This window comes from Leucopleurus acutus (genome assembly GCF_964270905.1).
Source record: "Leucopleurus acutus genome assembly, chromosome: 14".
NCBI classification, from domain to species: domain Eukaryota; kingdom Metazoa; phylum Chordata; class Mammalia; order Artiodactyla; family Delphinidae; genus Leucopleurus; species Leucopleurus acutus.
The window spans coordinates 63985733-64129911 of record NC_139156.1 but is presented as its reverse complement, the minus strand read 5'-3'; the positions used below and the strand labels follow the sequence as shown (position 1 = coordinate 64129911).

The 144179-nt window shown below is 38.4% G+C and overlaps 2 protein-coding genes and 2 pseudogenes across 4 annotated transcripts in view; all 4 read right to left on the bottom strand.

The window, feature by feature from the left end:
* Positions 1-39314, bottom strand: part of CTNNA3 (catenin alpha 3) — a 1620647-nt gene extending 1581333 nt beyond the window's left edge. The window contains exon 1 of the mRNA XM_082854158.1: positions 39284-39314. The gene's annotated coding sequence lies outside the window, so the exon portion shown is untranslated. The remainder of the gene's footprint in view (positions 1-39283) is intronic.
* Positions 14644-35052, bottom strand: LOC309971803 (arginine-fifty homeobox-like; annotated as a pseudogene). The gene is made up of 2 exons: positions 34969-35052; positions 14644-15335 (listed from the first exon to the last, which is right to left on the bottom strand). The product of its transcript is annotated as an arginine-fifty homeobox-like (transcript).
* A 61203-nt stretch (positions 39315-100517) lies between the features above and the next one.
* Positions 100518-100999, bottom strand: LOC309971054 (ferritin light chain-like; annotated as a pseudogene). The gene has a single exon. The product of its transcript is annotated as a ferritin light chain-like (transcript).
* Positions 101000-107023: 6024 nt separating this feature from the next.
* DNAJC12 (DnaJ heat shock protein family (Hsp40) member C12) lies at positions 107024-141525 on the bottom strand. The gene is made up of 5 exons (XM_082854370.1): positions 141308-141525; positions 130708-130786; positions 121227-121366; positions 113885-114089; positions 107024-108194 (listed from the first exon to the last, which is right to left on the bottom strand). Exons 1-5 carry the CDS (start codon positions 141383-141385, stop codon positions 108100-108102), a joined length of 597 nt encoding a protein of 198 aa, XP_082710496.1. The 5' UTR covers positions 141386-141525; the 3' UTR covers positions 107024-108099.
* Positions 141526-144179: the final 2654 nt, after the last annotated feature.

Below are 144179 nucleotides of genomic sequence, written 5' to 3'. Positions count from 1 at the left end.
TAGGCAGTGGTACTCAGAGGTTTATAGAATTAAGATTAACCTTTGAGGTTTATAGAATTAAGATTAACCTTTAGAGTTTTGATGTTTTTGAGGGACTTCCCTGGTGGTCCAGTGGCTAAGACTCTGCACTCCCAATGCAGCAACCCCTGGTCAGGGAACTAGATCCTACATGCCACAATAAGAGTTCTCATGACACAATAAGAGTTCACATGCCACAACTAAAGATCCCATGTGCCGCAACTAAAGATCCCGTGTGCCGCAACTAAGACCCAGCATAGCCTAATTAATTAATTTTTTAAAAATTTGCCTTTGATTGAACTAGTAAAATATGGCTCTTCTGACAGACCAGTTAGAAAAAGGGTAAACATAGCCCAGTAGGTATTAGCAGGAAGGCCCCCAGTTTGTCCAGCAGAGGGAGGGCTAGATTTCACCTCCTCTCAGCCCCTCAGCAGGGCAATATGCAGCAGCCAGTGTGAGACAAACTGCTGCTCCCCTACTCCCATTGTCTGCTTTATAAAGATTCCTAAATTCTCCTACATTTCATCACCATTGGATCTCAGTAATTAAGAGCACTGGCTTTGAAGTTGGACTGCCTGGGTGAGAATCTAGGCTGTGTTCCTCGCTCACTGGTGACTTTAGACAATCTAGTAAACCTGCCTAAACATCAATTATATCATCTGTAAAATGAGAATAATAAGAGTACCCTCTTCAAAAGGATCTTGAAGATTAAAATTAAAAATCCATATAAAAGTCATAACTTGACCCATGCTTCAGACACCTACTAAGGGCTGAACAAATATTAGTTGATATTATTACCCCCTTTTCAACAGGAAAGCAGAATCTACTTGTCTACATTTAGGTTAAACATATCGCTTTCATCTATAAAGCTTGTAATTATTATTCAAGAATGCAAGAATGCTTTGACTCTTAGTTCCCATAACTAAAGGGCTTAAAACAGAGCTTCCCTCTGGTGACTCATTTCATTGGATCTCTTGACTTCAAAATCTAAGGCATATTTCCTACATGTGCATTAATTAGAAATGCAACATGCCTAAATACTCTTTAAAAAAAAATTCCTAATGCATAACGGCCTCATAAAGGATCTTGAGCCCTTTGAAAGTAATTCCAGAGTGATACATAAAAGGTATGCACTAAAGTTAGGGCTACAGTTGTTAAATGCACTACATGTCCAGATCCCCAAGACTCTGAACTTTTTATTTCCTTAACTTCCAAGAATTCTGGGTTTCAATATGATAAAAAAAGTTACATTTCATAATAAAAAGTAAATATCTTTAGCATGTGAAATTCAAACTTTCAAAAACTTCTTGGAAGCATTTGAAGTTCTTTTTAACAACTTTTGGATAGTCATCTTACTGATGTTTTTTGAAAAATAATCAAATTGAGCTCCTCCCCCCAAAATTATGAGTTTTATAGATTCTTTATGAGAAGACTCAAATTAAATTAAAACGTTTGCTTCCTCTGTTCATAGTAACCAAAATAAAACTTGTTTCCCCACACACAACCTAAATGACAGCTGCAAAAAAAGTCAGAAAACAAACAAAAAATCCAAAAGACTGACTTAAATAATATGAAATAAAACAAAGGAAAACATCAGATTCTACTTATATTTAGGTCTTATATCCTTCTTGTAGTGAATGGCTGGTCAAGTCTAACGGCCCTCCAAAATAAAGCAAAACGTTGTAATTCAATTTCTGATTTAACTGAAAAGTAACATTGTATATAAGAATTTTATAAGATGACCTTATTACCCCTCTTCTGATAACACACCTTTTATGTTATTTTATGAAATGCCAGTTCACACTAAAAGCTCACCCTGCCTTTCACAATGGCACACATTTTCAAAATTGCAGGTATGAAGAAAGGACAAAAATGCCCCATGGTTATTCTGTGTAGCAATGCCTTTCAATTTAAGGACATTATGTACCATATAAAATTATACCAGAACTGAGATCCTATCTCATATAAGCCCAGCATAAATGTTACCTACCTGTTATTTAAAAAGCCAAACAACTAAATTAGTCCAATTGAAGTCTAAGAAGAAGATAATCTAGTGTGTGAAAGCTCAGAGAAGCTTTCATTGAATCACCCACAACAAGAATAACCTTCAGCTATAAGCATCAAGTTTAAGCAACCAGGGCAGAAGTAACATGCCCTTCATATACACCTTGAAAGTGACAGTAGCTTTTGTTGCTGCAAGTCCAGTGGGCCTATGGGTCAGTTCCACTCCATAATATTATAAGACAGCTCAAATATATGTGAATTCTCCTAAGGTCTGGTATTTTTGAAAAGCAGAGAACAAAACAGAAAATAGTGAAAGAAGTAGAATTCTTGTCAACCTCAATTTGAAGCAAAAAAATTCCCATTTCTTCTTTGTTCTCTGATTACCTAGAAATAAATAAGAGCCTGCTTATCATAATAGCGAAAATAAAACCTAAGTCTTTGAAAACACTACATTCATTTTTCTACAAATCTATTAATATACTGGGGGAAACCAATAGTATATAACTGTTTTGAGAACTTCAGCTGCTTCTCTGACTCCTGGTTTTCCATTCTTCCATATTCTCTGAAGAGAGGTTTTAAATCTGCCAGAATCTTCAATCTAACCGTCCAAATTCAATATTTTACCACTAGTTTTCAAAATTTTCTCCAGGAACTCTAGCTATATACCTATTAACCCTATTTAACCATTTCTCATCCCACATGCTAAGTATTCTTTCTATAGTAAACAAAAGACTTTCTCCTCTGGCTTCAAAATACCGCTTTCTACCCTTCTGCCATTCTTTCCCAGTATCTTTTACTAGATCCTCCTTATCTACTAACTCCTGTTAACTAGGGGTCTAAACCCCAGGATCCATCCCTTACATGCTAGTCTCTGCTCCACACTATATTGTTCTTTCAGAACAATCTCATCCAAGAGTTTCAGTTCAACTTACAGCCTCTGATTCAACAGTCCAGACCTCTCACCTGAGCTTCAGAGCCCCCAGATCCACACATACACACACAAGCACATACACACTCATGGTAGAAGTAAGCAATGCTTTACTCTGTATACTATACAGAACTCTAAGAGAATCACCATCATCTCCTAGGATTTATTATAAAATATGGTAGAATAAATACATGTTTATGTCACTTACTTCCATCAAAACTAATGGAATACAGAAAAACTCAAAATCAAAATTTCCTCCACCTTCAAGGAAACTTGGCATTGCCCCAAATTACGAATAAAGAAATAAAATGAAATCTTGACTATTTTTTTAAAAAGGAAAGTGAAAGTCTATACACACCTCAACAGGAAATAATTTTCTCTAAAAGTGCCACGACCCTGAAATTCCTGTCCAAGCGTCCTTTGATTAGAGAATTAAGATGTAGGGCATGGATAGGTCCGGTAATCAAAGGGGATATCCCTATTTGAAAGACCCAGTTTGATACTGTAGAATCACAAAAGTGAGAAGTCAGGATTAGCACGATGACATGCCATTTCTGTCTGTGACTAAGCCCACGTAGCCAGGGGAACTGCTAGAGGTCAAGTAGAGTCAAGGAAAGAAGGGATGTTAAATCATCAGCTCACAATGCTAACAGTCTGTGACTTATAGGACTTTACCATGAAGCACACTGAGTTTTGGAGCACCAAACAATGAAAGGAAAATGTTCCTAGGAGCAAAAAAATAACAACTTTGGTAAGAAAGTAAAAATTGCCAACAACCTCAACTCACTCCCACCCAAGCCTGATCCTCCCTACACTGTTCAGTAAATATCTGGTGGTACACAAATATCAGTAATGGGAACACTACATAAAAAGTGCCAAAAAAAAAGAGAGAGAGAGAGAGAGAAAAAGAAGAAAGGAGAAGAACCAAAAAATGTATATGAATAAGGATTAATGAAGGAAACAGAGAAGTTATACTACCTTTACACAAGAAAGCTGTGACTGCAAAAAGGCTTGCATTCTTGCTTATACTTTCTTTTTTTTTTAATTCATCTTTATTGGAGCATAATTGCTTCACAATACTGTGTTAGTTTCTGTTGTACAACAAAGTGAATCAGCCATATGCATACGTATATCCCCATATCCCCTCCCTCCCACCCTCCCTATCCCACCCCTCTAGGTCATCGCAAAGCACCGAGCTGATCTCCCTGCTGCTGCTTCCCACTAGCTATCTATTTTACATTTGGTAGTGTATATATGTAGATGCTACTCTCACTTCACCCCATCTTCCCCCTCCCCCAGCCATGTCCTCAAGTCCATTCTCTACGTCTGCGTATTTATTCCTGCCCTGCAACTAGGTTCATCAGTACCATTTTTTTTTTTAGATTCCATATATATGCGTTAGCATACGGTATTTGTTTTCCTCTTTCTGACTTACTTCACTCTGTATGACAGACTCTAGGTCCATCAACCTCACTACAAATAATTCAATTTCGTCTCTTTTTATGGCTGAGTAAAACAACAAGAATAACAACCAGAAAAAAAACCAAAACACCTGAAGGATAAACCGAAAACAAATTAAAATTGTTGTCCTCAGGACGAGGGAAAGAACAGAGCAGAGGAGACAGAGATGAATGCTAGACTTCTCTGAATATACCTAGTTTTAGAGTTTTGATGTTGGAGCCACGTAAATGTTTTACGTAAGTAAAAAGCAATTAACTCATAAATCAATCCTGAAAAATCAGAAGTAAACAAAAAAAAAAAACCTTAACTATATTTCACATTAGCTTCATAAACACTCAGAAATAATTTCAAGGAACTTCAAAACACAGTATTTTTTAAATAAGCTTTAAGGATATATTGTACAACATGGGGAATAAAGGCAATATTTTATAACTATAAATGGAGTATAACCTTTAAAAACTGTGAATTACAAAAATTATGAACCACCTGAAACTTATATAATATTGTACACAACTATACTTCAATAAAAAATAAAGTTTTTAAAAAAATTTTTTAAGTTAAAAAACAAACAAACAGTATTTTTACTCTAATCCTAGAGGGATATCCTCCAGGACAAAAAGAATGTCAAAGTAATTTTAAACTACACTTAGTATTCTTATTATATATGTGTGATATATATATTCTTATTATATATGTATACATACATGTGTATACACACACATTAGGCTAGAGCAAATAAATAATTATATTCATACTATTAGGAAATAAGATTTCCAGCATAAGAGAAAAAGGAGATACATATGGCCAACAGGCACATGAAAGATGCTCAACATCACTAATCACCCGAGAAATGCAAATTAAGACTACAGTGAGATATCACCCAACACCTGTCAGAATGGCTACCATCAAAAAGAACAAAAATAACAAATGTTGGCGAGGATGTAGAGAAAGGGAACCTTTGTACACTGTTGATGGGAATGTAAAACTGGTGCAGCCACTGTGGGAAACAGTATGGAATTTCCTCAAAACACTAAAAATAAAACTACCGTATGATCCAGCAATTCCACTCCTGGGTATATATCCAAAGAAAACGAAAAGGATACATGTACCCCAAAGTTCATAGCAGAATTATTTACAATTGCAAGGTATGGAAGCAACCTAGGTGTCCATCGACAGATGAATGGATAAAGAAGATGTGGTATATAAATACAATGGAATACTACTCAGCCATAAAAAAGAATGAAATTTTGCCATTTGCAACAACATGGATGGACTTAGAGGGCACTATGCTTAGTGAAATAAGTCAGACAGAGAAGGACAAATATTATATGTTATCATTTACATGTGGAATCAAAAAATTAAAACAAATTAGTGACTATAACAAAAAAGAAAGAGACCCACAGATACAGAGAACAAACTAGTGGTTACCAGGGGAAGGGCAAGATAGGGATGGGAAATTAAGAGCTACAAACTACTAGGTATAAAATAAATGGGCTACAAGATATATTGTACAGCACAGGGAATATAGCCAATATTTCATAATAACTACAAATGGAGTATAATCTATAAAAAATCTGAGGGACTTCCCTGGTGGTCCAGTGGCTAACACTGCATGCTCCCAGTACAGGGGGCCTGGGTTTGATCCCTGGTAAGGGAACTAGATCCCACATGCCACAACTAAGAGTTTGCACGCCGCAACTAAAGATCCTGCATGTTGCAACTAAAGACCCTGCATGCCACAATGAAGATCCTGCGTGCAGCAACGAAGACTTGGCACAGCCAAATAAATAAATAAATAAATAAATAAATATTTTTTAAAAAATTTTTTAATCACTATGTTGTACACCTGAAACTAATATAATACTGTAAGTCAACTATACTTCGATATAAATAAATATATAAGAAAAAATATACAAATATAAAATCAAAAATTTTAAATTAAGCCCTATAATCTTATTTTGAGTTGGAAATATCAGTATGATCTGATTATATATTTTTCCCTTCCTAAAAAACAATCTATTTCCTAGCTATGTTCACAAAAAAAAATATTTTTATTGGGCAACAATGGCAACCTGGTGCACAGATTATGTTCCCTAAATACTATTTTCCACTAAAAAGACTTAGGCTCCTCGGTGGAAAGGCTGATTGAAGATCTAGTGCAGGAAATGTACAAAATGAGCCTAGAACATCTTCTTGTGCTAGAAATCAAGGCTCACTTGGGTTTTGTCAAAATGCTTAGTAAACAATTTAAAGGGGTTCTCAATGGCCAAAAATGGGGAAATTTGAGCATCAAAAGAATAAAAAATTACAGTATTCTGAAATATGTCCCACATATAAAAATTCAAAAAAAAAAAAAACTCATTGGTCACCTTCCAAAGTTGCTAGAACACCATCCTCTTTTTCTGAAAATTGATAAACAATGGGAAATAATCAATATTTTCCTGATTTTCTGGTATGAACTATACTTTTGACTAATGAAATAGTAAGAGAAGAGTTCTTTATAGCATGATCCCAACTGATAAAACTAATAAAGAATTATAGAATGATAAAGTCACCATTTACAACCCCTTAAAAAATAATAGGCTATACAATAATTACCAATATGAAGGCTAAAATCATTAACTGACTGATTAATAGGGAACTATGAGAATCAGGCTTACAGAGCATGAATGCAGTGATCAATTTCAACATTACCAAAAGTGAGATAACCCAGACTCGTGTATTAGACATAATATTAAATGGACAATTGATTTTCAATAAAGGTGTCAAGGTAACTCAATGGAAAAAAGGTAGTCTTTTCAACAAACGGTGCTGAAATCATTGAACAGCCACTCATAAAACAGGAACCTTGACCCTTTCCTCACACCATATACAAACATTTACTTGAAATGGATCATAGTGCTAAAGATAAGATCTAAAGCTATTAAATTTCTCAGTGAAAACATAGGAGAAAAGTTTTGTTACCTTGGGTTAGGCAAAGGTTTCTCAGATACATCCAAAGCATGATCCATAAAAGAAAAAAAAATCAATAAACTGCTTCAACAAAATTTAACATTGCTGCTCTCTGAAAGACAATGTTAAGAAAATGAAATGGCAGGGACTTCCCTGGTGGTCCAGTGGTTAAGAATCAACCTTCCAATGCAGGGGATGCGGGTTCGATCCCTGGTTGGGGAACTAAGATCCCACATGCCGCGGGTCAACTGAGCCCGCGCGCCACAACTACAGAGGAGCCCATGCGCTGCAAGGAAGAGCCCGCACTCCGCAATGAAAGGTCCCACATGCCACAACGAAGATCCCTCAACTAAGACCCCATGCAGCCAAATAAATATTTAAAACAAAAGAAAAGAAAAGAAAGTGAAATGTCAAACCACAGCTGAAGGATGGGATGAAGCATTTTTAAAACCCATATATGAAAAAGGACTTGTAACCAGAAAATATAAATAATACTTAAAAATCAAAATCTTTTTTAAAAAATTCAGTTTTTTAAATGGGCAAAATATTTGAAAAGACACTTCACCAAGAAGATGACATATAAGCGCATGAAAAATGCACATCATAAGTCACTAGAGAAACGCAAATTAAGGTCACAATACATACTGCTACACACCTACTGTAATGGCTAAAATTAAAAAGACTGCCAATACTAGAGCTAGCAAAGACGAGAAGCAAATGGATATCTCACACATTTGCTAGTGAAAATGAAAACTGGTACAGCCACTTTATAAAACAGCTCGGAAATTTCTTATAAAGTTAAACATGCACCCAGCCTACGACCTAGCAATTCCACTCCTTAGACATTTACCCAAGAGAAATGAAAGTATATGTCCACCTAGAGACCTATATGCAAATGTTTATGGGGGCCTTATTCACAAGAGTCAGAAACTGAAAACAACTCAAATTTCCATCAACAGGTAAATAAACAATTTATGATACCATCATACTGTCACATGTTATGCAAGAAAAAAATGAACAATAGATACAGGCATCAACATGAATATCTCACGAAAGCATTATGCTAACTGATAGATTCAGACAAAATTACACACTGCATGATGCCACTTATATGACATTCTTGAAAGGGCAAAAATATAGGGACAGGAAACAGATCAGTAGTTGTCAGTGACAGAGGGTTAAGGGAGAAGATAACTGCAGATGGCACAAGGAAACTTTGGATTGACTCAAATAGAAATGTTCTATTTGTTTAAGGTGGTGATTATATGATTGTGTATAACTGTCAGAACTCATCAAACTGTAAATTTATAAAGAGTGAATTTAATGCATATAAATTTTTCCTTAATAAATCTGACTTTTAAAAACTCTTTTCTGTTTATCTCTTACCCCAGTGACACAAAAAATATTTCTCGATTACTTCATTTACTATATAATTACAGATTTCTACTGATATCCATTGGCTCTATAAGCTCTTTGAATGGATCTCTCACTAGGATCTCTGAACTAATGCTTTCGAAAGCTAATTTGTTTTTCTTAAGCGTCCTTGACCACTCTGGTACATCACTCAGTTTATTTGGTGCCTAAATCCTACTTAGCTTCTAAAGAATATCTGCTTCCCAGGTTTCAGATATGTGTGTCCAGGTTATCCACAATCTCATCCCATGCAGCTGATGTGTTATCTATCCGACTGATAATTTCTTCTGGCAAGAACTCTAAGTCAACCTGCATATGTGTTTACAAAACTACAAAAATAAAACCTTTGAGTATCTGCTTTGTTTTTGTAGTGCTTTTTTTAAAAGATAATCATTTCTTATTGATTTTATTGTTAACAACAGAATATTTAAAAAATCGGAGCCAAATGATTGGCCCTGACTCATCATGTTAATTTAATACCTGAAAATATCACTGAAGATCCTTAGCAAAACTTTAACTGCTACACTTTTGTCCCTTTTCAATACTGTTGGGTGAAACCAGTGAGTTTCTAACTTTGTTCACTTATACAAGCCAGGTTTAGCAGGGTGTGCGACACCGAGTCCAGCGTCTTCAACACAGTAGTTGGTTTTTGAGTATTTGAAGATCAAAGTACATTAAGAAGTCCTGCCTCTGAATTCCTTCCTCCTACCCAACAACTTTTTTCCAAGTTAGATTGATCCAGTTAATTGTGATCGAACAGAAGTTGAAATTCAAATTAAATTTATAACCAAATTGAGTGAAAGGAAGGAAAGTAGCAAATAACCTATTCAGAAAAATTTTAAAATACCAGGACTAGATTCATAGATTCATACAAAATTGCCAGATATATTCTAAACATGGGCTTGATCATGTCTGTTCTAATGTGTAGATATATGACCTTATTTAAATAACTTCTTGTTTCCAAAAAACTATGCCTCTTTAATCATTCTTCTGAATTTAGTAACAGACCAAATTTTATTCTGCTCCTAGAAAACTTAAAGCCACACTTATGCCTATATAAATCAGCATGTGGGTTAAAAGGGCAGCAGTTCTCCACTTTTTTTCCCACTAAAACACGAGTGACATTTAAAGTATATTTAATATTCACTGTCCAACATACCTCTCCCACTCGGGACTGCCACCCTTGGTAAGGGAGATAGCTAGTTTGCATGAAATTCCCCCACAAGATTTCTATATATAACCCTATATTTTGTCTCCCATCAATCCATCATACACCAGTGTCATAAAACCACAGTCAAGAACTGCTGCAGCTCAGCCTTATTCCTGGCTCTGTTTTATATCTCATACATATTTTTCTTTCTACTTTCACTCCACTTTTATCCTTTTTTGAATTTCACATAGCCTTGTAAGTCACCTTAAATCCTTTCTAGAACAAGGTAAGGAATAAATAAATAATCATTCCATATATCTGCAAAAGCAATCTCTTCTCATTTACCCTAGATAAAGCCTTAAAACTTTAACTCCTTGCAGCCTCTTAACTATTCTCTACCATATTAAACATACAAGTATCAAAATCACAAGTTCCTGTTTTTTGGTTTTATTAATTCTCTTTTTAAAAATATTAAGGCTGCATACAGAAAAATACAGGAAAAGTATCCAAGCACAATTTAAGTTTAGAGGCCCATAATAGAAATTAAATTGTTTGCACAAAGAACCTGCTTGCTGCATAACTTTTGTGTCTAAAGAATGTAAAGCTTCCAGTGTCTTGTATACAGTTACTCGAATAGTAATAGCTCAGCTACAGAGAAGGAATTTTTAAGTGCTTTGATATAAAACTACTATAGCTTGGGCATTGGCACACAAGAATTTGTTTCAGCGCTATTTTTAAAGCCACTAATAAATACTTCAAATACCAGAACTGAGCCTCTGCTCAACTGAGTCTGCCTCAATTGACGTGAAAGAAAAAGTATGTAAGAGAATCACATTTTTATTTAAAACTGAAATGCCTGCTAATCTACTTGGAAAAGTATATATAAAATTGGAACTTTCATAAAGTAATTTAGAGTTTAGTGTTGTTAAAAGGAAAATTAGTTATAAAAGTAATAAATGCACAACATAGTAGTTTCTATTCATCCCATTTTATAGAAATAATGTCCTTTAATTTCCCCCAAAGTTATCTAGCCAAGTAACACATAATCTATAATTAGGATTTGCCTTATAGCAAAGTTTGATTTTAAAAAGTTTGACACTTCACTCACCTACTGCAGGACAGAGTATTGCCCATATACAGATACTAAACCAACTGTCTAAGCAAGTTCTTGTGTTTAGAAATTCAGTGCCACTATTATGGCTCACAATTTGGCTTATGATGCATTTGTAAGCAAACAGCCTGACAAGCACCCTAGTGTATTTCAGGATGACTGACAGGACACAGTGGCTCAAACAGGAAAGGGGGATGGGTGCTCTTAAAGCAACATACCAGTGAAAGGCAACATTAAACAGTAGAATCAGATTGAAATTATATTTTTCAAGTTTGCAATGAAATAATAACATATTGTCCAATTCAAGCTTTTAAACATAACTTTCATGTCATTATGTGCCCCAAACACTGTAAATTCCAAACAGACTTTAAGAATTTAAAATATAGAAAGAAAAAATTTAAAACAAACATGCTAAATGATACTTCCCTGTACCTATCAAACTTCTAAATTACTTAAGACTATTCCAATTATTTTTAACAGAAATTAGGTCAGGGTACCCAGAGAAAAGCAGTTCTTATCTCACCTCTAGATATTTGCCAATCACTCTTACAACAGTAATTTAACTAATAAAAGTAATTTAAATAGCTTGGATTATTCAAATCTCTTATTGAAGATGGGGCAGGAGATCTATATATTTTGCCCCTGCTGTGTTTCTTCCCTGTGACCTACTTCCATTGTTTAAAAATAGATCATTGGGTTAGGAAATTTCAATTATGGGTATTTCCATATTAGTTTCACTTGGAAAATATTTATTTAAGTGATACATTGGCTTCATTCTTCACATTTATAATTTTTCCTATATTATCTTACAATACTCTGCACTGTTCAATCCTTTTATACAACAATCAGCCCTATTTTTTTTTTTAATATCTACATGGAATTCTGTTATTGATTTGCTGTAATTTTTTTATTTTCGGCTGTGTTGGGTCTTCGCTTCTGTGCGAGGGCTTTCTCCAGTTGCGGCAAGCGGAAGCCACTCTTCATCGCGGTGTGCGGGCCTCTCACTATTGTGGCCTCTCTTGCTGCGGAGCACAGGCTCCAGACGCGCAGGCTCACGGGTCCAGTTGTGGCTCACGGGCCCAGTTGCTCCGCGGCATGTGGGATCCTCCCAGACCACGGGCTCGAACCCGTGTCCCCTGCATTAGCAGGCAGACTCTCAACCACTGCACCACTAGGGAAGCCCCATCAGCCCTATTTTTAAAACAAAAAAAAGCCATTCATTTTTTCATAATATTCATAATATTTATTTATAATGCTTTTTATTTCTGAAAGGTTGGTAGTTACATCCCATTTCTGATTCTAGTAATTCGATTCTTCTTCCTCTTCCCCCTCCTCTCCCCCCTCCCCCTTCTCCTCTCCTCTCCTTCTTCATCTTCTTCCTCTTCTTCTTCTCCCTCTTTTTCTTCTTCTTCTTCTTCTTCTCAATCTAGCTTGCTTGGATTTCATTGGTTTGCTCTATTGCTTTTCTATTGTCTATTTCATTTATTTCCACTTTAGCCTTTACTTCCTTACTTCTCCTTGTTTTGGATTTATTTTGCTCTTCTTTTTCTAGTTTCTTAGGGTGAAAAGTTATTGAGTTGAAAGCAAAACTATGGAGACAAGGATCAGTGGTTGCCAGAGATTAGGGGAGAGGGAGGGATGAATAGGTGGAGCACAGAGGATTTTTAGGGCAGTGAAACTCTCCTATATGATACTACAATGGTGAATACATGACAATTACGTATTTGTCAAAATTCGTATAATGTACAACACTGAGAGCAAACTCTAATGTAAACTATGGACTTCAGGGGATAAAGATGTATCAGTGTAGGTTCATCTGTTATAACAAATGGACCACTCTGGTGTGGGTTGTTGATAGTGGGGGATGCTGGGTGTATGTGGGAGCAGGGGCTATATGGGAAATCTCTGTACCTTCTGCTCATTTTGCTGTGAAATGAAAACTGCTCTAAAAAATAAGACTATTAAAAAAATCAAAAGTAATTTTTAAAACAAACCAATAAGCAAAAAACCTCACAACCTAAGGGCCAATGTCTCTACCCTAAGTCTGCAGTCTTGCCCTGCAAGATCCCTCTGTGATGACCCAGAATGTGATGGGTAACAGGACATTCAAACCTGCTACTGCCACTATCTCTAATACTTTCCCCCAGTGAATGCTGATCCAGTTATTGTTATTATATAATGTATGCTACCAGATTATTCACATAATTTCTCCCATCTTGATTAATTGCTTAGAAATGTTCTTTTTACTTTCTAAATTGAGGGAGAGGTTGGAGTTTCTTCTAATTAAATTGCCTTATGATCAAAGAATGCTGTTTGTATGTTATTGAGTTTGTTAAGATTTGCTTCATGGTCTAATATGTAGTCATTACTCACTTGAAAAGAATGTGTGTTCTCTACCAGTTGAATGCAGAAATCTATATACTTTCATTAAATCAAGCCTATTAACTGTACAGTTAAAATCTATACCCATACAAAATTTTTATTCATTCGACCTATGGATAAAATCATCTATTATGACTATGTATTTGTTAAGTTTCCCCAAGAGTTTTGTTAATTTTTACTTCATATATTTTGGGAATATGTTAAATGTATACAATGAATTATTGTATCTTTCAGGTTAATTGCTCCCTTTACCCTTGTCTAATATACTTTTACTTCCAACAAAATGTTTTGCCTTAAAGTTTAATTGGATAGATATTAATATAACTATGCCAGCTTCCCTCCTACTTAAAAAAAGGTTGATTTGAGATCTTATTCTTTAAATATAGGCTTTTGCAGCTATAGATTTCTTTGCAAGCACTGATTTAGCCTCATCCCGTAAGTTTTGGTAATATTGTGTTTTTGTTTTCACTCATCTTTGCATATTTCCTAATTTTCCTTCTGATTTCTTCTTTATCTATTGGTTATTTAGGAGTGTGCTTTTTAATATCCATATATTTGTGAATGTCCTGAATTTTCTTCTACTATTGATTCCTATTTTCATTCCATTGTGTTTGGAGAACATGCTTCATATGACTTTAACCCTGTTAAATTGATTATTTTATGGCTTCAAATGTCTTTTATTGAAAACATTTCCAATGTCCATTATTAAGTTTTAAACTTTTCAGTACAGAGGCCTTAATTTTCTTAGTTAATTCCTAGATACTTTATATTTTTCATTGAGAGGTACTTATTTTATTATGTGTTTCTTTATTATTGGTTTTGAGAGGTGCCATTAATTTTGTTCATTAATCATATAGCTGGAAAATTAGCTTAACTGTCAAGTTTGTTGGAAATGTAAGTTTATAAACCTGCTGCCATTAAAAGTGGATGACCCCTAAAGGCTACTGACCTTTTAAAAAGTCAAAGATAGTTTTGGGAAGAGGGAATTTTGGAGTCTCATTGGCCATCGAAGGGACTAGGAAGGCCTCTCCAGGGAGAGTTGTGGGGATGATTGTGTAGTACTGAGCTATACTTGCGGGAAACTCCTAGTTTTTACAACATTTCCATGGAAATCAAAGCAACACTGAGCCAGATATTTGGGTTAAAAGCAGACAAAGGCAAGAGCACGTACAAGATGCAAGAAGATCCTTTTTCTCTACTGTCCGATATATATTAGTACTTTGATCAGAGACATCCAAAGTGTACCATACTGGAGGGGTTCTGGAATTCCAGGCTGTCTCTCAGACTGTAGGCTGCAAAGCTCCAGTTTGTCATACTGAAGCAGGTTTGCCCAGGAGATAAACCTACAGCTGGATCAGCAAAGATGCTAAGAGAGGAACTCTATTCTAACTGGGCCTTGTCGGTGAGAGATACTAATACAGAGAGTGGAAAGAAGAGCTGGCTATCTCATCCTCATCAGGAAAACTGTACAGTTCCATGATTTGTGCTATGTCATAGGCATCAGAGTACAAAGCAGGAACTGAGGCCACTAGCCTCTCCAATTGAGGATCCTGCATTTGGACATCACTTGTAGCAATCTCAGTGATGATAGAGTCCCCTGCCCAATGGAAAGGGTCTAAGGGCTGAGGTGAGTGGGAGCTATAAGAATCTGAAACTGCAGGGAGAAAAGAATGAGGACTGGTTGATGCTGTGGGCACATTCTTGGCTGGAAGGACCGACTGCTGCTCTTGTCGCTGTTGCTGCTTCCTCTTTTTGAACCGCCAATTCCTGAACCAAATCTTTACTGTTCATTCTGGTAGGCTGAGTTTTAAAGCAAGTTCTCTCTGGAGGTTTTTATCTGGAAACATGTTACAGCTAAACAGAACCTTCAACTCTTCATGCTGTGTGTGTGTGAATGAGGTGCATTCGTGAGGCTTCTTCCATTTTGTGGGACCAGATGGTTATCTGTGAATCAACCTCGAAGTTCATGCTGGAATCATCCATGTAGACAAAGGGTCTGGTTGGGGATTCTCTTGGACTATTTTGTTCATCAGGGGTGCTGACATATGGCAAGGAAGGTCTGTCATGAATTCCTTGGAAGTGCCCATTTTCAAGCCCTCTTGATGTGTCTCTCTGGAAATGCAGTTCCTTTCCAGCCATTCATTTTTTTTTTTTTTTTTTCTCCAGCCATTCATTTTTAAACGCAATCCCACATTTAGCCAGCAGAGGGTATCACCTGATTCTGAAAGGCCACAGTATTGAGTCCAATGACATTTCTTTCTATACTTGAACTAGGAACTGGGGCACACCATTTCAACTTTCCCTATTAAATGTGTTTAGAAATATCCCATTTTATTTGCCCATATAAGTTTGACTTATAGAGCCCATATTAGTGTTTAATATTTCTCATCTGTGACAAAGTCTACCACTATTTCTTCCTCTATCAACTCAATCACATGCATCAGAATTGGGTTCAATCATCACAAGGATTTTGCACAACCCTAGATCTTCTGGGACAAAAAAGCAAACAACAAAAACTCTACATAAAGATTCTAAGCCCCATTAGAAAATCCAAAAACAAATTCCAAAAAATAAAACTGCGCTATTAAACAAAATAATTAATTTATCTTCAAAGTTTACATATGACATTTGTAAACTGTTTAATATTTTCTAATTGCCCTGTTTAATATTGGCTGTCGATTATATATTAGGAGCTATAAGGTAATATTAGAAGATATGTTTCCTGTTATCACTGCATTATTTCTCATGAGCATGAAATGTTATGACTAACAAAGTCCTCATACAAGCTGCAAATTCTTTATTTTACAACTTAACACCCACTTCAGTTTGGAAAAGCATGAACATTGATTTGCCTGATTTACTCTAAAAATAAAGATCTTACTATCTAATTAGCTAACATCATTAACTACCACAAATTTATCTTGACCAAAGATAAAAATTTTCCACACTTCTCGAAAGCTATTATCACAAACATCAAGTCTACTGTTAACTATGGCAAAAATAAAACAGATCTAAAGGCTCAGAGTGATCTCTCTTCTCATGTTCCTAGGCTTGCCACTAATGACATATCCTTTATACGAAAGTATTAAATTTTCCAAAGAGAAAAGAAATAATCATTCTCTTCCTCAGATTCAAAATAGGAAATTATAGCTTCTTTAAAAGAGAATTCTATTCCTTATAATGAAAGCAAGTTTGGGGTTCTTCACTCTATAAAATTATTTTTAATACCTGAATATGGCAGTTTCTTTCCTCATATAGTAACTAATGGTAGCCATTAAAACTTATATTTTACATTTGGAAATAAAGTATAACATCTCAACTGTTATTGACTCTTTCATAAAATTTTGTAACTTCAATTTTCTAAACTGATGTATTCTCTATAATATAAAAGCGATACTTAAAATTATTTCTCAAATTAACTTATAAGATAAGCATCCAGGAGGAAACAGAAAAGTCTGTTTTGCAAGTAATTTGCTTATCCTTCTTACCTATCACCCACACATTTTAGAATATACAGATAACTAATATTTTTTTTCTGTTTTCAGTTAACCACTTAATTCCACTTTACTTTCCAACTCAGAGTTTGGTTCCCTGACACAGGCACTCCTGAACTGCGTCCCATTTAATGATTTTTGGTTTTTCTAGGTGCCTTAAGAACCTATATCTAAAGGCCTTATTAGACTCCATTCTATTTGTGGCTTAGAAAAACAATGGGGAGCTAGAAATTCAGAATCCTGGAGCTCAGGAGAAAAATCAAGATATGGTAACTATGCATCCGTGTTACGCCTTAAACCATGAGAGTAGAAGAGCTCTCCCAAGGCTGAGTAGAGGGAGATAAGGCGCCAAAGATAGTACTTTGCAAAACAAGTACCCACTAGGGGTAGGAAAAGAAGGGAAGTCGTGAAAAGAATAGGCAGAAAGGCAAGACAAACTTAGTTCAGATTCAAGCCCTACTTTACTTTGCTTGGCCTTGTCCACATTGACTCCCATTTACCCTGGTTTCTTCATGTGAAGTGAGACCTATGAAGCTGATATGAAGGGTAATTACTTATAAAATTACTCATAGGCTCTAATGGAGTGCTAATTATAGTATTAAATAATTCATTAGTCAATTATTGCTATTTTGTGGAAAGATAAGTTTCTCTTTGTGGAATTCTACTTTTCCAAATCCAGATGTCATTGAATTTTAGAAGACTGCTGTGAAAGATAACAGATTGCCCATCTGATTTAAAAGTTGGTGAAGAGTCATTAAGTTCACACATTATTATTTAGCAAATTAAATCCATTTCACCAGGGAAGTTCTACCCCATCCATGATAATAATTTATAATTAGGTAACAAGGAATCATGGTCCTAAAATGGAAGAGCTTAAAAGCTGCTTCCAACAGATGAATGGATAAAGAAGATGTGGCACATATATACAATGGAATATTACTCAGCCATAAAAAGAAATGAAATTGAGTTATTTGTAGTGAGGTGGATGGACTTAGAGTCTCTCATACAGAGTACAGTAAGTCAGAAAGAGAAAAACAAATACCATATGCTAACACATATATATGGAATCTAAGAAAAAAATAAAGGGTCATGAAGAACCTAGGGGTAAGACGGGAATAAAGACACAGACCTACTAGAGCATGGACTTGAGGATATGGGGAGGGGGAAGGGTAAGCTGTGACAAAGTTAGAGGGTGGCATGGACATATATACACTACCAAACGTAAAACAGATAGCTAGTGGGAAGTAGCCGCATAGCACAGGGAGATCAGCTAGGTGGTTTGTGACCAACTAGAGGGGTGGGATAGGGAGGGTGGGAGGGAGGGAGACACAAGAGGGAGAGATATGGGAACATATGTATAATGATTCACTTTGTTATAAAGCGGAAACTGGGAAACTGACACACCACTGTAAAGCAATTATACTCCAATAAAGATGTTAAAAAAAAAGCTGCTTCCAAAGTCACAACAAATGCTTAATAAACACAAGACATACTAACACATATTAATAAATTGTGTATGTTATTTAGAGGATTGAGTATGGGATGGTTTAAGGACAGAATACAAAACTAAAAGCAAAATAATGACAATAAGAAAAAGAAAGGAAGGAAGGAAGGAAGGAAGGAAGGAAGGAAGGAAGGAAGGAAGGGAGAAAGGGTCCTCTGGTGTCTTGTTCCCACATAAGACTTATGGAGTTGTGCCAATCCGCTTCATTCCAGAGCAGAGAGCCAGTCAGTCACTGAGACTATATTAGAAAGAGAAGAAGGAAATGTTTCTCCCACTCTCTGTTTCCAAAGATAATAACAGAAAACTAGAGCATGATGGATTTCACTACCAAGTAGCCAGGTTTATTTTACTCTTGTCCCCACTGACCCTCTAAAAGTCAACTCTACTAATTTTGCATTATGGAACACAGGAAAAATATGTACAAACACAAAGAAAACCCATGTTTCAAAGCTTACAATATCCCTAAATTATCCAAAAAATAACTGCTACCGGGGGCTTCCCTGGTGGCGCAGTGGTTGAGAGTCCGCCTGCCGATGCAGGGGATGTGGGTTCGTGCCCCGGTCCGGGAGGATCCCACGTGCCGCAGAGCGGCTGGGCCCGTGAGCCATGGCCGCTGAGCCTGCGCGTCCGGAGCCTGTGCTCCGCAGCGGGAGAGGCCACGGCAGTGAGAAGCCCGCGTACCGCAAAAAAATAAATAAATAAATAAATAACTACTACGTCCCTAAACTTAAACTGTAACATCAGACCTTCAACTGTAGTGAAAAGAATGGTGCTTATCACAGAGTAAAAGAAAATAATTAAACTCAGTTGTTAACATAGTGAATCACATTTTTTTCTACTCTAAATAATGACCTTGTCCAATAGTCTGAGTAACCCACACACATGACCTGACTCATCCCAGCTTTTTTCCTTCTGGGTCTTGAATACAAAGAATTAGACTGACACAATCAATCATGCTCCTCTGTGAAGTTCAATTCATGCAACTGGTCTGTGAAAATCCTGTTTTTTGGTGGTTGTTTTTTGTTGTTGTTTTTATCATATTCTGTATCCCTCAGTCTCAGTTCCATTTCCCTCCCTCCTTCCTATAGGCATCCAATCTGTAGTATTTCATGGGTACCTTTCCAATCAACTTTCCATAAGTTTTTTTACATATGATATATATACCTTTACAATGGTAGATACCTTTACAATGGTAGATATCTTTACAATGGTATATGGCCTTATGTGTGTGTGGATTTTTAAATTTACACAAACAGTATTGTACTTCCCATCTCTTCCTACTTCTCAATCTTTCTCTCTCTCTCTCTCTCACTTTCTCATCTCAACATTACATTTTCACAGTCTATTGATGTCAAACTATAACCACAGGTTAGCTCACTCAATACATAAACCCAGCTCCCCCTTGCCTTTCACTGCTATGGAAGCAAGACATTAGATTTTCCAGCCTTCTTTGCAACTCAGAATGGCATATGACAGAATTCTGGCCAATGAGATATCAGCAGATGTTTGCTGAGAGGGTTTCTGGCAAAGCTTTTGCTTTCCCTATAAAAAGGATGTCAGACAATGTTGCCATAGCCCTTCACCCTTCCTTCTATTATCTGTGGTATGATGCCTGGACATAAAGCAGTCTTACTTCAAACCTGAGGAAGAAAGATGACAGAGCAGAAGTATAGAAAGAGCTTAGGTCTTCGATGTTATCAGTTCTGAACTTCTCACCTACAGATTTCTTATTATTTGAGAAAAATGAGTTCTCAATTAATGTGACTGATTTAGTTTGTTCTTTTATTTTGCATTTGTAGCATTTTATCAGACGCATTTATAATGTATTTTATCTGCCCATATCCCTATTCAAGTATGTTTAGGTACTATTCAACCCTTTACTATAGGAAACAATGCTATAATAAACATTCTCGTACATGTATTTTTGTGTACCTATGCAAGAGTTCCTCTAATATATATATATTCTGCTGTGGGCTGAATTGTGTCCTACTCAAAATTCATGTTTGTAGTACCAACCCTCCGTACCTCAGAATTTGGCTTTATTGGAAACAAGGTCTTTAAGGATGTGATTAAGTTAAAATGAGGCCATTATGGTGGACCTTAATTCACTATAAATGGTATCCTTATAAGAAGAGGAGGTAAGGACACCAACACACACAGAGGGATGACCATGTGAGGATATAGCAAAAAAACAGCTATTTGCAAGCCAAGGAGAGAAGCCTCAGGAAAAAAACAAACCTACTGACACCTTGATCTTAGACTTCTAGCCTTCAAACTATGAGAAAATAAATTTCTGTTGTTTAAGCCACCCAGCATGTGGTATTTTGTTATGGCAGCACTAGAAACTAATACAATTCAGAAGTAGAATTTCTGGGTCAGAATGTATGCGAGTATTCAATTTCAACAAATACTACCAAATTCGTCTCCAAAATATTACCAGCAGACCACATGGACTCACATATCCCCATCTCCTCACCAGCACAAGATACTGCATGACATTTCAACTTCTGCCACCATGGGAGGTACAAAGTTGATCTCATTGTTGTTTTAATTTTCATTTCTGATTACCAATGTAATTGGTGATCTGTTTTAGGTTAACTAGCTTAAAACACTCCTTTCTGTGGACTGCTAACCTATATTTTTTTTACCAATTTTTCTCCTAGGTTGCCTGTTTTTTCTTAATAATTTCCAAAAATTCTCTGTATGTTTTATATATAATCCTTTGTCAATTATATTCCTCAAAAATATCCTCTCCCTGCTTACTATGTCTCTCTTTGTATTCTTTTTTTTTTTTCTTTTGGCCATGCTGTACAGCATGCGGGATCTTAGTTCCCTGGCCAGGGATCGAACCTGTGTCCCCTGCAGTGGAAGTCCAGAGTCTTAACCACTGGACCACCAGGGAAGTCCCTCTCTTTATATCCTTAAACATTCCACCATCTGTATATAAAAGTTCTATTTTCTTCACGTCCTTATAGATACTAGGTTATTGCCAGACATTAATTTTTGCCAATCTAATAGGTATGATAAACTATCTCATCATTGATTTAATTTGTATATACCTGATAACTAGTGAAACAAGCTAAATGTCTTTTCACTTATGTATTGGTCATTCCAATTTTCTCATCTATGAATTACTTTTTCACTTATCATGGACCCATTTCCCTGTTAAGATTGTTCTTTTCCTCATTAATTTTTTAGGAGTTCTTAGATCATTTTCATTGAATGAGTCTATGAGCCAGCTATTTCCACAATAAGGCTACATAAGAAACCACCCTAAAACTCAGTGGGATAAAACATTTATTCTCTCTTGTACATTTTCAGGTTGGCTGGGGGTCAGCTAATGCAGGATGGGCCTGGCTGGGCTTACTCCAAGCTGTAGTTTTGGAATCCAGATCTATTCCACATGTTTCTCATCCTCCTTGGACATGCCGGCTACCAGAACCATGTTTTTCCCATGGCAACAATAAAAATACAAGGACAATGGGAAACACAATGCCTCTTAAGATATAAGCTTCAAACTAGTACTCTGCCTCTTCTGCCCACATTTCAATGGGCAAAGCAAGTCACACAACCAAGTCTAACACTAATGGTGCAGGGAAATATACTCTGCCTCTAGTGGGAAGAACTGCAACATCATATGGCAAAGGGCCTGGATACAGGGAAGGAAAAGAATGGGGAAAAATAATGCAATCCATTTTATATGAATGATTTATAAATATATCCTCTCAGTTGGTAGCTTTCATTTATCTTCTTTTATGTTACTTTTTTCCACAAAGAAGGGTTTTATATTAATATAATTAAATATTTCAGTCTTTTACTTCATTGCTTATGTTTTGGGGGTCTTAGTTAAGAAATTATTTCCTACCCTAAGACCATAATAAACATGCTCCTATATTTCTCCCTAGAAGAATGCAATCAAGAGGATCAACAATCAATATGTTTTAACTTAGCATGTGTATAAATGCAAGATTATATGATATAAACTAAGGCAGCAAAGTTAAACAAGTAATCAAAACTTTTAAAATTACCAAGGATGACTAATTATTACTGGTAAAATTTTGGGCTTGGTCTTTTAAAAATATTAATGGATACAGACTGAAAAAGATGAAAAATATGCAAGAATTGTAAAGAATCACAAAACTTGATATTCTTCCATTAACATATATTTATTGATCTAAGCTATATTTTTAAAACTGCTGAGCACAAGACCACAGGAAAATATATATAGTCTTCTCAGGTCATGACATCTTGGAAAAAGAAAAAAGAAACTTTTACAGAACTTAGCTATTATAAAACAATATATGTTATGATGTCATATTTGTAAAATATATGTATATATGTGCTAATAGTAGGAACTACTTCAATAGTTTGGGGTAAAAAGGAGGTCCCATCTATTAATTTTTCAAATTAAAACCACTTCCCAATTGCCAGACTGACAGGGAGCCCAGTATCTCTCTTATTCCTCAAATTGTTCAAGAACTCTGGGGGCCTCTTGATCCACATACCTCAGAGAGAGAAAACCAGAGAATTTTATTAGAATACAAGTGGGCGCTATTGAAGGCTGCTGCTGTTCTGCTCCTGGCACACAGTTTACTCATGAAAACTGATCCCCTGCAGTTCCATGTGACCCTTCCACCTGCTGTGCTCTTGCCTTTGCTGCTGCAAATACAGTGGTCACAGGGATTCTTCAAGAGAGAAGCAGCCTGCTCCCTTAGAGGTATAGCATGGCAGCCACGCCTAGAGCTTTTAAGTTCACCAAGCACCAAGCGGATGCGTCGGCAGGGCCTTCTGCCTCCAGTTACACAAGTGCCCAAACAGCCTCTCCCATTGGGCAATGCAGGCTACAACAAGGAGTCCTAGCCTAAAGTCTTTGATGTTTTTTCTTACTAGGTCCTTTTTTAACAGGGACCAGTTCAATGCACAAAAAACTTTCTAATAATAAATGCAAGGAAGGAGTCCAGGTCTTCACTCGTTTCCTCTCTGAAGGTTCCCAGACTCTACAAACTTCTTCCAGTCCTCCCAGTGTTGACCAGCCCTGAAGGTGAAGAAAGACTGTGAAGGGCAACCTTTACAAAACCCGAAAAAGACCCTGCTACATCAGTACCTGAGACACAAAAGGATTAAAGACCTCATTAATGGTTTCAAACACTGTGGGGGGGGGCGGGTTTCTCTTACCTTACAGTTGCCAGATAAAATACAGAATGACCAGTTAACTTTGCATTTCAGATAAACAATGAATAATTTTCTGGCATATGTCCTATGCCAGAAACATACTTATACTAAAAAATTATTAATTTGTTTACCTAAAATTCAAACTTGTGTGTCTTGTATATTTATTTGCTAAATCTGGCCACTCTACCTTATCTTACTTCATGAATGGAACAAACTGGGAGGAGGGGGACCTAGAACTCCCTCGTGCCTAAATTTAAAGCAGCCACAGAGCCAGACCCTCACGTCCATGTATCTTGACATCCTATCAGAGACCTGAGCCTGAGAGAGTCAAACAAAAAGTCAGCTCTCACCCTGCTACTGCACAGCAGCTGCTTTTTAGATAGCCAGCGATATTTCCTGGCCACCTCCCAGCAATATATTTATTTCTAACTACACTCACTTGGAAGATTTTAGTTCCCAGAAATGCAACACAGGATAAAATAGGACAAGGGAAGAATGACATATTGTGCCCTGGGATATTAGAGCCCCAACAGTAGGAGCAGAAACACAAAAAAACACTGGCAGAGGCTATTCTAGAGATTAGGTTTTATGCGTCTCTTTTAGAAAAGTGAATCTGAATTGCTTCAAATTATCTAAGATTAAATTCACCTCAGAGTAGAGGATCAAACAATAGGAATAGAATAGTTGCCCCAAATGAATATATAGCTTCTGTAGCCCAGAAATTCAGCAAGATACTTGCCCTCCACTTTAAGAGTTGAGAGGGAAATTCTGTGGTTCCAAAATTGATAGTGACAGAGCTCAAAAGGGATATAGATATATATATCTCACTTATGACAAACACCAGGACTGAATAAATCTCTTGTCTTTCAAAATAAGTAAATAGAAAAAATCCAAAATTAAAAAACTGTATAACAATAAAAGAGGAAGACAAGGGAAATTATCCTCAAGACAAAAGAAAATTTAGAATACATCTACTCTGTGCTCTCAGTGAAATACCCAAACTTAAAAATTCTAGGTAAGAAATGATGGAAATGTTAAGTAAAATGAAAAGAAAGTTGACTGAAGTGAAAGGTCAAGATAAAAAGAGACGTGGCAAAAATTTTTAAGTAAAAGAATTCAGCAAACCCACAGAGACAATAAAGTAATTAAAACCTGCCCTGAGGAATCACTCCTCTCCTTTATCATCTGCCTATCAGCAACTTCATCATTCAGAGAGCAAAAGAAACTAAGAATGGAAGGGCTACCCTGGGCTTCATTCTTACCAACAAAGAGGAATGTGTTAGTGAAGTCAAAGTGACAGGAACCTTGGGAAAAATTCAACTTATCACCTTAGAGTTCATTACGGCCAAGGAAGAAAACCAAAAGCAAAGTAAGACAAGTACCTTAGGGTGCTTAGCAGTTCAGAGAAAATATAAGAATTTCCCAGAGGCAGAGATTCTAAAATGAAAGACAGGTGAAAAAATAAAACCCACTACTGCAATCACAAATGAGGGGGAAAAAAAATGGGAGAGAACATATGCAAATATAACTCAATGTGCTATACAAGGTGCTTTCTAAAGACTGAGATTTTTAAAGGACATACAAAAGAAGACGGAAAAGGGTAAATGTAAGGATGAATACATAAGTGTGGTATTAGCCTATCAGAAGAGTGGACTAAAACTACAATGAGCAAAGACTTGTAAAAAACACACAAAACAACACAAAAACTTTTAGGTTGCATGTGAGGGTGAAAGGACAAAAAAGTTACAACCTCCCGCCTCCTATGTTAACAAGGTACAGAGAGGAAGCAAAATGACAATATTCTGAGTTTGCTTTCATATTATCTACTAAGGAACATGGTCTTTAAAATGGAAAAATTGTGCCAACAATCTTGAGAAGAAATTGATAAACCACAGGAGAAAAGATAGTGGGAGAATGTTTAACTGTTTAGATAAATGTCCTTTTCCAGGTGTATTTTAGTACAGCAGGGCTTCTCATTCCCAGCACTATTGACATTTTAGGCTGGAGAATTTGTTATGGGGGGCTGTCTTGACTTGTAGGATGTTTAGCAGCCTCCTTAACCTCTAACCACTAGATGCCAGTATCACCAGCCTCCTCTGTAACAATCACAAATGTCCCTAGAGATTGTCAAATGTCTTCTGGGAAGCAAAAGGACTCTAGGTTGAGAACCACGATATTGCAGAGCACTAAAAATCTGCATATATTATCACAGAATTATTGTTAGCATCTTTGAGTAATCATGGCATTGGGAACTGACAAATGTTATCCCATATATCAAAAAGGTAGGTTCTGAAAATTTGATGTTCATTCACAGCAAATTTTAATATAGTATCAAAATATTATTAATTGGAAAAGAGAGCAATGATCCTGTGAATTCTGGTATAGTTTTATTAAGAGCCACTCATACTAAACTAATATAATTTTTTCTCTTCTTTTTTTTTCAATTTCATAACTAAAGAGGGTAAATTGGTTTCACTAAAACATCTTTTAAATCTTTTTTAAAATCTTCTTTGACAAGCTAAAGAAATGTTAGTTGTCTCATATACTGTTGGCTGAAGCATATATTGGTAAAAATCTTTTGGGGAGGCATTCTGGCAACATCCATAAATTTTATATGCACAAATTCTTAGACTAAACAAATACATTTAGGAATCTGAACATGTGTACAAAGATGGATGTCAAGGACAGCAGTATTTTTTGTGATAATAAAAAGCTAGAAACAACCTAAATGTGCATCAAAGTGGGACTAGTTAACTAAATTGTCATATATTCTTTCATTGGTGTGATTTGAACTGTAACCAGAGAAAAAGTCTTAGGAAGTATACAGAATCCAATTAGATTTCATTTGCCTAGAAGTAGGGGAGATATTAAAAATATTTAACAACTAGCATGGCTTAGGTCCCAACCAATCAGAGTCTAGCTTGGAGCTGGGTCTTGGAAAGCTCCATCTATGCAAGGTGTTCACCCTTTAGTTGCTGGGTCTAGGGGAGGTCTAGAGGGTCCTAGGCAGAGACCAAGTGGAGGAAGGCCACTAGTGAGGGGGAGAGGAAGTACAAAAGCATTTCATATTTTAACAATTTGTATGGCCTTACTGGGGAATATCAGTCCTCACCAAGAGATAGAAACAACAGTAAAATAATCCAGAATAGCACAGAACAATAAATTGGTTAAATTCAACCAAGTGGCAGCTATGATGAAGAGTAAATTCATACATACTGATGTGGAACAATTCTTTTTTTAATCTTCACCAGAAACTGGTAGCAGTTCCCTTGCGAAAAGAGGACCAGAGAGCTTCCCTGGTGGTGCAGTGGTTGAGAATCTGCTTGCCAATGCAGAGGACATGGGTTTGATCCCTGGTCCGGGAAGATCCCACATGCAGCGGAGCAACTAAGTCCATGCGCCACAGCTATTGGGCCTGCACTCTAGAACCCATGAACCACAACTAGTGAGGCCACGTGTCACAGCTACTGAAGCCCACATGCCTAGAGCCCATGCACTGCAACAAGAGAAGCCACCACAATGAGAGGCCTGCGCACCACAACAAAGAGTAGCCCCCGCTCACCGCAACTAGAGAAAGCCCACATGCAGCAACAAAGACCCAACACAGCCAAAAATAAGTAAATAAATAAATAAATTTAATTTTAAAAAAGAGGGCCAGAGAACTGAGGATCTGAGGTCAAGGCAGAAGGAAGATGTATTCTCACTGTATACCCTTTGTGACGAATGCTATGTTTGCTAACACCCCATCCAGCCCTCGCCCAGCTTTCCTCCTCTACTAGAGAGACTGGAAAGCTAAGAAACCTACTCTTCTCAGACTCCCTTGAAGTAGTGCGACCCAGATTTCACCAACCAACGACAGCTTGGGTGAGATTTTTAAAGGTCACAGGCATCAGATCCTTCTGGGAAAGTTGTGGTAGGACTCTACTGCCCAGTGCAAAAGCCAGGAAAAATGGAAGCTAGCACACCTGTAGGACCATTCCTCAGGTACATTTGGACATTTTTCCTAGCTTCATTGTCTTTGGCTGTTGCTCTGGCTCTCCAGGAGACTCTATGAGCTATCAAATAACGTTTATGAAACTCTTTCTGTTGGAGCTAGCCAGAGCAGACTCTTTGTTGCAATCAAGAACCCTAGCTAATGGGAAGCAGCCACATAGCATAGGGAGATCACCTAGAGGGGTAGGATAGGGAGGGTGGGAGGGAGACGCAAGAGGGAGGGGATATGGGGATATATGTATACATACAGCTGATTCACTTTGTTATAAAGCAGAAACTAACACACCCTTGTAAAGCAATTATACTCCAATAAAGATGTTAAAAATAAAAACAGAACCCTAGCTAAGGCACCCTTTGCTAAAATAAAAAATAAAAATAAATGTACATATATAAGTTTTTCAGTTTAAAAAATTAAGTTTTATAAAAATGTTTTAAAAATAAAATTTATGTGGGCTGGATGGTGGTACAGTTCAGGGAGGACACACCTAACTGAAGAAGCAAATCCAAATGAGCGAGCCCAAAGATCTGGGTCCCCAAATCCCCTTTGAATATCAGCTGTGTCTCAACCACCAGAGGCCATCTTAGAAATGCAAATATGGACTCAAATCAATGGCTCCCCTTCTTACAAATAATAGCCAATTCTAAAAATATGATGGAAGGAAAGATACCAAAATATGATGGTACCAAAGATACTTGCGTAAAATGTATAAAATACTTGTGTAAAGACAACTTTAAAACTCTACTGAAGGATGTAGAAAAAGAATTGAGTAAACAAAAAGATGATGTATAGGTAGATTAAACATTAAAAAGGCATTATTTCTCCCTAAATTAAAATACTCACAGGCTATTATAATAATTTTATAAAATGTTACACTAAAATTCATCTGGAAATAAACATTATGTAATTACATGTAGGAAAATCCTGAAGGGGCAGAAAAGAATAGGGAGAAAGATTAATCCTTCCAGATATTAAAACATGTTATAAAATAAAGTTATTTTAAAAGTAGGGAATGCATCAGCAAGGTAGCAGGATACAAGATTAGTATACTGAAATCTGTTACATTTCTTTACACTAACAATGAAAAAAAAATCCCATTTAAAATCACGTCAGAAAAATAAAATACCTAGGAATAAACTTAAAGGAGGTGAAAGACCTATAAGCTGAAAACTATAAAACATCGACAAAGGAAATTGAAGACGATTCAAAGAAATGGAAAGATATTCCAAGCTCTTGGATTGGAAGAATTAATATTATTAAAATGGTCAGGCTTCCCTGGTGGTGCAGTGGTTGAGAGTCCGCCTGCCGATGCAGGGGACACGGGTTCGTGCCCCAGTCCAGGAAGATCCCACATGCCGCGGAGCGGCTGGGCCTGTGAGCCATGGCCACTGAGCCTGCGCGTCCAGAGCCTGTGCTCCGCAACGGGAGAGGCCACAGCAGTGAGAGGCCCACGTACCACAAAACAAAAATAAAATAAAATAAATAAATAAAATGGTCATACTACCCAAAGCAACCTACACATTTAATGCAATCCCTATCAAATTGCACATGACATTTTCCACAGAGCTAGAACAAATAATCCTACAATATATATGGAACTACAAAATATCCAGAATTGCCAAAGCAATCCTGAGGAAAAAGAACAAAGCTGGAGGCATAACCAGATTTTAGACTATACTACAAAGCTACACTAATCAAAACAGTGTGGTACTGGCACAAAACATATAGACATATAGATCAATGGAACAGAATAGAGAGCCTACAAATAAACCCACGCACATATGGTCAATTAATCTACGACAAAGGAGGCAAGAATATACAATGAAAAAAAGACAGTCTCTTCAACAAGTGTTGGGTGTGGGGAGAGCTGGACAGCTACATGTAAATTAATGAAATTAGAAAACTCCCTCACGCCATATACAAAAACAAACTCAAAATGGTTTAAAGACCTAAATATAAGAAATGACACCATAAAACTCCTAAAAGAGATCATAGGCAAAACATTCTCAGACATAAATTATAGCAATATTTTCTTAGATCAGTCTCCCAAGGCAAAAGAAATAAAAGCAAAAATAAACACATGGGGCCTAATCAAACTTCAAAGCTTTTGCACAGCAAAGGAAACCATCAACAAAATGAAAAGACAACCTACAAAATGGGAGGAAATACTTGCAAACAATGTGACCAACAAGGAGTTAATAGCCAAAATATACAAAGAGCTCATACAACTCAATATCAAAAAAATAAACAACCCAATCAAAAAATGGTCAGAAGATCTAAGTAGACATTTTTCCAAAGAAGAGAGAGATGGCCAACAGGCACATGAAAAGGTGATCAACACTGTTACTTATTAGAGAAATGCAAATCTAAAGCACAATGAGGTATCACCTCACAACACTCAGAATGGTCATCATTTAAAAATCTACAAATACATGCTGGAGAGGGTGTGGAGAAAAGAGAACTCTCCTACACTGTCGGTGGGAATGTAAATCGGTGCAGCCACTATGAAAAACAGTATGGAAGTTCCTCAAAAAACTGAAACTAGAGTTACCATATGATCCAGCAAACATACTTCTGGGTATATGTCAAGAAAAAAAACGAAAACTCTAATTCAAAAACATACATGCACCCTAGTGTTCATGGCAGCATTATTTACAGTAGCCAAGACATGGAAATAACCCAAGTGCCCATTAACAGATGATTGGTTTGATAAGATGTTGTATATATATACAATGGAATATGACTCAGCCATAAAAAAGAATGAAATACTACCATTTGCAGCAACATGGATGCACCTAGAGAACATTACACTTAGTGAAGTCAGACAAAGACAAATACTATATGATATCACTTATATGTAGAATCTAAAATTAATAATACAAATGAATCTATATATAAGACAAAAACAGACTCACAGACATAGAAAACAAACTTATGGTTACCAAAGGGGACAGGGAGGGAGAGAAGGACAAATAAGGAGTATGGGATTAACAGATACAAACTACAATACATAAAATTAATAAGCAACAAGGATTTACTGTGTAGCACAGGAAATTATATTGAATATCTTATAATAACCTATAATGGAATACAATCTGAAAAAGGAAATAACTGAATCACTTTGCTATATACCTGAAACTAACACAATATTGTAAGTCAACTATCTGCAATTAAAAAAAACTTTTTTTAGAATAAATAAATAAGAACAGAAAAGGGGGGGGGAAAGTAGGGACTGCAGAAAAATTAGATTAAAATATTACCAGAACAAACTTATGGTTACCAAAGGGGAAAAACAGGGTGGGATAAATCAAGAGTTTGGGATTAACATATACACACTACTATATATAAAATAGATAACCAACAAGGACCTACTGTATAGCCTAGGGGACTCTAGTCAATATTCTGTGATAACCCATATAAGAAAACAATCTGAAAAAGAATGAATATATATATATATATATATATATATATATATATATATATAGGTATAACTGAATCACTTTGCTGTACACCTAAAACTAACATAACATTGTAAATCAACTACACTTGACATAAAATAAAAATTAAAAAAAAAAGAATATTACAGAACAGGAAGAAGAGTGAAACACAGACTTTAATATAAATTTAGCTTATGATAAAGATGGCATTTTAAATTAGCAGGAAAGGGGACTTCCCTGGTGGCCCAGTGACTAAGACTCCGTGCTCCCAATGCAGGGGGCCTGGGTTTGATTCCTGATCAGGGAACTAGAGCCCACGTGCCACAACTAAGAGTTCGCATGCCGCAACTAAAGGTCTCACATGCCACAACTAAAAAGAGATCCTGCATGCTGCAACTAAAGATCCCACATGCCACAACTAATAAAAAAAGTATCCCACATGGCACAACTAAGACCTGGCACAGCCAAATAAATAAAATATATTTTTTTTAATTAAAAATAAATTAGCAGGAAAAAGAGTGACTCAAATAAATCATATTAGACCAAATAAATAAACATTTAGAAGAAAAATTAAAATACAGCTGACTCCCAGCCTCACTCATTTGCTCAAAATCAATTCCAGATGTAGCAAAGACTTTTAAATTCTGAAAGAAAGTATGAGTGAATTTATATATAATACATTTATGTATAATAATTAAAGTAGAAATTCCTTTCGAACCAAACACAAAATCCAGAAACCATAAAGGAAGAAGTTTTAAAAATTGAACACAAAAATATTTTATTTTATGTATGATTTAAAAATAAAACATAAAAGTAAAAAAAAAAAAAAACAAATTGGGAGAAAATACTTGCAACACATTAAAGAGACAGAAAGCTAATTTGCTTAATTTACTATGAGGGAATAAAGAGAAAAAATGAGTACCGGAACTCCTTGCCAGAGCAATCACACAAGAAAAAAAATAAAAGGCATCATATTTGGAAAGGAAGAAGTAAAACTGTCTCTATTTGCAAATGACATGATTTTATATACAGAAAATCTTAAAGATCCTACTGAAAAACTGTTAAATCTAATCAATGGATTTCAAAAAGTTGCAGGATACAAAATTAACATACAAAAATCAGTAGCATTCCTATACACTAGCAACAAATTATCTAAAAAAGAAAAAAAGAAAACATTTCCATTTACAATAGCATGAAAAACAATAAAATACTTGGGAATAAACTTAACCAAGAAGGTAAAAGATCGCTACTCTGAAAACATTGATGAAAAAAATTGAGGAAGACACAAATAGATGGAAAAGTATCCCATGTACATGGATTGCAAGAATTAATATTGTTAAAATGTCAATCTCTAGACTGACCAAAAACCATCTAAAGATTCAATGCAAATCCTATCAAGATTTCAATGGCATTTTTTCAGAAGTAGAAATAAACAATTCTAAAGTTTATATGGGATCACAAAGGACCCAGAATAGCCAAAGTAATCCTGAGAAAAAAGAACAAAGTGAGAGGCATTACACTTCCTGATTTCAAGCTATACCATAAAGCTATAGTAATTAAAACAGTATGGTACCTGCATAAAAATGACAAATAGACCAGTGGAACAGAATAGAGAAACCAGAAGTAAACCTAAGCACACGGTCAATTAATATTTGACAAGGAAGCCAAGAATACTCAATAGAGAAGAGTCTCTTCAATAAATGGTGTTAGAAAAAATGGATATTCACATGTGAAAGAAAAAAACTAGACCCCTATCTTACACCACTCACAAAAATTAACCTGAAATGGATTAGAGACTTAAATGTAAGGTCTAAAACCATAAAACTTCTAGAAGAAAACATAGGCAGTAAGCTCTTTGACATCAGTCTTAGTAATATTTTTTTGGATGTGTCCCCTCAGGCAAGGGAAACAAAAGCAGAAATAAACAAATGGGGAACTTCCCTGGTGGCGCAGTGGTTAAGACTCTGTGCTCCCAATGCAGGGGGCCCAGTTTCGATCCCTGGTCAGGGAACTAGATCCCACATGCGTGCTGCAACTAAGAGTTTGCATGCCACAACTAAGGAGCCCACGTGCCACAACTAAGAAGCCCATGAGCTGCAACTAAAGAGCCCATGTGCCACAACTAAGACCCAACACAACTAAATAAATAATTAATTTAAAAAATAAACAAATGGAACTACAGTAAACTAAAAAGCTTCTGCACAGCAAAATAAACAATCAACAAAGTGAAAACATAACCTACAGAATGGGAAAAAAATACTTGCAAATCATATATTCAATAAGGGGTTAATATCCAAAACAAACAAAGAACTCATTCAACTCAATAGCAAAAAAAATAAGTAACCCAATTAAAAATGGGCAAAAGACCTAAATACACATTTTTCTGAAGACTATATACAAATGGCCAACAGGTACATAAAAAGATGCTCAACATCACTAGTCGTTAGGGAAATGCAAATCAAAACCACAATGAGATATCACCTCACACCTGTTAGACTGGCCATAATCAAAAAGATAAGAGATAACATGCGTTGGCAAGGATGTGGAGAAAAGGGAACCCTGTGCATTGCCTTGGTGAGATTGTAAACTAGTACAGCCACTGCAGAAAACAGTATAGAGGTTCCATAAAAAATTATAAACGGAACTACCATATAATCCAGCAATTCTACTTCTGGGAATACGTCCAAAGGAAACTAAACACTAACTCAAAAAGATACCTGCACCCCCATGTTCATAGCAGCACTATTCACAACAGCCACAACATGGAAACAACTTAAGAGTCCATCGGAAGGTGAACAGATAAAGAAGTTGTGGTCTATTATGTACTGTGTAATGGAATATTATGCAGCCATAAAAAATGAGGAAGTCCTGTCATTTATAACAACAGGAATGGAACTTGAGGGCATTATGCCAGGTGAAATAAGGCAGACAGAGAAAGAAAAATATTGTATGAGCTCATTCATATGTGGAATCTAAAAACAAAAAAAAAACTAAACTCATGGAAAAAGAGATCATATTTGTGCTTACCAGAGATGGGGGTGGGTGAAAGGAGAACTGGAGGAAGGTGGTAAAAAGGGAACAAATTTCCAGTTATAAAATACATAACTACTTGGGATGTAATGTACCATATGATTATAGTTAACACTGCTGTATGACATGCATGAACGTTATTAAGAGAGTAAATCCTAAGAGTTCTCATCACAAGGAAAAAAATTTGGTTTCTCTTTTTCCCTTTTCTTTTTATTGTATCTACATGAAATGATGGATGCTAACTAAACCTATTGCAATAATCATTTTACAATACAGTTGACCCTAGAACAACATGGGGAGTAGGAGCACTGACCCTCCCAGCAGTCAAAACTCCACAGATAGTTTATAGTCACTGTTCATATCCACGGTTCCTCCATATCTGCAATTCTACATCCGAAGATTCAACCAACCACAGATCATGTAATACTATAGCATTTACTATTGAAAAAAATTCACTTCTAAGTGGACCTGTGCCATTCAACCCATGTTGTTCAAGGGTCAACTGTATATGTAAGTCAAATTTATTTAGAGAGATACACCTTCCATAGACAGAACGTGGTCAGTCTCAAAAGTCAAGAACAGAGGCTTCCCTGGTGGTGCAGTGGTTGAGAGTCCGCCTGCCGATGCAGGGGCCGCGGGTTCGTGCCCCGGTCCGGGAAGATCCCACATGCCGCAGAGCGGCTGCGCCTGTAAGTCATGGCCGCTGAGCCTGCGCGTCCGGAGCCTGTGCTCCACAGCGGGAGAGGCCACAACAGTGAGAGGCCCATGTACCAAAAAAAAGGCCAGAACAGCCTTGGGAGAAACAACTCCACAGACAGAGTATGAGCCATCTCAGAAGGCAAGAGGCCCCAAAATATGGGATGGTTAGTTTTTACGGGCTGGGTAATTTTATAGGATAATGAGTGGGAGGATTATTCCAACTATTTTGGGGAAGGCGTGGGTATTTCCAGGAATTGGGCTACTGCCCGCTTTTTGACCTTTCATGGTTAGCCTCCGAACTGTCATGGCGCTGGTGGGTGTGTCATTTAGCATGCTAATGTATGACAATGAGCGTATAATGAGGCTCAAGTTCCACTGGAAGTCAAATTCTCCACCATCTTGGACCTAGTTGGTTTTAAACAGTTTACGTCGTGTCCTGTGGCTATGTCATTCTTTTAAAGGTTGTGCCCTGCCCCCTTCCCTCCTGTTTCACATACAGCAGTAAAATACCATGAAGCCACTGAAAAGAATGAGGTAGATCTACATGAATTGCTATGCATCTGTCTTAACTAAATGTAACTGTCCTAATTCACGGAAAATGTGGGGATGCAAGATGCAGATCAGTATGCATAGCATTAAGCCCTTTTTTCTTGACCTAAATCAGGGTTCTGTAAATTAGCAAGAAGAGCAGAATGCATAGATATTGCATAGGCAACCAGCAGTGCCTATCACAGATTATTTGATTCTTAAAACTAGGATTCTTTTGGTACCCCATATTGGGGAAATAGGAACTGCTGATTCTAACAGAAAAGCTAGCTAATCATGCAAATTTCCATGGAAACATAATCTATGAGCTCCGGCCCTGGACTAAGACAGACCCTGGTACTTCTGGAGAATCACAGAGAGGTAGGTTTTACTTCTCACTCTCTCTTCATCCCTATCCACAAAAACACAAACACTAGAAAGGAAACACCATATGGGCAGGGCTTTAATTTGGTTCACTAGTATCTATCCCCAGAACTAAGAATAATATCTGGTACACAAGGCATCTAGAAAGAGTAAAATAATCCAAAGCCAACGTTGGAGTAGAGCCAATGTAGTCCTTTGAGGAATCCTGCCTCTCAGTCATTCTATGTGTTCTCAATGAGCTAACCTAGGGCCTTTTTGCATTGACACTACCTCCAGAAGCCTCATCAACTGAGACCTGGTAATTCATTTATTATCTAGTTAATTGTACACCTCGATCCCAATTCTCTACTCCATATGCCTATAAATAAGGAAGATAAATGCTTGTATGTTCCCCTTCATCTGTTTCAAGTAACAGATTGAGAACTGTTGATCACATTTTGAATGGTGCTAATACAAAATAGGGTCTAAAGTCTTCAAGTTCCAGTACTTGAAGGTCTTTCTTTGTGCTAAACATTGCCTTCTCCATCAAATCTTTTTCACCGTTAATGGCGGGACCTGAGGCAGCACAAGAATACCAATTAGGATAATGAAAAGCAGGAAAAAGAGGTGAGGGAGTGGCAGTGACAAATAAATTTGACCTAATTTACAATTTTCCACATAGGAACTTGGTCACTTCTCAGACCCTGGAAGTTAGTGATTAAATTGGTAGCAGATTACTGGCTGTGTCCCAGACAGCAATAATGTAATTAAAAATAGTAATTAAGCATGTGAAAATCAGGTGCAACAGTTAATAGTCGTGTTCCTTTTCAAAAATTCTATAGTCTCAATTATCTGTCACTTTCCATTAGGTTTGCAACTTGGCGAAACTCAGGAGTTCCACCCCACAATATCATGTCACTTAAAATCCAGTATCCTAGCAAGATTTAGAAAATCATGCTTTTTGAGTCTCTAGACTAACATTCCCATGAGCCAATGATCCATAAATAAACACTATTTTTAAGTCTTCATTACGAAGCACATAGTTTCTCTTCAGGCAATATTGGGCTGCCAACTTCTCTACTTAAGTCTTAATCCCTTCTATTCCAAAGAAAAAATAGAAACATGCAAGCAGAAGTTCAGAGTGAATAAAGAATGTAACTCCCATCTTTCCATACCTATGATATTTCTCTAAATATCACTGTAAAAATAAAATTCTACAATTTAAAAAATTTTAATACAGGCAGAATATATTCTTTAGGAATTCACAACCCTCTACCTCACCTCCCATCAAATACTGATGTCTCTACTCTCTCCACTTTGATTTCTGTACCAGCTACTACTTCCAAAAATCAAATCATTTTATTTATCACCAATTTCTTAGCTTTTTTACTGCAATATATTCTATTTCTACAACCATAATTCCCAAATTCAATACCAATAACAGAATTAAAATTTCATATCTTCCCTAACTCCCACCCTACCCATGCCTTATTCCATTCTCATGTTTCCCTAAGCAGAAAATCCCAAAACTGAAACTCTGCTTTTGCATGTACCATCTATCCTTTTTCTTTCCACTTTGCTGCCTACAGATTTTCTCCAAATAATTCTAATTTCCAAAAAATTTTATTATAAAATATTTGTTCTTCCTAATTCTATTTCTTTGCCACAGTTGGATCATAAAATTCATATAAATCAGAACAACATATAGATGATTCTCTACGAAGGTTATTTATAAATTGTAAAGTCCAAAATAATGTAAGCAGTCAATAATACTGTCTGTCGGTTTCAGGGAGAGATGAAGAATTTTTAACATGTAACTTTGTTGATACCTGTGAAAGTCCATAAGTTGAAATTTTGTAAGTAGAGGAGATTCTGTCCTTCCAAATACTAAGTATATTGCTATCTATGTGCCTGATAACTGTGTTTTGCATCTCATGGACACTCAATAAATATTTCATTTGGGAGATAAGGAATTTTACAAAGCCTTAAAAGAAAAACAGTAAAAACCCATCTTCTTAAAAATCACAATCTTTGCCTTCAACTCTAATGTTCTCTAATCTGACAAGTACACATTTAAGAACAGAGCTTAAAGAAATGACCTTTAAAATAAATAAATAAATACACACACACAAACACACACACACACACACACACACACCACAGCACCCAGATGTTCAACAATGATTTAAAAAAATTATATATCCATTCACTTGGAAGAATGTTAGGCAGCAGTCTAAAATAACATCTATGTAGATTAGGTAATATTATGTGGAAAATATTTTCGTAAAGGTTAAATGAAAAAGCAAGGTTCCAAATTTTATCTACAGTATTACTGCAATTCATTTTCAAGCTGTACAGAGAAAAAAGACTAAAAGAACATGCATCAATGAGATTACAGATAATTTTTCTCTGTGCTTTCAAAATTCCTACAATAAGCTCATATTACTTTTATAATGAAAAGAAAATAAGTTTTACTATAAAAATCCCAATATTTTACTCAGTTAAGAAGGAAGGCTCAGACCATGTATAGGACACAACAAATAGAAATAGCTGTATATATGCTGTTGGCATTTTGGGCTTCTCCATTTAACAAATGTGTCCTATGCTACTATTAAGGTAATTCTTTATGGTGGGTAATGAAATTGTAATAGTCCATCCAAATATGCCATTCGAATTTGACTACTGATAATCCACATCTCCAAATCACAATTTTTCTCATATATGCTGACACTTTAGTCTGTCTAAAAAAGCTAGCCACAAACCCAGGACCAAGGCTTATCTGAAATCCTATTTTTCCCACATGTGTGTTTTAAGCAAATCTTTGGATCTCCTGTATCTTCTGATATGTTGCAACTGTCTTTCTCAGTGGTGCATATCCATGACTCAAAACCTCTACAGTTAATGAACCTCCCGATACCTAACCTAAATTTCTTCTTGTTTCCATTCGTACTTATTCCTCCCAGTTCTGTCCTCAGTGCAACTGAGAGCAATTGCTCGCAGTTACTCAGACACCATCGCAGTCACTCAGACACCATCAGACACCATCACCTTCTCTTTACATTATTACTTCCCATATTCATCTCATACAGTGTAATTTTCATTTGATTATAAATGGTGGTAAAAACAGTTCTGAGAGATTCCTCAATTTCTTAATGTTACTGCCAATTATAAAACAAATATATAAGGCAAATATTAAATTCAAAAATTAAGGCTTTTGCCACTATCTCATTTTAAAAATCTCCCATTTACTGTGAACAAGCTTTGGGTTGAAAGTAAAATTCCTTCAAATATTTTGCCCCAGCCCCATGCCAAAGCACAAGCAACCAGACAACATCTTATCTTTTCCTGCACAGGATCCCAATCGGTTTTTTATAGCCAGAAACTCTCTGAATGCAAAGTACGACCTTGGCTACTAGCTTCCCCTGGCACTAGCTTGAAAGTTATTTATAACTTTAAACTTAGCGTGAAAGCCTACATTTCTCACCATAACTAGTCAAAACATTCCCGTTTTATATAATAATGTGTTCTTTAATTCAGAAAGAAACCCCACATTTTAAACCTATAATATATAACTAAGGCAGAGCAATTTCAACACAGAAACAAAAAAGCACTGAAGTCCAGCTCCTCTTTTTACAAACTTGACTCTTACCTTTCTGTTGCTTCCTATAAAGTAAATGTGTTTAAAATTCAGCTCTTGTAGGAAATTTTCCAAAAAGAGTTTGGGGGAGAAAAAAAAAAAAAGACGACTTCTTGGTTAGTCACAGAGTTACAGAGTACCAAATTGAGAGGCAGTGACAGTGGGGCAGTCACTTCAGCTGAGCGTCATTCACCCAGGATGAGAAAGAAGGGGGAGGTTACAAACCAGGGTGGGTGGTATCTAATCCTGAACTGCTAGTCACTGACCTCACTGACAACTTGTTACTGAAAATACTTTGTTGAAAAAGGCCAGACACATACTTTGCCTAGAGATCTACAAACAAAGCTGTCAGGAAGCTCTAAATAAGTTAGATCTGCATTTCTCTAGTCCCTTTCCAAAATAAGGACCTCTTACATCTAATTAAAGCTGAACGCTGGAATTATCAAGAGTGAAAAATGATAAAGCAGGAATAGTCCAGGAAATCCACACATCAAAAGATCAATTATGTAAAATTCAGTGTCTTCAGTACCACAGAATTATGTGTCACATTTCAGACAGTGTCTTTCCTCTGAAATCTTACCTGTCTCATACCCTTGCACCAAGCATCACACTCTCTGCTTCTGGGATTTATTTGCACCTACATAATTTTCAGTAAAGAATGTAAAGTGAAGATTTACCAAAAACTCCACAGGTGGAACCATTATTAAAGTCACCAAAAAAAAAACCAAATTTTTCCAACAAAATTTTTTTCTATGGCTATTCTTTTTCATATTTTCTCTTTCCTTTTTTTTAATCTCCTCTCCATCAACATCTTACCATTCACTGGAACAATCTTGCATAGCCCTGCCTTAAGCTTTATCACTTCATCTATTCCTTGACACCCCACTTGAACTTGTACCATATTTCCTTAGGCATTACTGCTTTTGTGACTTTCTTCCAATAGCTTCTAAAAACAGCGGTGGTAACTGCCCCTAAAACAGAACTACTCATCTGAGTTTGGGCATTCCTGTTCTTAAAAGACTGAATTCAAAAAAAATTTTAAGGCATTTATTAGCTCTACAGACACTCTTAGAACAAATATGAGGGAGCTGAGAGGAAAAGGCAAGGTCTGGAAATTGTCAGAGAATCAATTATGAAAGAGGTTTCATTTTATATGATTTCTAGGGAAATCTCTGAAATAACTATTTTTATGTAGCTTCCTCTAAAATGTGCATAATTGACATTACATTTATCTAAAGATTCTTAGTTGCTAACATACTGTCCTCTCCAATTTTTTTTAAAGCAGCTTTTTACCCCTGGAGAATCTAGGAACAGCCTCTTTTCACAGTGAAAACAAAGAGTAAGTTTTATGTCTCTCACTCCATCTTTTCTTGAATAAAGAAATCACTTGACACTTGCAAAATAGAAGTTTTTGTTTTAGAGCTTTAATAATGAATGTTTTCTAAACACAGACTGTTGAATTGAGCCCAAGATTAGATATCCAAATTCTATTATGAGCCAGCCTGCCCCCACTTTAAAGGCACAAATAAGTTATTTACCTGCTCTGTACCTCTCCTTTCCATCTGCAAAATGGAGATGAAAACCCCTATTCTTCCTATCTACTTTTCAAGGGATATGTGAAATAAATGGATAAAATCTGAAGTGCTTCAAATTACATTGAACTCCTCAGAGATGCAATACAGATGCAATTACAGTACTTGGTGTTATCAAACCAACTGAATATTATAAATATATGAAATACAATTTTAAAGAGCTCTAAACAGTTGGGTTTTTTTTAATTCCCTCATAAAAATGTCTGCAGCCTCCAAGAGCAGTTTTAGCTGAAGTATTCCCCACTATAGCCACAAGAGGTCCTCCTCCTAGCAATTCAACTCACGTCGGATTTGATGAGCAGAGGCCCCATAGTCCTCTGTATTTACATCGGTTGGCTGACAGAAAACACAGATCACCTATGTCAGATTTCCATAGCTAACTATAGGGTAGCAAACAAAACCGGAAAAATCTGGCTTTCTCTGGGTGATCACTGAAGCATGCTGAACACTAAATAGTTCCTGTAAACTACACAGCCGCTGCATTTTGCACCCTGGCCGCCTTCCAGATTTGCACAGTAATTCTGTCTTGTCACCTTGCCCAGTCTTGTTCAGTATTTATTCTCCTTCCCTATTTACTTGTTTCCTTTCTTTATACTTTTGAAACTTTAAAATTTTGGCTCACATTCTTCTTGCAAGCAAACAAAAGTTAGGGATAGAGGAGCTAGAAAAAAAGAGAAAAAAGAATAAATCAGAGACGTTGTAGAAATCCTCCCGAGGTAATCAAGGGTTCTTTGGCTCTAGGTATCAGGGCTGGTCCCAGACAAACTCACTCAACCACATGCACTGAGGAGCCCCTTGATGCAGAGCCCTGTTTTAGGGGCCAGCTAGATTACAGGCACAGAAGGGAGGCCTCCTGAAAGAAAACAATTTTATCCCTATCAACATTCCCTCCTGGAAAATAAGCCCTTCGGGGTACAATCAGTTCTTTAATCAGAATGGAATACAGTTTCTTCTTTTCATTAAAATCCCTTAAAAAAATGAAAGTAGCTTTTGCATGAACCATAAGTCCATTTTATTCTATACATTACACCTCAAAATAGTCACAATTTCAGGTTGGGGCCTAAAAAATATATATAATTTTCTGAACAGCTATAACACCTTTTTAAGATAAGATTTAAAGCAAAGAATACTTTCAGTTTGCGATAATTAAAATTATTTTATTCCAATACTATGTGATAAATAGTTCCAGCACTTTGCTGGCTGTTTTAGGTGAATCTAAATCAATCTGCCCCTATTTCAAGGTTTGTGTACTGTAGCAAAAAGATGTTTCCCACTCTCCCTTCCCACCCACCCTGTTATTAGCTACTAATCAACTCTCCTGCCTCATTCGCAAAAACAGAAGCCATCTTGGGAAATGTCCCTTACCTTCTCATCATCAAATCTACAAAACCACCAGCACGAGCCCTATCTTCTCTGCCTTCTCTCCTATTACAATTCAAGTTGTACCCTTGCTCCTACCAAAAGCTAATCTCTCCTCTTCTGCTATGGATTCCTTCTTCTCCCGCCTTCTCAAGGGCTCTGCTCCTTCATTATCATCTCATGTACTACATTATAACCCCTTTTCTAATGATCGGCACCAACTCTACATTAAAAATATCAACAAACAAACATTAGCTTCACCTTACAGCTCCCTCCAGCTGCTCCTCCAAGTTCTCTGCTGCCTTCATCACAACACTTCCCTAATGAGTTGCTTGCCTTCCCTATGTTCTCACTTCTCATTTACTCCACAACCCACTCCATGTGACTTCTATCACCTCCACCGCCATAAGGGCCATTTTTAAGTCTACCAACAACTTCCACGTGGCCAAATCCATAGTGTTACCTCAGGGAATACATCATCCAATCCTATGGCTTTAAATGAGATCTTTAATAGGATGCTGAGTGGCAGTTTTCTTGTTGCTCAGGATTGGCAACTAAGGCTCAAAATGAAAGAAAAAGAATCCATCTGTGTACATTGCACGCTAAGGAATTTCCAATATCTGAGGGCAGACATCTCACTCCAGGGCTTACTAAAAATCCTTTAAGAAAAGAGCTTTATGCTCTTCCTCTCCTATTCCCTCTCCTAGCCCCAACAATAGAGGAAGAGTTAGGGGACTTGAAAAATTAGAGGAACTAGGCCAACTACTCTTCTCCTCTCAAAGATACCAGAGCAGTAAAAGTGGTAGAAAAGTCAATCTTGCCCCTTCCCCATTTCAAGTCCCTCAAGAGGACATCTGGTCAGCGCTGGAGGAAAGGGAGGAGATGAGATTTAAACTGGAATCAGATAGGAGTTTTAAACTGGACTAAGCAGGCCTTAGAGAACTGAAAATGGCAGCAAAATTATGGAGCCCACCCAATGTATCATTTAGGAATGAGAAAGGGAGATGCAGCACAGCAAAGTGAAATGCAAGGATTGAAGAAACTTGTTCACTCAATAAGCCAGTCACACCTTCACATGCTAATGATTCTCAAACTTGTATCCCAAACCCAGACCTCCCTCATGAGCCCCAGAGGCATATATCCAACTACTGTCTCCATTTGGATAACAAATATGCATTTCAAACTTAATTTGTCCCAAAAAAGAGTTCTTGATTTTCCCTCTCAAACCTATTTCTTTCAAGGTGATCATTTTATAATAGAAATATCCAATCAATATGTTGTGTACCTGGAACTAACAGTGTTGTAGGTCAATTATATCTCAATTAAAAAATAATAATTTAAAAAACTAAGGGATGGAAGGGGGAAAAAACCCTATTTCTGTCACTCATAGTCTAGTAATCGGTACCATCACCTAGTTCCTTAAGCCAAAACCTAGTAGTCATCCTTCATTCATTCTTTTCCCTCACAATCATCAAGAATTTCCATTAATTCTATTTCCACTTGTCTCTATCTCCCCTACCCCAACTCTTCTGAGGCATCTGCAATCCATTCTCTACATAGCATCTAAATATTTCAGAATACAGTTTAGCTCATGTTATTCTCCTGCTTAAAATCATCCAATGGCTTCTTATTACTCATAGCACAAAATCCAAATTATTTACCAAATCTATAAGGCCCTGCATGATCTGGCTCCTGTCAACCTCTCCCACCGTGACACACCTCCCCCTAGTTCATTGACTTCGATTACACTTTCTGTTCAGAAAACATCCAAGCTTATTCCCTTAGGGCCATTGCACTTGCTGTTCTTTTGCCTGAAATCATTTTCTCCCAGCTGTTTACATGTCTGGCTCATTCTCATCCTTGATATAATCCCTCAGAGAAGTATTACCTGATTATCTTATCTCACTGCCCCCAGTCACTTATCACAACCTTGCATATTTACTTATATGTTTACTTTTTGTGTCTTCACCACTGGAATAAAAGCCAGGGGCAATGGTAGTATCTTTAACAGCCTGGCATATGAAAAATTAACTATACAAGATAAAGCATCAATAGCTATAGGATTTCAAAGGAATGAGAGAGAGCTCTAGAATGAGGGGGTAATCCAAGAAAATTTCTTGGAGGGAGTTATATTTGCCTTGATACAGAAATGAAAGATGTCAGAGTCAAAATAGAATATTCTATTAATTTTATTTCTCAAATATCCTTCAAATCCATTGCCTCTCCATCTTCACAGCTATTACCCTGATACAAACTACAGTTGTCTTGCTTGTTGTCTTTATATACTTATCACCTAATTTCTCCCTCTCCCTCTATTTCACTTTGTGTAAACCCAAATACAGTATTTAAATGCTAGTCAGAATATATTTATGCTAAATTTTAAAATCTCAATTTAACTATTTCAGAACTACTAAAATTGACACGTTAACTTCATTGCCTTGGTGACAACAGAAAGGCTAAAATGAATGTTCTTCTCATTAATTTTTCTCATTTAATCTTCTCAGAGTGCCATGCCTCAACTCTCGACAGCTCATCTTGCAGTTAGTCAATAACCTTAACAAGCACAGTAATTACAGTCAATCATGTCTGCTTTAGTTCATTGATTACTTTGTTACTTCTTTTTCAACTTGTTAATGAAAATTCCCAGCACAGACCTCTTGGGTAACATTTCTTTTATTAATTAACTACCCTATCAGTCCCTTGAATATATTAAAAAAAAAACCAGAGCATCTTGTATTGATGGTTCTAAAAACAACTTGCTCTTGCAGCTTTGAAAATCATTTTCAGAGATACAGAACACCTAGAACAAAATCAATATTTACTGTCATTGAACCTGCCTTTTTATTTCAAATAATTTAAACAACAGATGTATTATATTACTTCTGAAGGATTAACATACTTCATTTTTAATTGATACAGCTTTTAAAATTTTAAAGAACTTATCTTGTATTTGTGATTCTAACCTCAAAAGCTAGTTATAAATGATGTAAACAAGCAATGTAGCATCCTAAACTAGAGGCACTCGGAAAGGGGTGTGGTAGTATTGATATCATTTAAAAGTCGGAATCAAAAAAAAATGTCAGAATCACTTTTGGCCTCCTAAGAGTTTGAGGTTAAATTTACCTTTGAAACAAATTGTCTCTTGGTTCTAAGAAAACAAATATAGTAGATTTTCTAGTTGTGTAAATGTTAAAGCAAATTTCACTTAAATGTAAGGAAGGAAATGACTGTCATTTCACTCAGAGAAATTCAGTGAGGCATGTCTCTGCAGAATTTTATTGCTTCTTAAAGAGAACCATTTCTTTTCCCTGTATAAATTTACATGGCCCTCAAACCCATCAGAATTGCACCCCCTTTATTAAAAAATATTTTCCAATGTCTTTTTTTTAACATCCTGAAATGAAATTCATACTTACTAACTACACACTGACTATACTGAGTTTTTAAAAATTTATATATATTTTATATATAAATGTTGTTTATATATTATATGTATTTTACACAAATTATATATTTGCATTTCATTATGCAAATACTCAGGTACACTTACATGCGAACACATAATAAAAGAGTCACTTTTCTCCTTATGCATATAGAATCACTGTGAATGTGACAGCAACAAATATAGATTGATGAGGATGTACTGTATTGGCAGTTTAAATACCACAAGCAGCATTGAAATAGTGATGTGCTTTTTCTGAAATGGTGAACGATACAGAACAAAAGAACAATCTTCCTTTAATATACCCAATTGGCTGCATTCCTGAAAAATTCAGTGTATATTAAAACTGTGCAAAAAATACTTTGTTTATAAGTAAAATCAGAATTCGTTTCAAGGCTTAGAAAATTATAAACAGGACCTACATGAATGTCCAGTGAGATATTTGAAAGTTGCACAGGATGTGGGACTATTCATTTTAGGGGAGAGTTTCAAACATTGCAAAACCTTTAAGCTTCTTTGCCTCAAGTCAATTCAATGACAAATATGCCCTACAGCTACTATGGCAACCAGAACTGCCTGACCCTGGAGCAAGGAGAGAGAGTAGGGACTTGAGAACCACTGATGTAAAACAATGCACGTTTACAAGAGCCCCAAGGCTGAAATGAAGAAGATATATAGATGATGGATGGATGGATGGATGGGAGGAAGGAAGGAGGGGAGGGAAGGGAGGGAGGAAGAAGGGGAGGGAAAATTCTATAACAAGCTCTAACTGGAATGGCATAGAACATCCTGGAATGAACTACAGAAGTCCCATTTAGAGAATAATTCAGATCTCTAGGAAATGTATTAAAAGACAGCTATGGTAATTGCCTAAAGGAGAAGTGAAGATGGGCAGCACCCACAGGACCAGACCATATCCTACGAGTGAGGGAGTGAGGTTTCCCCTGAAAAGAATGGATATTCCCACTGTTATTTATCCTGGGGAAGAAGTTGATTCCAGGACAAGAATGAGAAGTGGACAGCCAGGTTTTTAGCTGAAAAGGGGAAAGTCCCTTTTCTCTCTGAAGTCCCAAGGTTTGGGAGCCTAGACTCCAAATAGAAGAGACAAGCCAGACAGTTCCCACAGCGGAGAGCAAGCTGGCATGTTCATAATAGTGGTAGACGAAAACAAGTTAGAGGAGCACTTTTCAAGGAAGTTTTGAAAGCCAAGCAGAACTTGGACCAGGGGATTCTGAGCATGGCCACAGTTACTGTCGTAATTATTATGTACTGTCTTTTCTTTATCCCGTCTCTTTCTATAAACGCTGGTTAAAATGTTATCCTGTGGAAAATTAAGGAAAGGGTCTGTTTCTTGATTTGGATGGAATATCAACCTGAAGGACAAGAGCAAAGGCAGCAGCGCAGCAGCATGACACGGCATCCAAAACAGGAAAGCATGATGGACCTCTTCCTAAACACAACTGAGAGAGCTCTGGGCATGACTCAGAAATAGCGCAGAAACACTGTAAGGGGCTGATTTCTGGCACTAAGACGGTAGGAATTTAAGCTACTGGAATCTAGATATCTAAAAGAATATGTGACCTTATTTTATAATACAGGTGTTCAGACTCAAATTTGAATGACATGTAGTAAAGTCTTCAAATAAGTGGTAGCTATTTTTAATCATGTAAACTACTTAGTATATGGTATATACTTCACACTGCATTTTAGGCAGGCTCAGTTTAAGCAGTGAGCAAGTACAAGAGAAAGAACCAAGCAACCATAAAGAGCTGAGCAAGAATATGGCTAGAGAACTGACCAAATGATAGGGCTAAACCCCAAAGAGACTTTGATGGCAGCCCAATCAAAGTGGCTTGGTGGCCTAATACAGCAAACTTGTATTTAATTAGGACCAGTTTCAATGTCCAAGAACCAACAATCTAGTGAGTGGGGCACTGCAGCAGGAGTCTCCTCCCAGCAGTGTCACTCTATGTTAGGTGGTGGTGATGCCCTGTTTCAGGTGGTTCAATTAGAAACGCCCAGCCTAAGGCAGGAAGTTAGAGCCCCAGCCAAGTGCACTGGGCAGAAACCCAGTTACCTAGATTAAACAAACATGGTGGAGAGTTAGATGAAAGGCTATGATTCAATGGACACAAAATTGCCCAGGCTTCACCCAGGCGCACCAGATATGGGACTAAAATTCCACCTTCCATCTACAAGGTGGATTTGTTTAGGAACTGGATCTAACGAAGGCTGTAGATTGCAAACATTACTATCAACACAGGTGAAAAAGTTTGGGGTAGGCATTCTTTACATAATGCAGGTTTAGTTCTTCTCAAATAATCAATGCAAATGCTTATCATGTCCTGAGTTGTAAGAACTCTTTGCATATACGTACTCTTAAGAGGAAGTATCTTAACTGACTGCCAATAGTCAGCTAGATAAGCAGAACCCTTACTATATGGCACCTAGGTATGAATGATCCTTGTTTGGGTGGGCTGCTCCTTTCAATAATACAAACATAGGAGCTTAATGTGTTATCAGAATTCAAATTATCAAATATAGGAATATTAACACTTACCATGTGCAAACCAGGAATTTACATCTCAGAAATTATGCAAAAAATCTAGGTATTAGAGATTTTAAGGTACTTTGAAATTAGGGACCTAATTAAAACCACTGATTCAAAAATAAGGTAAATCTCAGTAGCTTAAAAACTAGACCATGGGGCTTCCCTGGTGGTGCAGTGGTTGAGAGTCCACCTGCCGATGCAGGGGACAGGGGTTCGTGCCCCGGTCTGGGAAGATCCCACATGCCGCAGAGCGGCTGGGCCCGTGAGCCATGGCCGCTGAGCCTGCGCGTCCGGAGCCTGTGCTCCGCAACGGGAGAGGCCACAGCAGTGAGAGGCCCGCGTACCACAAAAAAATAAAAAGTAAATTAAAAAATATAAAAAACTAGACCATGACTCACAGACACTTTCTAATTCTGTGAATTTAAATAAGTTAAAACTTCTATTAACAATCTCAACTGTTTCCTCTTGTTCATACACAAAATCGGTATTTTACCTCAGAAACTAGTACAAACGCTAAGAACTAAATTTTTAAAATTCAGTACTGGGCTTTACATCTAGCAGAATTTCACAAGATCTCAAACTATTCACTAGTTTGGGAAATGTTCAAAGACAAAGAGACAAAGGAAGGTGAGTAATCGATAAAAGAGGTTATGAGAGGATTCTTTTCTAGTAAGACTAGGCCAGCTCTAGCTTTTGTTCCTCTTTTTCTAAAAAATAGCTAAGGCAAAGCATGAATCATGTCACGTAGTTTTCACTATCCTCCTTGCTCTCCTTGAATTTTTACAAACACCTAAAGGCAATCAAATACACAAATAATTCACAGATACTAACCTCAAAGAGAGGAAATAACATAAGGATGATATCCCAAAATAAACTGTCAGGGAGGAAAAGGTTTAATTAGAGATTTAGCTATGAAACTATACCGTTATTTTGTCTTTATTCATTTACTAAATGGAAAGAAATCACACAAAGACCTAAAATTAAGTAATAGAAGTGTTAAAACTTCTAAAAATATTATCTAAAAGAAACAAAACAGAAATAAGGCCTAAATCTCATCAAAGTTGTTTTATATCATCCCTTATTCCTTATAAAACACCTAGAAGACCCTTTAAGGACTTCCCTGGTGGTGCAGCGGTTAAGAACCTGCCTGCCAATGCAGGGGACACAGGTTCAATCCCTGGTCAGGGAAGATCCCACATGCCATGAAGCAACTAAGCCCTTGCGCCACAACTACTGAAGCCGGCATGCCTGGAGCCCATACTCCACAACAAGAGAAGCCACCGCATGAGAAGCCCGCGCACCACAATGAAGAGTACCCCCCACTCTCAGCAACTAGAGAAAGCCTGCGTGCAGCAATGAAGACCCAATGCAGCCATAAATAAATAAATATTTTTTTAAAAAAAGACCCTTTAAATGACTTCATGGTTTCATAAATTGTTTATATTTTCACATTTCTAATATTAAATATTAATTAAGTGAATTTGCCCATGTATTTTCAATGTTTATGAACTTGATTAAATCCTTTCTATGGGTTTCTTATGACACAGAAACACTGCACAACCCAGAGTTTTACTTGAGGAAGAGGAAAGAGAAGGGAAAAAAACAACCACATTTGCCCCCAAAATTTTTTCAGTTCTCTGATAAGCAATTTAATCCCACAAGACCCATGATCCTAAATAGTAGCTTCACTGTGAATAAATGTTTAGTCCACCTTTCAAAACATTAGAAACCAAGTATCAGCTGTAACAGAAACTTCTGGTTAGCCTCACCTCTGATTCCCATCACACCTGTGGAAGATAGTTCCTGGCAGGCCACAACACCCTCACACTGTCAGTGTCACACCTCATGTCTTTCACGGTCCACTGGGAGGCTTCTCCTATACCACAGACGACACGGGGAGCCCACTCAGTATGTGTATATCCATAGAAGTTCCCAGGAGTGAGTGTCCAAGATTAACACACAACAAGTGAAGGTAAGGAACTGGTAGACAACTGCTCGTTCCAATTGGCCCCCAGGTAGAGAATTCTAAGTGGCATTCTACACAGTCCTCGGAAGGTTCTCGGTGGCATCAAGTCCCAGCTGGGCTCAGCAGTGACTCTGAAAACACAAGCTTATCTTATATTATCCTTTTCTGTTTTTCTCACTCTGCCCAGTACCTCACCCCTGCTCCATGGTGCTGCCATCAAATAAACCACCTAGACACAAGTCCCTGTCTCAGGTTCTTGCTTTCAGGGAGAATCCAAGCCAAGACTGTTTACACCAGGAGTGGGCCTAGAAAGCAGACCCTTGGAATGGTACTCATGAACCGGATCACTCACAGGCCAGACAGAAATGAGAGCCCATTGCTGGTGAGTTGCAAGTGGCATCTCACCTACTGTGGGGTGAGATGAAGTACAGGTGAAAGCGCTGATGGTGAGCATCTATTCCCAATTTTGCATTCAGTGCCATCATGCAGGTAATTTGAAAATGGCCATGGTTAGGAGTATTCACACCACAAAAATTGGCAAACACTACAAATCAGGGCTTCCCCATTCCCCATCATTCTACTGAGAGGACTATATGATTGGGAAGGGGCTATGAGACTCCTTCATATACAGAAGTTTGGCCAACACTCCAGTTTTCAGCTTCCTTCTTCCCATACCCCATTTGAAGTGGTATCCAGTACGTTTTCCAGAATTTATGTCATAAATCACCAAATCCCAAGGCTACTCCTGTCCATGGCATAAATCAGCTGCTTCCACTATGGTCAGCCTTTATCCAAGTGCAGGAAGTCTATTTTTAGCAATTAAAAAATCTTTTAATAGTGAGGTTTGGGAAAGTTTCTATATAGTATATTGCGGTTTGCCAGTGCTCAGGTTAAGGATTCCATAAACAGGTAATACATGTTAGTCATATTCTATTTTTTATAAAATTATATCATTTGTACTCTCACAACAATTTATTTTCAAACTTTTTCATACTCGGGGCACATGCTATTTGATAAGACAATGGGTCTACAGTCTCTGCATGAGTCATTTAACTATGTACTCACCTAATAGAAATATTAATTTATTATATTGCTTTTATATAGTAAGAGCTCCCTGTCTAGTATACTCTAAGGAGGATAGACTTTTATTTCTCCCAGTGTTATCTTTTGTCACACATCAGAGTGCCCTGACCAAATCCAGAACAGAACAGTAATGATCAATATTGTAACAGAGCTAAGATAACCAAGGGAGAAAAAATGATAGAGATGGAGATAGAGATAAAGATAGAGAAGGTAAGAAGAAGAGCTTGCTCCAAAACCAACACTGGAGATCGGTTCTAGGAAATGCAAAAGGCTCAAGAAAGTTAAACCCTTCCCTATCCCACTCCTAACTCCCAAAAACTTAGAGTGTTTAGGTCTTATTGTAGATCCATAAGGTGCACCTTACTCCACAGTGAGTAGAATTATCCTTAGAAGATCTAAAGTAAGTAAAATTACTTTTAGAAAACCCCTAAAACAACTCCCAGTTTCTTTCTTACCTTAGGAAGAGAGTCATGTTCAACTATTCCCTCTCCCCTCCTACCCAATCAGTCATCAAATCCTAATGATTCTAAATTCTCTGAACTACTGCAATAGCTTTCTAAATGATTTCTCAACTGTTATCATTCTCAGTATTACTACCTCCACCACACCATAACTCCACCAATCCATTCTCCACTTTAGTATCACAGACTTCTTTCTAAAATTCAGCCTGATTATTTCATGACCCTGCACACAAAGTCTTTGGTGCACTCCCAGAATAAAAATACAAACTCTTTAGTTTGGCATTCAAAGCCGTTTACCATCTGGGCTTTCCCTATCTTTCCAAATACCCATCCCTAATTAAAAGCATACAAATATACTAAGGACAAGAAATTTTTCTTTCTCTGAGTGGTTATCTTTCAGTGGTAAAAGCATACAGATACCTAGAGTACTTGCCAGTCTCTACACAAACCATGCTCTTCTCTCTGCAGTGAGCTTCCCTCAAAACACCTTCCAACCAATCCTTAAGACTGTCCGTTTCCCCACACCCTAACCAGCCCTCTGAATTACCAAACATTTTATTTCTGCCAATATGGTGGATGAAAAGTGGTCTCTTTTGAGACCACTTTTAGTGCTTTGCATTTAGTTTGAAATACAAACTAAAATTTGTATTTCTTTAATTGTGAGTAATATTAATATTAGTAATCGTTTCATTTGTAGTCAAGCCATCTGTATATCATTTCCCATATATGGCCTGTTGTGCTCTGTTATTTTTCCACTGAATGCTTTCATATTTAACTGTAAGACAACTTTATATATTAAGGAAATTAGTTCATCTCACACAGTTGTTGCCAATCTTTTCCTACCAATCTGTCACCCATTCTTTGATTTTGCTTAGGTATTTCTTACTAAGCAGAAATTTACATTTTCCTTGCAATCATAATAGACAAATCTTTGTCCCTGTTGGATGTGGGTTTTGTTTCTTACTTGAAATAACATTTCCTACTCCAAGATGATGAAGAAGATGATAATGATAACAATGTGAACTATCCAATCATCTAATACTTCTAATTTATGAATGTACTCATATCTTCTTCCAGTATTTCTAGTTTTGTATGTTTAAATTTGATCCATCTGCAATTGATTCTGATGAAAGAAAAGAGGCAGATGGGACTTCCCTGGTGGCTCAATGGTTAAGAATTCGCCTGCCAATGCAGGGTACGTGGGTTCGAGCCATGGTCCAGGAAGATCCCACATGCCGCAGAGCAACTAAGCCTGTGTGCCACAACTACTGAGCCTGAGCTCTAGAGCCCACAAGCCACAACTACTGAGCCCACGTGCCACAACTACTGAAGCCTCTGCACCTAGAGCCCGTGCTCCGCAATAAGAGAAGCCACGACACTAAGAAGCCCTCGCACAGCAACGAAGAGTAGCCCCCCACTAACCGCAACTAGAGAAAGCCCACACACAGCAACGAAGACCCAGCACAGCCATAAATAAATGAATAAATTTATAAAAAAAAAGAAAAGAGGAAGAACCCAATTTTTCTTCCTCCAAATGAATAGTTAGGTGTCCCAACATCATTTTCTGAACAATTCATCTTTTCCTCATTAATTTTAAATGAATTTGATTGCACACTCATTTCCTATATATATAAAGGTCTATTTGTGGGGGGGGGGGTTCTATTCTGTTGATTCATAGGCCAGTATTAAAGTTTTTCAAATACTGTAGCTCTATAAAAGTTCCTTTTATATCTCCCCCATTTGAATATGTTAGGACTGGTCACTCATTATTACTCTTCCTTTTCACAATTTTATCAGCTATTCATACATATTTATTTTTCACATGCCCTTTAGAATCAGCTTATTCAGGTCCCCAAAAATCCTACTAATACTTCAAGATTGCACTACATATATGGAACAATTTAGGAAAAACTGAACTCCACAAGAACAAGGACTGTCTTTCCACTTGCACGTCATCTTTTATTCACCTCAGTAGAGTTTTAGAGTTTTCTTCCTATTTGTGCTCTACATTTCTCATTAAATTCATTCCCATTTATTTTCTCTTTTGTTATTATAGATTTGATTTTGATCTTTCTTCCTTTCACTCTTAGGTAAAAGAAGATTGAGCAAATCATATTCCCCTCAGTTTACAATTGTCACTATTGGTCTACGCAAGGCCCCCTTTTGTTACTGTATTCTTTTATACCTTGAGCCCTGCCTCTTTCCCCACATCTTCAGAAGCAACTATTCTAATATGCCCAAAGTGTATCTTTATGTTTGTATTTGTTCAGGGAAATGTGTGTTGTTTTGTGTCCATATATTTGGAATTCACATAAATGGTATTAGTGTTATATATCTCATTCTGTTTCATTTTTCCACTCAGCACCATGATTTTACAATTCATTCATGTATATGTGTTTCTCACTTCTAATTACTGTATAAATCTCCATGCTTTGCATACACCATAATTAACCTATTTACTTTCCTTTTTTTCTAAGTTAGATTATCCTTTTACTAAAGACTGAGAAGTATATATTTTACAAAGACTTCCATCAAAAAATCTTAAAATGTATTAAATGTGTAATGTTGTTTGAAGGGAAAATTTATATAGAATGTTGATTGACAAGATTATTTTTTTAACATCTTTCATGGACTATAATCGCTTTACAATGGTGTGTTAATTTCTGCTTTATAACAAAGTGAATCAGTTATACATATACATATGTCCCCATATCTCTTCCCTCTTACATCTCCCTCCTCCCACACTCCCTGTCCCACCCCTCTAGGTGGTCACAAAGCATGTAGCTGATCTCCCTGTGCTATGCGGCTGCTTCCCACTAGCTATCTATTTTACGTTTGGTAGTGTATATATGTCCATGCCACTCTCTCACTTTGTCCCAGCTTACCGTTCCCCCTCCCCATATCCTCAAGTCCATTCTCTAGTAGGTCTGTGTCTTTATTCCCATCTTGCCCCTAGGTTCTTCATGACCTATTTTTTTTTTTAGATTCCATATATATGTGTTAGCATACAGTATTTTTTCTCTTTCTGACTTACTTCACTCTCTATGACAGATTATAGGTCCATCCACCTTACTTCACTCTCTATGAGAGATTATAGCTCCATCCACCTCACTACAAATAACTCAATTTCGTTTCTTTTTATGGCTAATATTCCATTGTATATATGTGCCATACCTTCTTTATCCATTCATCTGTTGATGGACATTTAGATTGCTTCCATGTCCTGGCTATTGTAAATAGTGCTGCAATGAACATTGGGGCGCATGTGTCTTTTTGAATTATGGTTTTCTCAGCGTATATGCCCAGTAGTGAGACTGCTGGGTCGTATGGTAGTTCTACTTTTAGTTTTTTAAGGAACCTCCATACTGTTCTCCATAGTGGCTGTACCAATGCACATTCCCACCAGCAGTGCAAGAGTGTTCCTTTTTCTCCACACCCTCTCCAGCATTTATTGTTTGTAGATTTTTTGGTGATGGCCATTCTGAATGGTGCGAAATGATATCTCATTGTAGTTTTGATTTGCATTTCTCTAATGATTAATGATGCTGAGCATCCTTTCATGGGTTTGTTGGCAATCTGTATATCTTCTTTGGAGAAATGTCTATTTAGGTCTTCTGCCCATTTTTGGATTAGGTTGTTTGTTTTTTTGATATTGAGCTGCATGAGGTGGATGGACCTATAATCTCTCATAGAGAGTGAAGTAAGGTGGATGTACCTATAATTAATTTGGAGATTAATCCTTTGTCAGTTGCTTCATTTGCAAATATTTTCTCCCATTCTGAGGGTTGTCTTTTGGTCCTGTTTATGGTTTCCTTTGCTGTGCAAAACCTTTGAAGTTTCATTAGGTCCCATTTGTTTATTTTTGTTTTTATTTCCATTTCTCTAGGAGGTGGGTCAAAAAGGATCTTGCTGTGATTTATGTCATAGAGTGTTTTGCCTATGTTTTCCTCTAAGAGTTTGATAGTGTCTGGCCTTACATTTAGGTCTTTAATCCATTTTGAGTTTATTTTTGTGTATGGTGTTAGGGAGTGTTCTAATTTCATTCTTTTACATGTAGCTGCCCAGTTTTCCCAGCACCACTTATTGAAGAGGCTGTCTTTTCTCCACTATATAGTCTTCCCTCCTTTATGAAAGATAAAGTGACCATATGTGCATGGGTTTATCTCTGGGCTGTCTATCCTGTTCCATTGATCTATATTTCTGTTTTTGTGGCAGCACCATACTGTCTTGATTACTGTAGCTTTGTAGTATAGTCTGAGGTCAGGGAGCCTGATTCCTCCAGCTCCGTTTTTCTCTCTCAAGATTGCTTTGGCTATTCGGGGTCTTTTGTGTTTCCATACAAATTGTGAAATTTTTTGTTCTACTTCTGTGAAAAATGCCAGTGGTAGTTTGATAGGGATTGCATTGAACCTGTAGATTGCTTTGGGTAGTATAGTCATTTTCACAATGTTGATTCCTCCAATCCAAGAACACGGTATATCGCTCCATCTATTTGTATCATCTTTAATTTCTTTCATCAGTGTCTTATAATTTTCTGCATACAGGTCTTCTGCATACAGGAATAAACCTTAGGTAGGTTTATTCCTAGATATTTTATTCTTTTGCTCACAATGGTAAATGAGGTGTTTTCTTAATTTCACTTTCAGATTTTTCATCATTAGTGTATAAGAATGCAAGAGATTTCTGTGCATTAATTTTGTATCCTGCTACTTTAACAAATTCATTGATTAGCTCTAGTAGTTTTCTGGTAGCATCTTTAGGAGTTTTCTGGTAGCATCTTTAGGATTCTCTATGTATAGTATCATGTCATCTGCAAACTGTGACAGCTTTACTTCTTCTTTTCCAATTTGGATCCCTTTTATTTCTTTTTCTTCTCTCATTGCTGTGGCTAAAACTTCCAAAACTATGTTGAATAATAGTGGTGAGAGTGGGCAACCTTGTCTTGTTCTTGATCTTAGTGGAAATGCTTTCAGTTTTTCACCATTGAGGACGATGTTGGCTGTGGGTTTGTCATATATGGCCTTTACTATATTGAGGAAAGTTCCCATTGTGCCTACTTTCTGGAGGGTTTTTATCATAAATGGGTGTTGAATTTTGTCAAAAGCTTTCTCTGCATCTATTCAGATGATCATATGGTTTTTCTCCTTCAATTTGTTAATATGGTGTATCACATTGATGGATTTGCATATATTGAGGAATCCTTGCATTCCGGGGATAAACCCCACTTGATCATGGTGTATGATCCTTTTAATGTGCTGTTGGATTCTGTTTGCTAGTATTTTGTTGAGGATTTTTGCATCTACTTTCATCAGTGATACTGGCCTGTAGTTTTCTTTCTTTGTGACATCTTTGTCTGGTTTTGGTATCGGGGTGATGGTGGCCTTGTAGAAGGAGTTTGGGAGTGTTCCTCCCTCTGCTATATTTTGGAAGAGTTTGAGAAGGATAGGTGTTAGCTCTTCTCGAAATGTTTGATAGAATTCACGTGTGAAGCCATCTGGCCCTGGGCTTTTGTTTGTTGAGTCTGGCTAATGGTTTATCAATTTTGTTTATCTTCTCAAAGAACCAGCTTTTAGTTTTATTGATCTTTGCTACCGTTTCCTTCATTTCTTTTTCATTTATTTCTGATCTGATCTTTATGATTTCTTTTCTTCTGCTAACTTTGGGGGTTTTTTGTTCTTCTTTCTTTCTCTAATTGCTTTAGGTGTAAGGTTAGGTTGTTTATTTGAGATGTTTCTTGCTTCTTAAGGTAGGATTCCATTGCTATAAACTTCCCTCTTAGAACTGCTTTTGCTGCATTCCATAGGTTTTAGGTCATCGTGTTTTCAACGTCATTTGTTTCTAGGTACTTTTTGATTTCCTCTTTGATTTCTTCAGTGATCTATTGGTTCTTGACTAGTGTATTGTTCAGCCTCCATGTGTCTGTATTTTTCACAACTTTTTCCCGTAACTGATATCTACTCTCATAGCATTGTGGTCAGAAATGATACTTGATACAATTTCAATTTTCTTAAATTTACCAAGGCTTGATTTGTGACCCAAGATATGATCTATCCTGGAGAATGTTCCATGAGTACTTGAGAAGAATATGTATTCCGTTGTTTTTGGATGGAATGTCCTATAAATATTAAGTCCATCTTGTTTAATGTATCATTTAAAGCTTGTGTTTCCTTATTTATTTTCATTTTGGATGATCTGTCCATTGGTGAAAGTGGGGTGTTAAAGTCCCCTACTATAATTGTGTTACTATCAATTTCCCCTTTTATGGCTGTTAGTATTTGCCTTATGTATTGAGGTGCTCCTATGTTGGGTGCATAAATATTTACAATTGTTATATCTTCTTCTTGGATTGATCCCTTGATCATTATGTAGTGTCCTTTTTTGTTTCTTATAATAGTCTTTGTTTTAAAGTTTATTTTGTCTTATATGAGAATTGCTACTCCAGCTTTCTTTTGATTTCCATTTGCATGGAATATCTTTTTCCACCCTTCACTTTCAGTCTGTATGTGTCCCTAGGTCTGAAGGTCTGAAATGGGTCTCTTGTAGACAGCATATGTATGGGTCTTGTGTTTGTATCCATTCAGCCAGTCTATGTCTTTTGGTTGGAGCATTTAATCCATTTACATTTAAGGTAATTATCAATATGTATGTTCCTATTACCATTTTCTTAATTTTGGGGGGTTTGTTATTGTAGGTCTTTTCCTTTTCTTGTGCTTCCTGCCTAGAGAAGTTCCTTTAGCATTTGTTGTAAAGCTGGTTTGGTGGTGCTGAACTCTCTTAGCTTTTGCTTGTCTGTAAATTTTTTACTTGCTCCATCAAATCTGAATGAGATCCTTGCTGGGCAGAGTAATCTTGGTTGTAGGCTTTTCTCCTTCATCACTTTAAATATGTCCTGCCACTCTCTTCTGGCTTGCAGAGTTTCTGCTGAAAGATCAGCTGTTAACCTTATGGGGATTCCCTTGTGAGTTACTTATTGTTTTTCCCTTGCTGCTTTTAATATGTTTTCTTTGTATTTAATTTTGATAGCTTGACTAATATGTGTCTTGGTGTGTTTCTCCTTGGATTTATCCTGTATGGTACTCTCTGTGCTTCCTGGACTTGATTAACTATTTCCTTTCCCATATTAGAGAAGTTTTCAACTATAATCTCTTCAAATATTTTCTCAGTCCATTTCTTTTTCTCTTCTTCTTCTGGAACCCCTATAATTCGAATGTTGGTGCGTTTAATGTTGTCCCAGAGGTCTCTGAGACTGTCCTCAATTCTTTTCATTCTTTTTTCTTTTTTCTGCTCTGCAGTAGTTATTTCCACTATTTTGTCTTCCAGGTCACTTATCCGTTCTTCTGCCTCAGTCATTCTGCTATTGATCCCTTCTAGAGTATTTTTAGTTTTATTTATTGTGTTGTTCATCACTGTTTGTTTGCTCTTTAGTTCTTCTAGGTCCTTGTTAAACTTTTCTTGTATTTTCTCTATTGTATTTCTTTACTATCATTATTCTGAATTCTTTTTCAGGTAGACTGCCTATTTCCTCTTCATTTGTTAGGTCTGGTGGGTTTTTGCCTTTCTCCTTCATCTTCTGTGTGTTTCTCTGTCTTCTCATTTTGCTTAACTTACTGTGTTTGGGGTCTCCTTTACCCAGGCTGCAGGTTCGTAGTTCCTGTTGTTTTTGGTGTCTGTCCCAGTGGCTAAGGTTGGTTCAGTGGGTTGTGTAGGCTTCCTGGTGGAGGGGACCAGTGCCTGTGTTCTGGTGGATGAGGCTGGATCTTGTCTTTATGGTGGGAAGGTCCACATCTGGTGGTGTGTTTTGGGGTGTATGTGGCCTTATTATGATTTTAGGCAGTCTCTCTGTTAATGGATGGGGTTGTGTTCCTGTCTTGCTAGTTGTTTGGCATATAACCTATTTACTTTCATAGTGATAGACACTAGGCTTATCTTCAATTCCCCACAATAAAAACACTACAACAAACACTACTGTAGGGACTTCCCTGGTGGCTCAGTGGATAAGAATCTCCCTGCCAATGCTGGTGATACAGGTTTGATCCAAGAAGATACCACATGTCACAGAGCAACTAAGCCCATGAGCCACAACTACTGAGCCCGCGTGCCACAACTACTGGAGCCCACGCACCTAGAGCCCATGCTCCACAACAAGAGAAGCCACCGCAATGGGAAGCCCGCACTACAACAAAGAGTAGCCCCTACTCATCGCAACTAGAGAAAATCCCACAGGCAGCAACAAAGACCCAACACAACCAAAAATAAAATAATTAATAAATTAATAAATAAAACACTCCTGTAGTAATAGTTAGGATAATGTTACTTACTGTAGCAAACTAACCCGTAATTTTAGTGCTGTCTCTTGGCTCCAAATCTACTATTGCTTTTTGATAGTGGAGCTGGAGCTCAGCACTCTCTCCTTTGCTAGCTGGTTTACTGTTAGTTTCTTCTAAGGACACTAGAAGGAAAGAGAGTAGATGGAATTTGCTTCTTCCTATTTCCTTGCTATTCATAAAGCTTAAACCAGCAACACTTCTTCATCCCATGAACTACCAATAGCTGTTCCAGTGTCAGCTCCTTCACAGACCCAGAAGTGACCTGTCTGTATGCCCTCATCCTGACAGTACCCTCTCCTCAGACAACTGAGTCCCAGCTCCTCTGGACACTGCTCTATGCTTGAAGATTCTAAGAACCCTAATTCTTGCATTTGTTCTCCCAAGGGTGATAGCTGTTTCCTGTATTCCCTCTGGTTTCCTGTTTTTCAGCCCTCCAACACCTATTTAGCCATTTCCCAAAAGTGAATTAGTTTTACTAAACCTCCCAGAATGGTTTTTGATTTCTTGACTAGACTCTGATATACATATACAGTTGATTCTCATTAATTATTCTATAAAGTCACCATAAACACTGAATTAGTGACTACCGAACCATTGCTCCTACAAGAAATACAGTTTCTGTGAGTCTGTGGTCACAATATTTCCCCTACAATCAATACTTAGCCTTGTTTTATGTGTGTTTCTGTTTAAAAACATCTTATTTAATATATTCTTAATTCATGAACATTGAACTCTTGGCCAACAGCCCTATAACTCATGTCTGAACAAAGCTTATGTAACATATTTTCTCCATAAAGAACATCACAGCCTCCTTGCACTTAAGAACACTAGAGAGCACTTCAGCACTATACATACGCAGGAGTCATTTTAGACAGTGAAATCACTATCAGAAAGCACAAAAATGCAGAAAATATGGCATTAAACAGACTGCAAAAAATTACATATTTTGGGCTTCCCTGGTGGCGCAGTGGTTAAGAATCCGCCTGCCAACACAGGGGACACGGGTTCAACCCTGGTCCGGGAAGATCCCACATGCCACAGAGCAACTAAGCCCATGAGCCACAACTACTGAGCCTGTACTCTAGAGCCCATGAGCCACGACTACTGAGCCCACGTGCTGCAACTACTGAAGCCCATGCGCCTAGAGCCTGTGCTCCACAAGAGAAGCCACCGCAACAAGAAGCCGGCACACCACAACAAAGAGTAGCCCCCGCTCGCCACAATCAGAGAAAGCCCATGCGCAGCAACAAAGACCCAATACAGCCAAAATAAATAAATAAATAAATTTATTTTAAAAAGAAAAGGACACAGGTTTACAGTATGAGAGCTGAAACAAGGAGACACAGCATCGGCTTTTTCAGCTGGGAACACACTCTTGCTTATCAGGTGACTCAATGTCCACTCTGTGCACATTGGTGAATGACTACGAAAGCACTATGCGTATTGATTTGAGGCTTACAAACAAATTTTAGCATGTAGGTGAATTCAGAAATACGGAACCTGTGAATAGTAAAAACCAACTATACACATGGCATGTCTCCAAAATCTCTAAGCTGTTTCATTGGTCTGTGTGTAATAGTAGGGTTTTCTAATATGTCTTAATATGTCGTAATATCCAGAATGATAAGTGCCCCCCTTTGCTCTTCTTTTTTAAGGCTAGCTTAGCTATTCTTGTACCTTTATTATTCCACATAAATTTTAGAATAAATGTATCAAATTCTTTAAAAAATCCAACTGTAATTTTAATTGGAATTGCAACTAATTTATACATTAAGGGAAAACTGACATATTTATTAACATGTTCCATCCAGTACTGGATACACCTCCATTTATTCAGCTTGTCTTGTCTTAGGGTTTCAAAGTTTTTGCCACAGAGATTTTGTGTATTCCTAGATATGTTAAAGATATTGTTATATTATGAATGGATCTTTTTATTATATTTTCTAGTTGGTTGTGATGGGTATAGAGAAATACTATTAATTTTGTAAGCTGATCTCATATCTGGCAATCTCGCAGAACTTTCCTTAGTTTTACATTTCTCGGTTGATTCCTATGTCATCTACAAATGACACCAGTGGTCCTTTTATACCCCGCTCTCTGTTCCCTCAGACATATCAGCCTGGGCCCCTCTGAACTTGTTTCATTTATTCAATGCCCAGCTCAGTCAAACATTGTCTTTGACAAGTCTTACCTAATTGCCTGGCCTCATCTACAACTATCAATCAGTGCTCCTTGTTCCCCACCTAAATGCCAAGTTAAATGCCAAGTTATATGTGCCAACCACATGCTTCTATACCACCTTCTACATACCTCTATTATACAACTCAGCACTTTGTATCAAAATTACTTAACATATTTCTCTGCAAAAGAATGAACTCTACCATATCTTACCCATGCTTATCAGACTAGCACCAAGCATGGTACCTAATACATAATACTCACTCAATAAATGGTTGCTAAGTAAATGAATAAATTTAATAGGTCAAAGTGTTGCACTCTGCTCACTCTGCACATGGAGAGAACAGATAACTATAATCACTTATATGAGTAACTCATGATAAACAGCTTTCTTGTAGTCAACACACATTTGCCCAAAATCCCAAAAGTTATACAAAATAAGAATAAAGCCCAATCATGATTCTTTATTTATTTTTTTTGGCCACACTGCACAGCTTGTGGGATTTTAGTTCCTCAATCAGGAATCGAACTTAAGCCCTCAGCAGTGAGAACATGGAGTTCTAACCACTGGACCAACAGGGAATTCCCTTCTTTATTTTTCAGTTTAGTATTTTAAGTTATGATGTCTAAGAACTAAGCACATTCGCAGATTACAAGGAAAATATTAAATGAGCTTATAATTAATAGTACACTAATATATGCTTTTCTCCACAAATTTCTAGGAAATCTGTAATATTATAAAGACAATAAAAATAAAATTACCAGGGCTTCCCTGGTGGCACAGTGACTGAGAGTCCGCCTGCCGATGCAGGGGACGCGGGTTCGTGCCCCGGTCCAGGAGGATCCCACATGCCAAAGAGCGGCTGGGCCCGTGGGCCATGGCCGCTGAGCCTGCGCGTCCGGAGCCTGTACTCTGTGGCGGGAGAGGCCACAGCAGTGAGACGCCCGCATACCGCAAAAAAATAAAATAAAATAAAATTACCAAAGATAATTTCATCTGAAAGACAGTTTTTTATACGTTTGAGTTTTAAAAAAAGAAAAATTAAACAGGAATCTGAGATAATGCCTTCTTAAAACATCTTTTCCATAAAATTTTGAAGTTTAAATGTAAATGTAGGGAAAAGTAGAGCCAGTTTTCCATTAACATGAAATATAAACAATTTAAGCATTATTAGTCACAAAAATGAAGAGCTAAAACCAGGAATCTCAGCAACTGTACAAAGATGGCTCTAGAGTTAAACAAACACTAATAGCACCTCTAAAAGTAATATCTAACAGTTATTGAAGATGTATTATGTCAGACATTATCCTAGCACTTTAGATATAAAGTAATGCTCATATCTATAAATTATAATTTAGATATAATGTAATGCTCACATTTCTAAATTAGATACTGTTAGATTATTAGGCTGTTAGATTAGCTAGTCTAAGCTCAAAGGTATTTGTTTGCCAAAGACAGAAAGCTAATAAGTGGAGAGATGGTTTATCTGATTCCACAGGCCCTCTATTAACCCCTAAACTCAAGTAAGCAAGCACCTCTATGCTGAGATTAAAGGCAAGGAAAAGGAAAATACCTTCTTCAATTACTTATCATAGTCTCCAAATTCCTGCCTTTAAAGGCTTTAAGATAGGACCTGAAAACACTGTGAAAATATTTAATGGAAGAAATGAATCAAAAAGTACCAGACCAGAAGAATGAGACACTGAGCAGCAAAAGGGTCAGTAAACTGAGGAGATGGGAAGTACACACACCTAAAAGGAGGTCACAAAAGGAAAAGACGTGAAATGAAAAACACAAAATTGTAATTAATTATCATTTTTAAACACCAAAAATTGCCTGCTTCACAGTTTTACCAAATTTGTCTATGCCTCTTTGACAACATGAAAAGATATTAGTAAGTATATTCAAAAATAATACTGCAGGCAAGGAACTGCTCCCTCCTCTCTCCTTCTAAAAAGATAACCTTCCACAGTACAAACGTGGAAAATAAACAGAATGAAATTATGAACTTTTAAGCAGCAACATACTTTTAATGACATTTACAAAGTCCTTCTATGGAATAATGCTTATTCCATAATGTTAAGTCCAAAAAAGACCAATGTTTAAAACTGTATAGATCGTATTTTCTAAAATTTGTAGAAGTATACAATCTGTATATTTGATTGACAGAATAAGACAACAAATTTGGCTTAACTGCTACCCACAACTAACCAAAGCTGGCGAGAATCTGCTTTCCAGAGAGAACGTTGCTTCCTTTGAAGCTTCCTTATTAATTTCTAAATCTCATTTACAAAATAAACAAACAGCTGTTAATAAGAAAAGCAGGAATTTGAAGGCAATCTAATTTTTAAAAATAGAGTTTTAGGAGAAAATGAAAAGATAAAAGCAGTCTCCCTACTCCCTTCCCTACTCCACCCCCCCTTCCCTACTCCCTTTTCTTCTACTCCCCACCCCCACCCCAACCAATGGTACCAGAAATTATTCTCCATGAAATGCCACCCACTTTAAGCCCTGTTCAAAGGAGAATCTCCATCATGGAATGACAATGATGATCATCCTATAGCATGTGACAAATGAGAGTATAATGTGCTGGTTTAAAAAAAAAAAAGCAGAAACATTTACAGATCCATTAACTTATTTGTTAAATGAACCATTTCTTTATGAGATATGCCTACTCTGTAGCCTACGTTTTCAAAGTCCTGTAGCAGTACACTTCTAAATATACTAAAACAAAAAACAATAAAGACAATGGTAATCTATGTTCTAGTTTAATTTCTACATTGCTGGATTCAAAGAACACAATAGGAAGGAAGGACATTAATATTCTTTTATGATTTTCTGATAAGAAAATATAAACTGTGTACAGTGCAGTTCTGAAGGAACTGAATGGTCAGAATATAATAAATTGGTTGGTTTCCACAGTGACTGATATATTAAGCCAAATTTTGAAGCCAATGTACAAGTTTATGTCCTAAGAAAAGAATCAGTATCAAGATTTGGTAATCTTTTGGGGATGATAAAACTGTTTTGGAACTGGATAGTGGTGATGGTTGCACAACACTGTGAGTGTACTAAATACACTGAATTGTTCACTTTAAAATGGTTAATTTTTGTTTTGTCAATTTCACGTCAATTAAAAAAATATGTAAAAGCAAAACCAAAAATCAGCACAACTTTCACAATTTCCAAGCCCTTTTAAGATTCTTTCTCCTGACATATTAGAAGACGAAAAAAACTTTTAAAAGGAAAATGTTAGCTTTCTTATGTATAACCCTATGGCCAAATAATCTTGAATGCTAACCTCGCAAAAGTATTTAATTTGATTGGTGTCTCCCACCCACCTGTTTCTTCATCTACTCTCCCTTCTCTCTTGGAGGGACAGTCCCAGTCTGACTTCGCACAGTATTCATAATTCTAGAGAAATTTTCAAACATCTGAGTAAAACTTTACGCATATATCTGAGTGGTACATAGTCTTAGAAAAGAAAGTGTCATAAAATCTCAAAAATCATAATTTTTACAACCATTGTTTACTTTATCTTCTTGATGAGTAAAAACCTTATGTTACTAATTTCACCCAAACTGAGAAGCCACTTTATGTGTTCTAAGCACTTATTATTGATACAACTTCCTAATTAAAAATGTACTCTGCTTTAAGATAAAAATAAATAAATAAATAAGAGCCCATCAGTGATACAATGGCCTTACTTATTACATATTTACTCGAATAATAAGCCAACAACACAAAATTTGGGCAGCACTTTTGTAACTGAGATATTCTCACAGAGTATAAAATTAGATAAAATTTCTTCTAACTTACAGTCTCTCTCACAACATGTTAGTTTCTCATTATCTTTTCATTTATCCATGTAACTCTATAAGACGTGAGTATTAAAACTGTGCATTGTAACTTATAAAGAAAATATTAAGAAATAGGTTAAGGATGGCAAATTGATCACACCCTTATCTTCTCTCCCTCTCAAGACTCCATTAAAATTGTACAGTTGAGCAAACAAGTCCAGCTCCTAAATGATCAGACAGCAAACACACCAAACCTGGGAGAGTGTTTATGGGAGAAACGCACCAAGATGGGAACGATAGTGGGTTCACAGTCCCCTGTTGCCTATTACATAGCTAAAAATATAAATGGTTAGCTATGTAATACAGATCCTTGCTCAAAAATAAAAAATAATAATGCAGTAGAAATTGTAATGAGTTACACACGTACCTGTATTACATGTATTTATTTAAATTTTTAATTTAAAAATCAGTAAAATTCAGTTTTGAAAAAGCTGAGATTAAAAAATGAACTGGCCCACATAAATTTTCTATGACAAGTTGCTATTATACTTCCAGTTCAAAAGATTTGATTTTTCCTGAAAGGGTACCAAGTCAAATCATGATAAATCTATTTGAATGTGTCAAAGGCATTTCAAATATAATATACATCTACAGTGGAATTCTGTATCCCTCAACACTCACCCTCAACCTGCTCTCCATTCCTGAGATCACATCCATATCCCACCTCAGTGCCTTTATTCAACATTTAGGGAAGAGGCTGTTCTCTGCTTGGAGAAGGGACACAAGGAGGACTTCTGGTGATGTGTATTCTTTTCTATTGCTAGAAACAATTCAGTACTGGCCCTAAACTTGTACTTGCTCCTTAGCAAAGGAAGAGTTGGACTCACCTTCCTTGAAAAGTACCTACTGGACACACCTTCCTTAGAAAGTAGTTTAGCAACATAATTTTTTTTCTTTTTGAATTTTATTTAGTTTTTTAAATAGGAGGCTCTTATTAGTTATCCATTTTATACATTAGTGTATATATGTCAATCCCAATCTCACAATTCATCACATCACCACCACCACCCCCTTGATGTCCTTGCATTTGTTCTCTACATCTGTGTCTCAATTTCTGCCCTGCAAACCAGTTCATCTGTACCATTTTTCTAGGTTCCACATATATGTGTTAATATACGATATTTGTTTCTCTCTTTCTGACTTACTTCGTTCTGTATGAGTCTGTATATTCATCCACGTCTCTACAAATGACCCAGTTTCGTTCCTTTTTATGGATGAGTAATATTCCATTGTATATATGTACCACTTCTTCTTTATCTATTCATCTGTCAATGGGCATTTAGATTGCTTCCATGACCTAGCTATTGTAAACAGTGCTGCGATGAACACTGGGGTGCTTGTATCTTTCTGAATTATGGTTTTCCCTGGGTATATGCCCAGTAGTGGGATTGCTAAGTCATATGATAATTCTATTTTGTTTTTGCTATATCAATTTACATTCCCACCAACAGTGCTTTTCTCCACACCCTCTATAGCATTTGTTGTTTGTAGATTTTCTGATGATGCCCATTCTAACTGGTGTGAGGTGATATCTCACTGTAGTTTTGATTTGCATTTCTCTAATAATTAGTGATGTTGAGCAGCTTTTCATGTCCTTCTTGGCCATCTGTATGTCTTCTTTGGAGAAATGTCTATTTAGGTCTTCTGCCCATTCTTGGATTGAGTTGTTTGTTTTTTTAATATTGAGCTGTTTATATATTTTGGAGATTAATCCTTTGTCCATTGATTTGTTTGCAAATATTTTCTCCCATTCTGAGGGCTGTCTTTTCATCTTGTTTGTAGTTTCCTTTGCTTTGCAAAAGCTTTTAAGTTTCATTAGGTCCCATTTGTTTATTTTTGTTTTTATTTCCATTAATCTAGGAAGTGGACCCAAAAAATCTGGTTGTGATTTATGTCAAAGAGTGTTCTTCCTATGTTTTCCTCTAAGAGTTTTATAGTGTCTTACATTTAGATTTCTAATCCATTTTGAGTTTATTTTTGTGCTTTGTGTTAGGGATTGTTCTAATTTCATTCTTTTACATGTGGCTGTCCAGTATTCCCAGCACCACTTATTGAAGACACTGTCTTTTCTCCATTGTATATCCTTGCCTCTTTGTCATAGATTAGTTGACCATAGGTACGTGCGTTTATCTCTGGGCTTTCTATTCTGTTCCATTGATATATATGTTTTTGTGCCAGTACCATATTGTCTTGATTACTGTAGCTTTGTAGTATAGACTGAAGTCAGAGAGTCTGATTCCTCCAGTGATATTTTTTTCTCTCCAGACTGCTTTAGCTATTTGGGGTCTTTTGTGTCTCCATACAAATTTTAAGAGTTTTTGTTCTAGTTCTGTAAAAAATGCCACTGGTAATTTAATAGGGATTGTATTGAATTTGTAGATTGCTTTGGGTAGTATAGTCATTTTCACAATATTGATTCTTCCAATCCAAGAACATGGTATATCTCTCCATTGATTTGTATCATCTTTAATTTCTGTCATCAGTGTCTTATAGTTTTCTGCATACAGGTCTTATGTCTACCTAGGTAGGTTTATTCCTAGGTATTTTATTCTTTTTGTTGCAATGGTAAATGGCAGTGTTTCCTTAATTTCTCTTTCAGATTTTTCGTCACTAGTGTATAGGAATGCAAGAGATTTCTGTGCATTAATTTTGTATCCTGCAACTTTACCAAATTCATTGATTAGCTCTAGTAGTTTTCTGGTGGCATCTTTAGGATTCTCTATGTATAGTATCATGTCATCTGCAAACAGTGACAGTGTTACTTCTTCTTTTCCAATTTGTATTCCTTGTATTTCTTTTGCTTCTCTGATTGCCGTAGCTAGGACTTCCAAAACTATGTTGAATAAGAGTGGTGAGAGTGGACATCCTTGTCTTGTTCCAGATCTTAGAGGAAATGGTTTCAGTTTTTCACCATTGAGAATGATGTTCACTGTGGGTTTGTCATATATGGCCTTTATTATGTTTAGGTAACTTCCCTCTATGCCTACTTTCTGGAGGGTTTTTATCATAAATGGTGATGAATTTTGTCAAAAGCTTTTTCTGCATCTATTGAGATGATCATATGGTTTTTATTCTTCAATTTGTTAATATGGTGTATCACATTGATTGATATGCATATATTGAAGAATCCTTGCATCCCTGGGATCAATCCCACTTGATCATGGTGTATGATCTTTTTAACGTGTTGTTGGATTCTGTTTGCTAGTATTTTGTTGAGGATTTTTGCACCTATATTCATCAGTGATATTGGTCTGGAATTTTCTTTTTTTGTACTATCTTTATCTGGTTTTGATATCAGGGTGATGGTGGCCTCACAGAATGAGTTTGGGCGTGTTCCTTCCTCTGCAATCTTTTGGAAGAGCTTGAGAAGGATGGGTGTTAGCTCTTCTCGAAATGTTTGATAGAATTTGCCTGTGAAGCCATCTGGTCCTGGACTTTTGTTTCTCGGAAGATTTTTAATCACAGTTTCAATTTCATTACTTGTGATTAGTCTGTTCATATTTTCTATTTCTTCCAGGTTCAGTCTTGGAAGGTCATACCTTTCTAAGAATTTGTCCATTTCTTCCAGGTTGTCCATTTTATTGGCATAGAGTTGTTTGTAGTAGTCTCAGGATGCTTTGTATTTCTGTGGTGACTGTTGTAACTTCTCCTTTTTCATTTCTAATTTTATTGATTTGAGTTCTCTCCCTCTTTTTCTTGATGAGTCTGGCTAATGGTTTGTCAATTTTGTTTATCTTCTCAAAGAACCAGCTTTTAGTTTTATTGATCTTTGCTATTGTTTTCTTTGTTTCTATTTCATTTGCTTCTGCTCTGATCTTTATGATTTCTTTCCTTCTGCTAACTTTTGGTTTTGTTTGTTCTTCTTTCTCTAGTTCCTTTAGGTGTAAGGTTAGATTGTTTATTTGAGATTTTTCTTGTTTCTTGAGGTAGGCTTGTAATGCTATAAACTTCCCTCTTAGAACTGCTTTTGCTGCATCCCATAGGTTTTGGATCGTCGTGTTTTCATTGGCATTTGTCTCTATGTATTTTTTAATTTCCCCTTTGACTTCTTCAGTGATCTCTTGGTTATTTAGTAACGTATTGTTTAGCCTCCATGTGTTTGTATTTTTTACCTTTTTTTCCCGTAATTCATTTCTAATCTCATAGCATTGTGGTCAGAAAAGATGATTGATAGGATTTCAATTTTCTTAACTTTACTGAGGCTTCATTTGTGACCCAAGATGTGATCTATCCTGGAGAATGTTCCATGCACACTTGAGAAGAAAATGTAACCTGCTGTTTTTGGATGGAATGTCCTGTAAATATCAATTAAATCTATCTGGTCTATTGTGTCATTTAAAGCTTGTTTCCTCATTAATTTTCTGTTTGGATGATCTGTCCATTGGTGCGAGGTGTTAAAGTCCCCCATTAGTATTGTGTTACTGTTGATTTCCTATTTTATAGCTGTTAGCAGTTGCCTTATATATTGAGGTGCTCCTATGTTGGATGCATATATATTTATAATTGTTATATCTTCTTCTTGGATTGATCCCTTGATCATGATGTAGTGTCCTTCCTTCTCCCTTGTAACATTCTTTATTTTAAAGTCTATTTTATCTGATATGAATATTGCTACTACAGCTTTCTTTTGATTTCCATTTGCATGGAATATCTTTTTCCACCCCTCACTTTCAGTCTGTATGTGGCCCTAAGTCTGAAGTGGGTCTCTTGTAGGCAGCATACATATGGGTCTTGTTTTTGTATCCATTCAGCAAGCATGTGTCTTTTGGTTGGAGTGTCTAATGCATTCACGTTTAAGGTAATTATCGATATGTATGTTTCTATGACCATTTTCATAATTGTTTTGAGTTTGATTTTGTAGGTCCTTTTCTTCTCGTGTTTCCCACTTACAGAAGTTCCTTTAACATTTGTTGTAGAGCTGGTTTGGTGGTGCTGAATTCTCTTAGCTTTTGCTTGTCTGTAAAGGTTTTGATTTCTCTGTTGAATCGGAATGAGATCCTTGCCGGCTAGAGTAATCTTGGTTGTAGCTTCTTCCCTTTCATCACTTTAAATATGTCATGCCACTCCCTTCTGGCTTGTAGAGCTTCTGGTGAGAAATCAGCTGTTAACCTTATGGGAGTTCCCTGTATGTCATTTGTTATTTTTCCCTTGCTGCTTTCAATAATTTTTCTTTTTCTTTAATTTTTGCCAATTTGATTACTATGTGTCTCGGCATGTTTCTCCTTGGGTTTATCCTGTATGGGACTCTCTGTGCCCCCTGGACTGGGGTGGCTATTTCCTTTCCCATGTTAGGGAAGTTGTCGACTATAATCTTTTCAAATATCTTCTCGGGTCCTTTCTCTCTCTCTTCTCCTTCTGGGACCCCTATAATGTGAATGTTGTTGCGTTTAATGTTGTCCCAGAGGTCTCATAGGCTGTCTTCATTTCTTTACATTCTTTTTTCTTTATTCTGTTCCACGGCAGTGAATTCCACCATTCTGTCTTCCAGGTCACTTATTTGTTCTTCTGCCTCAGTTATTCTGCTATTGATTCCTTCTAGTGTAACTTTCATTTCAGTTTTTCTATTGTTCTTCTCTGTTTGTTTGTCCTTTAATTCTTCTAGGTCTTTGTTAAACATTTCTTGCATCTTCTCGATCTTTGCCTCCATTTTTTTTCTGAGGTCCTGGATCATCTTCACTGTCATTATTCTGAATTCTTTTTCTGGAAGACTGCCTATTTCCACTTCATTTAGTTGTTTTTCTGGAGTTTTATCTTGTTCCTTCATCTGGTACATAGCCCTCTGCCTTTTCATCCTATCTTTCTGTGAATGTGGTTTTTGTTCCACAGGCTACAGGACTTCTTGCTTCTGCTGTCTGCCCTCTGCTGAATGAGGCTATCTAAGAGGCTCGTGCAAGTTTCCTGATGGAAGGGACTGGTGGTGGGTAGAGCTGGCTGTTGCTCTGGTGGGCAAAACTCAGTAAAACTTTAATCCGCTTCTCCTCTGATGGGTGGGGCTGGGTTCCCTCCCTGTTGCTTGTTTGGCCTGATGTGACCCAACACTGAGCCTACCCGGGTTCTTTGGTGGAGCTAATGGCGGACTCTGGGAGGGCTCACGCCAAGGAGTACCTCCCAGAACTTCTGCTGCTAGTGTCCTTGTCCTCACGGTGAGACACAGCCACCCCCTGCCTCTTCAGGAGACCCTCCAACACTAGCAGGTAGGTTTAGTTCAGTCTCCTATGGGGTCACTGCTTCTTCCCCTGGGTCCCGATGCACACACTACTTTGTGTGTGCCCTCCAAGAGTGGAGTCTCTCTTTCCCCCAGTCCTGTCAAAGTCCTGCAATCAAATCCCGCTAGCCTTCAAAGTCTGATTCTCTAGGAATTCCTCCTCCCATTGCCAGACCCCCAGGTTGGGAAGCCTGACGTGGGGCTCAGAACCTTCAATCCAGTGGGTGGACTTCTGTGGTATAAGTGTTCTCCAGTTCATGAGTCACCCACCCAGCAGTCATGGGATTTGATTTTATTGTGATTGCGCCATTCCTACCATCTCATTGTGGCTTCTCCTTTGTCTTTGGATGTGGGGTACCTTTTCTGGTGAGTTCCAGTGTCTTCCTGTCGATGATTGTTCAGCAGTTAGTTGTGATTCCAGTGCTCTCGCAAGAGGGAGTGAGAGCACCTCCTTCTACTCCACCATCTTGAACCAATCTCAGCAACATCTTTCATTACTGGAGCATGTTGCCCACAAATACCCCATGATTAGCCCTTCCCATCACTCCAAGTGTTTTACTCCTTCCTACCATATTTACTTTTCTTCCTGAGAGCCATTCAGGAAAACACCTTCTCCATCCCATTACTTGCCATTGATGTTTTAGTAATACTTATAAGTGAACATTCTGGGAGCTCCCTCATGGCCAGAACCTAAATTTGACACTGGCCTTAAGAGATTAAAAAACAAAAGCAGAAGCCACAGTCCCTATCCTTCAGACTGTTTCCCTTTCCATGAAAAGGCTGCATCTGGACCATTAAGAAGGAGACAGATTTTCAGAAAACACTTACCCTCCACCAGGGAATTTATTTTGTCTCAGAACAACCACACTAGGATTGTTTTTATTATATCCAGCCTAAACTCTTCCAGGAGCAGTTTCAGCTCCTTCTATCATTTATGTAATACCCGCTTATAGACTTGAGATCTTATTGAATAACTCTTTCCCTTTCTCTTTTTCTGGCCAGTCAATTAAACTTCCTTTAACCTTTGTTCAGATATTAATGCTACATTTTAATTAATTCAAATTAATTGTCTTTTTTAAAAAAATATTAACCTAAGAACTGTGTGAAGATGGACCACGACTATGGTCAGAATCAGTGTGCAGATGGGACTGAAAGATCAACAATCGTATAACGTGTGCTGAATCTGGAAGCGAGAGTTGAAGAATCTGCTGTTGCTGGGAATTCAAATCAAACAGATAAAAATTTATTGAGTGCTTACCTAGGACAAGCCTCCAGTAAGGACACATACAAAGAAACATAAGACTCAAAAACATATCTGATCCTGAAAAAGTGAATAATCTAGCAGAAGAAAATAATATGAAAGATTTTACCTATTGCATAAAGGAGAATTCACTTAATTAATCAAAACAACAAGAAGATACTTTTTATTGTTTATTATCAAAATTTAGCAGAATGATAAGTGTGTGGGCACAAGAAAGTCAAGAGTGCAGAGAAACACACACTAAGACACTTTTGGTGTGAAAACAAATTGGGAAAACATCTCTGAAGGGCAATTTGACAACAAGTACCAATACCTTTTTAAAAATACATACTTTTGACCAAAGAAATAACCAGTCTAGTATTTAAAGATGCATGTGTACAAGGAAGCAAGCAACATGGCTTGCAACCATGAATAACTACAAATAATCTAAATGTCCTACGATATGGACATTAAGTGATGATGTAGCTGGCTCACCATATCAACATGGAAATATCTTTAAGGTAGGGTAAATGGAAAAATGTAGCTTTATTAAAAGTACGCAGTATTTCTCCAAGTAATATGTATCACTGTTTCTAAAGACAAGCAATGTCCCCCCCCAAAAAATTAAAACTTAAGTTAAAATTTAAAAAATTTTTAAAAATAAATAAAGACGAGCAATGTCCCCACACATTCTAATATGAAAGGCCTAGAACAAGGCCTGGAAATGTGAATTTTCAACATGCTCCCCCCATGCACACACAGATACATACATGCACACATTCACCTGGGTAATCCTGGTGCAGGTGTTCTGCAGAGGGCCCTCTGAAAAATGGTGCATTAACATATCTCAAATTTGGGAAAGAGTGTATGTGCAAAATAGAAACACGATAATATAAGAATCTACAGTCTGGAACTGATGTTGAATTAGGAAGAGTAAGAGACAAAAGAATAAGAAAATGAAATATAATACATCCAGTCGGACTATCATGCAACCATTAAAACAAAAACCACGGTGACACAAACAGAGAATATGATATATTTTTAAGTTATGTTAACACCAAAAAAAGGAACCCCACAAAAATCTAGTTCAAAAATGGGCAAAGGAATCTGTGACAACACAGATGGCCCTTGAGGGCATAATGTTAAGTAATGTCTTTCTCAGACAGAGAAAGACAAATACTGTATGATATCACTAATATGTGGAATATTTTTAAAGCTGTATTCATGAAAATAGAGACTAGAATAGTTGTTACCAGGGGCTGGGGGTAGGGAAATTGGGGAGATGTTATTTAAGGGAACAAACTTGCAACTAGTGGATAAATAAGTCCTGAAGATCTAATGCACAACACAGTGACTATAGGAAACACACTGTATTACAGATTTCAAAGGGACTAGATCTTAATTTTTCCCACCATAAAAAATGAAATAATAATTACGTGATGTTATAGAGATGTAAGTTAATGCTATGATGGTAATCATATTGCAATATATAAATGTATCAAATCAACACATTGTATACCTTAAACCTACACAATGTTATATATCAATTAATTTTTTGATTTTAAAAAATAGGCAAAGGACTTACATAGACATTTCTTCAAAGGAGATATACTAATGGCCCATAAGCACATGGAAATAGCTCAACATCATTAGTCATTAGGGAAACACAAATCTAACCTACAGTGAGATACCACTTCATACCTACTAAGATGCTATAGTTTTTAAAAATGGAAAGTAAGTGTTGGTTAGAATGTAGAAAAATTGGAACCCTCATACATTGCTGATGGGAGTGTAAAATGATGCAGCCACTGGAAAACAGTTTGGCAGTTCCTCAAAGAGTTAAAAATAAAAGTACCCTATGACCCCACAATTCCAATCCTAGGTATCTACCCACGAGAACTGAAAACAGATGTTCAAATGCTTGTACATGAATGCTCATAGCAGCATTATTCATAATTATAGCCAAAAAGTAGAAACAACCCAATGGTGAGTAGATAAACAAAATGCAGTATACCTATTCAATGGAATATTATTCAACCTTAAAAAGAAATGAAGTGATACTTGTACACCAATGTTGACAGCAGCGTTATTTACAACAAGCAAAAGATAGAAACAACCCAAGTATCCATCATTAGACAAATGGATAAACAAAATGTGGTGCTATACATTGGAATATTATTCCGCCAAAAAAGAAAGGAAATTATGATACATGCTGCAAGATGGATAAACCTTGGAAATACTAAGTGAAATAAGCCAGACACAAAAGGATAAATATGGTATGATTCTACTTATACGAGATACCTATACAGACAGAAAGGAACACAGAGGTTACCAGGGGCTGGAGGGAGGGAAGGATATTTAATAGGTACTGAATTTCCATTTGGAATGATGAAAAAGTTCTGGAAATGGATAGTGGTGATGGTTGTACAACACTGTCATTGTACTCAATGCCCCTCAATTGTACACTTAAAAATAGTTAAAATGGCATATTTTATGTTATGCATATTTTATCACAATTTTTAAAGGCAACACAGTAAATTATTGTCAAAACAAACACACAAAAATAAAGAAATGAAGTAGTGATACATTGTATAACCACATATGAACCTTGAAAACATCATGCTAAGTGAAAACCTGGACACAAAAATCCACACATCATATGATTCCATTTATATGCAACGTACAGAGCAGGCAAACCCATAGAGGCAGAAAACAGATTAGTGATTGGCAGAGAATGGAGAGAGTGGAGAAGTGGGGAATGAGTGCTTAATGGGTACAGGGTTTCCTTCTAGAATGATGAAAATGTTCTGTAGTAGATAATGGTGATGGTTGCACATCACGAATGTACTGGAAGCCCCTGCAGTGTACACTTTAACAGTTAAAATGGTCAATTTTATGTTACATGAATCTATCTCTATAAAACAAAAGCAGAAAAACCATCAAACACACACAATTAAAACTATTGCAAAGAGCTTCCCTGGTGGCGCAGTGGTTAAGAGTCTGCCTGCCAATGCAGGGGACAAGGTTTCAAGCCCTGGTCTGGGAGGATCCCAGAGCCGCGGAGCAACTAGCCCCGTGAGCCACAATTACTGAGCCTGCGCATCTGGAGCCTGTGCTCTGCAACAAGAGAGGCCGCGATAGTGAGAGGCCCGCGCACCGCATTGAGGAGTGGCCCCCACTTGCCGCAGCTAGAGAAAGCCCTCGCACAGAAACGAAGAGCCAACCCAGCCATAAATAAATAAATAAAATTTTTTTTAAAAAAGGCAAAATTCCTTTAAAAAAAAAAACTATGCAAAAACATATGTAAGTATAAGGAGAAAGACAAAGTAGAAATACAAAACAAAAAAAGGCTTGGGTGGGTCAGGTTGAGTTTTTTCTATTTTTTCAAACCTTTTATCAACATTATTATATTGTTTTCATAATAAAAAGAGAACTATCAAGTATCAAGTACCTACTAAAAAATTAAGCACTGTACTAGGCATTTTCATGAATCACGAGTACTCTCCCACATGCTGGGTGAACAGGAAACATTTGATAGAAACATGGAAGGGAGAGCAAAGGAATCTAGTTATGGGGTGGGGGGACTGAATTCATTAGTTATGTATTGCTATTCAACAAAAACTCCCAAAACATGGCTTTAGGAGACACGTTTGTATATTTAATGTGTGAGCATAGATGAACTCCCTAAGGTCAACACTTGATTTTCCTATATAATTTAATAGCCCCAAAGAGAAATCAGAATTAATAACAGACAGCATTCTTTTATAAAGAAGCAGGACAGTGTTATAGTTATAATTCCTTAAAGTTATAAGAAAACTGGTCTGTGAGTCTAGTTGTTTCCCAGTCAATTTTAACCATAATCCAATGATCATACCTGTATTTTGATATAATTCTTAAAATTATTTTTATGATCTCTGTTTATAATTTCAGTTGTCTTTATAAATAAACCACCTGGAAACCCCAGAACCATCAATTCTATAGATAGAACCAGTCCAGAGAGTTTTATAAGGCATCAATTCAGTTCTTATAAATAAGCTGGGCATAAGATCTCATCCTTAATAAACTTATTCTGCCCTTTTGATATTTAACTGGGCAGTATATTAAGATGTCTTTGGTAGGTCCGGATCTCTGCTGTTCCAAAATCAGTGGATACTACCTTGGAGAACTCACACCGGCATCATATCCTTTAAGGAAAGAGGATTCCATCAATCTTGACTGTATTTCTTAATTGGTCATGGCATTAGAGGACTGATTAGGTAGAAAAATCCTATAAATAAGCTGCTCTAGTCCTGACTAGGATAAATCTCCAGTCTTCTTAAAACATGTATGTATAAGCAATATAATGACCAAAAAGCTATCCACAACTAATTGCTTAGACTTCAAAAGTACAGTCATTTGCAATGTAGTAATTCCATGATAATCATTTCCATCGCTTTTCATGATGCCTGTAATTTAACAACTAAACCTTCATGAGGGTTTTGTTGCCAATAACTTAGTAATTTTTTTTGTCTAACCTGAACTAAGCCCCTTATATATGTTGTCACAAATGTACAGCTAGAGTTATTCTCCAATCAATACAGAATTAAAATCAAGAATTGTCAATGGTGGCTAAGCCTCTCAAACTCTGCAGTTGTTGCCAACTCTACTCCTTTCAAATCAAGTACAAAAGCATACAAGGCAGCTAAGTTTAAAGTTCCACACTCTGATCACCTCTCACTGGTTACTATGTGAGTGTGTTGTGTAGGGTGCCCATAAAAATACAATCGTGTAATGGCAAGAACAGGGATTCTGAGAGACTCTGACTGGCCCAGCTTGAGTTGTGTGGTGGGCAGGATTCAAAGATAGCCCCCAAGATCCCTGCCCATCCTGTACACAGCCTATAGAATCCTCCTCACTTGAGCAGGATTTGTGATATGATGAATAGTCACCGCTGTGATTACATCATATTATATAAAACTCTACTGTAGTAGACTAGAGAGCAATTCTCCTGCTGCCTTGAAGAAGCCAGCTACCATGCTGTAGAGAGGGCCACATGGCAAGGTACAATGGGAAGCCTCTAGGAACTCAAAAAGGTCCTCCACTGACAGCCAACAAGTCCTGCAACCACAAGAACTGAATTCTGGTAACAAGCAGTGATCTTCGAAGAGAGCCCCAAGCCTTACGTGAGACCAAAGTCCCAGTCAGCCCCTTGAAAACTGGTAAAAGACCCTGAGCAGAGGACACAGTCAACCCACGACAACACTCCTGAACCACAGAAACTGTAAGATAATAAATTCATGTTGTTTTATGCCACTAAGTTTGTGGTAATTTATTATGCAACAACAGAAAACCAATATAAGTCACATGCCCACCCCTTACCCAGAGCAGGGTGGGATACCTTGATAAACAGGCGAAGTAAGTTTGCATCCAGTGGGGAGGGGTGGTCCTCCTTAAGTGCCATTGAAGTGTCATTACCCGTTGGGAGGATGGATACTGGAAAAAAGAACAGAAATCATCCACCACAATATATTCAGCATCTGACATCTCATAGGCTTTCAACATTCAGCTCACAACTCTCCCCTACCGTTGGCTCTCTCTACTGCCATATACACACTTCTAGATCTACATGCCACTGAGCCAGAGACTAACAAAGAATCCATGAGGGCAACAAAATCTAGCATGAACACTAGGCTAATATAACAAATTATAGTCTTGAATCTGCACTAATTAGCTATGTGACCTTGGGCAACCACTCACGGGCCACAGTTTCCTATCTGTAAATAAAAGGATTGGACTAGCTTTAATGTTTCTTCCAGCATTAAAATTCTGATTTATTAAAATTCTAGGGGAGGGCTTCCCTGGTGGCACAGTGGTTGAGAGAGTCTGCCTGCCGATGCAGGGGACACGGGTTTGTGCCCCAGTCCGGGAAGATCCCACATGCCGCGGAGTGGCTGGGCCCATGAGCCACGGCCGCTGAGCCTGCGCGTCCAGAGCCTGTGCTCCGCAACGGGAGAGGCCACAACAATGAGAGGCCCGCGTACCGCAAAAAAAAAAAAAAAGGCAATTTGATTTTTTTAAAAGCCTACAATAACTCAAATAAGCTGAAAGTTAAATGTTAAATCTAGGCATTTCACTTTTGAAATGCTGCAAAGAAAAATTAATCACAATTGTTCTTAACAAATACACATTAACTTTGTAATATATTCTTTTCCTTTGCTGTCTTCCTTTCCCCTTACCAAAAAAAAAAAAAAAAAAACCTCAGTAGAATTTCTGATTGAACTGTTTTAACCATAATCAGTTCCCATTACTGTCAAGCTTTTAGGCAAGTGAAGAAAATTCTTAAAAGAGAAAGGGGAAGTTAAGGAAGAGTAATAGAACTTTCCATTAAATATTATCCTTCAACTGCACAGAAGATAGGAATTTTTAAAAGACTTCAAGATACAACTAATAAAATAGTAAGACTGAATTATAGGTTATCTCAGCACACATAGAATCTAAGAGATAAAAAGAAAAAAGACAAAACTTTACTTCTTCTTGGATAGTATCCTATTGGAAAAGTGCAAGTAATGTTCATATAGATAAAATTTATGCCTGGGAATGTCAGGAATAACATTGCTCCCATATAATATTCATAGAGAAATGGAGACCACCCGTGTAGCTCTCCCAAATTAAAAACAAAAAGAGAAAATTTCTAAAAGCAAAATCTCAAATTAGATAAAACTTATTCTTACAATTCCCAGGTATTTTGCTCTCTTTCCACAATTAAATGCATCTAGACACTTAGCACCTTTATTTAGTTAAGAGAAACTGTACTTAAAAGTCTCAAGAAAATTCACCCAAATATCAAGTGAGGTCACTTAACATCTGGCCTTCCCAAGGGCAAGGATTTGACTTCCTGCCTTAATATGAAATGTAACATTATGAGAAAGATGAAGTTCCCCTGAACAGTTACAAATACTTAAAATAGTAAAAGGCCCCTACTGTTTTCTGGAAATCTTCCATCAACAAATAACTTGCTGCTTTCGGGGCGCCACGTGCTACGGAGCTGCGCGTGCGTTATCACCAGCGCCAATTCTCGTGCCTCGTTCCCCGCCTCATTCTCTGAGGTGAGCGACCATAGCACAGACCTACCCGGTTCTGAGAACTTTAACGAAATAACGTAAATAAAGCACCTAGCACAGTAGCTACACTTAACAAGGGAGGAAATTAATGGCATTTAAAGGTAAAATGCAGACCTAATGCACAGAACTTTGTTCTCAAACCACCTGCAAGTCTCCCCATCACTTGAGAAAGCTTGGGAAACACTCGGGACACGATTTCTTCCAGTAGGGCTCAGCAACGAGGGAGTCATTGTGGGGAGAAGAAAGATGACTGAATGAGCAGGAGCCTGCGAGAAGCGAGCCCACGGGCAGCGGCCGACTCCTCACGCCTTCACTCACACCTCCCTCTCAGAGGAGAGCTCGACGCGACCTACGCGGCAAACGCAGCCGGAGACGCAGAAACTTTCCTGGGCGCGGGCCCGGAGCACTGAGCGAGACGAATCTTTGTTTCACAGTTTTCTCGGTGACGTAGTGAGGAAGCGGGAGAGCAAAAACCAGGTCAGAGACCAGAAGCCAAGCAGGGTTGCGACTTTCGATTTTCCGAGCGCAGGGAAGGGCTTCTAAGACTCGCCTTTAAAGGCGTTTACTTAAACTTCTTAAGGGAGTTTCTATTATTTCCTCGCGTTCACGGGGTAATTCCCGCAATTTGGGCAGTCAGCCTCAGCCACCTCTCACACAGCAGAACTCGCGGAAGTTGTAAGCCCCGCCCACTCGTGAGGCTGGTGCGCATGTGCCCAGTTGTTTTAACACTAAAGGATTTCCGCCTTGCCGTTCTCTCTGTAGCAGCGATGGCCGAGTGGTTAAGGCGTTGGACTTGAAATCCAATGGGGTCTCCCCGCGCAGGTTCGAACCCTGCTCGCTGCGGAAAAGGAAGAAGCTTTTTTACCCACTTCCAACAGATGCTGTCATACGATAATCGGTACTCTTCCGGCTGTATTTCCCCTATCTGCCCGCTAAATGGCCCGACTGCAGAGAAGTTAAATGTCTCAAAGAAAAGCCAGTAAATGTCAGTGCTGTAAACATACGCTGTTTACGCTAGTTGGAATAGCCTTTATTCCCTTTATACTAAATAGTAACTAACGGTTTTAGAATCTTGTTCCTTGTTCACAAAATAAAAATAAAATGAAGATAAATATTGCCGGGAATTTTCAGGCTATCACAGCCAGAACAAGATATCATCTCACTAAAACTGATGGCAAGGCTAATGCTACCTCTCCTTCCATCCCAGAATCACCTTCAACGGTTCCCCCACCACATCCAAAAGTGGTGTGAAATGGGAGATAATAAAAACTTTTAAAAGTTCAACTTCTAAAGTATGATAGGTAGATCCACATGATGGAACACTGCATGTAGCCACTAAAATGATATTAATGACATGGGAAGACTTTCCCAATACATTGCTAAATGCAAAAAGTCGAACAGGTTGGAAAACAGTATATATTATGATCACATTTTTGTTAAACAATTCAGTTATATAACCGTTTATGTGGCAACAATGGCAGAAAAAAAGAGAGAGTGAATGGGGGCTGGAAAGAAATAACCAAAATGTTAGCAGTAATTATTATCTCTGGGTGGTGGGATTTGGGGGTTTTAATTTTCTTAACAGATAGTTTTTTGCTTAACTGAGTTTTCTAAAATGTGTATATTGATCCAGTATTTTTTTGGTAATAAAAGGAAATCATGAGGTTAGTCTTTGAGACCCTGCACATCCCCTTTCTGCTCCCTTCGCCCACTTTCACAATCTCCCTCCCACTCCATGCTTTCCAGGTGTTCTTATGGAGCTCCCTAACACCTTAAGGCTATGGATAGCTTTCTGTGGTACCTGAAGTAGATTCCATCCACACAGCCCCCATCCCATTTGAGACTTGACTGAGCATACACATTCACCACATTCACATCTTCAGTCCCTCCTCTCTGCCCAATCCCCTCCTCTTCTGCCCCCATTCAAGCCACTTATAAATGACTGTACTAGTTTCCTACCCGATTTCCTTCCCTCTTTCAGTCAGGATCACATTCAGCAGTAATTAACAGAAAAATCTAACTCTAGTGACTTAAATACATAAGGGGTTTGTCTCAAGAAATCTGGGAATAGGCAATTCTCAGATGGAACAGGGAACAGGGCTTTTTCCAGCTTTCTGCTTGCCATTTTTAATGCATAGGCCTCATCCCCTGCTTGTTGTCTCATTGTCCTAAGATGGTTGCCAAATCTCCAGACCTCACATCAGTATTCATCTAGAAAGGGGAGAGACAATACCCCTCAGTTTATATGTCATTTACATGCACTGTGTAACATGGCTACCACTAGCTACAAGGAATTCTAGTGAAGTAAGTGTTTTTAGCTGAGTGTATTGCTACCTAAGTTAAAATTAGAATTCCACTGTTAAGGAAAAAAGATGGATGGGTACTGAGTGGGCAACCAAATGTATCTTCCACACTCTTCTAACAGGAAAGTCAAAAGGCCTTCAAAACAAGTCCCCTGTCTACCTTCCCAGCCTTCCCTTTCTTCTCTCCCATCTCCTTTTATTAGAAGGCCTCCCAGCACTGTATGATGGCTCATGCCTTTGAACCTTGTTACATGTTCACATACAATTACCTATACGTAATCCTTCTTTTGCCTTAACACTTTCTCCCTTCCTTTGGAGAAGACGACTGCCTATCATTTGAATTCCCTTCCTAGTTAGAGGACTGGCTCTCTTTTTGAATCTACATGTAAGACTCTAATTCATCTTTGCTCCCCCTTCCCCCATCTCCATCACAGAAGCTGAAAAAAGCCACTTATTAGCTTCCCAGACTCCCTTGCCACTAGGGAGGCAGCATGCGACCTAGGCCCAACCAATCAGCTGTGCCCACCCGCAACTTTCAATCAGAGAGATTAATGCAAAGAAGCAGGGAGGGTAAGGATCCACCCTGGTGGTGAGCAGAGGCCATAGTAGCAGCTGCAGGGATTGCTAAGGGCAGCAGCACCAGGGCTGCAATTGGGGTTTACAGTTGTTCAGCAGCGGCGACAGTAGTGTTTATACCCAACTTGCTCTGTGGCGTCATTCTGCCTTGATCTTGGGCTTTGCCTAGCCTAACTTACTCCTGTCCCATTTTCCAAAAGTGGCTTTAGCCCTCCTGGCAATTCTGTGAACTATTTAATATCCTTCCAGTAAGTATTCTGCTTAAATCAGCCCCAGTCAATTTATTTTCTTCCAAATATCAGATATAGCTTCCCTCTTCACCCCACTATCACCTGCTGGGAAAATTCATGTTCTTTCTTCCACCTTCTGAGTGAAACATTCCTGCAATTTCCAGGGTTGACCCAGAAGCCCCATTTTTATTCTTTTATTCTTGCTACTTATTATAGCAAGGCTCACATTGATCTATTTCTGCCTGTTTGTCTCTCTTCCCGCTAAATAGTAAATTTCCTGCAAACATAAAAAGGGACCATGTCTCTTATCTTTGTACCCCTGCCTCACACAGAAAAGGTACTCGATAAATCTTTAACGAAGGAATGAATAAATACCTGAATCAGCACACAAATCCACACTCAATCCCTAGAATACCCCCAAAAAATGGGCGGGGGAGGAAGCCAACTTGCTATCCTCCTTTTGAAAGTCACTAACCTTTGCCCTTAGCATGAGTTAATTTAATATACAATATCCTATTCTCCTTCCCTTTCCATTGCCTTCCCTTTCCTTATTTTTTCCTTGCGTTCTTTTTATTTTTCTTCTGTTCCCTTGTCTTCTAGCACTGAAAGGGCAGATTGAACCAGGAGGTAAGTGCATACAGACCTCCATCTCTCTGGTCACCCCCCATGCCCATCTCCCTGAGAGTGGTTCACTTTCACCCTGGCCGCCGTGTAACCTGAATGTCAGCTCTCTCCATGGGGAGCAAAGGAACATCCACCAAAGACTTTAGAGAGGAGATATGGAAGAGGTTCTGCAGTGCACTCCTCAGAGGACACAACCTCAACATTTCTCTTCATCCAAGTCCCCCAGCCCCTTCGCTCTCCTGTGCATCCCCTGGAGCCTGCCTTTTCCAACCCAGCTGCACATGGTGCATGACCTTGAGGATTTTCCCTCAAGACCCCAGCTTTTTCATTCTTTTAGAATACAGAGTAATTCAGCCGTGTCCCTGTGCATTGGCATCAGTGTGCCCAGCAATCAAAGAGCTACCCTTAGAAGGCAGAGGAGGTTATAAATGTGATGCCAAAGTCTCCTGCCCCACCAAATATTTCTCTACCCATTTCTATTAATACAGGATTAATCCTGCAACTTCCCAATCAGGGTTCAAAAAGATTTTCAGTGTAGATGGACCGAAGGGAAATTTTTGTAAATTGTAATCAGTTGATCTGAAGGCAAATACTGAACTCATAACCATCCCTCCCTTCCAAATCCAAGTCCTTCTCCATGTTCTTCCAGTTTGTAGCATCTCCTGCCCACACCCACTTGGAATCATCCTGATACTTGCTATTCCTCACCTCATTTCCTATCCAACCCAAGTGCCACTGAGTTTACCCCTAAATATTCTCAGAATCCACTTTGTTCCAAATCTACCACCACCACCCAGTCTAAATCAACATCACCTCTCATGTCACACTTGTTTTAAGATAACACTTCTTTCATAAGTAATCCTTCACATTGGCTGTTATGCCTTCACAAGCCCCCCATGCCCACCTTTGGAGGAACTGCTCCCCAGTGTGCCCATGTCCCCAAGAACATGGTCTTAGGCTCTCTCTAAATGCTAGAATGCAAACAACTAACGATGATACCTAACTCTTAGCTCCTGCAGGGGTTAGAGTGACAGAACCTCTGACACTGGAATTTTCAGACAAAACAGATGACTTTTTTCTGTCTGAAGCACTGATGGAGAAAACTTAGAACTTTCAGCTCTTGTTTTAATGACTACTTTTCTTCCCAACCTACATGAAGGTAATCAGACAAGCTCACCCAAGCTAGTAAACTGGATGTCACAGGAATTTAGTTATTTGTTTTTCCTTCCCACTCTCTCCCACTTCTACTCATTAGTCCTAGGTCTGGGGACACTCTTTCATGGACTGGATTCTGAGGCCTAAAAGAGTGGATGGGATGGACTTAGATTTACCTTAGTTGCTTTGCCTGGTACTGGGCTGCCAGGGGAGGCATGAGTGAGCAAGGCCAGGTCTCCATTGGTATCTCTAGGCCATTCCGAAGACTCCAGTGACAGAGAACATGGCCCATGGGCTTCATGCTCTTGAAGCTTTCTGCTGCCTGAGGTCAGGGAAGGAGAAGAGTCAGGGATTGGTAAGATTCTCACTGAGGTACTGAGGTAGGGCACAGCCCCCGCCTGGTCAGTTCATCAATCCCAGGTCCCATTCCAGGGATCTGAGAGCCCTTTGTTCTTTCATATCACATTTATTCCCAAACACTTCTGGGGGATATGTTTCCCTCCCAAACATATTCATTTGAGACAAGATTCTCAGAGTTATTTGTCCAGCAAGGGACTTTTAGACATATTTCACCTGACACCACATAAGATAAGTATACACAGTGTCCATCCAAAAAGTATTTATCTTCCAGATATTAAGATACATACATCAGTGGAGAAAGACTGTCAGTGTTTTGAAATAACATGTATTAGGATGTTGGAGCACAGAAATGCCACACTTTTTGGTACACACCTCTACTACAGAGATCAGCAAACATTTTCTATGAAAGGTCAGCTAGTAGATATTTCAGGCTTTGCAGGTCATGTGGTTTCTGTTGCAACTACTCAACTTTGCCTTTGTAACATGAAAGAAGCCATAAACAAATGAGTGTGGCCAAGTTCCAACAAAACTTTATTTACACAAGCAGGCAGAAGGCTGGATTTGGCCCACAGGCTGTAGTTCACCAATCCCTGTTCTACAGGACTCTACCCAGTATAATAAAAAAAAAGTTTTTCCAAGTTATAATTGTTAAGATACAATTATTTGGGACATTGTTAAGAGGCTGGTTAACATTTTACTCGTTCTTTCCAGTTTATACGTATCTATGATATCTTACAATTTCCATTAACATAAAGATATCAAGAAAGGACATCAGTAATATATGCATGAGACAAAAGTGGGAGTGAATGCTTTCTAAGATCATTTCCTCTCAATACATCAGAATGACCCAGAACCTTCACAGCAAAGTGAATCAGTTATACATATACATATATCCACTCTTCTTTAGATTCTTTTTCTATATAGGTCATTATAGAGTATTGAGTAGTGTTCCCTGTGCTATACAGTAGGTCCTTTTTCGTTTTCTATTTTCTATATAGTAGTGTTATATGTCAATCCCAGTCTCCCAGTTTATCCCTCTCCCCTGCCCTTTCCCCTCTGGTAACCATAAGTTTGTTTTTTATATCTGTGCCAAATCCTTATTGATGACCATTAAAGTTGTTTCCAATCTTTTGATTTTACCAAAGAAAAAAGTGCTTCGAAGAAAATCTTGTATATATGACATTTTCTAAAGGAGGGATCTTAATCCCAGTTATCCATTTTCATGTACAATTGAGAGAAAGTGATCAGCCCTTTGTGCAAGTAACAGGAACTGGCTTCAAGAAATCAAACAGTTCTAAAAACATAGTCTAACCTCAATAAAGCTGAAAAATAAATTTTAAAAAAAAGGTATAGTCTACACAAATACCCTAGAAAGAAAGGGGAAGCCTCCACTCTGCTAATCTATTCCATTTCCAGGGGAAAGGAAGGGCTAGAAGTAAAAGTACTCATTTATCTTCTGACATCTCAAATCAGTCAATTCTTGGAAATTTTCCCTTCCCTTCCCCCTTCTGTTTCCCCTCTCCTCTGCTTAGCTCCATATTGTACCCAGTAATTACTGGGCTTCCTGGAATTTTTATTAACAATTCAAGATGCTCCAAGAGTAATTTCTGTGACCACAGTCTCTGCTAACTCAGTGCTCTCTGGGGACAGTGCTCACTGCCTCTGGCTCATAAAAAGGACAACAAAGTCTGGAGTTACAAAGAATGCAGGTCTGAACCTTCCCTGCAGAATGACCATGGTTATTTGTAAGGCAAGGGAGTGATGAGAGGTCCACCAGACCCACTCTCAGCTCCTGTTTCTACTTGTAGAAACTTTCAGGGGTAAGATGGATGACTTGAGGAATTTTTTTCAGTACCTACATTAATATCATGGCACAGTCCCAACTACTTTGCAAGACTGACTTGAGGGTGGATTCACTGTAGAAACAAATTTATTTCTTAAATGATGGCAAAGAGGTTCAGAGACACTCTTATCTATTGCTTTTCCTGGTCTTGCTTTGGCCATGAAAATTTGCCAATATATCGTTCAAATCTACTTGTGACAATTTGATTTTGCTTCTCGTTCATCCAGGCTTGAAAAATGACCACAGCTCAGGCAGATTGATGCTTCCCGGCCACTCGTTTCTAACATGTATTAATACATCAGCACCACCTTCGAGTAGTACATCTTTCTAAATTATTCTTTCTTTTTATCCCCAGTGCTTTCTAAGCTTCGTTAAAAAAATAAACCTCTAACCATTTTTCTCAAGATTGTCTCTATAAAACACCCAACCTGCCACTGACTAGGCTATATCTTCATATTTCAACTTTTTAGTTGCTCTTTTTTATTATCTGTTACTATTACTATAGCATTCTCATTGAGGGGACTATTTGGCTATTGAGGAAATAAGGAGAGGTTTTCATCTGTCAAAACCCAAAATTCGGGCTTCCCTGGTGGCGCAGTGGTTGAGGGTCCGCCTTCCAGTGCAGGGGACACGGGTTCGTGCCCCGGTCCGCGAAGATCCCACGTGCCGCGGAGCGGCTGGGCCCGTGAGCCATGGCCACTGAGCCTGCGCGTCTGAAGGCTGTGCTCCGCAACGGGAGGGGCCGCAGCAATGAGAGGCCCGCGGACCGCCAAAAAAAAAAAAAAAAAAATCCACTGTGTAAATTTGAAGATCTAAGTGGCTTTCTTCAACAATTCTTGAATCAGGCAGCATCCCATCTAGTAAATAGAAAGGCTTTGAGACGTTGTACAAAAATGGAAGGTTTTTACAGGCAGAATGGGGTGGGACAAAAAGGTAATAGCAAAAGAAAAGATTGTTTCAGTCCAGGCTGACTTCTTTGGGGGGAAGGGAACGGTAGGAGTCTTTGTCACACAGGTTACCTCAGTAGGGCTGATGAGGAAATTTCAGATTGACTGTTCAAAAGCACACATTTCTGGGAGGAGTTGAAACTGCAATTAAGTCTTGCTGTTTCAAGGACAAATGACTTCATTTGGAGACTTTTTTTTTTTTTTTTTGCGGTACACGGGCCTTTCACTGTTATGGCCTCTCCCGTTGCGGAGCACAGGCTCCGGACACGCAGGCTCAGCGGCCATGGCTCATGGGCCCAGCTGCTCCGCGGCACGTGGGATCTTCCCAGACCGGGGCACGAACCCGTGTCCCCTGCATCGGCAGGCGGACTCTCAACCACTGCGCCATCAGGGAAGCCCAAGGGGCCTCTTTTTTTTTAACACATCTTTTCTGCTAAAGCCCACCACATAGCTATAACATTTCCCAGTTAATGACTCTTCTGCAATGTCACAGGTTCTGGTGGGTATTATTGAAAAAAATGATAAAAGTATCAAAATGTTTATATCTGTTCTAAAATGTAGGTTTTATTATTCAGGTATGGTGAGGACAACAGATCCGGAGATTACCACTGAAAAGATAATTTGTTATTTGCAGTGTTGACTGAAAAGAAATGCACAAGGTGAGAGTTATGAATTGTTTTATTGGGGGCCAAATGAGGACTCTGGCCTGGGAGACAGCCTCTCAGAGAGCTCTGAGGTACGGCTCCAAAGAGGGCAAGGGGAAGATCAATATTATATATGAGTTTAGTGAAGGGAGATACGTGTAGTCAAGCATACATCTAAGCAGAAGGTTGCTGCTAGTTATGAGGAGCAAATGTCTCCATTAATGATTTTAGTGCTTTTCTAGATATGAGAAGATGCAAGAAATTGGGCTTATAAAATCTGAAAATATCTAACTACCTGAATGCCTGTTCTGCCAGTTTTTCCCAGAGCACAGAGTGCCTCATTCCTGAACTCCTTTCAGGGTATGTTGAAGCTCAGCAACTGCAGTGGCTTATGACCTAATCCTTGGAAAGGCAGATGGCAAGTGACGATTTTTAGTTGGCAACAGTTATCAAAGGGAGGAGTCATACCAAGCCATTGGGGATGGGGGTGGGGCAATGCTGGGAAGCTCTGGGTCTGTCCAGAGTAGAGGAAGCAAGGGGGAAATGTGGGCTATTCTCTACTTTGATCTCTGTGAGAAGGAGCTGGTGAGGCAGGGTAAATAGGTTTAGGATTGGCTAGTTTGAATGATTTCAGCAGGCTCCTGGGTGTATAAGGGTTGTTCCTAGTTGCCTGGTATCTGGCCCTGGAGTGATGAAGACCTGGGAATAGTGGCCCTGAGGTGGTAGGGGTGTGGGCTGAGGGTTGGTTCATTTGCATGAACTGCAGTTGAGAGGCCTGCCTGCAGGTGAGATGCTTACTGTCTCCAGGAATTGGCTAGCCTGGGAGGGACAGTCTCTCCAGGGTTAGTAAGGCCCTAGATGTCAAAGCCTCAGAAATACAGAAAATAAAAGGGCATGCTTAATAGAGTATCGGTAAGTATCTCAGCAAGAAACAGAAGGCACACTCAATTTATGGCAATTCTATATGGGTTTAGTAAAAAAGACTATTTTCAAAGGTATGGAGAGGGTACAGAAAACCCACAAGGGACAGCAAAGTGGTGCAAATAAAGAATGTCCCTTGCCATCCCGTTCTACAAGGATTAAGTCAGTAGCCACTGCAGACACTGACCTACAAGGACACCCTGAAAGGAATTCAGGACTCAGGACAGGATGAAGCACTCTGTGCTTTGGGAAAACAGGCAAAACAGGCCCTTAGATAGTTATATTTCAGGAAAAAATTTTATGAACCCGGATTCTTGCATCTTCCCATACTTAGAAAAGCACAAAAATAATTAACTGAGATATCTGTTCCCCATGACTAGCAGCAACCTTCTACTGAGATGTGTGCTGAGTTGTACCTACTCCTTAGCCAAAATCACATATATACTGGCCTCTCCCCTTACCTCTTCAGAGCAGTTCCTCAGAGCTCTCTGAGAGGTTGTCCCCCAAGCTGTAGTCCTCAGTAAGTCCCCAAGTAAAACTGAAACTCACAGTTCTCACGTTGTGCCTTTTATAAGGAGGCGGAGTGGCCATCGGAACCCAGAAGAGAGTTCTGAGGAGAGGGCTGCTCCAGAGGAGTCGTGCACAGTGATCCTGCAGGGAGAGGGCTGGACCTGCTCACTCTTCTCCCTCCCTCTACTCTCTGACTGGGCCTCCCCATTGGCCAAACGCCACTGATCAGTCTCTGCAGCTGAAAACAGGACAGAGAGTGGGTCTGAAGGGGGAAATGGAGATAGCCAGGACCCTGCCTTACATAAAACTTGGAAAACAGAAAATAAAAATAATTATTCATAACTGAGCACCTTAACACACCAACTTTATCACTTTATCTATTTCTTTCCTGTTCTATGTGTATATAGTTTAATACATAGTTGCATTTAAAATTAAATCACTGACTATTTCAAACACAGACAGATACACAGGAAATAATACAGTATTAAAAAACAAAATTCAACTGAGTAGATTTTCAAGATTTAATTGGCTTTATTGCACAATTCATGAACTGGGCAGCACCTCATCTAGCAAGTAGAAAGGAGCTCTGAGGAGCTGTACAAAATGGAAGGTTTTTATAGGCAAAGGGGGAAGGGATGAGAAGAGAGTAGATGACCTCATCTTCCTTTGGGGGATAGAAAAGGGTTATGTGGCAGATTACCTCATTCTTGCTGACCAGAGAATTCCGAACTGACTAGTTAAAACTACATTCTGGGGAGAGATTGAATCTGCAACTAGGTTAGGTATTAAGTTTCAGTTTGATGATGTAGGCTTAGCACAGGTGACTCAATTTGTGGCCTGTTGCCTCTTTTTTTAACAATCATATATAGTATATTTTATATTTTTCATTAAAATTATTTCATAAGGTTTTTGCTCTTGTCTTCATAATCATGATTTTTAATGTCTCTCTAACAAACTAAACAGTAACTACATCAAATTTAACGAAGCAATTGTTGCACACTGAGGCTGCTTTCTTTTTTGTTTTTGCTAAACAATAATGTTAAGTAATGATGTGATGTACATCTCTGAGATATAAGCTTTTTTCCATGTTTTATGTTATTTCTTTAGGATCTACATCTCCAAGAATGAGAATATTGAGGCAAAGAATATGAACATTTTTGTGTCTCTAAATACATATTCCTAAACTGCATTGCTAAAGAGCTGTGCCAATGTATAGTGCCACCAATAATGCATAAGCGAGCTGGAATCACAAAACCCTTATATACATTGAATATTTTCACTTGCAACTTTTATTTTGCTAATTTAACAGGTAGGCACACTCCTCATTTTTATTTGATCTGTTTTTCTTTGATTACTATTACAGTTTCTATGTTTTACCATACATTTGTTTACTAGTTGTACTTGCTGCCCAATTTCTGGCTTTCTAGTGAATCAGCTACTGGTCCCTAAAACTGCTGCTGAAATTGACCCTTAGGGGAATCCCTACTGAAAACAGTTGAGTGTCATGGTGAAAAGACAACAATTTCAAAGGATAGAGGCTAATGAATTTCAAGCTAAGGGTTATCGTCTTAACATCTACCTTTGGGGTAACTCTATCAGATTATAAGATTTATCCACCCCTCCCCTAGTATCCTCCTTGCCCTGTGTTCCACCATTTAAAAGAACTTTTTTTGCAAAACTAAATTCAGCCTGAATGACTGCAGTAATTAATCATGTTACTTTCTGGTTTTATTGGCAATATGATGATCCAGCATCTCTCCTGGGAGATATTGGGGGTAGCTGGCCTTGACTGACTGATTCTGAGATACATGTGGGTCTATTATGGTATAGACCATCATCATAATCAATCATCATCATCTTCTCTCTTTCCTTACTTTACAGGCTATTTGAGGAAGTATCTTCCTTGACCCACCAAAATCCAGGGCAGTGAGGGGTTCTTTTTATGTCAGAGATTCTCAAACATTAGAAGAATCACCTATGACAGATCAGTAAAAACACAATCCCTGCACCTCAATGTTGGAGATTCAGATTCAATAAATATGAGGTGAGCCCAGGAATCTACACTTTTTTAAATGATTGAGATGCAGGGGTGTCTAAGGACCACACTCTGTAAATAAAACACTGGTACAGATCCTTGGGATAGGAAGTGTATCTGTACTGAAAATAGTCAAGATAGAGGCAGAAAAGAGTCTGGAAATGGGGAGGAGGGGGAATGTAGTCCAGTAAGAGGTCCTTCTGGGTCCATTCTCCAAAAGTGTCATTGTGGAGGAAACAGTTCAAATAAGACCAGAATTGGGTGGAGAAGGTCAAAGTGTGGCAACTTTTTTATATTCAAGGGATTCAGTGGTCAACAAAACAACCTGTCCCTATCCTGTTGAAGGTTACCATACAGTGACACTTAATTCATTATTAACATCATTTGGTGATATTTAATTATATTTTCAGTATTACTCCTCCCTACACCCTATTTCCTAACATGCTAAAATGTATCTCTAAGCTTCTGCATCAATCCTACCTATGACCACAAAGTTTCAGATAACCAGTGATCCTTGGCGTGTGCGCGCGCGCACGCACACACACACACACACACACATTCCCTTTGTGAACAAAGTGTTTCTCTTTCACACAGCATTGACATCAGCCTACTGGCCTGAGCAACTTTCAGAATTGCTGGATTGCTTAAGATTTCTTCTAGGTTTTATTCATGAAATGTCTGTGGTGGACAAGGATACCAGCCGACCACACTGTAGAGGTGCAGAGGCAAAGAAACAACCAGATCTGGATTCTTTTTGCAACATCACAGCAACTAACAAGTGCTTTTTTGGGGGGGTGGGGGGAACCCTTCTCCTACTACTAGCCCAAGGCTGCCATCTTGTGGCCATCTGAGGAATGGTGACACAAGCTTGCAGATTTTAAGAACTTTTTTTAAGGGAACCATGTGAATATATTGATGGAAGAAAAGTCTTAACACTTTCTTGTCATACCTGCCATCAATTTTTAGCTTAGATAGAACTTACTTTGGATAATTTTGAAAATAGAATAGAAAAAAATTCTACTCAGAGACGCACAGAAATTTAGAATAGAAAAGATCTTAGAAATCACCTTATAAAGAAATAGCCACACTTTTTGTAAAACTAGTTCACCAAAATGCCAAAGTCTTGACGTATCTACCACTCTGCCAAAATTGCTAGAAACCAGATTACGCATTTGTCACACAGTAACTGTGCACTGTGAAATTCCCCTTTATCCTGAAATGAAACCACTCCTAAAGAAAGATCTCATTTGATACTCATTGCAGAAACCAACCTGCCTGTGTTAGAAGTGCTCTCCCTGACTCATTTTTCTTCAGGGCTTCAACAATACGTGCATATCTGCAGTTCTGATGTCTTCCCTTAAGCAAACAAACGTCCTTCTTTCCAAGCCCTTGTTAAACACCTACAGTACTGTGTCACTTTCTTGTTTCCTCTCTGAAACTAGTTGTAAGGCTTAACTCTCATCATTGAAAAGCACAAAATTTCAACCCAAAAGATATCTACCCTGGTGGCGCAGTGGTTAAGAATCTGCCTGCCAAGGCAGGGGACGCGGGTTCGATCCCTGGTCCGGGAAGATCCAACATGCCGCGGAGCAACTAAGCCCGTGTACCACAACTACTGAGCCTGCGTGCCTAGAGCCTGTGCTCTGCAACAAGAGAAGCCACCGCAATGAAAAGCCCGCGCACTGCAATGAAGAGTAGCCCCTGCTCGCCGCAACTAGAGAAAGCCTGCATGTAGCAACACCCAGCATAACCAAAAATTTAAAAAAAAAAAAAAATCTACCCTGGGCAAGCACTTTAGTTGTCCTCAGCACAGTTTTGGGCATTGTACCAAATGCACAAGCAATGTCAGAGCTCAGTGAGGTGGAAGCCCCGGTGGGGAGGGAGGCTCTCAGAGACTGACTGCCAAATAGAAAATAGAAGATCAGTCCCTAGCAGAACTCAGAGTAAAGAGTTAAAGAGTTACATGCAAACAAATGGCTTTTTCTCTAGCTCTCTGAAAGAGAATTTTTATCAGAGATTTGTATAAGATTATCACAAATACAGTGTCGTTGTACCAAGCTACTTTTGTTGGTCTACTGTGCATGAGGTCAGGGACTCAGTGAGGGGATCCAGTGGTGAACAAGACAGGTCCTGTTTCAAGAAGTTCACAGTCTTGTAGTAGCGATAGACAGTAACCAATAACAAGCAGGTGATGCACCCTACAGTAGGCACAGATTGGTTCAGATGATGTAGGAGCACCTGAGCCAATGTAGGGCAAGCAAGGAAGGCTTCCTGGTGTAACCCAACCCCCTCACTTTACTGAGGAGAAAATAAATCTTTTGTATTGAATGGCTTGCCCAATGTCTCTGAGTTAGAAAATGGCAGATCCAAGACCAAAAGCCAAGTCTGTGACCCCAGGAAGGAACTAACAGAGACCCAGAGGACCTTGGCTTATTCAGGAAATTCTAGGGGTCTTGTGGGGCTGTGTAGTTTTGTGTGGTGGTTTATGCATTTGTCTAGTTTTCTTCTAATCCCACCTTCCTTACTTCTACCTCAACCTCTCCCTCTTATTTAGATTTTCAGTTCTCTGTCATTGTCCTTATTCAAAGTAACAGAATATCATGTCCAAGATGGACCTATCTGAAGATGTTTAGATTATGATGTGGCAGAAGAGGAAGCAAAGAAGAAAAGAAGAGTTTAAGTTATGTAGTTACTATTTTAACTTTTTATTATGGAGTGCATTAGTTTCCTAGGGCTGCTAAAACAAAGAACCACAAACTGGGTAACTTGACCAACAAACATTTATTGCCCCACAGTTCCAGAGGCCAGAAATCAAGGTCTTGTTAGGATCATGCTCCCTGTGAAGACTCAAGAGGAGAATCCTTCCTCGCCTCTTACTCGTCTAGCGGTAGCCATCAATCCTTGGGTTTCTTGGCATCTAACCACTCTAGTCTCTGCCTCCGCCAGTCACATGGAACTTCCCCTGTGTGTCTCCGTCCAAATTCCCCCCTTCCTGTTTTATTCCACCTTCAGTGATATATAACTGACATATAACACTATGAAAGTTTAAGGTGTACAACATGTTGATTTGATACACTTATATGCTGCAAAATGATTACCACCACACCATTAGCTAATATTGATACCTCCATTGCCTCACATACTAGCCATTTCTTTTCTGTGGTGAGAACATTTGAGATCTACTTTTGTATACTTTCAAGTATATAATACAGTATTATTAACTATAATCACCACGCTATACCTTGGGTCCTCAGAACTTATTTGTCATATAGCTGGAAGTTTGTACCCTTTGACCAACATTTCCCTATTTCCCCGATCCTGGTAAACCACTATTCTATTCTCTGTTCTATGATTTTTGGCTTTTGGGGGTTCCATATAAAAGTGATACCATACAGCATTTGTCTTCCTCTGTCTGATTTATTTCGCTTAGCATAATGCCCTCAAGATGCATCCATGTTGACACAAATGACAGGATTTCCTTCTTTTTCGTGGCTGAATAGTATTCCACTGTGTATAAGTACCACATCTACTTTATCCATTCATCTGTTGACAGACACTTAGATTGTTTCCACATCTTGGCTATTATGAATAAAGAGGTAATGAACATGGGAGTGCAGATATCTCTTCAAGATCCTGTTTTCGTTTCCTTTGGATATATACCCAGAAGTGAGATTGCTAGATTATATGGCAGTTCTATTTTTAATTTTTTGAGGAACCCCATACTGTTTTCCATAGTGGCTGCACAAATTTGCATTCCATTTACAGTGCACAAGCGTTCCCTTTTCTCTGCATCTTCACCAACACTTGTTATCTCGGGGTTTTGTTTGTTTTTTGATGATACTCATTCTAAGAGGTGTAAGGGTTGGCCATCTTTATGTCTTCTTTGGAAAAATGTCTATTCTGATCATCTGACCATTTTCTAATGGGATTATTTGGTTTTTTGCTATTGAGTTGTATGAATTTTTTATATATTTTAGATATTAACCCCTTATCAGGTATATTATTTACAAATATTTTTCACCCACTCCATAGGTTGCTTTTTAATCTTGTTGATTGTTTCTTTTGCTGTGTGTAAGCTTTTAAGTTTGTCGTTGTTCCACTTACTAATATTTGCTTTTGTTGCTTGTTCTTTTGGTGTCATATTCAAAAAATTATTGCCAAGACCAATGTCAAGGAGCTTACCACCTATGTTTTCTCCTAGGAGTTTTATGGTTTCAGGTCTTATGTTTTAGTCTTTAATCCATTTTAAATTAATCGTTTAAGCAGTATAAAATACAGGTCCAACTGTATTCTGCATGTGGTTAGCTAGTTTTCCCAACACGATTTATTTCAATAGATAAGACTATCCTTTTTCTGTTGAGTATTCTTGGCTCCCTTGTCAAATATTAGTTGACTGTTTAAATTTCCCCCTTCTTATAAAAACACCAGTCATACTGGATTAGGGCCCACCCTAATAACCTCATCTTAACTTGATTACATTTGAAAAGACCGTATTTCCAAATAAGGTCACATTCAGAGGTACCAGGAGTTAGGACTTCAGCATATCTTTTTGAAAGACACAATTCAACAAATAGCATGGAGTATTTTGAATATTATATATATGCAAGCATACAGAGAATTAGAGAGTCTAATATAATGAACCCTTATGTACCTATCAACCAGGTTCAACAATAACCAATTCATAGCCAATCTTGTTTCATCTGTACCTCAATTCCCCTCACTCCTATGTAATTTTGAAGCAAATCCCAGACTTCATATCAATTCATCTATAAATATCCGATGCATCTCTAAAGATTAAGACTTTCATTTTAACATGACCACAATACCATTATTACACCTAAAAATGTCAATCATTAATATCTAATTAGTGTTCAAATTTCCAATCATCTCATAAATTGTCTCAGGTTGGATAAGCAACAAGGTCCTACTGTACAGCACAGAGAACTATATTCAATATCCTGAGATAAGCCATAATGGAAAAGAATATAAAAAAGAACATATATATATATGCGTATAATTGAGTCAATTTTCTATACAGCAGAAATTAACTCAACATCGTAAATCAACTATACTTCAAAAAAAATGTCTTAGGTTTCTAACACTTTGTTTAATCAGGATCCAAATAAAACCTCAGAGTCATTGACATTTAAATGGATTAACAATCTCAGCATCTTTATTCTCCCTCTGGTTGGTTGAGCACCAGATGGTTTTGAATATGTAAAGGGCACTCTGAATTTTAAGTGGATGGAGAAAGATGTTGGCAGGAGGGAGAAGGGAGTAGAAAGACAGCAGGGGAGGGGAAAGGTGGAGGGTGAGGTTCTAGAAGCAGGTTGTAGATTCAGGGGTACAAGGCTGGGGTGAAAGGAGCCTGGGGGGTAGGAGGAAGTGGCTCAAATAGTGGCAGAGAGTGGCTAGCAGACAAACTTTTAAGAACAAGGAGGTCTAGTAAATCACTTTATATATAATACTTTACACATCAGCCACCCAGAAATTTTCTTGCTAAACACACAAAGTACTGTCAAGCCTCCAAGCTGTTTCTTCCACTAAAAATACCCTCTCCCACTTCTATCCCAGCCCTTCAACCTGGAAAACTCCTGCACATCCTTCAACACTCAGCTCAGATATCCCACATGTGTGAAGACCTCTCTGATCCCTCCCCCTCAAAGTTGGCTTACTCCATTATTTACCACTCCATAAGGCTTTGGACATACCTCTACTACAACACTCCTCAAATTGCACTCTCATTATCTATGCTCTTAGCTGAGTCTCCCACGAAACTGTGGGCTCTTTGAGTGGACTGGCAATGTTGATTCATCTTTGTATCCTGAGTCTCTAGCACCATGCCTGGCACAAAGACAGCATTCAATAAATGCTTACTGAATGAAAGAAAAATTAAAGGAGGAGAGAGAAAAGAAAAAAGGGAAGGGAAAGCAAAGAAAAGATCAAAAGAAGAGAAGAAAGAAGAAACAGAGGCAAGAAAGGAGGACATACACAAGGCAAACAACTGACCTTGCAAGGCAGAACTGGACAGCTTGATTTCAAGGTCACAACATCAAGGCCAAACGAGGCTTTCATGAATGTTTCCTTGGCTAGCACAGCATTTTTTAAATTTTGACTTAGTAATCAAAATTTAAGAATCACATAAAAATCCAGATGTCTAGCTTCTTAAACAAAAATAGAACAATCTATCCTAGCCTGGGCTTAGCCTCCTCCATGGTAACATTGGCTGTATCTAAACATGCTTTTCTCAGATTACCACAGTCACCAGCACTCCCAGTTGTCGTCCCAGCATGGACATGGGGTATCACTGGCCACTTACCATTGCCCTTGTGCTTTTGATTCTCTTATAACTGGTCTACTTCATTCACTTACTTCGCCTGCTTGGCTCATTTAAACATTAGAGTCTATCAACCTTGTCCCAGGTAATCTGCTTCATCTAGATGCTCTGTGGTCACAAAAAAATAATTATAGTAATAATTATTCTAGAGCTGTACTGTCCAATAGAACCTTCTGAGATGGTAGAAATGTTCTGTAATCTGCAGTGTCCAATACTGTAACCACTAGCCACATGTGACTCTTGAGCTCTTGAAATACGGCTAGTGTGACTGAAGAACTGAATTTCTAATGTTATTTCATTTTAATTAATTTAGTTTTAATTTTAATAGCCACACATGGCTAGAGGCTACTAAATTAAAGATGCAGTTCTAGGGCAGTGCTTCTCAAGATTTAACGTACATAGAAATACCTGGGGATCTTGTTAAAACACAGATTACAATTTAGCACATCCAGAGTGAGGCCCAAGATTCTGAATGTCTAACAAATTCCCAGGAGATGCTGATGATTCTGGGGTTTGGACCACACTTTGGGGAGGAAGATTCTAGAACGGTGCTGCTCAAACTTTAGCATGCATAAGAATTCCCTAGAGATTCCAGAAAGATTCCAAAACAGATTCCTGGGCCTTGCCCCTCATAGTTTCTGATTGAGTAGGTTTGGGGTGGGGTCCAATAATTTGTAACGAGCACCTGGGTGATGCTGGAGTACCATTTTAGAGAATGGGATGCTGTTGGGAAAAAATCTTTTTATTCACCCTCTGATTTTCTTTCCCAATCGTTACTATTAATAGTTAATATTTGTGTCCTTTAATAAAGGTAGTTACTATCCCATTTTACTGATGAGGAAACTGAGGCACAGGGAGATTAATGAACTTACCTAAGGTTACCCTGATGGTAATTGCTGTCTCCAGAGCCACCTTCTTAACCACACACTTCACACCATGTAAGATGTCACCATGGATGTCTGCCAGTGTACTGTCCTTGCCTTGATGCAAAGACTCCCTAATTCCTTGAATTTAAACCAGAAGAGAAGAATCAAATCCAGAGCAGTCTGCTTTTGAGTCCCAATTTTCCTGCTTTTGTTTCACATCTCCTCATTTTACAAGGCAGGAAATGGGTTCTGAGAAGTAGAAGTAAAGGACTTGCCTGAGGTCACGTAGCTAATCATTTCACTTTAAGTATTATCTGGTAAACGACCTTCACGTGGGCTTCTTCCCCTCCCCCCCACCTCCCCCACCCCCCCACCCCCGCAAAAAGCTTTATTGTTTCCATTTGGTCGAAGGTTTGGGAGAGGGCTGCAGGGTGTTTAAAAAGCTGTCTAGTGGTTGCAGAGAGGGGCTTCAGACACCAGACACCTGACACCAGAGGGACTCCTCAAAGGCCGCTGGGCTTCGGAGGCTCCTAGTGGTGCTTGAGGGTGAGCCTTCGGAAGAGATACTCGCCTAGCCCCGCCTGGTGACCAGCCACCCTGCAGAGGCTGGTCAGGTGGCTGCCATCTTCTTGATGAGTTTCACTTGCCCATCTAGGAGGCGGCTCTCCAGGAAGTCACAGAGGTGGAAGTCTGCGCGGGCAGACCATGAGTATGGTGGCTTCCATAGCGTCCTGGGTTTTACCCCATTCATCTTGAGATGGCTTCTGCACATCTTGGAAGGGCTTGCGGCAGCCGCACTAGTTTTGTATTTTCAAGAGAGGCTTGACACCTCGCGCTTCTCCTCAGCCAATTCCTGGAAAAGGTGTCCCACGCCCTCCAGAGCCACATGGTGGAGGTGGAAATAGAAGCCCAGAGAGAGGTAGGTGTAGGAGGCACGCAGATGCATGTTGACCAGGCGGTTGACGACAGCCTCTACCTCCGCGGAATAATTCTGAAGAATATGGGCGCTCATGGTTGATCAGTAATAAAGAGTTAAGCTCAAAAAATGGTGTTGGCCAATCCCGGTGGCCGAGGATAGCTGAGGGCTGATTCTGAAGGTTGCAACTGGAAAAAAGTTTAGAGGGTGGTTGGGACCTGGAGCAAGGGGCGTCACCGGGTCGGTTCAGTCCAAACACTGTTGAAGGAAGCGACACATCCGCGGGACCTCAGAGCCCACTGCTGGGCTTCTATTTCTAAACGTCTCTATACCACATTTCTATTGCTTTAACACAGATGGAATTCCTAAAACTGAGCACTTTTAGCTAGTCGCTACTGGTGGAGACACGTCACCCCCCTCCACACACTCAACCCCCAGAATCCTGTGCGTCATCAGCCCATGCGTTCCTCCGCAGCCCCGCCCCTCCAACCCGCCCCCAGCTGGCAGAAGAAAGGCGTTGGGGTGAGGCGAAACTGAGAGAGGAGGTGGACGGGAGGAGAGAGGTAGGTCGATGCTCCCAGTCAAGCCGGGAAGTCAGCATCTTTGACCACTAGGTTAGGGGGCGAGTCCTAGCCGCTGGGGAACTGTTGAAAACCGTGAGAACCAGCCTCGGAAACAGGACCTGGAGGAGGCCTTTCTTCCCGCCGACAGACGCTCAGCGCCCGTCAGCGGCAGCAGGGGGCGCTCCAAGCGGCCTCGTGGGCTGGAGATGAGAGCCAGAGAGAACCCTGGCGAAGGCAAGGCGGTGGCTGCCACTCATAGACCTGTTTGGGAGCCCAAATGAAGTTCTTCTGGGGCCGTGGGGAGCCCCTGAAATAACTGGTGGCACGGAAGGGAGAGCTCTGGTCTCCTGTATACAGGTAGAGACATAAAGACGTTAACCGTTTCACGTATAGCCTATTTGTTTAAGCCACGTGGTCCTCAACCACATGGCACTTTACTGTTACCTGGAGCTGTGAAAACCCAACGCCCTTGGGATTGACACAGAGGCCAATTAAATCAGAACCTCTGGGTTTGGGACCCAGTATTAGGGGTTTCATGTTCCCCAGGTGGATTCCGAGATTGAGAACACTGGTTTTTTTTTTTTTTAATTAAATTTTAAAATCTGTTTTCCATTCTATTGTGGGTTTTAGGATGTAGCAAAAGGTACAAATTCCTCAAGAAAATGGAGTTAGTTGTGACAACAAGACAAGATACATGAGAAAATGCTTTGGAAACTGGTAAAGGTAGGAGTTGTTGTTGTTGTTATTATTTATTATCCCTGTTTTAGAGCCTCCCCTGATAGTCTAACAAGCTGGAAAGTATTTAAATATTGTACTATACTCGAAAACAAATCGCCATTGTCGTCAGAGGCGAGATGCTATCAAGAATGATATCAAACTCAGCTGAATGTAAAAAAGATAATTGAGGTGTTTAAGGCTGTGCATTTAAGTATACATACTTAATTGTAATCTCTCATTTTCTATCTCAGCCCTTTTACTTAAAAGAACAGTAAGAAAGGAAGAGTTATTAGAAAGAATGATGGGAAAATACATGTCTGCTTTCTCTGCCTTCTCTGTCGTCACTAACCCTTGACTTCTACTTCTGGACTACATACTCCTTATCAGTTTCCATGCTCTCCTGGCTCCCACCCAAGGCCCTAAACAGGCCAACTCTGGACCTGGTCCTGAGCCAAGAGCCTATGTTCTATGAAGAGAAGATTCTTAATTTCAGCCACAGGTACAAGAAAGTGAATCAGAGAATTCAAGTGATTTGCCCTAAATCCCACCATCAGTTAGAACTGGAAAAAAAAAAAAAAAAAAAAAAAACAGAAAAAGATCTAGTTCTCCATAAACCTAACCTAGATTCCACTGTGAAAACATTTACTCTTGGCTGCTAATTAATAAAAGAAATCATCATAGCAAAAAACATTGGAAGAAATGAAAGAGCCAGGGTGGGAGGAGAAAGGGTGAGGATGATCTTCCTGTTACAAAATGTTCTCCCACCATGAGGGTAAGAAGACGCAGGGAGCTGAGAAAAATACTAGAGACACAGCCACACTGATGCATATCACAAAACCTGAAATTGAAGGAAATTGAAGCCTTTCTTTGTGAGACATTTCATCATTTTCTCAGTAATTGCATCAGTTTTGTAATTTCTTCCATCACTGACTCCCCAGTAGCCCTGGCATCTTCTTGTCTGTGATGTGGACGTGGCGGGTGATGGTGTTTGCCTCCAGGAAATTAAAGACCCCTCTCAATAACTGCATTAGTCATTGACACTTGCCGCTGTGATTGGTCTTGTAACCACCATCAGATCTGGGCATGGAAAGGATATGAAAATTCACAAGCGGGAAAACAACTTTATCTTCCCCTGATGCAGCCCTCTCTTTACAAGAAATATCTGCAAAGTCTTTTTTGCATTTCTAATTTGCTCGTCAAAGGACATGTTTTTGACAGGCTGGTATATGTCCATGGGAGACTGGAAACTGTTTGGGATCATAGGAAATTGTGAATTCTGCCTGGGTTTTCCAGAGTTGCTCTACTGAGTTGCCCTTAACTTAAAAGAGCAAAAAATGTTTTAGAATTGTGTTTCAACATTTCGGGACACCCAGAAGACAAGAAGCCATAACACTGAAAAAACACCCTGATCTCGTCCTGTCTCTGTGGAAGGTACCAGAAGAAAAGTATACTCTGATTTTATTACTGCTTTATATCTTGGGCACTCCCTGGGAAGACGGCACTGGGGGGCCAGCTGGGTAAATTTTTCCATAAGCATAGTGCTTCAAACTGAGCCACTCAACGGAGTCTATCCTAGAGTGAAAAAGACTAAAGACAAGAATCCCAATGAACGCACACTGTTTTCTGGGTTTTCCAATCCAATGGCCCTAAGATCTCTGAAACTTGCCAAATTGCATCTGTTGTTTGCTTAAGAATATGGTAATCAAATTCTAAATGTACATACATGCTCTTTGATTCATTCCAGTAAGAGGTATTTATCTTACAGGTATACTTCATATATAAGAATACTGTGTGTAAAGCTATTCACTACATTGCTATTTGTGTTTGAAAAAAAAATGCCTGTAAATAACCTGGAAAGGCTTCAATAGAAGACAAATTAAGTAAATTATGGTTCATCCACACAATGGAAAGCCATGTAGCAGATAAAAAGAACAAGGTAGCACTTCCATATTAAAAATGGAAAAATCTCCAGTACATAGTAACTGAATAAATGGGCGATGCGCAGCAGGGTACTGTTCCCATTTGGGTAAAGAAAAGAACAGAAACACATGTACGTGTGTAAAGCACAGGATATCTATGGAAGGATAGGCAAGAAACAGTGCCTCTGAGATGGAGAACTGGAGGAAAGGGATTGAGGAGGGAGGGAGGCCACAATTCTGTTCATTGATTATCACAAGGTTTAACACATAAGAATAGTAACTAGTACACATAGTGCTTACCATGTGCCCAGCATGTTCTAAGCACATTACGTACTTAAACTAATGCAAAGTGCTCCTTTTAAACTATAAGATATTCAGATACCTGTCTTATTTCACTAAATTATCAACTACTTGAGAGCATAAACTTGACTTAGGCATTTTTTATATCCTACACAAACACTGGTATGATATATATCACATAATAATGTTCTCAAGAAATAGATGCTTCATTCACTCATTCAATATCAAATATGAGAGAAACTAATTATCTTTACCATTTAGAGCTGACTCAAGAGCTTAATCACCTTTATATAAAATTATCTTTTCATAATCAGTTTGCTATGCCATGAAGTCAAGCCATAATCCAAAAATAAATGGCTTTGAAAATGTGCTATTACACATACATACAATTGTGGTTGTGCTGGACACACTGGGGCATTCAAACAAATTACTTAAGAAAAGTCCAGTTTTCTTCTTTCTTTTCATTCAAAGAGAGACACTATTTATCAAAGCACAGTCCCCTCCCTTTTTAAACTTTGAGTTCAGGAGAGTATTTAAGAATGAAAGGTCTACTAAGTTAGACGGGATCAAGCAAATAAAGTGCTTAGCACAGCCTGACCCGTCAGAAACCCCTATTCAAGTGACACTATTTCTCATTTCTTATGTGGAGGCTTCAAACATCATGGGAGAGGAAAGTAAACAAGAGCAAGCGCTCAGTCTTGTCAACAATTGGGAAATATGTCTGCGACAAAAGCAGAGCAGATCATGGGAGTGGGAGTGTTTTTCCCCTTGACAAGTCATTAGAAGTCATCAGTGCTGTAAATCAGACAGACTGGGGAAAAAAAGAGAAAAAAATTACAACCTTGATTCTTAGATTGAAAAATTCACTTATTCAATCTGGCATTTATTTGAGTGCCCACTTGGGTCAGGCAGGCATTATGACAGGCAACTGTAGTCCTAAAGCTCATTTTATTCATTTAACGTGCTATCTCTTTTGCATTTACTTTCTATCTTTGAAATAAAATTTGCAGATATAGTAACAAATCCCATTTTACTGAAGTAGTAAAATGATGGTAGAAAAATTCTCTAAATGTCTGGCCCTGACTTTTGGATTTGACAAAACAGCAGAACTTCAAATAATATTAAGGGGGCCTTCCCTGGTGGTGCAGTGGTTGAGAGTCCGCCTGCCAATGCAGGGGACACAGGTTCATGCCCCGGTCCGGGAAGATCCCACATGCCGCGGAGCGGCTAGGCCCGTGAGCCATGGCCGCTAAGCCTGCGCGTCCGGAGCCTGTGCTCCTCAACGGGAGAGGCCACAACAGTGAGAAGCCCGCGTACCGCAAAAAATAATAATAATAATAATAATATTAAGGGAACCAATACAGGGTTGTATTTGTTAAAAAAAAAAAAGTTTTCATCTATTTTATGGACTGAATTGTGTTCCCCAAAATTCATTTATTGAAGTCCCAACTCCCAGTACCTCAGAATGTAACCTTATTTGGAGATAAGGTCTTTAAAGAGATGAAGTTAAAGGAGGCTTTTAGGGTGGGAGCCTAATCCAATGTGACTGATGTCCTTATAAGAAGAAAGGACTTTGTGAGGAAAAAGTGGCCATCTGCAAAGCAAGGAGAGAGGCCTCAAAAGAAACCAAATATGCACACACCTTGATCTTGGACTTCTAGCCTCCAGAACCATGAGAAATATTGTTTAAGGCATCCAGTCTGTGGTATTTTGTTATGGCAGCCCAACAAACCAATACAATCTACTATGATACTATTTCATAAAAGGAAGCACATTTTGAGGGACTTCCCTGGTGGCAAAGTGGTTAAGAATCTGCCTGCCAGTGCAGGGAACACAGGTTCGAGCCCTGGTCCAGGAAGATCCCACATGCCGCGGGGCAACTAAGCTCGTGCGCCACAACTACTGAGCCTGTGCTCTAGAGCCCGTGAGCCACAACTACTGAGCCCATGTGCCACAACTACTGAAGCCCACGCACCTAGAGCGTGTGCTCTGCAACAAGAGAAGCCACCGCAATGAGAAGCACACGCACTGCGATGAAGAGTAGCCCCTGCTCGCTGCAACTAGAGAAAGCCCACACGCAGCAATGAAGACCCGACAAAGCCAAAAATAAATAAATAAATTTTTTTTTTTTTAAAAAAGGGACTTCCCTGGTGGTGCAGAGGTTAAGAATCTGCCTGCCAATGCAGGGGACACGAGTTCAAGCCCTGGTCCGGGAAGATCCCACATGCCGCGGAGCAACTAAGCCCGTGTGCCACAACTACTGAGCCTATGCTCTAGAGCCCATGAGCCACAACTACTGAGCCCGCAAGCCACAACTACTGAAGCCCACTTGCCTAGAGCCCGTGCTCCACAACAAGAGAGGCCACCTCAATGAGAAGCCTGTGCACCACAACAAAGAGTAGCCACCGCTCACTGCAACTAAAGAAAGCCCGCACACAGCAACAAAGACCCAACACAGCCAAAAATAAATAAATAAATAATTTTTTTTTAAAAAAAGCACATTTTAAACCACAAAGGTAGGAAGGACATAATTTTTGAATAATTTTGCTTTTAAAGAAACTTCCTGGGACTTCCCTGGTGGCGCAGTGGTTGAGAATCCACCTGCCAGTGCAGGGGACACGAGCTCGAGCCCTGGTCCGGGAAGATCCCACATGCCGTGGAGCAACTAAGCCCATACGCCACAACTACTGACGCCTGCACTCCTAAAGCCCATGCTCTGCAACAAAAGAAGCCACCGCAATGAGAAGCCCGCGCACCACAACAGAGTAGCCCACGCTCGCCGCAACTAGAGAAAGCCCACGCACAGCAACGAAGACCCAAAGCAGCCAATAAATAAATAAATAAATAGATTTATTTAAAAAAAAAAAACTTCCTATATTTGTATTTTTTTCATTTTGCTATAGACCAGTGAAAACTCTGTTTTGACCAAGGAACCCCTGCTCTAAAATCATCTTTCTTCTTAATTTTTCATTCACTTGTTTCCAAACAAAAAATAACCATAGACTACACGTGGCAAACCTAGTAATTCCAACCTAAAAAGGATGTGTTATGTAACAAGCCCATTTTCATAGTTAGAACATAGTTTATAAGTTTATCACCTGCTATATAATAAATCTTGTAAAAACATTTTCTCAAATGAATAATAACCTTTTAAATTTATAATTATTAAGATTGAAGTAGAAATACTTATTCAAATTATTTTCAAAATACAGTTGAATTATAAATTCATTATGAAGTTTGGGAAAATTATTTATTTTATTCAATGGAGTTTAGACAAGTAATTTCACATTTCATTTTAAATCCAGAGTCAGAAAACATTTCTTGTACATCTAGCACTCATAAAGATCATGGTATATCAATGAAATATTTAAATATAGAGATCGATTTTTAATGGATTTCTATAAATAACATCAACAGGAAAACGCACATAATACAATCTACTCTGGATCTAAGAGCTGTAATTTACTCAAATATTGAAAGAAACTAGTCTGAAAATTTTCTTGTTTAGAAAACATATTGAGAGAACAGGATCAAGGATGGAGGAATTAATTTTTACTCAGCAATTCACAAACATGACATTTTTAAGATTTGAACAAAGGCTGTATGTTGGCAGCGCAGGGAATGATCTCTCTCTCTCTCTCTCTTTGTCTCTCTCCCTCCCTCCCTCTCCCTCTCCCCCCTGTGGAGCAGGGACATTTCATATTTCATAGTTTCTGAATTTCCTCAGGAGTTCTGAAGGAGCATCCCCAGACCAGCGGAAACGAAGGTGCCAACAGTTCACATCTGAAAAACCTGTAGAAGAGAGAAGAGAATATTTTAAAATCAGAGGTAGGAAAAGTCAAGCGTATTTATAATAGTAAAACAGCTTGTTGATTAGATTTCATTGCAATAAGTGAAATGTAAGGGTAAGTCTTTGGTATGAATTATTAATATCTTACAGAAATGGATAAGCAGACTATTGAATCCTTATGAACAGGAATTGGTTTATATGGATGAGAGGGCCTTACGTGTTTAAATGCTTATTAATAAAAAGATATTTATAGATACTTCCAGTGGTGGGAATTTTGACAATTCATCTGCAAGCAAATTAGAAACTACTTTCAAACAGCTGTCAAAAGTAGAAGGTTGGGGCTTCCCTGGTGGCACAGTGGTTGAGAGTCCGCCTGCTGATGCAGGGGACACGGGTTCGTGCCCCGGTCCGGGAAGATCCCACATGCCGCAGAGCGGCTGGGCCCGTGAGCCATGGCCGCTGAGCCTGCGCATCCGGAGCCTGTGCTCCGCAATGGGAGAGGCCACAACAGCGAGAGGCCCGCGTACCGCAAAAAAAAAAAAAAGAAAAAAAAGTAGAAGGTCAATGGAAAGGATCCCTGGAAATACAAATAATTTATTCCACAGTAGTAAGATTTTTTTTTTAATTCTAATAAACAACTTTGTGGAAAATTAGAGAAAAGGTCATTTTCATTCTCTACTGGAGGAAGTGTAAACTGGCAAAACTTCTAGCAGGCAATTTGGCAATATTTATCAAACTCATTAAAATGTATAAACCTTTAAGCCAATAATTCTACTTCTAGAAATTTATCCTAATGAAATAATCATGATGTGCTCAAGGGCTTAACTCTAAGGATGTTTATTATGATACCATTTGTAAATGTTTAAAAAATAAAGAAATAGTCTAAATCTTCAGTAATAGAAAATTGGTTAAAAGGCTTTGATATAGTCGTTAACAATGTTTTAATATTTATCATCATAGAAAAAGGTTCGTAACATATTGCTAAGTAACTGGTAGTTACGAAACAGTTTAGACAGCATGATCTCATTCATAAATTCATATTTACATGGGTATTTATATAAAATTTTTTTAAGTCTCTAAGTAATTACCCCTAAATGTTAACAGTAACTATTCCTGAAGAGTTGGAATAGATATGATTTTCATTTTTTATACTCTTTTTTTGTTTATCTGTATTTTCTTATTTTTCTGCGATGAACAAGTATGCCTTGTATCATTTTTTACTTTTATAATATTGCTGATGAAAAAGCAGGTTACAGAATAATATATTAAATATGCGTCCATCGATATTTGAAATATTATCTAAATATGTAGTAGGAAAAATATACACAGAATAGTTGACAGTGATTATCCTAGGAAAATAGGATCTGCACTTTCTTTAGAACTATCAGAGGAAAAAATCTAAAGAATTGCCATTTGGGGAAAAAGCAAAAAGGAAATTGTTTCTGACAACCTGTAATTGAAAAACACATACAAAATATGTACAGTAATATCCTTTTCATTTTAGGTATACTAACATATCTTAAAATATACCAAAATAACAATATTACATATTTCCCTAAGTGGTAAGACTACAAGTTATTGTATTTTCTTCCTTTTGCTTGACCATATTTTCTCACATTTCTACACTAAATACATGTTATTTCTGTAGTTTGAAAAGATGTTTTCGAGTTTGGGTCCACCTAGAAGTAGACCCCAGACAAGAACTTGAATTCAAGTGGCTAACTTGGGAAGTTGATCCCAGGAGACCCTGGTAGGGAAAGGAACCAAGTTTGTAAAGACCCCTGAGAGTTATTCCACTTGAGGGGTGAAGGCGCTGGGGAATTTAGCCTCCCACTCCCATTCATTATCATCTGATAGCTACACCCAGAGCGTGTTTACTCCCTGGTACTTAACTGCCCGCTCACTGCTGCCAAGCCGGACCCACTGCCGGAGAAAGCACTCTGGTGGGAGCCGTAGGGTTGGCAATGCCCAGAGGATATGTTAGCACATCAACAGCATCTGCTACATTTGTTTTTATTTTACTCCAGGATGTTTGATTCTAGAATTGTATTCATCAGAAGGCACATTTATTGCATATTTAAATGAAAAGAAAGTAAAAGTAAGATTGTCTCGCACATGGGTTTTCAGATGCCATGCTCCTTATTTTCCTGGTTGCAATGAAGAATCAGAAAATCATGGGGACTATTTAATAGAAGCTCATCACAGAAGAGGCATCAAAAGGCAAACTTCAAAGTAAATATCAAGCACTGCTTGAGGAAATTAACAAAAATGCTGAAAAGTTATGTGGGAAGCCACTCAGGGCTTGGTAAAGCTGACATGAATAATATTTCTTAAATGCTGATGTTATAAAAATTTACACTGCAGTCAAAGGAAATTATAAATAATCAGGCAACTGTGCTTTGGCATATGAAACCCCAACTTTAAGGCACTACTCAGAACAGCCAATAATCTCTTAAACAACATTAAGAAAATACTGGTAAATGCAGCTTTCAGCAAAATTGCGTAATTCTTATTCTCCAACAACAGCTTTCAAAACAGTGATCCTCCCTCCTCTCACCCTCTCTGCTTCATTCCTCAACCACAGTAAGAATACATTTCACAATGTGAGGGTATCAAAACTGGCATCACAATTTGTTCTGAGTAAATTACAATATATCTACACTGTGGAATATTTATCAGCTGTTCATTCTAATGAATTCATTCTAAATATAAGGGTCTAAGGAGGAGTCCCATAGTAATAAAAGCTAACATTAAAAAAGCAATGGCCAGGCTTCCCTGGTGGCGCAGTGGTTGAGAGTCCGCCTGCCGATGCAGGGGACACGGGTTCGTGCCCCGGTCTGAGAAGATCCCACGTGCCACGGAGAGGCTGGGCCTGTGAGCCATGGCCGCTGAGCCTGCGCGTCCGGAGCCTGTGCTCCACAACGGGAGAGGCCACAGCAGTGAAAGGCCCACGTACTGCAAAAAAAAAAAAAAAAAAAAAAGCAATGGCCATGTACCAGGTCTAAATATTTTACATATGTAATTTACTTCTCAAAAAGACCTTACAAAAAAAAAAAAAAGGCTTCCCTGGTGGCGCAGTGGTTAAGAATCCGCCTGCCAATGCAGGGCACACGGGTTCGATTCCTGGTCCGGGAAGACCCCACATGCCGCCAAGCAACTAATCCCATGCGCCACAATATTGAGCCTGCACTCTAGAGCCCATGAGCCACAACTACTGAAGCCCACACACCACAACTACTGAAGCCAGCATGCCTAGAGGCCGTGCTCTGCAACAAGAGAAGACACCGCAGTGAGAAGCGCCCGCACCGCAACCAGAGAAAGCCCACATGCAGCAACAAAGATCCAGCCCAGCCAAAAAAAAAAAAAAAAAAAAAGACTTTACAAGGTAGAGGTAGACACAAACATTTTAACTAATATATAGAGATAAGAAAATGCAAATACAGAGAGGTTATCTCACTTGCCCAAGGTCACACAACTCATCAGTGGGGAAAGCTAGGCTCTGGTTCCAGAGTCTGTGCTCTTAGCTACTGTATAACAGAGAGGAATGTGCACAGTATAACCCCATTCTTTATTTGTAAAGCCCTCACAAACGAACATATGCTTATACATGCCTTTGTTAGCATAGACAAACAAAGGCTATGGAAGGAGACACACCTGGGCATCTGCATTGGTTACTTCAGGAAGTAGAAGCAGAGAAGGATGAGACTAGGGTAGACACTAAATTGTTGTCTATATGTGATTCTTTGAATTTTTAATGATAAGCTCATATTACTTTGGGGTTTTTAAATATCTAAATAACTATTTTTGAAAAGAAAGAGAGTTTTATAGAATCTTATGAAAGGGATTTAAGTGGGGCCTCAGTGTGAGAATCTGACGTAATCAACCCCCTCAACTCTGGTGAACTCAGAATAGGTCTGAATCTGAAACATATAGTCACAAGGAGGCCCCAAGGGTTCCGGAAGCCCAGATCTGAACATTCCAAGGCTAAATGGAGAAACATTCACGTGTTTGCCTGTGAATGCCTGTGGGTGGGTGTTTGTATGTGTATGTTTGCCTAAAACACTGTTTTTAGGACATTCGAGCTTCTGCTTTGATTGGTTTGTTATATTATAACCACTGCCAGTTATGCGGCTGATGCAGTCAACTGCAGACTCTATGAAACGATCTCTTGGGTAACCAGCAGAGGCAACTGAAGGAAGCTCTAAGAATCTTTATTCCCAACAAGTAGTGAGCATGTAAAAGTTCTCCCCAGAGAGAGTTTTGAAGTGACTGTCTCTAGAAAGACTATAGTTCACCACAAACTATCGAATTATCTTCTTTTTTGTAAGAAGTGTTCGAGAACATTCAGGAACCTTTTACTTAAAGGCTAAATTCTAGTGGGGTGTTGTATCACAACCATGAGAATCAAGAATTTGGAGGACAGTTAACGTGTGTGTACATAACACACCTGTACAAGATAAATACAGTGGGATGGCCAGATAGACAAAGAAATGATAACAATAGCTAACAATTATCCAGGGCCTGCTGTAGGCAAATCACTGTGCTAAGCATTTTGCATGGATCGTCTCATTTAATCCTCATGGTAACTTTATGAGAAGGTACCATTCTGATCTCTATTTTGTAGATGAGAAAACTGAAGTGTAGAGAAGTTAAGTAACTTTTACCCAGTAATACAGATGATAAATGGTAGAGCTAGGATATGAACCCAGGTAGTATAGCTGGGGAGCCGAGAGTTTAACCTCTGTAATACCCTGCTTCAATGGATATATACATGGGTCAGATGTCTATAAATCTACTTACAGGTAAGGTATCTTCTCAGGATAGTGCAATGCCTTAGAATGCAGACTCTGCAACCAAACTGCCTCAGTTCAGACCTCTTCCCTGCCACATACAAGCTGGATAACCTTGAGAAAATTATTCAACCTCTCTAGGCTTCAGTTTTCTCATCTATACAATGAGAATAATATTGGTACCAACCTGGGCTTCCCTGCTGGTGCAGTGGTTGGGAGTCTGCCTGCCAATGCAGGGGACATGGGTTTGATCCCTGGCCTGGGAAAATCCCACATGCCATGGAGCAACTGGGCCCGTGCGCTATGGCTACTGAGCCTGCGCTCTAGAACCTGCGTGCCACAACTGCTGAGGCCCGCACGCCTGGATCCCGTGCTCCGCAACAAGAGAGGCCACCGCAGTGAGGGTCCCGCTCACCACAACGAAGAGTGGCCACCACTGGCCGCAACTGGAGAGGGCCCGCGCACAGCAACGAAGACCCAACACAGCCAAAAATAAAAACAAATAAATAAATTTATAATATTGGTACCAACTTCACAAACTTGTAATGAGGATTAAATAAATTAATATATGTAAAATTAATATTAAACAAGATAATAGATGTAAAGTAAAATATGTAAAGAACTACACATAGTAAATTCCCAACACATGTTAGCTAGTACTGTTTTAGTAAAGCAGATGACGATCCCAGAGATGTCTCAAGTTTTCCCTTGCAAGGAATGTATTAAGGAATATATCTTCTAGTTTCTGTGTCAATGCTAGGTAAGTATCTTTTAAGGTGCTAAACCAGCCCTTATATTTGGCACTACTATGTAGCTGGAAAGGTTGAGAATAAATACAATATAAAACGAGCCTTTTAATTTCACACCTTCTCTGTTCTGCAAAGCTACATGACATGACTTACCTGGAGAATCTGGATTTTGTGAGGAGAATGACTTCTCCATGGATTTGGATTCTTTTTGCTCCATTTTCTCTGTGGTTGGACTGAACTCCTCATTCTTTATCTCTTTTTGCTCATTCCGTTCCTCATTTTCAATTTTATCGGTATGAGTCTGGTCAGATTCTTCCAACATCAGATCTTTTTTACCTCTGGTAGCCCAGTGCATTGACTACATTAATTGAAAGCAGATGTATAATATAAAATCAATATTATATAGTTTCTATATTTAAAGTTCAATATGTGGTAACACCTAACCTACTATTATAGTGCTGATTAACAAAATGTTAGACTTGACTATTAGCCAGATATTAATTAATTCAGATGTTAATCAATTAATCCTCACTGATTTGGAAAACTAATGATATAAGGAGAAATCCATATCCTGGTAGAAAGCAAAGGGACCAGCATCAGAGAGATTCCAAGAATGAGATGTTTTCTTAGAAAGTTAGGCATAAAATTACCATATGACCCAGTAATTCAATTGCTAGACACAAAAGAATTGAAAACAAGTGTTCAAAGAAAAACTTAAACTCAAGTGTTCATAGCAGCACTAGTCACAAGAGCCAAAAGGTGGAAACAATCCAAATGTCCATCAATTCGTGAATGAATAAACAAAAATGTGGCATATTCATACAATGGAATATTATTTGGCCATTAAAAAGGAGGAAAGTACTACAAAGTGGATAAACCTTGAAAACACTATGCTTAGTAAAAGAAGCCAGAAATAAAATGCACATATTGTATAATTCCAGAATAGACAAATCCATACAGATAGAAAGCAGATTAATGATTACCAGAAGATGGAGAGAGGGGAATAGGGAGTGATTGCTAACAGGTACAGGGTTTCCTTTTGGGGTGATGAAAAAGTTCTGGAACTAGATAGTGATGATGGGTAAACAACATTGGGAAGGTACTTAATGCCACTGAAATGTACACTTTAAAATGGTTAAAATGGTAAGTTTTCTGTGTATTTTACTATCAAAAAACAGACAATTGGGCTGTGTACCTTGAGCCATGCCAGAGATTAAACCTAACTACTGTTGTAACTACTATCCCCACTCTACTATTGTGACCTTCCATCCAGCCATGATCAATGAAGAGTTGGCAAATATTAGAATTCTGGGTTATACATCTTCTCTTTAAGAAAACTCATGGCACAAAGCAGAAAGTCAATCAATATTTACTGTGAAATATTTGTCCTAATTTTAAGTGGATTCACTTAAAGTCCAGTTATCATCAAAATAATGAGAACTTTCTAAATATCCTTCCATTTTTTAATAATAATATGAATGTGTATGTGTATACTGTATGGAAGGTTTCTGGAAGGAAACACAAGAAACTGCAATGGTGGCTTTCTGAGAGAGGGGAGTAGAACTGGAGTCTGGAATAAGGATGGACTCACTTTTTATTACATATCCTATTGTACTATTTTGATTTTTTTTAACAAAAGTGTTGTTTTATTATATTTTTTTAATTTACAATTTTAAAAAATCAGGGACCATAAATCAAGTGTTGGGCATTGCCCACTAACTTCTGGTAAAACTTTTATATTTTTAGACAAACACAATATCCAAAACACTTGAAAACACCCCCCAGAAACCTGACATCCTAGAACTGCGTCCAGTATACTTGGGTGGTGGTCCTTTGCCAAGTAACTTAATGGTGTAATTTTTCCAGCCTAGCTCTGGCTTCTGATGGTAGTGTCAAGAGTGAGGAAAAAATGAAAAATGGATCTTCAAAATGGAACAAAAGCACAAGACAATTACTTTTCCCCATACATCCTTTTGTACCTTTTTCACGTGTGTCCTGTATATGTATTTCCTTTGTCTTTTTTTTTTTTTTTGGCTGCACTGTGCGGCTTGCAGAATCTTAGTTCCCTGACCAGGGATTGAACCTGGGCCACAACAGTGAAAGCACCACTCGTAACCACTGGACCGTCAGGAAACTCCCTGTGTTTCCTATTAAAATGTTTAAAATTGGATGGATGGGTAGATAAATGAAAAGACAAATAGATGAATACAGAGTAAGAAAGAGTGAGAGTTTGCTGTGTCAAGAATATTTCAAGTAGAATAATTAGCCCTGACATCAACCAAAATAATAAACATAACTGTTTCTTGAAACCTCATCTGGATATTGTGGGATGCTATTTCTGAAGCACTGCTGAACAGTAACATACTACCTCTGTTGGTCAGAAACCCAAGAAAAACCCATAAGCCACATATTTGGGCAACTTTAAAACCCAGAATATATTATCCTCCTAATATCCAGGATATTCTTTTCCTGTGCTGCAAAAAAAAACAATAAAAGCAAAGCAAAGAAACCAAACCAAATAAAACATTGATTTTTCTAAAGTCCAAGGCTTAGCGAATAAGCTCAGAAGTTGTGATATTTAAAAACTGTGCCACAAAAAAAAAAAAAACTGTGCCACAAACCATGGCAGGGGCCACTGCCTCTGCTACACACGTGCCCCATGTTGCAAGGGGCATCGGGCTTTTCATCTTTAGCACACTGAGGTCTGAACTATCTCAAAATACTGCGGTTGCCAGCTTCTCCCCAGAGCACCACTTTATTTGCTAGTTTAAACAAATCAACGTAGGCAGGCGGTGGCCCGTTATGTGTGTATTTGGCCAAGTTCGCTCCGTGGGGTGGAGGGAGGTGGGAAGTGGGGGGTGGCGGGGAAGGGGCAGAGATCACTAGCACCTTAAAGAGCTTAGAGAGATACCACAATTTCTTACGACCTGTCTCAGGAGCATTAACACTGTGCACACAGGCAGGAGCCAGGAGAAGTACCTCACCATGAAGAAAGGGGTACAAAGAAAGTACAAAGGGGTAAAATGCCTTCTTGGACTCTTTTAAATAAATCTGTTCATCATCGTTTTTTAAGAGAATTGGGAAACGTTAATGACATGGTGTTTATAAATAATAGCCAATATGATCACAAATAGCATGATCTCAACTAAATTAAAAGCTGGAAAGATATATTCAAATATAGATATATAAATATATAGATAGATACATATACATAAAATATACAGACTGGAGGGTAATATAGCCTGTACACAGCCTAAAACCTTAAGTATATTCAAGCCTTCTGCCCTAATCCAACCTGAAAACTCACTTCTTCCCACATTCAACCTATCTCTCCCCAACTGCAAAGGAGCGTCATCCTGAATCCTCTTCCCCAAAAAAAGACCCCATAAAGCAGTTACTGCCACCATTCAGTGTAACCGGCTCTCACACTAACAAATGAAGGACAGAAAACACTGGAAGGAAATGTACCAAAATACAAATGGGGTTATCTTTGCATGGCAGCATTGTGAAGTTATTTTTTCTTTTCTTTCTTTTTATTTTTTGGTGTGTTCTAAATTTTCTATGACAAGATTATACATATGTACAACTAGAGTTTAAAAATTAGATTGAGTTATGGTTGCCAAAATATATCAATATAAGGAGGGAGGTTCTCGGTGCCAGTAATATGTGTGTTGGGATGAGGGGTGGGGTATACAGAGTATATACTTCACAGCCACTTGCTAAACTGTAAATGCAGGTTTTAAGCATTTTTTTCTGTAGGTTTTATATCAAAATAAAAATGTTAATTTTAAAAAGAGGCAATGGCCTCAGCTAGTGTAAAATATAATCTGCTTGGTTTGGTTTGTTGTTTTGTTTGCTTAGTTTCTTGGGTTTTTTACATGTGAGCGGAATAGAGGTGGCTGGCCAGTGGCTTCGTTTGTGGAGGGGGAAAGATATTGAGAAAGTTAGTGAAAAGAGCTGAAAACGTTAGATGTGTGTATCACAGGTCAGCTAGGTGGCCTGTATACAATGTATCAACTTTTTTTTTTTTTTTTTTTTTTTTTTTGCGGTACGCGGGCTTGTCACTGTTGTGGCCTTTCCCGTTGCGGAGCACAGGCTCAGCGGCCATGGCTCACGGGCGCAACCGCTTCGCGGCATGTGGGATCTTCCCGGACCGGGGCACGAACCCGTGTACCCTGCATGAGCAGGCGGACTCTCAACCACAGCACCACCAGGGAAGCCCTCAACTCTTGCCTCAGTACTTTTCTTTTGGAATAAAAGTGCCTACAGTCTGCCTTAGATGGGTGGTGAGGGTTAATGACTGACCTATAGTAAACACTTTGAAAGCATTTGTAGCAATTGGTACAGCATGGGACATTTTTAACGACTTATGAGAATTTTTTCTCAGAATTTTATTTTGACTGCAACCATTTTCCCACAACCATCCTAAAGCCATATATTTTGGAGCAAGAGGGAGAGCCATTCATACCCTGGATCCCTTGGGGTAAAACCATTTAGCAAGACAAGGATGATTTCTCTAAGATTCTTTGAGCTGGAAAGGTGTCTGTTTTCAAGTTATTCCAAGATCCCAAAGGCCACAGTAACTGAAGTCCTCACTTCATAGTCCCTTTTTTTAAACCAACATCACATATCTAGACTTAAATTTCCAGCATATTCACTGACCTGAATGAATTCTTAAAATATTTTTACAAATTAGACTATCAGGAGGAACTTCTAAAATGGAAAAGAAAACTTAATAGCTAGTGAAGTGACAGGGACTTGGTGTGAGGAAAAAAAATACCATTTAGAGTTTCATCACTCTTGGATGATAGAAATGTGTCCACCCTGAAGCTATGGTTCATTTGAGGAATTCTCCCAAGGAGATTCCTGTATTATGAACCTGTGTGACACTGCAAAAGTGCATTGTGATTTGTCCTGCACTTTTAGGGCAAGAGAACATGCAGATGTGTTTTAGATAAACGTCACCTAAAATTTCACCTACAATCCTAAATTATAACCATTTTATTGTCAGAATGACCTATGTAATATACCTAATCCAAACACCCTAATGGTGATGTTTATCTACAAAAAGATGGTGATCTACTAGGTGATGAGCAATACTAGGTATGGCAATTGTTATTAATTTCTCTAGAGTAGTGAGTGTGAAAGGATGGACAAATGAAATGCACACACACAAAACAACAACTAAAATGTTATAGAGAGAGGTGAGGTTTTCACATGCAGAAGTCACTGTGAGGATTAGAACAGAAAGGAATGAAAGGAAGTTTCAGAAAATCTATCGAATGAGGTACAAAACACATGAAATTTGGTATAGGGGTTTCAAAGTTCACTGAGGAATAGAACAAAAGTAAGTCAGAAACGACAAGGTTGAGCCCAAAGAAGACTGTGCAAGGAAAAATATCACTGCTGGTTTAAAATAGGAGGATATGCATCTCGTCATTTTTGTACCACTAATAAAAATAAATCCTGAACCAAATGCTAGCCCAGCATAATATTTCAAGTTTGCTGACAAGACTAATGATGCAGCCAGTAAGATCTGATATGTAATTATTGTAAGACCTCAAAGAGTTCATAGTTAAGCTAAATTCTAAGCAGAAACGATGTGTTTTGAGACAGGACATTAGTAGTTAATGGAAAGACATCTGCAATATAAATTAGAGCAGGGGCTTGGAGAAGAGTTTTTGAAAAATCCTCAGCTAACTTGATATTAGCAGTTAAAGTTAAGTAATAGAGTTCACTGGATCATCAAGCAAAATGAACTATAAATCAAAAGGCATTAAAATAACAAGGGTCACTAATTCAGTAGCAGTTACAGTGTGTAGCACTCAAGAGACTAGAAATAGTTATGTAGAGGTGGCAGAACAATGTTTATTTAGTCAGTGTTAACAAGGAATTTTGGATATACACAATGTAAAAGAAAAAAAGCTTATTTTTGTGTATGAGAAGCTGTCACTATTTTTTTAGAGATTCTCTCTAGTTATTTTGTGTATATATTCAACCATCTTATGGTTAGTCCTTCATAAATACTTAACCCACCTTAAACCATTTGAATATACACTGCATTCCAAAATGAGATTAAGAAAACAGTTTACATGTTATGTAGAGTGGCTTTAACTACATTCTTTGAGAGTTTTTCATTGTTCTTCCCCATTACTTCAAAGACCCTCCCTCATTGTTGCAGGTTTTTTATCAGTGACAAAAGAATTTGCTCAAGTCTCCTTAAAATAAAAACTATCCAGAAGGAATCTAAATGTAACCTTGAAGAGCTATAATTCAAGAGATGTGAATCACTTTATACACTAATTCTAATATGTCCCTTAAGACTTCCTTATAAGGTAACTTATGCATTCTGTGTCTCATGTTATTGAAAAATGTCCCTGTAAAAAAAAAAGCCAGAAAAGAAATCATGTCTAAGAATGTAAAAACTGGGCTTCCCTGGTGGCGCAGAGGTTGAGAGTCGGCCTTCCGATGCAGGCGACGCGGGTTCGTGCCCCGGTCCAGGAAGATCCCACATGCCGCGGAGCGGCTAGGCCCATGCACCGTGGCTGCTGAGCCTGCGCGTTCGGAGTCTGTGCTCCGCAGTAGGAGAGGTCACGGCAGTGAGAGGCCCGCGTACCACACAAACAAAAAAAAAAGAATGTAAAAACCTTTAAAATTATATTTTCTCTACAATCTACAAAGGTCCATGGAAGAACAAAATAAATACATAACACAGTAATTACAGAGATTATTTTGTATTTAGCTTTTCTAATGCCATGAAGGAAAATAACACAATGGTTTAAAAAGTCTCTCTGCATCTATCCAACAATTCTTTCACCAGAATTAATAATGGGAATAATTTACAAATAATTTACAGCTTTCTTTGATTAATTAGGTCCTTTTTTTTTTTTTTTCGGTACGCGGGCCTCTCACTGTCGTGGCCTCTCCTGTTGCGGAGCGCAGGCTCCGGACGCGCAGGCTCAGCAGCCATGGCTCACGGGCCCAGCCGCTCCACGGCATGTAGGATCTTCCCGGACCGGGGCACGAACCCGTGTCCGCTGCATCGGCAGGCGGACTCCCAACCACTGCACCACCAGGGAAGCCCAGGTCCTATTTTTTATTGAATTTATTAAGCCTTGAGAAGAGAACAGGCTCATACGAACTAAAAAGATGGAGAATATGAATTTGCAATGGTTCAAGGTTCGGCAGTATTATATGAGCAACTTGAGAAGCACAGTTATCAGAATGTATAAAACAGTAAATGATAACGGGGAGTATATACATATACTGAATCAAACAGCCAAAGAGACTGACAAATGTAGTCAGAGGCTTTTCTGGCCCTGATGTACTGACTTTCCCTTCACAGGATTTTGTGGACACTGTGTTATATCTAGATACTACCAGCCTCTTGGTCTTCTCTCTCCTCTTGTCTGCTGACTCTTTAAGCTACTATGTGAGTCTAATCCAGGGGCAGCCTGAGCTTCATAAATTCAGTTAATCCCAGAGAGAAACCTACCGTTTTCACCGAGTCACTCAAAGCTTCCCACTGCTGGAATGGCATGGATATCTGGCTCCTTCGCCAGTGGTCATAGCGGGCTCGACTTGCTCCATTAGTCAAAATCTCCTTTGCCTTCTGCAGTTTCTGAAAAGTCTCCACTAGAAAACAAATTTTAAAATGAGCACTACTTTCCCGGAGGAGTTATTTTTAAACTCCCATACAATCCAACTGATCTCACTGAAATATGTCTCTGTTATTTACCAGCTGTGTAACCTTGGGCCAGTTCACTTCATCAAGCTTTAGTTTCCTCATTTGTAAAGTGCATCATAAGGACAAGTGAGATTTTGTACGTAATGTACCTAGCTCACTGTTTATCCACTCCCTTTACTGAGCTCCAGTGATGTGCCAGGTGCTCTCCCAGGTGCTGATGACACAGATGTGAACAATAGACATAATAATCTACCTCACAGGATAGACGTTTATAAACATTGGGAAAATTACAATCTTGTCTACTAGGAAGAAAACTACCTTTTCTAGTGGTAGTGTGATAGAGGGTAATGAGCAGGCTAGAGGAACAGTGTAAATGAAGACTCCAAGGCAAAAAGAAGAAAAAAAAAAGCATGTTTATTTAGAGGAAGTAGAGGATGCCAGTTTGGCAGGAAGACACGGGTCAAGGGAAGAACAATGAGGGGTGGGCCTGTAGAGTAGACAAAGACCCGGTCACCCAGGACCTTAGAGGTTATGCTAAGGATTCTGGTCTGTTTTTTCTTGTAAGAGCAATGGGAAGCTCCTGGGAGGTTTTAAACACAGGAAATAACATGGTAGGTGGTTGATAAATGGTAGCTTTGTCACTGATCTATTTGACCAGATGGCATATAATAGAAACTTTTGAAGACCTGTTGGAAACACTTCCAATATGTCTTCTGCTCCTCAGTGAAGTTAAAACTTTCTGTAGAGCAGGATACAAGACCAATATACAAAACTCAATTGTGTTTCTATACATTAGCAATGAACAATCTGAAAATGAAATTAAGGAAACAATTCCATTTACAATAGCATCAAAAAAATAAAATACGGGCTTCCCTGGTGGCGCAGTGGTTGAGAGTCCGCCTGCCTATGCAGGGGACACGGGTTCGTGCCTCGGTCCGGGAAGATCCCACGTGCTGCGGAGCGGCTGGGCCTGTGAGCCATGGCCGCTGAGCCTGCGCGTCCGGAGCCTGAGCTCCACAATGGGAGAGGCCACAACAGTGAGAGGCCCGCGTACCGAAAAAAAAAAAAAAAAAAAAAAAGATAGATAATAACAAGTGTCGGTGAGGATGTGGAGAAATTGGAAGCCTCATACAGGTGGGATTGTAAAACAATGTTCCTGCTTTGAACTACAGTTTGGTAGTTCCTCAAAATGTTAAACATAGAATTACCATTTGACCCAAGAATTTCAACCCTAAGTATATACTCAAGAGAACTGAAAACATATGTCCACACATATAAAAACTTGTATATGAATGCCCATAGCAGCTTTATTCATACTAGCTAAAAAGTGGAAACAACTCAAATGTCTGTCAACCAACAGGTGGATAAACAAAATGTGGTATATGCTACAACATGGATGAACCTTGAAAACATTATGCTAAATGAAAGAAGATAGTCACAAAAGGCCACTTACTGTGTGATGCCATTTATATGAAATAGAATAGACAAATCTATACAGTAATTAGATTCGTGATTGCCAGGGGCTGGGCAGGGGGAAATGGGAAGTGATTGCTAATGAATATAGAGTTTCTTTTGTGTTCACAACAATTTTATGAGGTGGATATTATTAGTATTCACATTTTACATAGTCTAAGGCTGAAGGAGGTTCATATAACTTGCCCCAAGTCCCTAAGCTACAAGTGATGGAGCCACAATTCAAACCCAAGCCTGCCAGGCTCCCCAGCTGGGAAGGCTACACTTGACTACCTTCCTGCCCCTTCCATTTTCCTGCAATACATATGACCCTCTAATCTCCACTTTCTCCTTAATCTCCAGCGATAATAAAAATCTTCCTTGTTCATCACTAAGATCCACGTTGTACCCTTGAGAAACTCAGAGTCTAGTAAGGAAGCAGACATATAAGCAAATCATTTCAATACAGTGTGATAAAGAGAAATATAGAAGCAAGACTGGTTCTGCATGGGGAGTCAGGACATACTGTACTAGTTTTCTAAACACTTGGAGTCATCCTTGACTCTTCTCTTTCTCTTACATTTCATTTCTAATTCATTAGCAAATCCTGTTGGCTCTACTTTCAAATGTATCCAAGACCTGACCTCTTGTCCCCGCCTCCACTGCCATCACTGGTCCAAGCCACCATCCTCTCTTGGCTGCATTATTATACTAGCTTCTCAACTGATCTCCCTGCCTTTGCCTCAGTCTGTGTTCTACACAGCAGTCAGAGTGATCTTTTTAAAAATAAGTAACATAGGGAATTCCCTGGCGGTCCAGTGGTTAGGACTCTACTTTCACTGCAGGGGGTGCGGATTCAATCCCTGGTCGGGGAACTAAGATCCCAGAAGCTGATCACACAAGCCACACGGCCCAAAAAAAAAAAAAAAAAAAAAAGTCACATAATGTCACTCTTCTGCTCAAAATTACTTCCATTTTGACTTTTAATTTCTCTTAGAATTAAATTGAAAATTACTGTGGCTACTAGGTCTGACATGCTCTGCCTGCCCTCTGCCCCTCTCTTCCTTCTCTGACCTCAGTTTTTTTAATATTTATTTATTTTTGGCTGTGTCGGGTCTTAGTTGCAGCATGCGGGATCTTTCATTGCAGCACACAGGCTCTTCATTGCAGTGCTCAGCTTCTCTCTAGCTGTGGGACATGGGCTCAGTAGTTGTGGCACTCATGCTCTCTAGTTGTGGTGCACGGGCTCAGTGGTTGTGGCACGTGGGCTTAGTTGCCCCACAGCATGTGGGATCTTAGTTCCCCAACCAGGGATCTAACCCGCGTGCCCTACATTGGAAGGCAGATTCTTAACCACTGGACCACCAGGAAAGTCCCCTCCTATTTCTCCTATTTTTCCCATCTCCCTTGCTACAGCCATAGTAGGTTCCCTGATGTTCCTTGAGTACACCAGGCACACTCCAGCCCCAGAACTTGGCACTTGCTGTCCTTTCTACCGAGAAGACTTTCACCCCAAGCACTCACATGACTTACTTCCTCCAGATGTCAGGTCAGATGTTGTCTTGTTGATGGAGTTTTCTCTGACCATGCTACATAAAATAACTGCCCACTCCATCAGCCCCATTCCTTTATCTCCGTTGCCCTGCTTTACTTTTCTTCATAGTACCCCGTGACATTATATATAGTTATTTGTTTATGATCTGTCTCCTCCATGAGAATACAAACCCCATGAAGGCAGAGACTTTGTTTTGTTTCTGCTGCATCCCTTGTACTAGAGCAGTGTCGTAGGTGCTCCAAAAGTATTTGTTCAATGAATGAATGAGTGAATGCTTCCAATTTGGATGTGAATATAAAGATATTCATATAATGCTATTCCCTGAGCTCTAAGCACCAAAGAAATGACACATGCCCTTAAAACATTTTGTGAATTAGGCACGTTTTAATAGTATAACTGGGAAAAATAATTAAAATTATCCTGATGGTGCTTAAAAATACCTCATGGGAAGTAGTCAATATCCTCTGGTACAGAAGATGTTAGGGCAAATGTACACTCAATACTGATGGTACCACCATACCAATTGTGAAACTACTGAAATACTTCTGTACCTCAGTTGGTACAGAGCTGCTGTTCCTGAGCTTTAATCCCCCAAACACCACCACTTCAAGTGTTCCTCCAGCAGCCAGAGGTACTGCCAACCATGGCAGGGCACCTCCAGGACCCTGTCCAAAGCTGGGCAGCACAGGTACGTAATAGGCCATTGAATATTTAATATCACTGCTGGAGGTAGTAGCAATTAATAGATTAAAGGGAAGACCCTAAAGATGGGGTTATTAAAAGCTAAGGAAGGGGCTTCCCTGGTGGCACAGTGGTTGAGAGTCCACCTGCCGATTCAGGGGTCGCGGGTTTGTGCCCCGGTCCGGGAAGATCCCACATGCCGCGGAGCGGCTGGGCCTGTGAGCCATGGCCACTGAGCCTGCGCGGCCGGAGCCTGTGCTCCGCAACGGGAGAGGCCACAGCAGTGAGAGGCCTGCGTACCGCAAAAAAAAAAAAAAAAAAGCTGAGGAAAACAAACACATAAAAAACATCTTGCAATAGCTGCTAGCTCCAGTGAGTAAAATCCTTCCTGTTGCTGACGACAGTGTAAATGTCCCGATGTATAAATGACATGTCACTTTTTCCAACAGGATAAAAAGCTCATTAAATTATCACCATGGATGCACATGCCAGTTACTACTAGAGCAGAGGCTGTAAAGGTTTACATTTTCATCTATGATTTACCTTCTGTTTGCACATTATTGTTGGCCTCATTTTCCAGAGTTTCCGGAATGAAAGAATTATTCTAATATCAATCCCTCAACAGCAGTTGATAAGCAGAAGCAAAAGAGACCTTACCTTTCCTGTTAGGTGGCCTTTTCCTTGTTCCATACCCTTCACCACATTTAATAAAAGTGAGTTTGGATTTATATTTGTCCTTTAATAGATCTACTAATCAAATGAATCATACAAGATAAACATATACCAGTTCTGGGAAGAGAGATCTCATTTTATAAGCTTATACAAGCAAATGATGATGGAACCTTTAAGAGACATTCTGATTTAACTCCTAGGTCTACTTTGAAAATACGAGGTTCTTTTAATTCATATTTCATAGTATAATTTGTATTATTATTATTATAGCCACAATTTAAATGTAGACCACTTACAATTACTTGAGAAATAATAATAATAATATGATATCAGGACATGCTTTGAAAACAATCTGGAGGAAAATACACCAACTGTTAATAGTGGTTCTCTAGCAAAAAGAGATAAGAGCAGACTTTCACTTTCAACATTATTTAACACTGTATGTTATTTTTATTCCAAGGGGGAAAAAGCAATAAAGAGATTTTAAAGTACGAAAACATTGAAACATCGAAATATTTCAGTGAGTAAGAGACAAAGAGTTCCCCTTCTTCAAATATTCAAATGTCTTTGAAGCCTGCAAATCAATAACAAAAATACCATTTCACGGGTCCTTAATTTAGTTTGAAATCCCTTTCTTCAGGCTCAAAGAGAAGTTAATAAAGCATTGGCCTGAAACCATTACTGTTATGTGCACATAGGACTGGCATGAGTACCAGCCAGAGGCTTTTGATCTCAGTGACACAATTTCTATAGCACAACCAGTCCTGCCTCCATCACCCACAACTGCAGAGCAAAGATCTCTAAAAGCCTTAGATTTAGATTTTTTTTTAATGAGAGTGAGAACGATCTAATGTTTACTTACAAAGAGAAAACTATCCCATTTTGTTAAATTTTTATCTTGGAATGCTGCATAAAAACAAGGAAAGAAAGTCCACTGACTCATAATTGCCAACATTCATTGAGTTCTTCCTCCATGGAAGATACATCATTTAATCCTCACAGCAAACACATGAAGTAATAATATGCTATTAGTCTACCCATTCTACCTAGGAGTATGTTGAGGCTCAAAGAGGTTTGCCCAAAATCAACTAGCTCATAAGTGGGAGCTAGGAGCAATCCAGACAGACAAACCTGTGTTCAAATCTACTACTCCGTCATGCTACCAAATCAGTCATTTCAGTGGCAGCGGTTGAGACTACATTTAGCAAACCAAAAAAGTGTATATACAAGTTTAATTTCTTCTACCTGCAGTTGTTCTAAAGGCTTAGCCTTTCACCTTAATGAAATATGTTTCAAAATCTGTCCAATATATTCTGGATTTCAGTCAAGCTAAAATCAGCATCAGGGTGAATTTTTGTTTCACATTTTAACACATTTTTATCAGTAACCTTAACCCTTCTCCAAGTGTGTAAAGAACCACTTAAATTTTCAGAAAGCCATATGAATCCAAATTAAGGAAATGGATGCTTAAACAGATTTCAAAGCAATTTCTACCCAAAGGCTGAATCATCTATCTACTGCAAGCCTTACGAGGGAAGATATTGATGTCTGTGTACCTTTTCAATTTGAACAATATTTACACAGTCCAGTGTTTCTCTGAACAAGAAGCCTTGTGGTAGCCCGTACATGAAAACTCCCAACACTATGGCAACTAGAATGGCAACGATTGCACAATGATTCATCATGCACCCTGAATAGAAATTGTTTGCTGGGGACAGAAAAACAACTCAAAGCCATGCTTTACTGGAGAGGAACCCAGTTAAAGAATAATCTGTGGTGGTGGGTTTTTTAAGTGTTTATCAAATTTTTATACTTTTATGCTAGGACATCTATCTTAATATTAACTCTAGTTTAGAGAGGTAATTCATATGTCTCCTACAGAAGTGTTCACAAGTTCATTCTTTCACTCATTCAAGAAATTATGTGCACAAAGTAGCTGTCCTCCACTGCAGGTGCTGTGCTAGGTGCAAGGCATACCACTTTGAAGGAGATAAGCAGGAAGCCAGGCTCACTGAGCTTCCAGTACAACTAATAAGCAAATTGTCAACAAGAGGACAATATGATACACAGTTGGCCACCTGATGTATACGCAGGGTGCTCTGGGTAGCTGGGGCACACATAAATCCCAGAGGAAGTGATGGCTAGGCTGAGACCTGAATCAGGAGCATGACCCAACCAATCCAAAGCAGGGCAGGGAGGTGGGCAGGCCTCGGGGATGTTCCAGGCAGAGAAAGCAATAGGTATAAAGGTCTAAAGAGTGGAGAGCAGGGCACATCAAGGAACCAAGGTAGTTGTGAGTGGCTGAAACATGGGGTTGTAAGCATGGTGGTGGAGAGAAAATGAGGATAGAGAGATAAGTGGGGGGAGCACAGCATGAAGGGGCTTGTACCTAAAGGCCCAGCAATGGCAAAGAATGAGCTATTGCTACACGTACAATACGGGCAAATATCACAGACATAAGGTAAAGCGAAAGAAGCTACATGCAAAAGAATACATACTGTCTGATTCCATTTACATGACATTCAAAACTAGGCAAAACTAATCAATGATGATAAGATCCAAAAATGGGAGAGGGTGCTGACATTGAACAAGATATGAAAAGGGACTTTCCCTGGGGTGGTGGAAATGTTCTACATCTTCATCTGGGCAGTGGTTAAACTGGTTATATGTGGACAAAAATTTATCAGGTTTACACTTATGATTTGTTCACACTGCCTTAATGAAAAAGGGGAGGGACTTCCCTGGTGGCCCAGTGATTAGGATTCCATGCTTCCACTGCAGGGGGCCTGGCTTCAATCCCTGGTCAGGGAACTAAGATCCTGAAAGCCATGTGTCGTGGCCAAGAAAAAGGAGGAGGGTCAAATGAGCAGAAATAATAGTTAAGTATCTAACAAAAGATGACTTCATACATTGGAAAATGACTTGTTTATACAAATCAAAGGGATCAATGATTTCTGTAGAAAATTAATTAAGAGATTTACGATAAGGTAAAAATTTTTTTTAATGAAGAGAGGTTGGGTCTTACCATTTGTGAAATATGGAGTTATAGACAGGTCTTAATCATAATATTTTCCTTATAGAAAAATCACATGTATACACATACTATACACATACCTATAGTATACACATATAGTAAACACAGTCATCAAATTTAAGATAGTATTACCTACCCTGAGGGTAAAATCAGGGTAGGAATACACAAGAGATTTCAACTGCACTGGTAAAGTTTTAAGCTGTGTGATACACACACGGGCATTTGTTATAGTATTCTTTGTACTGTTTTATACATATTAAATCTTTCATTTCTTTCCATAACTAGAAAGAAAGACCACTATTTGCAGTGTGAAGCAATTAAAGGAGTCCTGTAAGGATTCAGGCATGAAATGATAGTGGCTTACCTACCGCAGTGGCTCTGAGGATGGAGGGAAGAGGACCTACAGGAGAGAGATGCGGAAGGCAAATCACCAGCATTTGGTAGTCAATCAGATGTAGATGTGAGGCAGAAGAAGGAGACAGGTTTTTGCCTGACCAACTGAATGAATGGTGGTGCCATTTATTGAGATGGGGAAACATAGAAAAATGAGCATGATTTTAAGAGGTGAGAGGAGGATGAATAACAAGTCCAGTTTTTCACAGAGTGACTTTGAATTGTCTCCAAAAGGAGATTTCCAAGAAGCAGGTGAAGCTACAGTCTGAAACTGAGGAATGAGAACTGAGTTAAGGATAGATTGGAGAGCCATCAACAAATAGCTGATGATTGAAGCCACAGACTTGGACAAAACTCCAGAGAAAAAATGGGGAGTAAATCCAGAAGAGAGTTTAGAAGGGAACCTTAGGACAGAAGGGAAGGATGTCACAAAGGAGACAGAAAGAGCAGCCCAAGAAGTAGGAGGAAAAGCATAAGGGCGTACGTATCCTGGTAGCTAAGAAAAAGGAGTGTCAGGAAGGTGAGCATGGGGCTTCCCTAGTGGCGCAGTGGTTGGGAGTGCGCCTGCCGATGCAGGGGACACGGGGTCGTGCCCCGGTCCGGGAAGATCCCACATGCCGCGAAGCGGTTGCGCCCGTGAGCCATGGCCGCTGAGCCTGTGCTCCGCAACGGGAGAGGCCACAACAGTGACAGGCCTGTGTACCACAAAAAAAAAAAAAAAAAAGAAGGTGATCATGGTCAATAGTGCCAAATTCTGATGCAAGCTCAGGGAAGGTAAAGACTACAATGTGGGCCATTGAATTTGGCAGCCAGGAAGTCCTTAGTGACTATTACAAGAACTGTTTCCTAGAAAGGTGAGGAAGAAGACTGGGATAAATTGAAAAGGGCAAAAGGGAAGTAGAGATACCAACTGTGGACTTCTTTTTCAGGAAGTTTGGCTCTAAAGGGAAGGCAAGAGATAGGGAAGGAGCAGGAGGGCAACAGGTTAAGGAAGGATTATTGGTTTGCTTGTATTTTTTCAAGCTGAGATACACAAAAGCATTTATGCATAAATTTATGATCATGAAATGTAAAATATGATAAAGAAAAAACAAATGTGCGAATATATTATTATATAATATATATGGACCTATTCAGGTCTTCAAAATGAAGAAAACACAGCAAGGTTCTCATCAAGACAGCCACCTGGTTACAAACATATTTAAGTCATGTTAACATTTGAGAACTGGTGAAATAAAGCATAAACTGGACAGATTTGAAATCATGAAGCAGAACATTATAGCAGAAAGATAAATGAATATCAAATGACTACTGTTAGAAAGATAGACCTTACCCAATTCCCTCCTCACCTTCCATCTGATAGTGCAAAAATATTCTTTGGCATTGAATGAAAGAATAATTTTGAGTGTAAATAGATAAAAGAAAATGAAGTTACTATTAAAGCCATTTTAGATCTCTATGCTCTACATTTTCATGAGAAATAGCCATTATTAAATACTTACCAGCTTTGGAGTTTTCAGGATGCTTGTCAGGGTGACATTCCAGGGCCCTGACCTTAAATTCTGCCAGAATTTGTTCAACCTAAAAGAAAAATCAATGTTTAAAATAAGGAATCCAGGGCTCCCCTGGTGGCGCAGTGGTTGAGAGTCCATCTGCCGATGCAGGGGACACGGGTTCGTGCCCCGGTCCGGGAAGATCCCACATGCCGCGGAGCGGCTGGGCCCGTGAGCCATGGCCGCTGAGCCTGCGCTTCCGGAGCCTGTGCTCCGCAACGGGAGAAGCCACAACAGTGAGAGGCCCGCGTCCCGCAAAATAAATAAATAAATAAATAAAATAAAGTAAGGAATCCAATTTGAATGGAATGAAGGAAGAAGTTGGGTGTCAGTTTTTCCCAAAAGAGCCATGATCACCCAACTTTTTATTTTGATCCCTGTATTTGTATTTTGACTTTTTACTCTTATAAGAAATTATTTTCTCAATAACAAAATTCAGAAAGTATCCAGTAAAAGTTCCTATTCAAATAGTAGTCTGTGATGACAATTTAACTTGCTACTGTATTTAGATGATGGCCCAAGACATCTATGAGTTCAAATGTCAAAAATGGTCAGATAGGTTTATCCTAAGAATATATGAAAGGTGAGTTTACACATCCGAGTTCTTCTAAGGATGCTTAGCCACCAACCATTATTCAAGATGACTATCCAGGGACTTCCTTGGCATTCCAGTGATTAAGACTCTGAGCTTCCTTTGCAGGGGGCATGGGTTCAATCCCTGGTCAGGGAACTAAGATCCTGCATGCCATGTGGTGTGGCCAAAAAAATTAAATTTAATTAAATTTTTAAAAATCAATTAAAAAAAGACTATCCAGTTTATAAATTACCCATTATAAAGTTCTTTCTGTCTGCCTTTTGGCCCTTTTCTTTTTTATTAAGAATTTCACAGTTGGGAATTAGGAGGTTAGATAAATGTAGTCAAAAGGTACAAACTTCCAGTTATAAAATAAGTACTAGAGATGCAATGTACAACATGATAAATATAATTAACACTACTGTATGTTATATATGAAGAGTGTTAAGAAAGTAAATCCTAAGAGTTCTCATCAGAAGGAAAAAAATTTCTATTTCTTTAATTTCATATTTATGTAGATGATGGATGTTCAATAAACTTACTGTGGTAATCATTTCATGACGTATGTAAGTTAAATACTATGCTGTACACTTCAAACTTATACAGTGCTATATGTCAATTATATCTCAATAAAGTTGGAAGGAAAAATTTTTCACAATTTTTAAAAAAAGGATAAACCTGATAATTTTGTTACCAATAAACAGTTTGGTTAGAGATTTTGATTGGGAAAACAGAAACTTCAACCCAAACTAAAATGAGATTTGAGGGCCATTTATGATTTTATTTGATTTCACTCACCCATCTAATCCTTATTATCATGAATTATCAAGACTTGGCTTCATTAATTATAATTGCAATGTCAACAGCAGGATACAACAGTGGTTATGTGGCTCTTGGATTCTGATTACTTTGTTTTAAATCCCAGTTCTGCCCTGAGATTTTAGGCAAGTTGTGTAATTTCTATGTGCCTAGGTTCCCTCATCTTTACGTTTCATGAATAAGTCGAGCACTTAACACAAAGCCCAATCACAGTAAGAACTCAATAATAGTAGCTATTATTAAATGTCAGTGGTTAAGTAACTTGAACTCATTTAGCTTATTACTATAGAAGCTGAGTTTTTTGTTAACTAAGCAGATGGAATTCAAATCTAATAATCGTAACCACTGTTTTTTTTTTTTTTTTTTTTTTTTTTTTGTAACCACTGTTTTATGTGGCCGAATTCTTCAGACTTAGGGACCTATTATCAAGTACTATATTTACTATACATGAATTAATGAAAGCAAATTGCCTCTTGTTTAAGAAATGAATTCTCAAGCAGTTCAGCTCAGTATTGTCAGAAGATTCATGAGAAAAACATTTTTATCAGCTCCATGTCATCCTTAATCAATTCTCATAAAAAAATCTTCACTTTTACAATCAAAGACAGACTGTATTAGATATGAATATGTTTAAAGCCCAGACTGATATCTCTACTCTTTTCCATGTTAAGCATGTACTGGGAAACACTTGGAATAAGAGGAAGAGATATATTTCCTAGTAAGAACTGTAATTAATTATGTTTCCTCTTCCTGGCTGCTCCCTTTACCCCTTAGTCACCATAACCTGGTAATAGAATGAAGAAAATTGAGATTGGGGCTTGTTTTTAAATTTTAAAAATTTTAAAGAATCTAGTAGTAAGCTTTTTTTTTGCGGTACGCGGACCTCTCACTGTCGTGGCCTCTCCTGTTGCGGAGCGCAGGCTCCGGACGCGCAGGCTCAGCGGCCATGGCTCACGGGCCCAGCCACTCCGCGGCATGTGGGATCTTCCCGGACCGGGGCACGACCCCATGTCCCCTGCATCGGCAGGCGGACTGTCAACCACTGTGCCACCAGGGAAGCCCTAGTAGTAAGCATTTTTAATTAACAAGTAATTTATGAATACTCACGAACTCTCTTTGAAAAAATTTCTATCAATACAGAATTTTTTTAAAAAAACCTTTACTCCTTTTCCCCTAAGATAACAGAATCCTTCAAGACACATTTTTACACACTTATATACATATTTATGTATATATTTTGGGGGGATTTAATAATACAAATGGATAAAATTATACCTATCTATCAAAGGTAGAAAGTTTGGGGGTTTTGTTTTATTTTTTAATTCCTATCCCATCTTTAAAAATTAAGAATAATCCATATCTGTCTTTCATTACTTTTCATAGGTTTATTGTCACAAAGTTTATTACAAATCTCCTATGTACGGCTGGTTCTGGGTAAACTAACCAGTAAAGAGGCTTAGTTTGTCTTGGGCATGTTCTATTTATCTCCTGGCATCACCACCCCAAGTGTGGCCCATGGACAAGTGAGGCTCTCCATGTCAAGGTCCTCTGAATCTTGCCTTCCAGACCCAATGTCCAATGGTCTGGAAAGCTGCCTACCCTATTGGCCAATAAACATACAAAAAAGGTTCAACTTTACACATAATTAAATAAAACATCCACGGGATGATCATGACCAGTGTCACTGAGGGTGCAAAGAAATGAACTCTCTCATGCTTTCCTGGTAAGGACGTAAATGGTTCACATTTTCTGGAAATCAATTGGGATATACACATATATAAAAATCCTTGGGAATTCCCTGGCGGTCCAGTGGTTAGGACTCCACGCTTTCACTGCCGAGGGCCCAGGTTCGATGCCTGGTCGGGGAACTAAGATCCCACAAGACAGGTAGCACGGCCAAGAAAATAAATTTAAAAAAATTTTTTAATCCTGTAATTTTTTTCATACTCTTTAGTTCAATTTCAATTCTAGGAATTTGGCTAAGAGGATAATCAGAGGTAGGAAATGGATTTAGTTATAAGAAAGTTCAATGAATTAAAAGTTATACACTTTAGGGCTTCCCTGGTGATGCAGTGGTTAAGAATCCACCTGACAGGGCTTCCCTGGCGCATTGGTTGAGAGTCCGCCTGCCGATGCAGGGGACACGGGTTCATGCCCCAGTCCGGGAAGATCCCACATGCCGCGGAGCAGCTGGGCCCGTGAGCCACAACTACTGAGTCTGCACTCTAGAGCCGGCGAGCCACAACTACTGAGCCCACGTGCCACAAATACGGAAACCTGTGCACCTATAACCCATGCTCTGCAACAAGAGAAGCCACCGCAATGAGAATCCTGCACACTGCAACAAAGAGTAGCCCCCGCTTGCCGCAACTAGAGAAAACCCACATGCAGCAACAAAGACCCAATGCAGCCAAAAATAAATTCATTAAGTAATTAAATTGAAGTTATACATTTTAAACAAAAACCTATGTGCCTAGTAATAGGATATTTGTTAACGTTAATTGTAATATAGCTTTAAGATGGGATATTTTGCAGTCATTAAAAAAATCATCTTTAAGTAGAAGACAATAATCTGAGAAATTTTATATAATGCATTCTATGAGAAAAGGTAAGCTACAAAGTATTATGTACGGTATAAAACCTTAATGTTTTCTCAAAAGGAATTACATAACATGTGAATATGTAAAATAAAGATAATGATAATAATAGCTAAGATTTATGGAGACCTACTCTGTGCCAGGCACTGTTCTAAGTACTTTATATATAGCATCTCATTTAATTCCCACAGCAATTCTATGAGGTGGGTACTATTATTATTCCCATTTTGCAGATTAGGAAACCAAGACATAGGAAAGTTAAGTAATTTTCCCAAAGTCACAGAGCTACTAAGTGGCAAAGCCAGGATTTCAACTCAGACAGTCTGACTCCAAACACATACAAAAAAATATATATAGGGCTTCCCTGGTGGCGCAGTGGTTGAGAGTCCGCCTGCCGATGCGGGGGACACGGGTTCGTGCCCCGGTCCGGGAGGATCCCACATGCCGCACAGCGGCTATGCCCGTGAGCCATGACCGCTGGACCTGCGCGTCCGGAGCCTGTTGCTCCGCGGCGGGAGGGGCCGCGACGGTGGGAGGCCCGCGTACCAGAAAAAAAAAAAAAAAAAAATATATATATATATATATATATATACACACATATATTTATACATATACACATGTACTTACTACATAATACATAAATACAGCATATATGTATGCATAATTGGCATGCCTATGTCATACTCCCAAACATTAAGCATTTTTCTCTGTGCTCTCTTCATACTCCTCATTTCTTTATTGAACATATATTAATTTTAGAAATTAAATTTTAAAACTTAAAAACTTATCTTTTCCATATCCTAATAGCACAGTATTTTGCTCTGTGCCAGGAAATACTCATGTGCAATAAGGACTAATTTGATTCCCACTTGAACGGATCTTCTCCAGCTTTTCCCTGGCCACACAAATGCCCTCTGACTCTCCCTCCATGCATTTAAATTTTAACCAAGTAAGATCGTTTCATGCCCCATCTCTTCTCTGAAGTCTTCTCAGATATTCTTTCCTTAATTCCTGTTGCACTTATAAACAGTACCGCACAGCACAGTACTTATTTGTCCTGGAATTGTTTCCTGTGTATGAGCTTTGATTCTTCGACTGGATGCCAATTTCCTTATACACTCGCACCATGTCTCACTTTTTGTTTTGTTCTCCCCCCATCACGTCTAGTACTGGACCAATGCCAAGTGTTGAATGAATACTTGATTATAGACTGACAGATATTCTTCAAATAACATGACTGTAGTGTAATAGGAGCATTCTGAAAATGTGATTTATTCATTAAAAGAATGCATTGATTCATGTGCTGGAAATGTATATGCTACAGAATATGTTGCAGAAAAGACAAGACCCATTTTAATAAGTGGGTTAACATCCATCATTTCGATTTACTTAGTTTGAAACTGGATTTTTCCCACAAAACGCCCGATATTAGTAATATCCCTGAAATAGATTTCATGAGAGATCATCTTACATCATTCTAATGAAATGATAATTAATTAACATGAGCTATAGAAGTGATTTGAGCCATAAAATATACAATGGTAATACTGGGTTAAAATCCATAAAATACAATAACTATCTATTAATCCACAGTGACAAAAATAGTTGAATAAGTAAGTAAATGTGGGAGAAGGGGTAGCTTTTCTTTACAGAAGAATTCCAAGTAATAAATGTAAACGGATGAGGAAAATAGAAAGTCACCATTAGGCAAACACCATAACAGTAACTCTTATAGGCAAGATTCCCTAAAGGATGCTAAAATCAGTGGGTGAACGTTTGAGGAGAAACATTGTGGTCTCAAAGAACTGTCACCAATATATTTGTTAACTACAAAAGGGAAAATAGTAACCCTACACTGCAAACACCTGGCAGAAGAAAGCTGACAGACACATCTTAACCAAATGATCAAGGTTAATAAGACATATTACATCAGGTACCCCTGAAATGATGCACTGGGAAAGGCACACCATCACTTCTGTGGTGTTCTTTCCAAAAACACATAAACTCACTCTAATCATGGGAAAAGATCAAGCAAACCAAAATTGAGGGACATTCTACAAAACAACTCACCACTACTCTTCAAAGTGTCCAGGTCTTGAAAGACAAGGAAGATATGAAAAATTGTCATTTTGGAGGAAAATAAGGGAACCAGACAACTAAGTACAATAAAGGATCCTGGCTTGGATCTTGGAAGAGAAAAAGGGCATCAGTAGAAAAATTGATGAAATTGGAAGGAGCCCTATACTTTAGGTCAGGGGTTGACTAACTCTGGCCCACAGCCCACGTCTGGCCTACCACATGTTGTTTTTTCTTTGTTGTTTTTTTTGGGTTTTGTTTTGTTTTTGTTTTTTTGTTTTTGCTGTACGCGGGCCTCTCACTGTTGTGGCCTCTCCCCTTGCGGAGCACAGGCTCCGGACGCGCAGGCTCAGCGGCCATGGCTCACGGGCCTAGCGGCTCCGTGGCATGTAGGATGTTCCCAGACTGGGGCACGAACCCGTGTCCCCTGCATCAGCAGGCGGACTCTCAACCACTGCGCCACCAGGGAAGCCCCCACCTGTTTTTAAAATAAAGTTTTATTGGAAGACAGCCATGGTCATTCATTTACATGTTATCTATAGCTACTTTCTCACAATGGCCGAATTGAGTGGTTGTGGCAGAGACCATAAATCCTGCAAAATCTAAAATATTTGCTATCTCAGGCTCAGCACCAAGAGGACACACACAGGGACTTCCGTGGCAGTCCAGCAGTTAAGACTCTGCGTTCCCAATGCAGGGGACATGGGTTCGATCCCTGGTCAGGGAACAAAGATCCCGCTTGCCACACACGCAAAAAAAAAAAAAAAAAAAGACAAGCAGGACACCTGGGTTTAAGGAAGTACTCACTCTCTCTCAGGTCTCTGCACTTGCAGAAACCCTGAGAGTTAGTGCCTCCTTAAATTTTGCATCATAAGCACTCTGCTTGCCTCACCCTAGTGCTGACCCTGTCTATCTGGTCCTTTACAAAAAATGCTTGATGACCACTGGTTGAGTTAATACTATTGTACCAATGTTAATTTTCTGATTTTGATAATGGTACTACCATTAAATATGATGTTAACATTAAGGAAGCTGGGTGAAGTGTATACAAGAACTCTATTATGTTTGCAACTTTTCTGTAAGCCAGAAATTATTCCAATATAGATGGAGCACAGAGGATTTTTGGAGCAGAGAAACTACTCTCTATGATACACTATGATAAGGTGGATAAATGTCATTATACACTTGTCCAAACCCACAGAAAGTACAAACCCAAGAGTGAACCATAATGTAAACTATAGACTTTGGGTGATGATGATGTGTCAATGTAGGTTCATCAGTTGTAACTCTGGTGGGAATGTGGATAATGGGAGAAGCTATGCATCAGTGGAGGGGGCAGGTGTATGGGAAATCTCTGTATCTTGCCCTCCATTTTGCTATGAACCTAAAATTGCTCTTCAAAAACTTCTATTAAAAATCTTTTCAAAATAAAATATTTTTAAAATAATGCGAATTATAGAATAGAATGGGGACTTCCCTGGTGGTGCAGTGGTTAAGAATCCGCCTGCCAATGCAGGGGACACAGGTTCAAGCCCTGGAAGATCCCACATGCTGCGGAGCAACTAAGCCCGTGCACCACAACTACTGAGCCTGTGCTCTAGAGCCCGCGAGCTACAACTACTGAAGCCTGCACACCTAGAGCCCGTGCTCTGCAACAAGAGAAGCCACTGCAATGAGAAGCTCGTGCACCACAAGGAAGAGTAGCCCCCTCCTGCAGCAACTACAGAGAGCCCATGCGCAGCAACGAACACCCAACGCAGCCAAAAATAAATTAATTAATTGATTTAAAAAAAATAGAATGAAGTTCCAAGTGTACAGTGTTACTGTGAGGCCAAAACAACTCCCTCAACCACGACAACTTACTATATGCCAGGCACCATTCTAAGCACCTTATGTATCATGTCTCATTTAATCCCAACAACACCTCCATGAGGTGAGTACTATTATTATCCCCATTTGCAGATTAGGAAACCCAGCCATAGAAAAGTGAAATAATTTTCCCAAGGTCACATAGCCAATAAATGGTTAAGATTTAAACCCAAGTGGTCTGAAGTCAATAAGAAAGAGAACTAGAAAAAAAATAGGTGTTTCTATTTATTGAGTTTATGCTCAGTTTTCAAGTCCATGAAATCTTGAAATGAGAAAGTCTTATTACTACTGAAATGTTGACCAGATATTAAAAAATTAATTAAGTTCCACACCCAAGAGGCTGCCTTACACCACTAGTGTGTGGTATATGCATCAATAAGGACTTCAGAAGATTTCATAGCATGCGTCTATGTAAAACCTGATTTAGGGAGAAAAAGCTAACTGATTTGGGCTCAAATTTCAGTAAATGTTTTTGAACAGGGGGTATTTGTTTCCTACTCAGCAGCATGGAAATCCTCCCATGGCCTCATATATGTCATTTAATTAATTTCCAACACACGCTTTAAAGTGTAAGAACTGTATACTAAAGCAAAGAATTATGTGTGTATCTAACTCAGTTGTTGTAAGTGGAATCAAAATATCAAGCTGCTTTGAAATTATAACTGCTAAATTGCTCTTGGATAGGAACAGTTCTGGTTAATTTTTTTAGAGCATCAGATCAAGGAATATTTGAAGTAAAGAAAATCCATGCAACACAACTTAAGTAAAGGAAATGTCATAGTAATACTCAACAAAAGGCATTCAAATATTTTTCAGTGAGAAGGATACATATAAAAAGAGGGGAGAGGGGAATTCCCTGGAAGTCCAGTGGTCAGGACTCCGCCCTTCCACTGCAGGGGGCACGGGTTTGATCGCTGGTCAGGCAACTAAGATCCCGCAAGCCGAGCGGTGTGGCCAAAACAAACAAAAAAAAAGGTGGGGCATGGGGGAAGATATATATAAAAAGAATCGACAAAATTGTGACAGGTCATTGCATTTTAAATAAATGACTGTTACCTACACATGCTATGCCATTGACAGAATTAGTAAAATACATCCAGAAGAAGGAATGTCAAGACAATGCTTTTATTCTCCTTTTAATATATGCTACGGTATACACCGTAGTCTATTCAAGACTAATCTTTCTTTCTGGAAAGATTGAAAAGACAATAACATAACTACAAAAGACTGACTAAAGGGTCAAGAGATTTATTAAGGGGCTATTACAACCTTTACTTTATAACCTAGCATGACAATATTTTTTATAAATCCAAATCGTGAAACTTTTCAAATTAAATTATGTTCCTTTGATTCAGATAGTTCCTTCAAATATTATCTGGCAAGAGTATAATCCAAAGTATGAATAACACATAATAAGCTTTCTCAGTTGCTCTAAGTGTGTTTAACTACAAGGAACCTAAGATAACTTCCTCAGGGTGACGAAATTAGAGATAATCCCTTGTGTCCAATATTATTCTATTCTCCAAACAAAATGAAGCACATTTTATTACTTAACTCCAGCCTTATGAAACAAAGATGAATAGAAAATAATTTGCTTTAAAATATTTTAATATTAATAGCTATATTTTAGTAATAAAATAAAATAAATATTTTAATACTTGTTATATAAATATAAAATAATATGAACATATTTAATAATATAATTGAAATATATTTCATATTCATCTCAATATTTAAAATATTAAAAAACTGTAAATAAATGAAATGTTTAACAATAAGAGAATAACCAATTGTGGTACAATAGTAAAATGAAATATGCAATCATTAACATATATATGAAGAATCTTCAGTAGCCTGGAGAAATCCTTGTTATAATGTTAACAGATAAAAAGCGAACTTGTCTTCAAAAATATATATATAGGAAAAAGACTGGTGATTAATATACCAGACATTAATAGTGTTACCCTTGGGAGGTAGAATTATAAATGAGCTTTCCATAATTTAAAAAACTTTTACAACCTTTATAATTATCTACGGGGACCTTTAAAAACATTGTTCCATTATAGATCAAGTGAACAATTGTAGAGTTTTCACACATTTTGTTTCAGAAGCCAGACTTTAAAGAAGTAATTCCTCTCACACAATTTGAAATATTAACATAAAACGATGTTTCTTGGTTTGTATAATTTAACTACTCACATAAAAGTACATATTTTAATAAAACATTTTAAAATCACTAATTGCTAGAAAATTACATCTCATCTCAATTACAGTGTAAATTACCATAATAAAGAAATAGCTTATGTATACTATGAAACACTGCCAATAGCAATTACAATTAAATTTCAAATATGTATTTTTCGTATATTTGAAATAGAGTCTATGGCCATGTGACAGAATACACATATTCAATCAGAAGCTTCCATAAAACTGAAAAAGGACATTATTTAAGTAAAGACCCAGCACATATTTAAGTCCTTAACTTTCTCTGAGCCAAAAGTGCTTTAAAATAATACAAGATTAGATTTTTAGGCAACGTAAGTTCCAAATTAAAACCTTAAATAAAAACTTGAAATACTGTTGTGAAAAAGAACGGCATTATTCACTGCCTTACCGAAGACAGTTCATCACATCCCAGTAACGTGTAGTAATCTTCAGTATCTTCCAACCTGTAATTCAGTATCGCGTCCATTTAGATTACTAAATCAGCTTTTCTTCCCTCTGAAACAAGAGGCACAATGAACTGCGAATTAACAGGAAAAGCCCTATGAGGTCTGGTTTACAGCTGCGCGTTCCAAACGACAATAACTAGATTTAAGTCTGGCCACAGTCAACACACCAGATGTCATCCTAGACCTTTGTAAACTCTACCTTTCATTGGCTGTTTATACAAGAGAAAAGAATAGCCCACGAGCAGAACTGTTGCAGTGCTGCCTGGGATCTGTAGTTTGAATTTATGTAAGCGACGTAGATGAACCATTCCTCTCATGAGTCGACAAAGACTGTCCATTTTTACACACTCCCCAAATTGGCCATCTCTTCATCTCCTATATATTTTTATCTTTTTCCATTTTTTTTAAGGGATAGAAAAAAAATTGAAGCATTATGGTAAAATCTTAGGATTTGTTAAATATGAGTAGTAGGCGTTTTTCTGAGTGTTTACAGTATTTCATAAGTTTTAAAATAGTTTAAGAGTAGAAAGAAATAGACTAAGAAAGCAAGTTTGTATTCATTTGACAATCTATTCATTCAATAAATATTTACTGAGGACCTATTTTATGTTCAGCACAATTGTAGAAAAAGGTGTGGTAAACAAGTCTCTGTTTTCAGGGAGCTTACATTCTGACAGAGGGAGGCAGACAAGACACGTGCAAGCAAAGAGGATTATTTAAAATAGTGATTTGTGTCACAAAGGAAATAAAATATGCCAGTGAGAAGGAGAACTGTATGATGACTGGGGTCTGATCACTGTGCCATTTCTCCTGGGCTGGCTCTCTCCACACTCAGGAGTGTGTCTGGCCTAGGGTGGGTCCAGGGTGCCTGTATTTCAGCTCACTGTGCCCCTAAGAAATGCAGGATTTAGAGAAGAAAGTGAGTGGTCAGGGATACATTTTAACTGCCTTAACCCTTTAAATGCCTCCATAAACTATTGCCTTAAAGAAATACTTTTTCATTGAGCTCACCAATATACATTTTTTAAGGTTTATTTCTAAAGAGAAATCACTGAAGTCCCATTTTTACTAATCCTTCATTATATATCATTTCTTGCTGAAAGTTTGGTGTGGAATTTTAAAACGAAGTACAAATTTTGTTTTGGAAATTTCACAACCCTTGAGGTATTTGGAGGCCCATTTGGGCATCACAAAATCCTGACCAGAATAACTAACAAATGTCCTTAAAAGGATATGAAGTTACAGCTGTGAAAAACAGTGGTGATTCCTCAACAAATTAAACATAGAATTACCATATGATCCAGCAATTCCACTTCTGGTATACCCAAAAGAATTGAAAAAAGGAACTCAAACAGATATTTGTACACCCATGATCATAGCATCACTATTCACGATAGCCAAGACGTAGAATCAACCCAAGTGTCCAACAGAAGAATAAACAAAATGTGGTATATACATACAATGGGATATTATTCAGCCTTAAAAGGGAAGGAAATTCTGACACATGCTACATGGATGAACCTTGAAGACATGCTAAGTGAAATAAACCAATCACAAAAGACAAATTCTGTATGGTTTCACTTATATGAGATACCTAGAGTAGTCAAATTCATAGAGACAGAAAGAAAAAGAGAGGTTACCAGGAGGCTGGGGGGAGGGACAAATGGGGAGTTACTGTTTAATGGGTATGGAGTTTAAGTTTGGGAAGATGAAAAAAGTCCTGAAGTTGGATGGGGATGATGGTTACACAACAGTGTGAATGTTCTTAATGCCATTGAACTGTACGCTTAAAATGGTAAATTTTATGTTATATATACTTTACCACAATCAAAAGGAAAAGTTATATCCCTCGAACACTAGACAACCTTGCCCAGAAAAAAAAGTTTGCTGCCATTACTCTCTATCCTGATAACAGGCAGGACAGTGCTTTGACGTTGTTCTAAAGAACAAAGAGAAAAGATGATTAAGAAAGGAATTTTGGTAAAGCAGCCACTCATGTTTTATTAAATGCAATGGAAGGCTCTTTTCCTAGACCAATATTGTTCTCACCTTCTGCGTATTAAAGTTAGTAAAGAGTCCTAGACACATTCAACATCTGCTGGCAACAGGGGACTTCCCTGGTGGTTCAGTGACTAAGTCTCTGCACTCCCAATGCAGGGAGCCTGGGTCTGATCCCTGGTCAGGGAGCTAGATCCCACATTCCTCAACTAAGATCCCGCATGCCAAAATGAAGATCACACGTGCTGCAACTAAGAACAGGCACAGACAAATAAATAAATGAATATTTAAAAGAAAAATCTACTGGCAGCAGAAGAAACTGGTACATCCTTTCTGAAATGGAAATTGGCTTTCAAAAGTCAGAATTTTACATAATATTGTCTAGGCAATTCCATACCTAGGAATTTATGCAAAGATTATAATCAAGAATGTGTACAAAGATACAGCTGGTTATCTTTACCAAAACACAGTTACAATAATGAAAATTTTTTAGGAAAATTAAATGTCCAACAATCATTTAAATAATGATCCACAGTAGTACACCGTGTAGTCATTTTAAATGATATAGAAAAATATTTAATGCCTGGGAAACGTTCACACATTGTCAGATGAATAAAAAGGTTACAAACAATATGCATTATTGTAAACATTCACTGAGCATTGAGACTTATGCACATTATTGGGTATAATTTAAAAAGGAAGAAAATATAAAAGTTAAGTTTTAGAAGTATGGTATGATTCCTGTTTTGTAAATATACAGATCTTCCTTGACCCCTTACCGTGGGGTTACAACACGATAAACCCATCCTAAGTCAA

Excerpts from the sequence above, each read along its gene's own strand:
- DNAJC12 (XM_082854370.1), bottom strand. The coding sequence starts at position 141,385 with ATGGACGCGATACTGAATTACAGGTTGGAAGATACTGAAGATTACTAC. Across the intron at positions 121,367-130,707 it reads TCCTGAAAACTCCAAAGCTG|TGGAGACTTTTCAGAAACTG; the intron begins GTAAGTATTTAA and ends TTTGTTTTCTAG. Across the intron at positions 114,090-121,226 it reads TGAGTGACTCGGTGAAAACG|TCAATGCACTGGGCTACCAG; the intron begins GTAGGTTTCTCT and ends CAATTAATGTAG.